The sequence below is a fragment of the Ranitomeya variabilis genome, chromosome 7 (assembly GCF_051348905.1).
Source record: "Ranitomeya variabilis isolate aRanVar5 chromosome 7, aRanVar5.hap1, whole genome shotgun sequence".
Classification (NCBI taxonomy): Eukaryota; Metazoa; Chordata; class Amphibia; order Anura; family Dendrobatidae; genus Ranitomeya; species Ranitomeya variabilis.
The window spans coordinates 206,454,108-206,593,207 of record NC_135238.1 but is presented as its reverse complement, the minus strand read 5'-3'; the positions used below and the strand labels follow the sequence as shown (position 1 = coordinate 206,593,207).

The 139,100-nt window shown below is 42.7% G+C and overlaps 2 protein-coding genes and 1 long non-coding RNA gene across 4 annotated transcripts; 1 reads left to right on the top strand and 2 right to left on the bottom strand.

Moving 5' to 3' along the window:
- Positions 1 to 7,836: 7,836 nt before the first annotated feature.
- Positions 7,837 to 10,072, bottom strand: LOC143784478 (uncharacterized). The gene is made up of 2 exons (XM_077272771.1): positions 9,010 to 10,072; positions 7,837 to 8,934 (listed from the first exon to the last, which is right to left on the bottom strand). Exons 1-2 carry the CDS (start codon positions 9,189 to 9,191, stop codon positions 7,932 to 7,934), a joined length of 1,185 nt encoding a protein of 394 aa, XP_077128886.1. The 5' UTR covers positions 9,192 to 10,072; the 3' UTR covers positions 7,837 to 7,931.
- Positions 10,073 to 60,086: 50,014 nt separating this feature from the next.
- On the top strand, positions 60,087 to 126,537 carry COL28A1 (collagen type XXVIII alpha 1 chain). 2 transcript variants are annotated; one of them, XM_077272768.1, is made up of 38 exons: positions 60,087 to 60,245; positions 67,803 to 67,966; positions 69,786 to 70,354; positions 73,737 to 73,757; positions 75,663 to 75,722; positions 77,948 to 78,001; positions 81,413 to 81,457; positions 82,179 to 82,205; positions 82,572 to 82,616; positions 82,908 to 82,952; positions 84,692 to 84,745; positions 88,946 to 89,014; positions 89,280 to 89,348; positions 90,856 to 90,924; positions 95,618 to 95,686; positions 95,831 to 95,899; positions 95,983 to 96,051; positions 96,163 to 96,231; positions 97,162 to 97,233; positions 97,482 to 97,550; positions 98,034 to 98,105; positions 98,990 to 99,058; positions 99,319 to 99,387; positions 99,970 to 100,038; positions 100,142 to 100,210; positions 102,217 to 102,285; positions 103,252 to 103,320; positions 103,490 to 103,558; positions 111,414 to 111,494; positions 112,466 to 112,501; positions 112,611 to 112,647; positions 113,458 to 114,015; positions 114,121 to 114,554; positions 116,820 to 116,919; positions 117,470 to 117,592; positions 117,762 to 117,953; positions 125,388 to 125,490; positions 126,162 to 126,537. In XM_077272768.1, the coding sequence occupies exons 2-37, from the start codon at positions 67,810 to 67,812 to the stop codon at positions 125,456 to 125,458; spliced, it is 3,888 nt and encodes a 1,295-aa protein (XP_077128883.1). In that variant the 5' UTR covers positions 60,087 to 60,245; positions 67,803 to 67,809; the 3' UTR covers positions 125,459 to 125,490; positions 126,162 to 126,537. The 2 variants fall into 2 exon arrangements, with proteins under 2 accessions (XP_077128883.1, XP_077128884.1); XM_077272769.1 differs by lacking the exons at positions 125,388 to 125,490; positions 126,162 to 126,537 and adding an exon at positions 119,720 to 123,056.
- On the bottom strand, positions 61,455 to 65,823 carry LOC143785976 (uncharacterized). The gene is made up of 3 exons (XR_013218183.1): positions 65,770 to 65,823; positions 61,864 to 62,026; positions 61,455 to 61,551 (listed from the first exon to the last, which is right to left on the bottom strand). It is a non-coding gene; the product is annotated as an uncharacterized LOC143785976 (long non-coding RNA).
- Positions 126,538 to 139,100: the final 12,563 nt, after the last annotated feature.

Genomic DNA, 139,100 nt, shown 5'->3' with positions numbered 1-139,100 from the left:
CAGTTTTGTTTGTTTTTGTTGGGCCTGTTGTGCCTCTTTCTGCCGGACTGCAGGCACTGATGTGACCATGAGGGTGTGATATCCTCAACAATAAAGACTGTGAGTCTCTTGGACTCTGCGCCTCATGAACACTACCATCAAGGTGCTAAAATCCTTAGGACTATGCTCTTGCATTAAAGGGGCTATTGCTATGTTGGCCTACTGATATGGACATGTCTATGGATATGGACATGAAAACTTTGCTTCCAGGGTCTTTACCAAAAATGACCAGAGCCAGTAAAGTTTTAAAGTTATGGACTGTGTCATTTTCTGTTCCAAGGCCCTTAACCAAGAAGAGCATGGTGTCCACTGAGAAGAGGATGCTGGGCAAGACTAAAGCCTAAAGGTTTGTTCAAAGTTTTATGATATATGCACTAACTCTTCTGTTAAGGTTCGGTTTGGTCGAGGACCATAAAGTGTGGGGAAATGTGGGAGTGGTGGAGATGGTGTCCCACTCTCTAACACCCCAAGTGGTTAAATGTACAGTATTTTATAGTTATGTATGTTATCTGAAAGCAAAACCCCTTGGGACTGCAGTATACTGTAGACAGAGTTCACTGTAATGGCCGGCCCAGATTGGGCAGGGGGAACCGAGAATCAGTGTCAAGTTCAGGAAGTGTCAGTTCAGTAAGAGGGAGTGTGGTGAAGTGCTAGCTGTGGTCATATACAGTGGGCTGCTAGGGCCAACATGAGCCTGTTACTCGGGGCAGTGGATTGCCATAGAACTCTTTCAGGCAAGTACAGCTGCTTAGGCTGGGAGTTCGAGATGGATGTCGGGGCCTTTGGGCGCACTAAGCCTGTGGTGCTGAAGGGAAATATGGACTTTCAGAGGTGGAAAGTAATGGAATCCGGGTGCACTGCCTTCAGGAGTGAAGAATTCCTAGTGCTTAAGGAGTTAGCAAGAGGGATGATCTACCCAGACTGAGAACTAGAGCAGAAGTTATTCCGGTACTTGTGGGAAATGTGGGAAAACTGCAACCTGTTGTGCCCTATCCTACATGATTCCTTGTAATGACTGTTGATTGCCGAGTAAAAGGTTGACTGTTGTAAAGTATTTGGTGTCCCCTGGGTTGTGTGCTGTGAAGATTCTGGAAGGTGAAAGCCTGGAGCCAGTGGAGGACTCTGGGCCACAAGTAAGTGTGATGCACCCCACACAGAGCAGCAGGACTGGCACATGATATTCCTGTATTGTGCCGGAGTGTGCAGAAGCAGCAGCTCGTCCACGACTACCTTGCTCAGGCACCTTACAAATGAAATTAATTAATGACTGACCTCCACTCCATTTAGAGTGGGTTCTACGAAGCTGGGAAGAATGGAGGTCCCAGCAAAAGGAATACATTGAGAAACACCATATTACATATGTCCCTCCTCATCCACTAGTATGAACCTGCCAAATCTCTCTTTACAGAGCATGGTAGCTCTATCCTGTGAATCATGGGATGGTAAATAATCCAATAATATTTGTGAATATTTATTTTTGTCTGTCATAACCCATCTGTTGGTTTCTTTACAGGTGTCATTCTAGGGTAACAAGAAGGAGCTTGTATTTGCAATATATATTTGTCACTTTCCAGATTGCAATGTGAAGGATACCACCTATTGAAGCAATAAAGCGTGACCAGGCAAGAGTTCTTCTTGACCTCGAATTACATTTCTGCAGGCACTCCAGCAGACGTGCAAGTTTAAAGGTTTAAAGGTCAAATCATGTCATCAGCACGAGCTGTAGGAGAGATGTCCCACTCATGAAAGTAAAGGGTGTGACGGAGAGGGATAGAACAGCTAGAGCAGAGGGGAAACAGTATATTAACAATAATAATAATACCATTTATCCATAGAGTAATCTAGTGTAGTCGTAAAGATGCAAGAAAATAGGACAAAAGGTAAAAAATGTAAAGGCAACTCCAGGATGGAGCTGAGCCTGTGCTTGTAGGTGCCGCCGGAGGCAGGAGCTGACCAAGGAATGTTAAATACACTAAATGAAAGACCTGGTGTCAAGTATTTAGAATGAAAATATAAATTCTAAAAAAACAGACTTGGAGTCTTTTAAGATGGTCGGACATAGCATGGGCACATAGAGTCTTAGCTGGAATTTACAAGGATGCCTAACTTAAAATGGTATTCCAATGAAAGACAATGTCTGGTAGATGCTGGTCCACCCATTGGAACATGCACTCACTTCTAAAAAAAAAAATAGTCTCTGCCTAATGAAATAATACAGAGATAATAAAACAGTGATGTTACAGTATATAAAAAACACAGTGATGTCACAGCAAGTAATAAACAGAGAGATACAGCCATGTCACAGTGCTGGAGACAAACTACAGTAATGGTACAGTGCAAGTAAAATACAGTGAGGTCACAGTATAGGATAAAAAACACAGTGATGGCACAGTATATAATAAACAGAGTGATGTCATAGTACAGGATACAAAATACAGTAATGGTACAGTGCAGGAGACAAAATACAGCCACGTCATAGTGCTGGAGACAAACTACAGTAATGGTACAGTGCAAGTAAAATACAGTGAGGTCACAGTATAGGATAAAAAACACAGTGATGGCACAGTATATAATAAACAGAGTGATGTCATAGTACAGGATACAAAATACAGTAATGGTACAGTGCAGGAGACAAAATACAGCCACGTCATAGTGCTGGAGACAAACTACAGTAATGGTACAGTGCAAGTAAAATACAGTGAGGTCACAGTATAGGATAAAAAACACAGTGATGGCACAGTATATAATAAACAGAGTGATGTCATAGTACAGGATACAAAATACAGTAATGGTACAGTGCAGGAGACAAAATACAGCCACGTCATAGTGCTGGAGACAAACTACAGTAATGGTACAGTGCAAGTAAAATACAGTGAGGTCACAGTATAGGATAAAAAACACAGTGATGGCACAGTATATAATAAACAGAGTGATGTCATAGTACAGGATACAAAATACAGTAATGGTACAGTGCAGGAGACAAAATACAGCCACGTCATAGTGCTGGAGACAAACTACAGTAATGGTACAGTGCAAGTAAAATACAGTGAGGTCACAGTATAGGATAAATAAAACACAGTGATGGCACAGTATATAATAAACAGAGTGATGTCACAGTATATAATAAACAGAGTGATTTCATAGTACAGGATACAAAATACAGTAATGGTACAGTGCAGGAGACAAAATACAGCCATGTCACAGTACTGGAGACAAACTACAGTAATGGTGCAGTGCAAGTAAAATACAGTGATGTCATAGTATAGGATAAAAAATACAGTGATGTCACAGTATAGGATAAAAAATACAGTAATGTCACAAAACAGGATAAAAAACACAGTGATGTCACAGCAAATAATAAACAGAGTGATGTCACAGTATATAATAAACAGAGTGATGTCATAGTGCAGGATACAAAATACAGTAATGTTACAGTGCAAGAAAAATACAGTGATGTCACAGTACAAAATAAAAAATACAGTGATGTGCAGTACAGGATACAAAACACAGTGATGTCACAGGACATGTATAAATAACAGTGATAAATCTGCACTTTACTACACAGTAAAACCACAGAACGGCTAATAATGGTAGAAGAGGCATAATACATTTAGGGATATCAACGCTAAAGATTGAGAATTCTAGTGATATCACAAAACAGATAATAAGCACAGACAACATAACGATATAATGACAATGCTCACAGTACATCAATAACTGTAGAATAATAAAATAAGCATCACATCATAATATACACTCACTGGCCACTTTATTAGGTACACCTGTCCAACTTCTTGTTAACACTTAATTTCTAATCAGCCAATCACATGGCGACAACTCAGTGCATTTAGGCATGTAGACATGGTCAAGACAATCTCCTGCAGTTCAAACCGAGCATCAGTATGGGGAAGAAAGGTGATTTGAGTGCCTTTGAACGTGGCATGGTTGTTGGTGCCAGAAGGGCTGGTCTGAGTATTTCAGAAACTGCTGATCTACTGGGATTTTCACGCACAACCATCTCTAGGGTTTACAGAGAATGGCCCGAAAAAGAAAAAAAATCCAGTGAGCGGCAGTTCTGTGGGCGGAAATGCCTTGTTGATGCCAGAGGTCAGAGGAGAATGGGCAGACTGGTTCGAGCTGATAGAAAGGCAACAGTGACTCAAATCGCCACCCGTTACAACCAAGGTAGGCCTAAGAGCATCTCTGAACGCACAGTGCGTCGAACTTTGAGGCAGATGGGCTACAGCAGCAGAAGACCACACCGGGTACCACTCCTTTCAGCTAAGAACAGGAAACTGAGGCTACAATTTGTACAAGCTCATCGAAATTGGACAGTAGAAGATTGGAAAAACGTTGCTTGGTCTGATGAGTCTCGATTTCTGCTGCGACATTCGGATGGTAGGGTCAGAATTTGGCGTAAACAACATGAAAGCATGGATCCATCCTGCCTTGTATGGAGCATCTTTGGGATGTGCAGCCGACAAATCTGCGGCAACTGTGTGATGCCATCATGTCAATATGGACCAAAATCTCTGAGGAATGCTTCCAGCACCTTGTTGAATCTATGCCACGAAGAATTGAGGCAGTTCTGAAGGCAAAAGGGGTCCAACCCGTTACTAGCATGGTGTACCTAATAAAGTGGCCGGTGAGTGTAAATTGCAGCATTATAAAGGTGACTTTTCTGAAAAGCTGGAGAAAACTCACAGAAATGTCACGTGGATGCATGTCCTGTTGAACTTGAAGCCAGAATTCCAGTGCAGACCATTGAAAGATTTATCTCTGTTCATTTCTATACAAGACTTGTATAATTACGGTATGCATCAGGTTTTAAGCCGATCCGTCACCAGATTTCACAATACAAACTGAATCGATTATTAAATATATATCTTCAACCTGATGAAACTGGTGTACTTACTCAGAAAATCCACACCAGAAAACTTGTATAATCCTGATATTAAGATGAGAATGTTATGAGTCGAGCTACAGAGTGAAAGAAGTGATAAATCTTAGTGTATTTGGTTTCTGCCCACCCAGCCTGACTGACAGCTGCAGATTGTACTGAGCTGAGGGGGGACCTCATCAACAGCAGGGAGGAGGGACACTGAGGAGTTGTCAATCCAACTAGATGGGCAGAGACTGAGTTAAACTTTCATAAAGGATTATACAGCTATTCTGACATGGATTTCCTATGTATCCTAAGTAAATAAAACATCAGCATCGGATCTAAGAGATCTATCCCGGAATGTCTGTAGTTTGTATTGTGAAGTATGGTGACAGATCAGCTTTACGGGTATTACATTCCTAAAACATGCTCGTCCTTATTGTACTGTGACTTTTTGCACAATATAATTCATTTATTACGGTATTTGATCAAATCTGACACTTCGTCAAATGACAAATTATTAGATTTACCGTATTTAACCGAATAATAAAATGATGGAATAATACTTTTAATTTACGTTAGATTTTACGTCGTCTTTCCTGGGCTTTTCTATCCTTATAAGTATTTTTATTAACAATTTTCTATACTTACTCATAATCCAGAATATTTGTTAGTCTGTCACACGTCAGATTTGTTTAAAGCCGGGTCAAAAGGAAATGACAAGAAGTTTAGGAAGAAGCGGGTGTGAAGATATGTCTACGGTGGGATTTTTATTTTTAACTTTTTAAAGTGATAAATTCCCAAAGATGATTATAAGGCTGGGGTCACACATGGCGTAAGACAATACGCAACGTATTATACGTCCGTATTACGCGTTGAATACGCCAAAATGTCTCCGTAAGCGACTTCCGTAGTTCCGGCGTTGCTGAGGTGTGGTCGCGTATTTTGCGCATGTGCTTGTGCGTGTGTGATGCGTGTGTGATCCGTATGGCGTATTTATCACGCACCATCACAAAATGGACATTTAACGGTTTTCAGGCCTGCAAATCATTTAAACCATCATTAACCACACTATTTAAGCCCTCTACAACAGGTGGAGCCCTCCCATCTGCCCTATATGTTCTCTAGCATATTTTGGCTGTGTTGCTTGGAGATTACAACCATGTCTGGCCCTGTGTATGTAAGCACAACTCAGCGGGTGTTGCTTCACTGGGTGTTGTCTCGTCGCTTTGGACAGCCATATTCGGTCAATGTGGATCCGCGAAGGAGGAGACGAAGATTGTGGGTCCATCCTCTATTGATCCAACGCCAGAGTAAAGGCCATTTCCAGAGACTATATTCAGCTTTGAGGGCACATCCAGAGAAGTTTTACCAGTATACTCGCATGTCCATCCGGACTTTTGACATGTTGTTGGAGCTCTTACGTCCTGGGCTCACCTTTAAGGACACCTGGATGAGAAAAGCCATATCTGCTGAGGAGCGTCTGCTCCTAACCTTACGGTATGTATTCCACATTTGAAAATACTGTTTTTTGGGGGTTTTTCTTAACAAATGTGAGGTGTACTACTAGGTTTCATTAACTTCACTTGGACATGAAGCCACAAGCACATATCCAAGAATGTTGGCAAGATTATAGTCTATTTATTTTTTCAACTGCCAATTTGTATACTGTAAATAATGTCATATTCTATGAAATATACACTTGGGCTTCTTCCTTGGATCTTAGTGCTCATGTTTTTTTCTTTTCCCTTTTTGTTGTATTGCAGCTTCCTGGCCACAGGATTGTCCTATGCGGGTCTCCACCTGGAGTTTTTGATTGGGCGGTCGACCATTTCAGGCATTGTTAGGACAACCTGTTCCCAAATCTGGCTGAAACTACATGAAGCTGTGTTGCCTGAGCCAAAACAGGACGATTGGCTTAAAATCGCCACAGGTTTCCAAAATAATTGTGACTTCCCTAATTGCATTGGAGCTGTGGATGGGAAACATATCAGGGTGCGTAAGCCGCCGAACTCTGGTTCCCAATTCTACAATTACAAGCAGTTTTTCTCTGTAGTTCTGTTAGCAGTTGCTGACAGTAACTACAGGTTTGTCATTGTAGACATTGGGGCCTATGGGCGAACTGGAGACTCTAGGGTCTTCAATTCGTCCATAATGGGTCGGCGGCTACGTGACAACCAGTTGAATCTCCCACCACCACAACAACTCCCAGGCTCCAATGCTGAAGCAGTGCCTTTTGTTTTTGTTGGAGATGAGGCCTTCCAACTGTCGCGGAACGTCATGAGGCCTTACCCCAGGCGCAACCTTGACCACCGGCGGAGGGTGTTTAATTTGAGACTTGCCAGGGCACGGAGACTGGTTGAGTGCGCCTTTGGGATTCTTGTGGCCAAATGGCGGGTTCTTCACTCTGCCATACAGCTGAGTGAGGCGACAATCAACGAAGTGATAAAAGCCTGTGTCATTCTACATAATTTCACAAGAATACATGATTGTTCATCACCAAGCGTGGAAGATAACCTCATGATCAATGTTCGTAGGCCTACCCCATATGTCCCTCCTCCGCGTCGGCCACTTTCTGGTCTGAAAGTTCGTGATATCTTTACCAATTTTTTTTTGTCTCCTCAAGGTGCTATTCCCTGGCAAGACTATGCCTTTTTGCATGTGTAATTAATTAGCTATATAAAGTATGTGTGAAACAATTTTCCAACTCTGTGTTTAGTTTTTTCTTATTTCACATATGGTTATCAGCATATCATGTGTGTGTGATGGAAGAATGAATACAGCGCAGGCAGACGGTGATTGCTAGTACAAAAACATTTTACTTACTGGGTAACTTTTTCAACTGTGTAGGTTATTCTTTTGTCATAACCTTTTTTGGGTCTCATATTTTTTTTTTTTTTGCCCTGTAGTGAGAATACAAGCATACAAATTGTATACAAATCATAGAAAAAAACAAAAAAAAAAAAATTAAAAGAAACATAAAAAACAAAACAAACCTAAAAACAAAAAATTACAAGTCCTGGTAGGTAGGGGCAGGAGAAGCAGCTTGCTCTGGGTCTGCATCAGGTGGCATTTGTAGGCCCAATTGTCCAGAACCCTGTGCAGATGATGTTGTGGCCTGAGGGACATTTGGCCAGCTAGGATGCTGGGAACTTGGAAGAGTAGGGCGTGGATTTTGGACATACCCCTGCTGCTGATAACCATATGGCCGGGAATCATAACCCAACCCAAAATGACCATATTGTCCATACCCAGGTTGGGACCAGCCTCCAGCACTGGGTGTGGACAAGTGGCCATATTGTGATGGTTGAACATATCCCGCCATATGTTGCTGAGGTGGCCATTGTGTGGTTGATGGGGGTTGGGGCTGAGGTGTTGGCTGACGTGGAGGGGGTGGTTCGGATCCTTGTTGAGCTGCCAGGCCTTGTAATCTCAGAGGCCGCAGAACATTTTCAGGTGACATCTGCCACTGTTCAATCATCAGCATGAGATTGTATGGGTTATTTGGGGGGGTGCATGCGTCAACAAGGATCTGAAAACACCCTCTCACACGTAGCCTTAACTCCCTCTCTATGGACCTTAAGTAATTGGCCATGCTCCTGGTAAATCCCTCCTCCCCATCATCGTCTCGAACACGTGCCAAGTAGCTCAGGACCCCAGCATCGACATTTTGGCGGCTTTGTCTCAATTCTCTTCTGCGGCGTGCAAGCTGTGGTCTGACTGCAGCCTGTGGGGATGGAGCCAGGGCAACAGTTGGGCTGCTGCTATTTACAGGGTCATCCTGGCTAGGTGGTGGTGCTGCTGATGAGGCTGCCGCTGAAGAGGCAAACTGTGGGTCCTCTGGGTGTGGGACTGAGACAGATCCAGCTTCATGAAGAGATGAGGAGGATCCAGGAGGGATGGAGCCAGAGGGAGCAGCAGATGGACCAGCCACCTCTTCACCTTCCCCAACTGGGTCAATGACCAGTTCGGAGTCAGACCCTGTCTCCCTGTCAGTGAGGTTAGACTGAGTTCTGGAACCAAAAAAAAAAGTAAGAACACAAATAATACCAAAACCCACACCAAAAATTATTGAGATTGGTACTTACGGCCTGAGGTCCATGCTGGGATTGAGAAAGTTGAGCCGGTCAAAGTATATGTACTTTTTTTTTTTGGGAGGTGCCCCGGCTCCACTTCTCTCCCGCTGCTGCCTCTCCCTCCTGTACTGGTCGCGGATACTCCGCCACCTTGTTGTAACATCACCCACTGAAACAACAAAAAAAACACACATTCTTTAGACCATTAATCAGTGAGCTCCAAAAAGGTGTAAATGACTACACAGATTTATAAGTGTAGCATCCAAATAGGCCTTTGGGGAGAAGAATTCATCTTAAATCGAAACAAAAACCCCAATTAGCAAGCAAAGCCACAAGGACAGAGTCCACTAACCTCTATCACAGAAAGGACAAATAATGGGAAACACTGTTAGTAAGTAAAAGGGACACCTATTGTAAACATTAATGAAATCCGTATATCATGTACCACACCTTGGATCTACTGGTGGGCTTTCTAGTTCCTTCATGACTATTTAGTACATTGCGCAGAAATTCAAAGTAGAAAGGGCCTGATAATTCCAAAGAACATTACATTTCAAACATGGGTGTACTTACTTATCTGTCGCTGTGCCTGACGTGGCTGCTGGTCATAATGTGGGAAGAGGGCCACACACACGCTCCTCCATGCTGCCTCTTTTTGGGCTCTGTTGGCGTAGTTTGGATCTCTTTGGTCCCAAATTACAGGCCTTTCTTGGACCAAAATAATGAGCATGTCCACATTGATAATGTGAGACATGGTGAATCTCACTCCGTGGAGGCGTGCAGCAGACTTCCGGGTTCACTGTCTGGCTTTTTCAGCTAATTAGCATGTCTCACCTGCCTAATTGAGGCCTTTGGACGTTTCAGGACATCTGCCATTAAGTTCCGTATTTCTCGCAAGGCACACGCATGGTCCGTAAGCATTCCGTATTATACGCTCTCCCATAGACTTGCATTGGCGTATTTTTTGCGCGATACGCTGACAAACGCAGCAGGCTGCGATTTTCTGCGCCCGTACAAAGCCGTATATTACGGATCCGTAATATACGGCTGATAGGACTAGACCCATTGAGAATCATTGTGCCGTATGCAATGTGAGTTTTACGGACGTAGTTTTTTCGCTCTTACGTACGTAAAACACGCATGTGTGACCCCAGCCTAAGTAATACAAATATCAGAAGAAGGCAGTCTGTGATCTTCAGCTGCAGGATTTAGGAACGTTCTGTAAATCTGGAAAGGATAGGTAATACATAAACACATCAATCTTCCGCCATCTACTAAAAGCTATTAATATTCTGCTTGTCCGTGTGTTTGCTGAGGGAATAAGATGCGTATTCTCGAGCTTGATGTTAGAGCTGATTCTCATTATTGACCCCCTGAATAATACACTGTCTCATTTTATGCTCCCTGGTTATACATGACTTCAATACGATCTACACGGTTTTCTACAGTATAATTTAGAGATAGACTCTCGGATTCCAGTGATGTGACACTTACTTGGCTGCTTGTTGTAGTTTTGATAAAATCACTATATCAGCAGGAGATTATCATTAGAAAAGTAGCAAACCTGTTGACAGGTAATACAGCCACGCCCCCATCACTGATAGCCAGCTTACTGATTATGCACAGTGTGTACAGAAACCTGCCAATCAGTGGTGTGGGCGGGGTTATACACAGCTCAGCATTAGAGCACTGCTAGTTCTGCAGCAGATAAAATAGTGATTTTATCAGAACTGACATAAGCAGCCCAGTAAGTGACACATTGCTGGAATCAGGGTCTCTGCCCCTATACCTGGTAGCCGATTCCCTTTAAAACACTTCCCATTTTATTACTGAATGCATTGCTTATACCTGGCTATAATGGGGTTGTCACGTGCAGTGGAATGATGTTAGTAAGTGGCAGGTACTTCTTATCACTTGACATGTTGTAGATACAGCCAATTAAGCAATGTAGGTGAATGGTGAGTTCATGAAAAAAAAAAAAACGATCAGTCTGTATTTTGTTGTTTTTTCTTTTTTGTTCTTCTTTTTTTTTTGGGGGGGGGAGGGGGTAAATGCACTAAGGCCCTAGCATTTCATTGCAAACCAGTAAATAGTTAAGTGTGTAAACGGTGACATGACATTAGTGGACACTGTGATAATCTAGGACATTTCTTTCCCAAATGTTCTGCTCCTGGGTTCTCTCACCAAATTGTTATCATAGGGGCACTGGGTGTCACAGCCCTCATTGCTAAATCTGATGTCCCACTTATTAATCCCATATGCTTTTATTATTCAGTTCTATGTTCCATATTGTGTTACGTTTTCACAGGTGATATTTTGACAAGTTGCCATGGGCAGAATAGGAATGATGTGAAGAAATGCCGATCCTCTCTGTGAAGTCCCATATTGCCGATCATGACCCGGGTGGACGAGATCACTTCATATAGTCTTACAGATGACATCATCAGATTACACACTGACAGCCTGCTGATGATGAACGCTGAGCACATCTTTCAGGACACGAGTGAAGGAAATCTCTATTATTGACACTCGACAGTTGAAAGAAAATATGTGCGCAATTTGTGAAATTTCCTGGGCCGGATGGATAAGCCCATGAATTGCCCAGGTGCAGTCCGTAATTACAGTCTACAGTTAAGAAAATGAAAAAATAGCTTTGTTGCATTATTATTTTGTCACCTTAGAGTTGCTTGACTTTATTTTCTTACTTTATTAATTAGCTCCAAAGATACATTTAAACTGAGTGACAACACAAAGGATTAAAGTGTCTCGTGACTGTTATTAAAGGTTTTTTTGGGGGCCCTTCACAAATTGACATAGTCATTGATAGACATTAATAAAAAAGTGTTATTAACCACTCAAAACCCCCATCACTGCAACTTCACCAATCCAGTGATCTCCTTCAGGACTGGAAGTGATGAGGTCCCGTCCATCAGTCACTTGACTACTGCAGCCAACCATTGGCCTTAGCGGTCACGTGTGCCAAACGTCAGAGAAGTACTTAAAGGGAACCTGTCATGTATGAAAAACCCTATTAACCTGCAGGTATTGGGTTAATCTACAGATTACATCACCTCTATGCTGATGACACACAGATCTACATCTCTGGACCAGATATCACCTCCCTACTAACCAGAATCCCTCAATGTCTGTCCACTATTTCATCCTTCTTCTCCGCTAGATTTCTGAAACTTAACATGGACAAAACAGAATTCATCATCTTTCCCCCATCTCACGCGACCCCCCCAGTAAATGGCTGCCCACTCTCCCCAGTCCCACAAGCTCGCTGCCTCGGGGTAATCCTTGACGCTGATCTCTCCTTCAAACCACATATCCAAGCCCTTTCCACTTCCTGCCGACTTCAACTCAAAAATATTTCACGAATCCGTTCATTCCTCAACCAAGAATCTGCAAAAACCCTAGTCCATGCCCTCATCATCTCTCGCCTTGACTACTGCAACCTCCTGCTCTGTGGCCTCCCCTTGAACACTCTCGCACCCCTCCAATCTATTCTAAACTCTGCTGCCCGACTAATCCACCTGTCCCCCCGCTATTCCCCAGCCTCTCCCCTCTGTCAATCCCTCCACTGGCTCCCCATTGCCCAGAGACTCCAGTTCAAAACCCTAACCATGACGTACAAAGCCATCCACAACCTGTCTCCTTCTTACATCTGTGACCTCATCTCCCGGTACTTACCTACACGCAACCTCCGATCCTCACAAGATCTCCTTCTCTACTCGCCTCTTATCTCCTCTTCCCACAATCGTATACAAGATTTCTCTCGCGTATCACCTCTACTCTGGAACCCTCTACCACAACACATCAGACTCTCGCCTACCATCGAAATCTTCAAAAAGAACCTGAAGACCCACCTCTTCCGACAAGCCTACAACCTGTAGTAACCACCGATCGACCAAACCGCTGCATGACCAGCTCTATCCTCACCTACTGTATTCTCACCCATCCCTTGTAGATTGTGAGCCTTCGCGGGCTGGGTCCTCTCTCCTCCTGTACCAGTTATGACTTGTATTGTTTAAGATTATTGTACTTGTTTTTATTATGTATACCCCTCCTCACATGTAAAGCGCCATGGAATAAATGGCGCTATAACAATAAATAATAATAATAATAATTAATAGCATTCTGAAGCTGTCCCGCTCCCGGACTGACAGCCCCATTGAGACGGCTGTCAGTCAGTGTCTGGGGCATGATTACAGCCGCTACTATGTACTGAGTGGTAACTAAAGTCGAGCCGGCCCACACCTAGGACTGAAAGTCTAAGGCTGCCTGGAGGAATAAAGTTAATTTTTCCTGGCAGTAAGGCTTTCAGTACAAGTGCCGGGCAGCTTCAGAATGCTATTAACCTGCAGATTAAACCCATATATGAAGATTAAAAGCAATTTTTTTACATGACATGTTCCCTTTAAAACATAATGCTTTAAAATCATGTAAGGAGTATAATATTTAAAGATAGTTGAATAAAATGTACAAATAAACCTTAGACGGTTCTTCAAAGGAAACAACAATAAGAGCAGATTAAATCAAATGGTTCCTGGAGATCACATGATAAATAAAGGTCGTAAAGGACGGGATGGGTCCTTTTTATCCTGTGTTTATAAATATGAACCTTTTTGTATAATTCACTATTGCACTTGAAGAAGCGAACACACCATTCTCGAAACACATTGACCTGGAATAAATATTTGCTGCACCTTAGTTTATCTGGACGTTCCTGCTGGCAGCGCCTCTTACTCCCGTTTGTTTGCATCTTACTCCAGTTTGTTTGCATCTTACTCCAGTTTGGTTGCATCTTACTCCAGTTTGGTTACATCTTACTCCAGTTTGGTTGCATCTTACTCCAGTTTGCTTACATCTTACTCCAGTTTGGTTGCATCTTACTCCAGTTTGGTTGCATCTTACTCCAGTTTGGTTGCATCTTACTCCAGTTTGTTTGCATCTTACTCCAGTTTGCTTACATCTTACTCCAGTTTGTTTGCATCTTACTCCAGTTTGCTTACATCTTACTCCAGTTTGTTTGCATCTTACTCCAGTTTGTTTGCATCTTACTCCAGTTTGTTTGCATCTTACTCCAGTTTGGTTGCATCTTACTCCAGTTTGGTTGCATCTTACTCCAGTTTGTTTGCATCTTACTCCAGTTTGGTTGCATCTTACTCCAGTTCGTTTTTCACTAAATTTTATTCTTAGGGTGACTATAGGTGGGAAATGTAGACATTTTTCAGTGCCAAAGAAGAGAGTTGCTATAAAATAAGTGACTTATAGGGCAAACCAAATCAAAGAGTAAATGTGCATCAATAAATAGCTCAGGCTACTTGTAATAACTGGTGCACTTTACACATTACTACTTCTGAAATTACATTTCTTCCATTTACAATGTGTTAATTGCTTCAGGGTCATTTGCGATCCGAGAAGAAAATGAAAGCATTCTTTGTTGTCAGAAGCTTAATAAATGGAATTTATTTTCAATGCTTTCATTGCTTTTCAAAAAAAGAATAAGAAAGGAAATGCGTGGGACACAAGTTGTTTGAACGGCAAATGGTTAAACCAGATTTCCCTATTCCACAATACTGCACTTTATTAGGTGGAAGAATGGATTTTGTTTGAGGTTTTTAAACAGAGACAAACTTGCTGCATGTATCTTTTCAACATCTAAAATAATATTAAGGGATAACCCCAACTGATCACATATTCTGCAGCAGCATATACTATTCCCTGGCACCCATTCAAAAATGATAAAATGTCTCCCCCGCAAACGCCTAAAGCTACATTCAGACAATTGAGGATTTTTTTGGTCTGTGTGCTCTCCATATGCACATGTTTTTGGTCTGTGTGCTCTCCATATGCACATGTTTTTGGTCTGTGTGCTCTCCATATGCACATGTTTTTGGTCAGTGTGCTCTCCATATGCACATGTTTTTGGTCAGTGTGCTCTCCATATGCACATGTTTTTGGTCTGTGTGCTCTCCATATGCACATGTTTTTGGTCAGTGTGCTCTCCATATGCACATGTTTTTGGTCTGTGTGCTCTCCATGTGCACATGTTTTTGGTCAGTGTGCTCTCCATATGCACATGTTTTTGGTCTGTGTGCTCTCCATATGCACATGTTTTTGGTCTGTGTGCTCTCCATATGCACATGTTTTTGGTCTGTGTGCTCTCCATATGCACATGTTTTTGGTCTGTGTGCTCTCCATATGCACATGTTTTTGGTCACTGTGCTCTCCATATGCACATGTTTTGGTCAGTGTGCTCTCCATATGCACATGTTTTTGGTCTGTGTGCTCTCCATATGCACATGTTTTTGGTCTGTGTGCTCTCCATATGCACATGTTTTTGGTCTGTGTGCTCGCCATATGCACATGTTTTTGGTCAGTGTGCTCTCCATATGCACATGTTTTTGGTCTGTGTGCTCTCCATATGCACATGTTTTTGGTCTGTGTGCTCTCCATATGCACATGTTTTTGGTCTGTGTGCTCTCCATATGCACATGTTTTTGGTCACTGTGCTCTCCATATGCACATGTTTTTGGTCACTGTGCTCTCCATATGCACATGTTTTGGTCAGTGTGCTCTCCATATGCACATGTTTTTGGTCTGTGTGCTCTCCATATGCACATGTTTTTGGTCTGTGTGCTCTCCATATGCACATGTTTTTGGTCTGTGTGCTCGCCATATGCACATGTTTTTGGTCAGTGTGCTCTCCATATGCACATGTTTGTGTTCTGTGTGCTCTCCATATGCACATGTTTTTGGTCTGTGTGCTCGCCATATGCACATGTTTTTGATCAGTGTGCTCTTCATATGCACATATTATTGGTCACTGTGCTCTCCATATGCACATGTTTTTGGTCTGTGTGCTCTCCATATGCACATGTTTTTGTTCTGTGTGCTCTCCATATGCACATGTTTTTGGTCTGTGTGCTGTCCATATGCACATGTTTTTGGTCTGTTTGCTCTCCATATGCACATGTTTTTGGTCTGTGTGCTCTCCATATGCACATGTTTTTGGTCTGTGTGCTCTCCATATGCACATGTTTTTGGTCTGTGTGCTCGCCATATGCACATGTTTTTGGTCAGTGTGCTCTCCATATGCACATGTTTTTGTTCTGTGTGCTCTCCATATGCACATGTTTTTGGTCTGTGTGCTCTCCATATGCACATGTTTTTGTTCTGTGTGCTCTCCATATGCACATGTTTTTGGTCTGTGTGCTGTCCATATGCACATGTTTTTGGTCTGTTTGCTCTCCATATGCACATGTTTTTGGCCTGTGTGCTCTCCATATGCACATGTTTTTGGTCTGTGTGCTCTCCATATGCACATGTTTTTGGTCTGTGTGCTCGCCATATGCACATGTTTTTGGTCAGTGTGCTCTCCATATGCACATGTTTTTGTTCTGTGTGCTCTCCATATGCACATGTTTTTGGTCTGTGTGCTCGCCATATGCACATGTTTTTGGTCAGTGTGCTCTCCATATGCACATATTATTGGTCACTGTGCTCTCCATATGCACATGTTTTTGGTCTGTGTGCTCTCCATATGCACATGTTTTTGTTCTGTGTGCTCTCCATATGCACATGTTTTTGGTCTGTGTGCTGTCCATATGCACATGTTTTTGGTCAGTGTGCTCTCCATATGCACATGTTTTGGTCTGTGTGCTGTCCATATGCAATTGTTTTTGGTCAGTGTGCTCTCCATATGCACATGGACAGACCAATGTTAGTCAATGTGCTAGTGCAGATCATAGATTTTCCACACAAATAATAAAGGGTTTGTTAACCTGTTAAATGCTGAAGTCAAACTGTGACCTCAACATTTAACACACGCTGGCAAAGGTGCACATCATTTCCTGTCCCCATCGACGCACCCGTGACGTGATCTCGGGTCCCTAATGGGATGCTATGAAAGACCCCCATGCTTGTCATTACAGAGCTTATTTGAAGCCCTGCTTGTGGCCGGGCTTCAAAGGAGACCGTGATTTTTGCTATATATTTTTTCTGTATACATCACAAGCGATCAGATGATCATAGCTTCAAGTCTCCTGAGAGGACTAAAGTCCTGGGGTGGTGATGTCAGACAAATTCACCTGAGAATGTTACCTGAGAAACATGGTGTGAACTACTGGAAAAGGGAGGTGGTCATAGGAGATGACGTGAGGTCTAGCAGTTGTACTGGGACAGGCAAATAACAGATGAGGCTCCCAGCATTAAAATGGTTTCCCTAGCAACCAGATAGCGGTTTGTCCCAAGCGTGTCTCCCGCTGTCACTGTCAATATGCTGTAATCACAGCCGTTTCTTCAACAGGGCGGGCAGGGCGGCCACACGGGGCGCCGTGGGGCCGGGGGGCGCAGGAGAGGCCTCGGGCCCCGGTGGTCCCCTGCCCGCTGCTGCTGCTGTTTAAGGGCTGTCAGGGGCGCGGATGCCGCGCTCAGTGCTGGGCGCGCCCTGCCCGAACTCAGCTGCAAATCTGACAGCTGAGCGGTCAGATCATCGCCTCGCGTCGCCGCGCCCCCCCCCCCGCACCGCACACACCACAGTCTCACAACCTGCACTCCCACACTGATAGTATTATTTTCGGTGCCGGGGGGGGGGGGGGGGGGGGAGAAATTTCCTACTCTCGCCCTGTGTCATTTTTGGGCTAGAAACTGCCCTGGCTGTAATAATTGGTGGCACTGCAGCAATATAACATGAGAGGAGCAGTCATGGACTAATAGTAACTATAAGGCCGGTTTCACACGTCTGAATTTCATAGACCCAATATAGACCGCAATGTCTGAACTGGTTGGGGCTCTGCGAACCCGACCTCTGCCGCCTCTGGGAAACAGAGTCCAAATGGTGCTATGGGAAGATATGTAGGGTTGTGTATAATAAAGTGACTATAGTGCATAAATAAATAGATTCCAATTAGGAAAGTGGGGGAGGAGTCCTGGTAGATATACCTGCACATGTATAGAGATCGGATCCTTAGAGGATTGATATGCGCAGACAGTGTCGGACTGGGGAGCCAAGGGCCCACCAGTAACATTGACTCTGGGGGCCCAATTTTCACCTGCATACAAATATTACACGACCCTGGTTCACAAATGTACCTATATCTCTATATAATAATGAACTGGGTAGTTTGGTTAACGAATGATGAGATGCTGCTTTTTTCTGTACAGAGAGAATCAAGTGAATTATGACAAGTACTGCCCATACAGTGGGGTTGGGGGTCTAGATCTCCACAGAGACCCTCCGGGGATTCCCCTGTTACCCTATGGGCCAGTCCGGCCAGAATATATTAGGCATGGAAACCATACACTTTAAGGACCCTATAAAAATGAAATAATAATTATCCATAACCACTAATTGTGGCAAGATCAGCCAATCAATACTGTATGAGGCCTTCTAACCTTTCCTTTTACAGATGATGTCAGGGGAGATTCGGCCCACCGTAATCTAAGGCGATGGTCAACTTTTCATGCTTTGTATTTCTATTTTATGATGTGATGTATGTTCAGCTGCTTCTGACTTTCTTCCCTGTGCGGTATTCATTACAGCTGCTGGTGGAAATAATAATAAGCCACGGGTGGGGTGAGATGGACCTTACACACGTATACTATGCTCAGACACATGTGACAATGTACCAATGCTTTTTGTTATTAACGTAATCCTCATCGCTGCTAATCAGACAATTGCACCAGCGCAAAGCGAAGGCGACGTTACATCAGATATATGTAAGAAATGCAGAAGTGAAATGGTCAGCATACTGCAGGAGGGGAAAGGTCTAAAGGCCAGCTAACCCCAGAAGGGTGCAGGTGGGGAAGCATTCCTTAACAAATCGCTAGTAAGCAGCTAATATAACCTAACAGATTAGATATACACACATAATATACATAATAAAAAGTGTTTGCTCTTCCTGATGTCTTATTATTTTGCATATTTGCCACACTTAAATATTTCTGATCACCAAACAAATGTAAATAATAAACAAATATAACATAAGTAAACCCAAAATGCTGATTTTAAATGAAGGTCTAATTAAGGGAAAAAGAAATCCAAACCTACAGTGTAGTAGAGGCGGGAGACTCGGAACATTAATAAATGTTACGTGGGCGCTTAAGGGGCATTCTGGTTATTGTGCCTATAAAAGAAGCACATGGAGGGCATTATTAGCATGTTTCATCAAATTACTTGATAAAGAGCTGCTACAGGTTGAAACATTGTATCTATGGCAGAATAAAGCATCTTTGAATTTCTTCACCTGGACGCTGTTCTCATTTATTTTGACTGGCTGGAGAAGTTGTCATGTCGGTCTGGGCCAGATGGAAAAGACGGGAAAAGTGAATGACTCCATCTAAAAGAACGTCAGCTGTAAGTCACTATCTGTAACTGTGCTGTTACCTATTACATGTTCTGCAGGACTGGTATCTACCACTATATGGTCATCATATGGCGGTAATATTAGTGTTAGTCTTTGTATAAAGATTTTTTATAGCGCAGTCATCTTCTGAGGTTCTCCTACATCCACTAATAGTGTGATCCACCATAATTGTAATCAGGAAGTGACAAAAGACTGACTGGCACTTCCAAGCTAATCTGAACAGGTGCATACTAGGAGCAGCCATCTTTCCTGGTATCCAGAAGCAGTTTTGCTATTCATATTTCATATATTCCACATTGACATGCTTTAGCACTACAGCGTGCAACTTTTTTACTTATTGAATATGGAGATGGCTGCTCCTAGTATTCACCTGTTCACATTAGCTTGGAAGTGCCAGTCAGTCTTTTGTCACTTGTATATTAGCTCTCTGACCGATCACTACGCCCTCCAGCATGTGGTGGATTTTAATTACAACAGGGTCCTACCTACCCATAAACTCAGATTTTGAAGAGAGGTGTTCACATCTACCCAGGAATTCAGACTTCAGTCTTATGGAGGTATTCACACTAGACACGTTAGGACCCAACAGATTTGAGACCGCCTTGTCGCTGGCAGTATTGCTATTCATATTTCATATATTTCATATTGACATGCTTTACCACTACAGAGCACAACTTTTTTTGTTTATTGTAATCAGGAAAGTTTTGGTTAATGAGCATGGTTTTGTTTCCCCTAACTACAAGTCTTGAGATGCACAGAGACATTTACATACTTAGAATTCTGTAAAGGAAACGTCTGTATGTTGTAATTGTCTAACTGTAAAATTACCGAGGTTCAACTAAGCTTTATGGACAGATTTACACCTGGGAAACATTGTATCTGGAAGGTAGGAGCCATATAAAGAAAAATCTATTTTCAGGAAAGAATGTGCCGTGTGACGAAATGCCGAGTCTGTAATATAGTCAGCGTGTAAAGTTCCAGGAACTGAAAAAAATGGAATCTGCTTAGAAAAGTTACAAATGGCAGCAAAGTTATTTAAACCAGGGGTGTATCCAGCCATTTTACTGACTGAGGCAAACAGTGAAATGGTGTCAGTTGACCAAATTAGTGACTGAAAAGAGCAGGAATAGACCGTATATACAGTGTGCCCAAATGATGCCGCCTACCGTCAGGTAAGTGTTTAGCCAAATTCTCACCGCATTGCCCTCTGGATGGTGCGCCACTGGTTAGTTGGCTGCATGATAATATATTTTCTGCAAATCCTTGGAGTATTTGTGGATTAACAATAGGCTCAAATGTTATATCCGTGTTCTAATGGAAACATACCCATAATATTTGTAATTTAGAAGACCACTGGTGCCCAAATTGTGGTCTGCAACCCATGTCTCTCACCTACATCTCATTTGTCGCCAAGAGTCATATTTAGTATAATATGGTGGGAAATATAACAGACCCTCATAACTAAGGATGAGGTCTAGTACTGCAAACGAGGTGTGGTAAGGTTTAATAAAAAAAATGTGGGAAAGTGAAGCGGCTGCCCAAGAGGTTGGGGGTGTGGATGGTTTGATTTTCAAAAAGAGATTACAGGAGTGTTAACTGACCTTTGGCCATCTTACCAATGAAGGCAACTGTCTCCAATTATTATTATTATTATTTGCTAATACAAGTTAAATTAAAAAAAATATATATATATTTGTTTATCTTATTTATAGAGGATGCTAAGTTGTTAAAGGGATGTTGAATTTGTCACGGCATGGCAGTTCTCTTCCATGCCCGTTTATGTTTTGGCTTACAAGGCCCGCTTTTGAGTAACGGTTGACTTTCAGTCTGATAAAGTTCTGAATAACGGGGCATGATGGAGGCTTTGTTGTATGTAAGATAAGGAAATAAGTTATTTTTTCCAAGAACAGCACCTTTAATTCAAAGGAAGAATCTCATTGTTTCGGCTGTCTTTATTGGGCATCCTTCAGCTCTGCAGCCCCCTTCCCTCTTCATATATTATTAGATAGAAAATGTGTCTGACGCCAATTAGTAGAAAATTCCTGGGTGACAACTGGTGATTTGTTTCTGCTCCACAGGTGTAGGATGTGTCCCAGGTCAATGGAGATAAAAGGTCAGCCATGTACATGCCATAGATTGGAGTGAAATCACATAAAGACTACACAAAGGTCAAGGCAGCAGTAGCCAATGAACACACCAATGCCAGATAGATCACAGTATCAGAATATAGTTCATTTTGTTTTATTTGTTCACCAATAAATGATGAGTAACATACTAAAGACCAATGGGATCTAGTAAGTCCAAGTTTTGATAATGGGAGTCATGAAGTTCAGCAGTGAACAATCGGTTCTGAAGATGACAATAGTCCACTGCTGAATGACAACCAGCTTCAACCAATTAGGCAGCGGAAGCCGGCTGTCAATCAGCATGACACCAGTAGTCTCGCCCTGTCAACAGGAAGAGAAATTGCTGCTCTGTTGACAGGGAGCAGCTGAATCTCTGGCAGGAGCGGTCAATACCAAATTCATAAATTTGAGGATTGGAATTAAACAGATGGCAAATATTTCCTGTAATCTAAACCTTAGAAGGTAGTGGAGCATCTATATATATAATTGTCTAAGGGTTTTTCTGTCTGTCCTGGAAATCCCGTGCCTCTGATTGGTCGAGGCCGCCAGGGGACATGCATATTCTAGAATACCCAATGCGTTAGAATCGGGCCACAATCTAGTAGAATCATAAGAGTTGAAGACATAGAAGGTTGTTTATGCACCTGCATGTAGTTAAATTCACACATAACATGTATCTGCTTTTAAAGGATTCATCTATATATATAATTGTCTAAGGGTTTTTCTGTCTGTCCTGGATATCCCGCGTCTCTGATTGGTCGAGGCCGCCAGGCCTCGACCAATCAGCGACGGGCACAGTATCGACGTAGATGTCATAATGGTTGCCATGGCGACGATGATGTCATAAAGGTTGCCTTGACCAATCAGCGACGGGCACAGTCTGCCGCGAATTCTGGAATCATCATTGTCCATATACTACGGGGACATGCATATTCTAGAATACCCGATGCGTTAGAATCATAAGCATAGAATCATAAGCATAGTGGAGCATAGAATCATAAGAGTTGAAGACATAGAAGGTTGTTTATGCGCCTGCATGTAGTTAAATTCACACATAACATGTATCTGTTTTTAAAGGATTCATTGAATTATAATGGTCAAGTCTTATCGATCTTATCGATCTAGGCTGCAAGTTCTTTACTTACAGACCATTGCTCCAAGTATAAAAATGTTCATTTGAATGATCACATTACTTTCATTGGTCCTTGTGCCCTCCATATGTGACCTGTTTTGCATATAGACAGCGCATGGATGTTGAATGTGCTCGTCTGAATGAGCCCTAAGACTTATCTCACACGTCTGTCTTTCTCATATGTGTTTTTCACAGATAGAACGTGAACCCATTATAGCCTATGCGGCTGTTCACATGTCTACCTTCTATGTGCAAGTGTCAATATCAGATTCAACCAATGGTCAGACATTGCTTTGTTTTAGAAAAAAAAAATCCATGTTTTTCTAATCCTATACCCCATTATCATCCTATACAAAAAGGGCATTGGCCCAAGAAAGTAAAGGTGGCCAAGCACCTTAGATAAAAATGAGTCAACAATCATCAGTTGAATGATCATTTATTCGGTGATAATCCCATAACTCACTTGAGATTATGTTGGCCAATACAGAGGTTCAATATAGCACAGATCATCAGCCAAAAATATCCAACACTCCTGACAGGTGTTTTGAATGATTCTGAACATCTGTCAGTCGTTCTAAAGTAAACACTCATTTATTTCATCAATCCAGTTGACTATCATGCTTTAGGGTACTGTCACACAGTACCATTTTGATCGCTACGACGGCACGATCCGTGACGTCGCAGCGATCGTATGATTATCGCTCCAGCGTCGTAGACTGCGGTCACACGTTGCAATCACGGCGCTGGAGCGATGCCGAAGTCCCCGGTAACCAGGGTAAACATCGGGTAACTAAGCGCAGGGCCGCGCTTAGTAACCCGATGTTTACCGTGGTTACCAGCGTAAACGTAAAAAAAAACAAACACTACATACTTACATTCCGGTGTCTGTCCCCGGCGTCTCTGCTTCTCTCCACTGTGTAAGCGCCATGGCCGGAAAGCACAGCGGTGACGTCAGACGTCACCGCTGTGCTCGCTTTCCGGCTGGCAGACGCTCACACAGTGGAGAGAAGCTGAGATGCTGGAGGACAGACACCGGAATGTAAGTATGTACTGTTTGTTTTTTTTACGTTTACGCTGGTAACCACGGTAAACATCGGGTTACTAAGCGCGGCCCTGCGCTTAGTAACCCGATGTTTACCCTGGTTACAAGCGAACACATCGCTGGATCGCTGTCACACACAACGATCCAGCGATGTCAGCGGGTGATCAAGCGACGAAAGAAAGTTCCATACGATCTGCTACGACGTACGATTCTCAGCAGGATCCCTGATCGCTGCTGCGTGTCAGGGTACTGTCACACAGTACCATTTTGATCGCTACGACGGTACGATTCGTGACGTTCTAGCGATATCGTTACGATATCGCAGTGTCTGACACGCAGCAGCGATCAGGGATCCTGCTGAGAATCGTACGTCGTAGCAGATCGTATGGAACTTTCTTTCGTCGCTTGATCACCCGCTGACATCGCTGGATTGTTGTGTGTGACAGCGATCCAGCGATGTGTTCGCTTGTAACCAGGGTAAACATCGGGTTACTAAGCGCAGGGCCGCGCTTAGTAACCCGATGTTTACCGTGGTTACCAGCGTAAACGTAAAAAAAACAAACAGTACATACTTACATTCCGGTGTCTGTCCTCCAGCATCTCAGCTTCTCTCCACTGTGTGAGCGTCTGCCAGCCGGAAAGCGAGCACAGCGGTGACGTCTGACGTCACCGCTGTGCTTTCCGGCCATGGCGCTTACACAGTGGAGAGAAGCAGAGACGCCGGGGACAGACACCGGAATGTAAGTATGTAGTGTTTGTTTTTTTTACGTTTACGCTGGTAACCACGGTAAACATCGGGTTACTAAGCGCGGCCCTGCGCTTAGTTACCCGATGTTTACCCTGGTTACCGGGGACTTCGGCATCGCTCCAGCGCCGTGATTGCAACGTGTGACCGCAGTCTACGACGCTGGAGCGATAATCATACGATCGCTGCGACGTCACGGATCGTGCCGTCGTAGCGATCAAAATGGTACTGTGTGACAGTACCCTCAGACACAGCGATATCGTAACGATATCGCTAGAACGTCACGAATCGTACCGTCGTAGCGATCAAAATGGTACTGTGTGACAGTACCCTTACAGTCTAAATAAGCCATTGTGGTCAATTCTTATCTAATCTATACAGGCAACTTAAGGCTTGGTTGCAGAGGCTGTACTCAGATTCCTTCTTCCAGAATTTCATCAGATTTATTGGCAAGAGTAGAGACATTTTCGTGGTCGAGGTATACCACAATGGAATCCTGACTGAGACAACTATAGGTCTGTGGCACCATTGGTATCTGTCATACCACGGATGGGATGGATGTGACATAGCCTAAACAGGATGTTCAACCACCGCGATTACTGTCCACGGTGACTTATTCCAACACAGCAGAAGTAACTGATTATTTTCTTCATTCAAGAAATATATAAGAGCAACATCATCTGACTTGAATGTTCTAGATCTCAATTTATAATCAATTACAAGAACCCTACCTATACCAAGTGCCATTTAAAATACTGGTGTCCTGTTACGTGGCAGAGAGGTCAAGGCTTAGGTTGGACAGCTATCACTTCATTTCCTATAACTCTTAACCCCACCCCTGACATTTGGGTTTTTATGAAGTCAAATTTTATCTATTATAATATGAAAAAACATCAAATCAAACTAAGCACATCAATAAAACTATATATCTGTTAGGCATACCTTGCTTTGACTTCATGGCTCAATATATATTTTATTTTTTCTCATTGAATATGCCTTGGTCCTTGACCACCGCATCGGGAAACCAAGATTGTCTAACAGTTCATGGTTGGAATCACTTGCAAACGCAAGAAAGCAACCTGAAATGATCAGTTGGTCCCACTGGACTATGAGTTGTATATCAGTCTATACGTGCCCAGTTTTAGCCTTTATTTTTAGATACAGCAATAATCAATGAAACATGCAAGACTAAGGCCATCTCAAACCTCAGCAGCCAGAAGCCTAGTGGCAAACAAATCTGAAGCTCAAACTCTTCCAGGGGTGCATTCTTCAATGACAGCTCCATTCTACAAAACTATTTTAGCCTCCAGGTTGTAATTTGGAATAACACACCTATCCTGGCCACAGCTGGCCGTGGTATTAAAGAACGCCATTCTGCTAAATACATAGTGAAATATTTCAAGAATTAAAAACAGCTGCATTTTACGAGCAGTTTTACTGGTAATAGAAGGGTCTGTAAGTAAAACAGAATTTTCTTTGGACGCATCCATTAAAAAAAGTTCTAAGACAACACTTCAGATCTGAAGATTTACATTCCTTGTACATAAGGTGCTATAAGAAAAAGGCAAGTAAACAAACATAAAGGTATAATAGCCTACACAAACAAGTTGTATATTGCTTGACAGAGGCAATAGAACAAGGGCTAAATGTTAGAAACACATTGCCTTCTGTAAATGGATTTCACGCTGAGACAGCGAGTTTCAGCATGTAGGATACAAGATGAATCACGGCACGACTCTGCTTTATATTCTGGCTTGTCCGATGCCCGCTGTCAAATGGATACAGCAAAGTAGACATAACATCTGATCAGATGCTTCATTCCGTGAATATTTAGAGTCCTGAATCTCCTAATGTTTTTTTTCCTAATAAATTTTGTGCAAATTTTGGAAATTTATATTTTATGCAATATAGGAAGGATCTAATACCCAGAGCTGCCTAGAGCAATTGTGTCAAGTACAAGTGATATAATGCACAGGTAGAAATGTATTTACTAATGCTGCTTAAAGTTAAATTAAGGAAGTGGATCGCCCCCAGGCGCAGGGCAATGGGGTACTCGGCACCGGGTCCCTCGGTCTCGGTTCTGGGGATGTCACGGTGGCCCGACCCGGTCCGTGGCCCTGCTGAGGGGCGCCCAATTAAAGGTGTAAGTTTGTCTGGTGTTCGTGACGCCACCTGTGGTATTCGGTCAGGGTGACCGACGCTGCTGGGGGTCCGCTGCGGTCATGGAATGGCAGCCAGATGGTATACCTTCCCAGAGGTGAAGTATGTCCCCAGGGCTTCCCAAAGTGTGTGGATGATGATAGTGATCGTTGTGAGGCGCGATGAATAACAAGGACACAAAGGTTGCAGTCTCTTTACCTTTTACCAAAGACTTCAGCGTCCACAGTCCAGAGTACCGCTCACAGGGCTGGCTGAATCTGGCTGGTCCGAAGGCACATCCAGAGTTCCCTTAGCCAGGAGGAAATCAGTAGCCTTCCTACTAGCGCCTGTGTGTTGTAGCACCTCCCTGCTGAGCACCACGGGAAAGTCCTCACAACCTTTGTAGATATTTCTGATCTTCTCTCTCTGTCCCCCAGATGATATGGATAGGACAACCCGTATGATGGGGTAGGCCTGGAGTTAATTTATAGGGACCCTAGAGACGCCCCTCTCCCACAATTGCCTCCGTGTCTTCTTAGGTATTTAGGTTGGGCAGCCAACTTGGAATTGACTGTCCTGCTGTTGTCTGGAGTAATGCTTAGAGTCAGTACTCCCTCGGTGTTCCGGCCACCGGCTACGCGCCTCGGAAGGAAGCTGCCGATCTTGGGGCAGAACTCCTCCCGGTATTATCTCCTTGTGCTGTGACATCGGTTCTCACTCTCCACAATATACTTCGCTTCATGTCTTTCTTAGGATGCTGCCACAATGATGTGCAGGCACAGCTCCATAACGTTCTATCTCTTGCTAGGCCTCTGTCAGGATCCCACCCCTGACAGGACCTCTCTGGGTCAAACCCAGGCTGCTTCTCTCCCTCGATGTTATCTGGTCAAAGCCCAGTCTGCTTCTCTCTCTAACTTCCTATCCAACCTGTTGTGAATTCCATTCTCGGACTCCCTCCTGTGGTCATGAATGGTACTTCGGTGAGTTCTGTCCTTGGACTCCCTCTAGTGGCTTTGAGTGGAACTGCTGGTCCTTGAGGTTGGCTTTCTCAGCTGCCCTCGTTTATTGCTAGGCTGGCTTCTCTATTTAACTCCACTCAGATCGTTACTTCATGCCAGCTGTCAATGTCTCAGTATTGGTTCAGATCTCTCTTGGACTTCTCAGATGACCTGTCGACTCCAGCAGAAGCTAAGTTCCTGCTAATTCATTTGTTGTTACTGCTAATTCTAGTCCAGCTTGCTATCATGATATTTCCTTGCTAGCTGGAAGCTCTGGGGGTGCAGAGTTGCACCTCCACACCGTGAGTCGGTGTGGAGGTCTTTTTGCATACTCTGCATGGTTTTTGTAGTTTTTTTTTGTGCTGACCGCATAGTTCCCTTTTCTATCCTCTGACTATTTAGTGAAGACTGGCTTCCTTTGCTAAAACCTGTTTCATTCCTGTGTTTGTGACTTTCCTCTAAACTCACCGTCAATATATGTGGGGGCTGCCTTTTCCTTTGGGGAATTTCTCTGAGGCAAGGTAAGGCTTCTATTTATATCTTTAGGGGTAGTTAGCTCTTAGGCTGTGAAGAGGCATCTAGGGAGAGTTAGGTACGCTCCACGGCTATTTCTAGTGTGCGTGATAGGAGTAGGGTTTGCGGTCAGCAGAGTTCCCACTTCCCCAGAGCTTGTCCCGATTCCTAGTTTAACCATCAGGTCATTCCGGGTGCACCTAACCACCAGGTCCATAACAGTACAGCTGGCCCACAAAGTGTTAATGCATCTCAAAAGAGGGATAAGAGAAGTTCTGAACCCATTTTTTTTTCTTTGCAGTGTGTTTTATCTCTCTTTTCCCCTTAACCTCTGGGTGGTTCAGGACTCAGGTGTAGATATGGATATTCAAGGTCTGTCCTCTTGTGTGGATCAACTCGCTGCAAGGGTACAAAGCATTCAAGATTATGTAGTTCAGAATCCGATGTTGGAGCCTAGAATTCCAATTCCTGATTTGTTTTCTGGGGATAGATCTAAGTTTCTGAATTTCAAAAATAATTGTAGACTCTTTCTTGCTTTGAAACCCCGTTCCTCTGGTGACCCCATTCAGCAAGTAAAAATTGTTATTTCTTTGTTACATGGCGACCCTCAAGACTGGGCATTCTCCCTTGCGCCAGGAGATCCTGCATTGCTTAATGTAGATGCGTTTTTTCTGGCGCTTGGATTGCTCTATGACAAACCGAATTCAGTGGATCAGGCAGAGAAAATCTTGCTGGCTTTGTGTCAGGGTCAGGACGAAGCGGAGGTATATTGCCAGAAGTTTAGAAAATGGTCTGTGCTTACTCATTGGAATGAGTGTGCCCTGGCGGCAATTTTTAGAAAGGGTCTTTCTGAAGCCCTTAAGGATGTTATGTTGGGGTTCCCCACGCCTGCTGGTTTGAATGAATCAATGTCCTCCTTGGCCATTCAAATTGATCGGCGTTTGCGTGAGCGCAAAGTTGTGCACGATTTGGCGCTGTCCTCTGAGCGGAGGCCTGAGCTTATGCAATGTGATAGGACTTTGACCAGAGCTGAACGACAGGAACGCAGATGTCAGAATGGGCTGTGTTTTTACTGTGGTGACTCCACTCATGCTATCTCTGATTGTCCTAAGCGCACTAAGCGGTTTGCTAGGTCTGTCACCATTGGTAATGTACAGCCTAAGTTTCTTTTGTCTGTTACTCTGATTTGCTCTTTGTCATCCTACTCTGTCATGGCATTTGTGGATTCGGGCGCTGCCCTGAATTTGATGGACTTGGAGTTTGCCAGGCGCTGCGGTTTTTCCTTGGAGCCTTTGCAGTATCCTATTCCATTGAGGGGAATTGATGCTACGCCTTTGGCCAAGAATAAACCTCAGTACTGGACTCAGCTGACCATGTGCATGGCTCCTGCACATCAGGAGGATATTCGCTTTTTGGTGTTGCATAATTTGCATGATGTGGTCGTGTTGGGTTTGCCATGGCTACAGGTTCATAATCCAGTATTGGATTGGAAATCAATGTCTGTGTCTAGTTGGGGTTGTCAAAGGGTACATGGAGATGTTCCGTTGATGTCAATTTCTTCTTCTACTCCTTCTGAAGTCCCTGAGTTCTTGTTGGATTACCGGGATGTATTTGAAGAACCCAAATCCAGTACTCTACCTCCTCATAGGGATTGTGATTGTGCTATTAATTTGATTCCTGGTAGTAAGTTTCCTAAGGGCCGACTTTTCAATTTATCTGTACCAGAACACGCCGCTATGCGGAGTTATATAAAGGAGTCCTTGGAGAAAGGACATATTCGCCCGTCTTCATCACCGTTGGGTGCAGGGTTCTTTTTTGTGGCCAAGAAGGATGGTTCTCTGAGACCCTGTATAGATTACCGCCTTCTCAATAAAATCACGGTCAAATTTCAGTACCCTTTGCCTCTGCTGTCAGATTTGTTTGCTCGGATTAAGGGGGCTAGTTGGTTCACCAAGATAGATCTTCGAGGGGCGTATAATCTTGTGCGTATTAAACAGGGCGATGAATGGAAAACAGCATTTAATACGCCCGAGGGCCATTTTGAGTACCTGGTGATGCCTTTTGGGCTTTCTAATGCTCCATCTGTGTTTCAGTCCTTTATGCATGACATCTTACGAAAGTATCTGGATAGATTCATGATTGTATATTTGGATGATATTTTGGTCTTTTCGGATGATTGGGAGTCTCATGTTAAGCAGGTCAGAATGGTATTCCTAATTCCTTGTTTGTGAAGGGGTCTAAATGTCTCTTCGGAGTTCAGAAGGTTTCCTTTTTGGGCTTCATTTTTTCCCCTTCTACTATCGAGATGGATCCTGTGAAAGTTCAGGCCATTTATGATTGGACTCAACCTACATCTGTGAAGAGCCTTCAGAAATTCCTGGGCTTTGCTAATTTTTACCGTTGCTTCATCGCTAATTTTTCTAGTGTGGTTAAACCTTTGACTGATTTGACAAAGAAAGGTGCTGATGTGGTGAATTGGTCCTCTGCGGCCGTTGAGGCTTTTCAGGAGTTGAAATGTCGCTTTTCTTCGGCCCCTGTGTTGCGTCAGCCAGATGTTTTGCTCCCTTTTCAGGTCGAGGTTGATCCTTCTGAGATTGGAGCAGGGGCTGTTTTGTCTCAAAGAAGTTCGGATGGCTCTGTGATGAAGCCATGTGCTTTCTTTTCTAGAAAGTTTTCGCCTGCTGAGTGTAATTATGATGTTGGCAAACGGGAGTTGCTGGCTATGAAGTGGGCATTCGAGGAGTGGCGACATTGGCTTGAGGGAGCCAAGCACCGCGTAGTGGTCTTGACGGATCACAAGAATCTGACTTATCTCGAGTCTGCCAAACGGTTGAATCCTAGACAGGCTCGATGGTCGCTGTTTTTCTCCCGTTTCGATTTTGTGGTCTCCTACCTTCCGGTTACTAAGAATGTGAAGGCTGATGCCCTTTCTAGGAGTTTTGTGCCTGATTCTCCGGGAGTCCCTGAGTCGGCTGGTGTTCTCAAAGAGGGGGTAATTTTGTCTGCCATCTCCCCTGATTTGCGGCGGGTGCTGCAGGAGTTTCAGGCTGATAGACCTGACCGTTGTCCAGCGGAGAAATTGTTTGTCCCGGATAGATGGACTAATAGAGTTATCTCTGAGGTTCATTGTTCGGTGTTGGCTGGTCATCCTGGGATTTTTGGTACCAGAGATTTGGTGGCTAGGTCCTTTTGGTGGCCTTCCTTGTCACGGGATGTGCGTTCTTTTGTGCAGTCTTGTGGGACTTGTGCTCGGGCCAAGCCCTGCTGTTCTCGTGCCAGTGGGTTACTTTTGCCCTTGCCAGTCCCAAAAAGGCCCTGGACGCACATTTCCATGGATTTTATTTCTGATCTCCCTGTCTCTCAAAGGATGTCTGTCATCTGGGTGGTCTGTGATCGTTTTTCTAAGATGGTCCATTTGGTACCCCTGCCTAAATTACCTTCCTTCGCTGATTTGGTCCCATTATTTTTTCAGCATGTGGTTCGTTTGCATGGCATTCCGGAGAACATTGTGTCGGACAGAGGTTCCCAGTTTGTCTCTAGGTTTTGGCGGTCCTTTTGTGCGAAGATGGGCATTGATTTGTCTTTTTCTTCGGCTTTCCATCCTCAGACAAATGGCCAAACCGAACGAACCAATCAGACTTTGGAGACCTGTCTGAGATGCTTTGTTTCTGCTGATCAGGATGATTGGGTGACCTTCTTGCCTTTGGCTGAGTTCGCCCTTAATAATCGGGCTAGTTCGGCTACTTTGGTTTCGCCTTTTTTTTGCAATTCTGGTTTTCATCCTCGTTTTTCTTCGGGGCAGGTTGAGCCTTCTGACTGTCCTGGTGTGGATTCTGTGGTGGACAGGTTGCAGCAAATTTGGACTCACGTAGTCGACAATTTGACGTTGTCCCAGGAGAAGGCTCAACGTTTCGCTAACCGCCGTCGCTGTGTTGGTCCCCGACTTCGTGTTGGGGATTTGGTTTGGTTGTCTTCTCGTTATGTTCCTATGAAGGTTTCTTCTCCTAAGTTTAAGCCTCGTTTCATTGGTCCTTACAAGATTTCTGAAATTCTCAATCCTGTGTCATTTCGTTTGGTCCTTCCATCTTCTTTTGCCATCCATAATGTGTTCCATAGGTCATTGTTGCGGAGATATGTGGCGCCTATGGTTCCCTCCGTTGATCCTCCTGCTTCGGTGTTGGTCAAGGGGGAGTTGGAGTATGTGGTAGAGAAGATTTTGGATTCTCGTATTTCAAGACGGAAGCTTCAGTACTTGGTTAAATGGAAGGGCTATGGTCAGGAGGATAATTCCTGGGTATTGCCTCCGATGTCCATGCTGCCGATTTAGTTCGTGCCTTTCATGTTATGGTTCTCAATGGCAAGAGAACATAGCCCCAGCAAACATAAGAACTAGCTCTTGGAAGGATGGAAACTAAACTGACCATGAACTAAACCTGCCGCACAACTAACAGTAGCCGGGTAGCGTAGCCTGCGTATTATCCCTAGACGCCCAGCGCCGGCCGGAGGACTAACTAATCCTGGCAGAGGAAAATATAGTCCTGGCTCACCTCTAGAGAAAATTCCCCGAAAGGCAGACAGAGGCCCCCACAAATATTGGCGGTGATTTTAGATGAAATGACAAACGTAGTATGAAAATAGGTTTAGCAAAATTGAGGTCCGCTTACTAAATAGCAGGAAGACAGAAAGGACACTTTCATGGTCAGCTAAAAACACTATCAAAACACCATCCTGAAATTACTTTAAGACTCTAGTATTAACTCATAACATCAGAGTGGCAATTTCAGATCACAAGAGCTTTCCAGACACAGAAACGAAACTACAGCTGTGAACTGGAACAAAATGCAAAAACAAACAAGGACTAAAGTCCAACTTAGCTGGAAGTTGTCTAGCAGCAGGAACATGCACAGAAAGGCTTCTGATTACAATGTTGACCGGCATGGAAGTGACAGAGGAGCAAGGTTAAATAGCGACTCCCACATCCTGATGGGAACAGGTGAACAGAGGGGATGATGCACACCAGATCAATTCCACCAGTGGCCACCGGGGGAGCCCAAAATCCAATTTCACAACAGTACCCCCCCCCTCAAGGAGGGGGCACCGAACCCTCACCAGAACCACCAGGGCGATCAGGATGAGCCCTATGAAAGGCACGGACCAAATCGGAGGCATGAACATCAGAGGCAGTCACCCAAGAATTATCCTCCTGACCGTATCCCTTCCATTTGACCAGATACTGGAGTTTCCGTCTGGAAACACGGGAGTCCAAGATTTTTTCCACAACGTACTCCAACTCGCCCTCAACCAACACCGGAGCAGGAGGCTCAACGGAAGGCACAACCGGTACCTCATACCTGCGCAATAATGACCGATGAAAAACATTATGAATAGAAAAAGATGCAGGGAGGTCCAAACGGAAGGACACAGGGTTAAGAATCTCCAATATCTTGTACGGGCCGATGAACCGAGGCTTAAACTTGGGAGAAGAAACCCTCATAGGGACAAAACGAGAAGACAACCACACCAAGTCCCCAACACAAAGCCGAGGACCAACCCGACGCCGGCGGTTGGCAAAAAGCTGAGTCTTCTCCTGGGACAACTTCAAATTGTCCACTACCTGCCCCCAAATCTGATGCAACCTCTCCACCACAGCATCCACTCCAGGACAGTCCGAAGATTCCACCTGACCAGAAGAAAATCGAGGATGAAACCCCGAATTACAGAAAAAGGGAGACACCAAGGTGGCAGAGCTGGCCCGATTATTGAGGGCAAACTCCGCTAAAGGCAAAAAAGCAACCCAATCATCCTGATCTGCAGACACAAAACACCTCAAATATGTCTCCAAGGTCTGATTCGTCCGCTCGGTCTGGCCATTAGTCTGAGGATGGAAAGCAGACGAGAAAGACAAATCTATGCCCATCCTAGCACAGAATGCTCGCCAAAATCTAGACACGAATTGGGTACCTCTGTCAGAAACGATATTCTCCGGAATACCATGCAAACGGACCACATTTTGAAAAAACAGAGGAACCAACTCGGAAGAAGAAGGCAACTTAGGCAGGGGAACCAAATGGACCATCTTAGAGAAACGATCACACACCACCCAGATGACAGACATCTTCTGAGAAACAGGAAGATCCGAAATAAAATCCATCGAGATGTGCGTCCAGGGCCTCTTCGGGATAGGCAAGGGCAACAACAATCCACTAGCCCGAGAACAACAAGGCTTGGCCCGAGCACAAACGTCACAAGACTGCACGAAGCCTCGCACATCTCGAGACAGGGAAGGCCACCAGAAGGACCTTGCCACCAAATCCCTGGTACCAAAGATTCCAGGATGACCTGCCAACGCAGAAGAATGAACCTCAGAAATGACTTTACTGGTCCAATCATCAGGAACAAACAGTCTACCAGGTGGGCAACGATCAGGTCTATCCGCCTGAAACTCCTGCAAGGCCCGCCGCAGGTCTGGAGAAACGGCAGACAATATCACTCCATCCTTAAGGATACCTGTAGGTTCAGAATTACCAGGGGAGTCAGGCTCAAAACTCCTAGAAAGGGCATCCGCCTTAACATTCTTAGAACCCGGCAGGTAGGACACCACAAAATTAAACCGAGAGAAAAACAATGACCAGCGCGCCTGTCTAGGATTCAGGCGTCTGGCGGACTCAAGATAAATTAGATTTTTGTGGTCAGTCAATACCACCACCTGATGTCTAGCCCCCTCAAGCCAATGACGCCACTCCTCAAAAGCCCACTTCATGGCCAAAAGCTCCCGATTCCCAACATCATAATTCCGCTCGGCGGGCGAAAATTTACGTGAGAAAAAAGCACAAGGTCTCATCACGGAGCAATCGGAACTTCTCTGCGACAAAACCGCCCCAGCTCCGATTTCAGAAGCGTCGACCTCAACCTGAAAAGGAAGAGCAACATCAGGCTGACGCAGCACAGGGGCGGAAGAAAAGCGGCGCTTAAGCTCCCGAAAGGCCTCCACAGCAGCAGGGGACCAATCAGCAACATCAGCACCCTTCTTAGTCAAATCAGTCAATGGTCTAACAACATCAGAAAAACCAGCAATAAATCGACGATAAAAGTTAGCAAAGCCCAAAAATTTCTGAAGACTCTTAAGAGAAGAGGGTTGCGTCCAATCACAAATAGCCTGAACCTTGACAGGATCCATCTCGATGGAAGAGGGGGAAAAAATATATCCCAAAAAGGAAATCTTTTGAACCCCAAAAACGCACTTAGAACCCTTCACACACAAGGAATTAGACCGCAAAACCTGAAAAACCCTCCTGACCTGCTGGACATGAGAGTCCCAGTCATCCGAAAAAATCAAAATATCATCCAGATACACAATCATAAATTTATCCAAATAATCACGGAAAATGTCATGCATTAAGGACTGAAAGACTGAAGGGGCATTTGAAAGACCAAAAGGCATCACCAAATACTCAAAGTGGCCCTCGGGCGTATTAAATGCGGTTTTCCACTCATCCCCCTGCTTAATTCGCACCAAATTATACGCCCCACGGAGATCTATCTTAGAGAACCACTTGGCCCCCTTTATGCGAGCAAACAAATCAGTCAGCAGTGGCAACGGATATTGATATTTAACCGTGATCTTATTCAAAAGCCGATAATCAATGCACGGCCTCAAAGAGCCATCTTTCTTAGCCACAAAGAAAAAACCGGCTCCTAAGGGAGATGACGAAGGACGAATATGTCCCTTTTCCAAGGACTCCTTTATATATTCTCGCATAGCAGCATGTTCAGGCACAGACAGATTAAATAAACGACCCTTAGGGTATTTACTACCCGGAATCAAATCTATGGCACAATCGCACTCCCGGTGCGGAGGTAATGAACCAAGCTTAGGTTCTTCAAAAACGTCACGATATTCAGTCAAGAATTCAGGAATCTCAGAGGGAATAGATGATGAAATGGAAACCACAGGTACGTCCCCATGCGTCCCCTTACATCCCCAGCTTAACACAGACATAGCTTTCCAGTCAAGGACTGGGTTATGAGATTGCAGCCATGGCAATCCAAGCACCAACACATCATGTAGGTTATACAGCACAAGAAAGCGAATAATCTCCTGGTGATCCGGATTAATCCGCATAGTTACTTGTGTCCAGTATTGTGGTTTATTGCTAGCCAATGGGGTGGAGTCAATCCCCTTCAGGGGTATAGGAGTTTCAAGAGGCTCCAAATCATACCCACAGCGTTTGGCAAAGGACCAATCCATAAGACTCAAAGCGGCGCCAGAGTCGACATAGGCATCCGCGGTAATAGATGATAAAGAACAAATCAGGGTCACAGATAGAATAAACTTAGACTGTAAAGTGCCAATTGAAACAGACTTATCAAGCTTCTTAGTACGCTTAGAGCATGCTGATATAACATGAGTTGAATCACCGCAATAGAAGCACAACCCATTTTTTCGTCTAAAATTCTGCCGTTCACTTCTGGACAGAATTCTATCACATTGCATATTCTCTGGCGTCTTCTCAGTAGACACCGCCAAATGGTGCACAGGTTTGCGCTCCCGCAGACGCCTATCGATCTGGATAGCCATTGTCATGGACTCATTCAGACCCGCAGGCACAGGGAACCCCACCATAACATCCTTAATGGCATCAGAGAGACCCTCTCTGAAATTCGCCGCCAGGGCGCACTCATTCCACTGAGTAAGCACAGCCCATTTACGGAATTTCTGGCAGTATATTTCAGCTTCGTCTTGCCCCTGAGATAGGGACATCAAGGCCTTTTCCGCCTGAAGTTCTAACTGAGGTTCCTCATAAAGCAACCCCAAGGCCAGAAAAAACGCATCCACATTGAGCAACGCAGGATCCCCTGGAGCCAATGCAAAAGCCCAATCCTGAGGGTCGCCCCGGAGCAAGGAAATCACAATCCTGACCTGCTGAGCAGGATCTCCAGCAGAGCGAGATTTCAGGGACAAAAACAACTTGCAATTATTTTTGAAATTTTGAAAGCAAGATCTATTCCCCGAGAAAAATTCAGGCAAAGGAATTCTAGGTTCAGATATAGGAACATGAACAACAAAATCTTGTAAATTTTGAACTTTCGTGGTAAGATTATTCAAACCTGCAGCTAAACTCTGAATATCCATTTTAAACAGGTGAACACAGAGCCATTCCAGGATTAGAAGGAGAGAGAGAGAGAAAGGCTGCAAAATAGGCAGACTTGCAAGAGATTCAATTACAAGCACACTCAGAACTGAGGAAAAAATAAAAAATAAATTAAAAAAAAAATCTTCAGCAGACTTCTCTTTTCTCTCCTTTCTCTGTTAATTAATTTAACCCTTTTAGGGCCGGTCAAACTGTTATGGTTCTCAATGGCAAGAGAACATAGCCCCAGCAAACATAAGAACTAGCTCTTGGAAGGATGGAAACTAAACTGACCATGAACTAAACCTGCCGCACAACTAACAGTAGCCGGGTAGCGTAGCCTGCGTATTATCCCTAGACGCCCAGCGCCGGCCGGAGGACTAACTAATCCTGGCAGAGGAAAATATAGTCCTGGCTCACCTCTAGAGAAAATTCCCCGAAAGGCAGACAGAGGCCCCCACAAATATTGGCGGTGATTTTAGATGAAATGACAAACGTAGTATGAAAATAGGTTTAGCAAAATTGAGGTCCGCTTACTAAATAGCAGGAAGACAGAAAGGACACTTTCATGGTCAGCTAAAAACACTATCAAAACACCATCCTGAAATTACTTTAAGACTCTAGTATTAACTCATAACATCAGAGTGGCAATTTCAGATCACAAGAGCTTTCCAGACACAGAAACGAAACTACAGCTGTGAACTGGAACAAAATGCAAAAACAAACAAGGACTAAAGTCCAACTTAGCTGGAAGTTGTCTAGCAGCAGGAACATGCACAGAAAGGCTTCTGATTACAATGTTGACCGGCATGGAAGTGACAGAGGAGCAAGGTTAAATAGCGACTCCCACATCCTGATGGGAACAGGTGAACAGAGGGGATGATGCACACCAGATCAATTCCACCAGTGGCCACCGGGGGAGCCCAAAATCCAATTTCACAACACTTTCACTTGTCTCGTCCTGATCGGCCTGGGGGCCCTGGTGAGGGTTCGGTGACCCCTCCTCAAGGGGGGGTACTGTTGTGAATTCCATTCTCGGACTCCCTCCTGTGGTCATGAATGGTACTTCGGTGAGTTCTGTCCTTGGACTCCCTCTAGTGGCTTTGAGTGGAACTGCTGGTCCTTGAGGTTGGCTTTCTCAGCTGCCCTCGTTTATTGCTAGGCTGGCTTCTCTATTTAACTCCACTCAGATCGTTACTTCATGCCAGCTGTCAATGTCTCAGTATTGGTTCAGATCTCTCTTGGACTTCTCAGATGACCTGTCGACTCCAGCAGAAGCTAAGTTCCTGCTAATTCATTTGTTGTTACTGCTAATTCTAGTCCAGCTTGCTATCATGATATTTCCTTGCTAGCTGGAAGCTCTGGGGGTGCAGAGTTGCACCTCCACACCGTGAGTCGGTGTGGAGGTCTTTTTGCATACTCTGCATGGTTTTTGTAGTTTTTTTTGTGCTGACCGCATAGTTCCCTTTTCTATCTTCTGACTATTTAGTGAAGACTGGCCTCCTTTGCTAAAACCTGTTTCATTCCTGTGTTTGTGACTTTCCTCTAAACTTACCGTCAATATATGTGGGGGCTGCCTTTTCCTTTGGGGAATTTCTCTGAAGCAAGGTAAGGCTTCTATTTCTATCTTTAGGGGTAGTTTGCTCTTAGGCTGTGAAGAGGCATCTAGGGAGAGTTAGGTACGCTCCACGGCTATTTCTAGTGTGCATGATAGGAGTAGGGTTTGCGGTCAGCAGAGTTCCCACTTCCCCAGAGCTTGTCCCGATTCCTAGTTTAACCATCAGGTCATTCCGGGTGCACCTAACCACCAGGTCCATAACACCAACCCATCAGTTTTACCCGTGTGTGAGGAGTGCCCTAGTAGATAGAAGCTTTGCTCCCCCTGGTGGACTGGAGTGTAAAGTGTAGTGTGTGACTCCTTTAGTACCATCAGACGTAACATCACTCCCCCTGGTGGAAGAGCGACATTACTGCAACGACCAGGACTCTGGGGCGCTGCACTAGCGTTCTGACCAAAAAATGAGCTTTAAACATTAAATTATATAACCTATGGCTATGAAACTATAGTTTTCTCTGAAATTCGGTATCCTTTCAGAGTAAGGGCACAGACGACCATATAAATTTGACCAAGACTGGAACGCAATGCTCGGACTGGCTCTACCAACCGACGGCTTTATGTATTTATGCACTTGTCGCGATTGGGACGGGAGAGCCGCCTTCTGGCCTGTGCACTGCGTTCCAACCTCGGTCTGTCTGACTGTGCCCTTATACATATATGGCTGGAATCGCGCAGCCACCATCTCATCCATGCTGCTCATGGATCCGTTAGCATGTATCAGGTGTCAGGTTCCCTTTAAGGCAGTGAGTCGCCCTGCCAGGGCCGTGGGGTACTCGGTACCGAGTCCAGTGTTCATAGGGGGATGTCACGGTGGCTGCGACCTGGTCTGTGGCCCTGGGTGCCCATCTAAAAGGGAAAGGTCTTTAAAGGGAATAAAGTTTATGTTCGTGACTAGGGTTGAGCGACTTTTATTTTTATAGGATCGGGTCGGGTTTCACGAAACCCGACTTTCTCAAAAGTCGGGTCGAGTGAAATCGGCCGATCCTATAAAAAAGTCGGGGTCGGGGTCGGCCGAAACACGAAACCCAATGCAGTGCAATGGGATACTATGGTTCCCAGGGTCTGAAGGAGAGGAAACTCTCCTTCAGGCCCTGGGATCCATATTTAAGTGTAAAATAAAGAATTAAAATAAAAAATATTGATATACTCACCTCTCCGATGCAGCCTGGACATCGCCGCTGGTAACCGGCATCTTCCGTTCCTAAGAATGGCGCTTGAAAGACCTTTTGATGACGTCACGGCTTGTGATTGGTCGCGGCAGCCCACGTGACCGCTCAGCGACCAATCACAAAGCTGAGACGTAATTCTCAGGTCCTTAAATTCCTCATTCTAGGAATTTAGCACATGAGAATTACGTCACGGCTTGTGATTGGTCGCTGAGCGGTCACGTGGGCAGCCGCGACTGTCATGATCTCCAAGGCCAGAGAACTAGCATAAGCCTCTATAGGAACAAGCTCTTGGAAGATGTAACTATACTGACCATGAACTAAACCTACCGCATCATCTAGAAGTAGCCAGGTAGCATGTCCTACTTTTTATCCCTATATGCCCAGCGCCGGCCGGAGAACTAAATAATGCTAGCAGAGGGAAATATAAGACCTGACTCACCTCTAGAGAAATGCCCAAAAAAGGAGACAGAAGCCCCCCACATATATTGGCGGTGATATGAGATGAAACAACAAACGCAGCAGGAAAATAGTTTTAGCAAATTTGAGGTCCGCTTTCTAGATAGCAGAAGACAGAAAGCATACTTTCATGGTCAGTAGAAAACCCTAACAAAACACATCCAGAAATTACTTTAGGACTCTGGCATTAACTCATAATACCAGAGTGGCAATTCCTGATCAACAAGAGCTTTCCAGACACAGTAACGAAACTGCAGCTGTGAACTGGAACCAAAATACAAAAACAAAACATGGACGAATGTCCAACTTATCTAGTAGATGTCTGGGAGCAGGAACAAGCACAGAGAGGCTTCTGATAACATTGTTGACCGGCAAGCATCTAACAGAGAAGCCAGGTTATATAGCGACACCCAGATCTAATCAGAACAGGTGAACAGGGAAGATGATGTCACAAGTTCAATTCCACCAGTAGCCACCGGGGGAGCCCAGAATCCAAATTCACAACAGTACCCCCCCCTCAAGGAGGGGGCACCGAACCCTCACCAGAACCACCAGGGCGATCAGGATGGGCCCTATGAAAGGCACGAACCAGATCAGAGGCATGAACATCAGATGCAGTGACCCAAGAATTATCCTCCTGGCCATATCCCTTCCACTTGACCAGATACTGGAGTCTCCGTCTGGAAACACGGGAGTCTAGGATTTTTTCCACAACGTACTCCAACTCACCCTCAACCAACACCGGAGCAGGAGGCTCAACGGAAGGCACAACCGGTGCCTCATACCTGCGCAATAACGACCGATGAAAAACGTTATGAATAGAAAAGGATGCAGGGAGGTCCAAACGGAAGGAAACAGGGTTAAGAATCTCCAATATTTTATACGGACCGATGAACCGAGGCTTAAACTTAGGAGATGAGACCCTCATAGGGACAAAACGAGAAGACAACCACACCAAATCTCCAACACAAAGCCGAGGACCAACACGACGGTGACGGTTGGCAAAAAGCTGAGTCTTCTCCTGGGACAACTTTAAATTGTCCATCACCTGCCCCCAGATATGATGCAATCTCTCCACCACCGCATCCACTCCAGGACAATCCGAGGATTCCATCTGACCGGAGGAAAATCGAGGATGGAACCCCGAATTACAGAAAAACGGGGAAACCAAGGTGGCAGAGCTGGCCCGATTATTGAGGGCGAACTCCGCCAATGGCAAAAAAGCAACCCAATCATCCTGGTCAGCAGACACAAAACACCTCAGATATGTCTCCAGGGTCTGATTAGTCCGCTCGGTCTGGCCATTAGTCTGAGGGTGAAAAGCAGACGAAAAAGACAAATCTATGCCCATCCTAGCACAAAATGCCCGCCAAAATCTAGACACAAATTGGGTTCCTCTGTCAGAAACGATATTCTCAGGAATACCATGCAAACGAACAACATTTTGAAAAAACAGGGGCACCAACTCGGAAGAAGAAGGCAATTTGGGCAGGGGAACCAAATGAACCATCTTAGAAAAACGGTCACACACCACCCAGATGACAGACATCTTCTGAGAAACAGGCAGATCTGAAATAAAATCCATCGAGATGTGTGTCCAAGGCCTCTTAGGAATAGGCAAGGGCAACAATAATCCACTAGCCCGAGAACAACAAGGCTTGGCCCGAGCACAAACGTCACAAGACTGCACAAAGCCTCGCACATCTCGTGACAGGGAAGGCCACCAGAAGGATCTTGCCACCAAATCCCTGGTACCAAAAATTCCAGGATGACCTGCCAACGCAGAAAAATGCACCTCAGAGATGACTTTACTGGTCCAATCATCAGGAACAAACAGCCTATCAGGCGGACAACGATCCGGTCTATCCGCCTGAAACTCCTGCAAGGCCCGCCGCAGGTCTGGAGAAACGGCTGACAAGATAACTCCCTCCTTAAGAATACCTGTGGGGTCAGAGTTGCCAGGTGAATCAGGCTCAAAACTCCTAGAAAGGGCATCCGCCTTAACATTCTTAGAACCTGGTAGGTACGATACCACAAAATTAAACCGAGAAAAAAATAATGACCAGCGCGCCTGTCTAGGATTCAGGCGCCTGGCGGTCTCAAGATAAATCAAATTTTTGTGGTCAGTCAATACCACCACCTGATGTCTGGCCCCCTCGAGCCAATGGCGCCACTCCTCAAACGCCCACTTCATGGCCAAAAGCTCCCGATTCCCAACATCATAATTCCGCTCAGCGGGCGAAAATTTACGGGAAAAGAAGGCACAAGGCCTCATCACGGCGCAGTCAGAACTTTTCTGCGACAACACTGCCCCAGCTCCGATCTCAGAAGCGTCGACCTCAACCTGAAAAGGAAGAGTCACATCAGGCTGACGCAACACAGGGGCAGAAGAAAAACAGCGCTTAAGCTCCTGAAAGGCCTCCACAGCATCAGGGGACCAATTAGCAACATCAGCACCCTGTCTAGTCAAATCGGTCAATGGCTTAACGACATCCGAAAAACCAGAAATAAATCGACGATAAAAGTTGGCAAAGCCCAAAAATTTCTGAAGACTTTTAAGAGAAGAGGGCTGCGTCCAATCACAAATAGCTTGAACCTTGACAGGATCCATCTCAATGGAAGAGGGAGAAAAAATATATCCCAAAAAGGAAATTCTCTGAACCCCAAAAACGCACTTAGAACCCTTGACACACAGAGAATTAGACCGCAAAACCTGAAAAACCCTCTTAACTTGCCGGACATGAGAGTCCCAGTCATCCGAAAAAATCAGAATATCATCCAGATACACTATCATAAATTTATCCAAAAAATCGCGGAAAATATCATGCATAAAGGACTGGAAGACTGAAGGGGCATTAGAAAGACCAAAAGGCATCACCAAATACTCAAAGTGGCCCTCGGGCGTATTAAATGCGGTTTTCCACTCATCCCCCTGCCTGATCCGCACCAAATTATACGCCCCACGGAGATCAATCTTAGAGAACCACTTGGCCCCCTTTATGCGAGCAAACAAATCAGTCAGCAACGGCAATGGGTATTGATATTTAACCGTGATTTTATTCAAAAGCCGATAATCAATACATGGTCTCAAAGAGCCGTCTTTTTTTGACACAAAGAAAAAACCGGCTCCTAAGGGAGATGACGATGGACGAATATGTCCCTTTTCCAAGGACTCCTTTATATATTCTCGCATAGCAGTATGTTCAGGCACAGACAGATTAAATAAACGACCCTTTGGGTATTTACTACCCGGAATTAAATCTATAGCACAATCGCACTCACGGTGCGGAGGTAGTGAACCCAGCTTGGGTTCTTCAAAGACGTCACGATAATCAGACAGGAACTCAGGGATTTCAGAGGGAATAGATGATGAAATGGACACCAAAGGTACGTCCCCATGAGTCCCCTTACATCCCCAGCTCAACACAGACATAGCTCTCCAGTCAAGGACTGGGTTGTGAGACTGCAGCCATGGCAATCCCAGCACCAAATCATCATGTAGATTATACAGCACCAGAAAACGAATAGTCTCCTGGTGATCCGGATTAATACACATAGTCACTTGTGTCCAGTATTGTGGTTTATTATTAGCCAATGGGGTGGAGTCAATCCCCTTCAGAGGAATAAGAGTTTCCAAAGGCTCTAAATCATACCCACAACGATTGGCAAAGGACCAATCCATAAGACTCAAAGCGGCGCCAGAGTCGATATAGGCGTCAGTAGTAATAGATGACAAAGAGCAAATCAGGGTCACAGACAAAATAAATTTAGACTGTAAAGTGCCAATGGAAACGGATTTATCAAGCTTTTTAGTACGCTTAGAGCATGCTGATATAACATGAGTAGAATCCCCACAATAGAAACACAACCCATTTTTCCGTCTAAAATTCTGCCGCTCGCTTCTGGACAGAATTCTATCACACTGCATGCTTTCTGGCGTCTTCTCAGTGGACACCGCCAGATGGTGCACTGGTTTGCGCTCCCGCAGACGCCTATCGATCTGAATGGCCATTGTCATGGACTCATTCAGACCCGCAGGCACAGGGAACCCCACCATAACATCCTTAATGGCATCAGAGAGACCCTCTCTGAAAGTAGCCGCCAAGGCACACTCATTCCACTGAGTAAGCACAGACCATTTACGGAATCTTTGGCAGTAAATTTCAGCTTCATCTTGCCCCTGCGATAGGGACATCAAAGTTTTTTCTGCCTGAAGTTCCAAATGAGGTTCCTCATACAGCAAGCCCAAGGCCAAAAAAAACGCATCCACATTGCGCAACGCAGGATCCCCTGGTGCCAATGCAAAAGCCCAGTCTTGAGGGTCGCCGCGGAGCAAGGAAATCACAATCCCAACCTGCTGTGCAGGGTCTCCAGCAGAACGAGATTTCAGGGACAAAAATAGCTTACAATTATTTCTAAAATTCTGAAAGCTAGATCTATTCCCTGAGAAGAATTCCGGCAAAGGAATTCTCGGCTCAGATACCGGAGCATGAATAATAAAATCTTGCAAATTTTGTACTTTCGTGGTGAGATTATTCAAACCTGCAGTTACACTCTGAAGATCCATTATTAACAGGTGAACACAAAGCCATTCAAAGATTATAAGGAGAGAGAAAAAAAAAGAAAGACTGCAGCATAGACAGACTGGCAAGTGATCCAATTAAGAGCACAGAGAAAAAAAAAAAAAAAAAAAAAAAACTCTCAGCAGACTTCTTATTTCTCTCCTTTCTCAGCCAAGGATTTTAACCCTTTAGTGGGCCGGTCAAACTGTCATGATCTCCAAGGCCAGAGAACTAGCATAAGCCTCTATAGGAACAAGCTCTTGGAAGATGTAACTATACTGACCATGAACTAAACCTACCGCATCATCTAGAAGTAGCCAGGTAGCATGTCCTACTTTTTATCCCTATATGCCCAGCGCCGGCCGGAGAACTAAATAATGCTAGCAGAGGGAAATATAAGACCTGACTCACCTCTAGAGAAATGCCCAAAAAAGGAGACAGAAGCCCCCCACATATATTGGCGGTGATATGAGATGAAACAACAAACGCAGCAGGAAAATAGTTTTAGCAAATTTGAGGTCCGCTTTCTAGATAGCAGAAGACAGAAAGCATACTTTCATGGTCAGTAGAAAACCCTAACAAAACACATCCAGAAATTACTTTAGGACTCTGGCATTAACTCATAATACCAGAGTGGCAATTCCTGATCAACAAGAGCTTTCCAGACACAGTAACGAAACTGCAGCTGTGAACTGGAACCAAAATACAAAAACAAAACATGGACGAATGTCCAACTTATCTAGTAGATGTCTGGGAGCAGGAACAAGCACAGAGAGGCTTCTGATAACATTGTTGACCGGCAAGCATCTAACAGAGAAGCCAGGTTATATAGCGACACCCAGATCTAATCAGAACAGGTGAACAGGGAAGATGATGTCACAAGTTCAATTCCACCAGTAGCCACCGGGGGAGCCCAGAATCCAAATTCACAACACGCGACCAATCACAAGCCGTGACGTCATCGAATGGTCCTTCACGCGCTCATTCTTAAGAAGGAAGGCTGCCGGAAAGAAGCCGAAGGTGAGTATATTCCTATTAGGTATATACTCACCCTCGAAAGCGCCCTGCTTCTTTCCGGCAGCCTTCCTTCTTAAGAATGAGCGCGTGAAGGACCTTTCGATGACATCACGGCTTGTGATTGGTCGCGGCGGCCCACGTGACCGCTCAGCAACCAATCACAAGCCGTGACGTAATTCTCATGTGCTAAATTCCTAGAATGAGGAATTTAAGGACCTGAGAATTACGTCACGGCTTTGTGATTGGTCGCTGAGCGGTCACGTGGGCCGCCGCTGCCAATCACAATCCGTGACATCATCGAAAGGTCTTTCAAGCGCCATTCTTAGGAACGGAAGATGCCGGTTACCAGCGGCAATGTCCAGGCTGCGTCGGAGAGGTGAGTATATCAATATTTTTTATTTTAATTCTTTATTTTACACTTAAATGTGGATTCCGATACCGATTTCCGATATCGCAAACATATCGGAACTCGGTATCGGAATTCCGATACCAGATTCAGAAGATCGCCGACCTCATGGCCGACCCCACACAGGGGTCAGGTCGGGCTTCATGAAACCCGACTTTGCCAAAAGTCGGCGACTTCTGAAAATGGCCGACCCGTTTCGCTCAACCCTATTCGTGACGCCACCTGTGGTATTCGGTCAGTGGGGACTGACGTTGCTTTAAGGGGTCCTCTGGGGTGATGTTATGGCTAGATGGTATAACTTCCTAAAGATGAAGTATATCCCCAGGGCTCCCGATGTGTAGATGGAAGATGGTGAATGGTGCAGTAAAGAACGAGGACGCAGGTTTGCAGTCTCTTTACCTTGTTTACTGAACACTTCAGGCAGCCACAGTCCAGGGCACCAGATCACAGGGCAGGCAGGGTCCGGCCGGCTTGGAAGGGAATCCAGAGTCCCCTTTACTAAATGGAGTTAAAAGCCTTCCTCTAGCGCGGTGGTGTTGTAAGTCCCTTACTGCCTATGGCTTCAGATAAGGTCCTCACAGATGTTCTCTCTCTGTCCCTTGTATAGGATAGGACATAACCCGTATGACTGGTGACTTGGGCCTGTTTATAGGGACTCTAGCACGCCCCGGGCTCTAAAGGTGTCACTGTGTCTTCAGGTGTGTGTGGGGACAGATAACTTGCAATTTGGCTGTCCTGCCGGTCTCTGCTGTAAGTCGTAGAGTCCTTACAACCTCGGTGGTCCGGCTACCGGTTATCTGCGCTTCAGAGGGAGGCAGCCTGATCTTGGCTGGTCTCCCCTGATGTTCCTCTCCTGTGCTTCGCTCTCCTGCACACTCACTGAACAATGTTCGGCTTTCTGTCTGTCTCTTCCTTCAGGGGCCGCAGTACTTCAGACTACAGGCCCCTTCAGACCTTCTGACACTCTATGTCGGTCTGCTCTCTTCTGTGTCTCTCACTTTCTGAACTGAAACTGAATTCTTTCCCTCCAGATCAGGATGTATTTATAGGGGAGCTCACCCTAAACTAGGCTTAGAGCTCCCCCTTCTGGCCTGGAGTGTGAACATGTTGTATGCATTGTGGTTACCTGATAAAAGATCTCTTTCATCGCTTCCAAACATAACATCACTCTCCCCGTGGGGAAAGCAATGCCACTGTGCCGACCAGGACCCTGGGGTGTCACAGCGTCAATGGACTGGTTTCTGCTATTGTGCATCCTAGCCAAAAATGTCTCTTTCATCATGTTGATGTGAGACCTGCATAATTGCCATGCATAGGACCCAATGACAATTAAGCCTTGCCAATAACTATGCATCCTCTCATCTTCTCATATTCACACTTACATTAGGATTACATTATGTGCTACATTAACGATCTCACCCCCCACCCACTCAGGGAAAAAATAAAACTCAAGCCAAAAAGAACTTTAAAAATGAACTTGGAAAAAATATTGAAATAGTTTGGTTCCAAGGAACCCGACTGATTAATAGGACAGCACTGAGTGGTTTACAGTAAAGACTTACAGCTATAATGCAAGATACATTTTGGAATATGATGGAATGTATTGTAACTCAAACCAGATATGTCAGGTACCTAATTAGATGAACCCTTCAGCTTTTCAGTGTGAAGGGTCAAGGCTGAGATAAACTTGATAAGATAGATGATAGACAGGGAAAATGATTAACTCAAGCCAAGTCAAATTTCAAAACTAGATGCCTATGGCTACACAGCTCATATAATTTTGTTGTCCTAACCATGGCGATCCTTGGCACTGCAGTTGGGTTTCCTACCAGACAGCGCTTACTGACAGTGGCATTGCTTCCCTTCACTGAAACCTTACATGTGGCACTTATTTGACATCCAATAAATTAATTTGTAAAGTAGTCTTCCACGAGTTTTCTTAAACTTTTCTAAACCAATTTGTCATGAGTGTGTCATGTCCTCCTGGGAGATCTGGGGTTAGAAGATTACTGCACATTGTGAATTGCAGATGTTCCATTTAGCCTGTGTGTTTGGGTCCCATATTAAATGGATTTGGTTTTCTTTGGTGCTGAAGAGGTTAACGACCATTTCTCTGCTGGTCATACACTCCATTTTTGCTGCTTCTGATCTGGTCATTATCTCTGCCTATAAAACCTGGCCAGACCCTCTCTGTCTTGCCTGTGAAAGCATTGCTTCCTAGCTCTTTGGAGACGCTGTGCTGAATTGGAGATCGTTGTTGCTACTGGAGATTGTTGCGTGATGTTTTTGTGTGTATGCTTTCCTACATTTCTATCCTTCCCTATATCTCTCTCTACCTACAGTGAGTGTTTGTATATTTGTTGTTTTCTGTTATCCCTGGTTGTCTTTTTGTCTTGTTTACCTTACATTTCTGTCCCAGGCCTGATGGGGTGGGGGAGGGGACAGATCAGGGTTTAACAGAAGCATAGTAAGGTCGGAGACTTGGGCCTCTCTACCTTCAAGAGTACCTCCAGGACAGGCATAGTTAGGGTCCCTGTTACAGTACAGTTTGAGGTCCCCCTTCCTTACCAAAGACAGTCACAGTGTGACACTATATCCTTTATCAAGACCAGCATGGTTCACGCTGGTCTTAATGAGGAGCAGTGTGTTCACCTCTTCATGAATCAGGAGTGTTAGGCTACTGGCGTGCACCTCTGTGCGTGCCTCGACACAAATCCTACTTCATTCCCTGCTGGAGTAATATTTGTGCCATAGCGAATGCTACCGCTCCCCTGTTCCACTCCAGCTCCATCCACTTCATTGGAGCTAGGTGAAAATGGATATAGAACGTCAAAAGACGCAATATTCTCCTTAAGTTAAGACAAGATTAAGCGACTTTTCAAACCTTGGGCGCCAGACTATCCCCTATACCGGTGATGTGCACACCCAAAAATACACATAAAGCAATCATATATTCCCTCTAAAGGCTCATACTCATTTGCGAGAAAAACGGAAGAGTGCAATCCGATAAATAACTAGATTGCCCTCTGACCAATGTTAGTCTATAAGTCCCCAGTCATCTCCGATTATTTTATTGGTTCAGATTGGGCTGAGAAAAAAATTGCAGCATGCTGCGATTGTCCTCATATCCCGGATGAGACACGTCAATGCAAGTCAATGAGTGTGATAAAAAAAAATTGCACGGCACTCGTATAATGTGAGTGCCGTCCGATTTTTAAATTCCCCATGTCCTTGAAAACGCGACATTTGAGCTGCCGCATACAGTAAAATTATTATTATTATTATTATAGTGCCATTTATTCAATGGCAATTTACATGTGATGAGGGGTATACATATTAAAAAACAAGCACAGTACTATTAAATTATAAAATTCCTGACTGGTACAGAAGGAGATAGGACCCTGCCCGCGAGGGCGCACAATCTACAAATCACACTGTGACCCAACAGAATAGAATAGATAGAATAGATATATACACATAGCATTTATAGATATAAATATGTCAGTCACATACAGTATATAATTAGTACAATGCTTGTGTAGCTTACTGCACATGTATTTTATTACTAAATAAATAATTTTCTGAAAAAACTGGTGTGGGGTCCCCCGAAATGTTATTAACCAGCAAAAGGAAAGCAGACAGCTGATGTTTATAGCCTGGGAAGGGGTAATAGCCTTGGAGCTTCCCAGGCTATTAATGTCAGCTCACACCTGTACTTGGCCTTTACTGGTTATTAAAATGGGGGACCCCCAAAAGAATTACGCAGAGTCCCCCTATAATTAATAACCAGCAAAAGTTAGGCAGACAGCCGCAGGCTGATATGAATAGACTAAGAAGGGGCTATAGATATTGGCCATGTCCCAGACTAAAAACATCAGCTCTCAACCGCATCAGAAATGACTTATCCATAAGATGCACCAAATCTGGCACTCAGCCTCTCTCTTCCCACTTGCACTGGTGCGGCGACAAGTAGGGTGATAGTATTGGTGTTGATGTCACTATTGTATTGTCAGGTGACATAAAGCCTAGGGGTTAGTAATGGGGAGTCATCTATAAGACGGACCCATTACTAACCCCATAGTCAAATTTTTTTTAAAATAACACCAAGAATAAAGTCCTTTATTTGAACAAATGACGCAGACTCATTTATTGACTCTAAATTAACCAAAACACCTATACTCACCACTATGCCCAATCCTCTGATGGCAATGTCTCCTGTAAAAGAATGAAAATAAAAAACAACCATATTCCTCCCCTGTCCTCCAAGAAGATAATAATCCAATTTTGCCATCGACACGTCTAACTCTGTTACATCTACATGGCATGATGCATTGTTGCATGATGCGACTATATAGCCTGCCATCCAGCAGAGACACTGAGCGTGTTATACTGGAAACATCAGCAGCCCTACTGTTCCATTGGAGACCTCCCCACAGCTTGCTGTCACTTCACGCCGTGACCGCAGAAGGAGAGACCTTCAGGAAAGTAAGAGAAATGTGGACACTGGGGTCCTTAATTATCTGGCCAGGGCTGCTCAGGATGAGGGTGAGGAGGCCTACGCGAGGAGCCTGGCCCGGTACATCCATCCCCTAGCCTGTGAGGTGAGGCAACATGTGAGAGGGTGTATTCAAATCCTTATTGATGCATGCACCCCCCCAAATGACCCGTATCAATTGTTTGAGTACATTGAGAGTTGGCAGCTGTCACCACGTAACGTCATGCGCCTTCCAAGATCTCAACAGGTGCATGCTCAACAGGGATTTGAAGCACCTCCTCCACGTGTGCCTACACCTCAACACATTCCCACACAAAACCCACCAAGGCCAGCACCTTTCCATATGGCATCCTGCCATCAACCTTCCCAATATGGCCACTTGTGCAGACCCAGTGCTGGAGGCTGGTCCCAACCTGGGTATGGTCGACATGGCCATATTGGGGGGGTATGAGTCAAGGTCATATTCCCATACTCATGAGGCCCATACTCAAAAGCCTAATTATGGGCAATACACAACTGGCCAATATGAACAAGGCCAGCATTTTGATCAGGGCCAGACATCATCCACACAGGGTGAAGGACAATTGGGCCAACAAAGTCTACCAACTTACAGAAATCTGTAAAAATAATTTCCTGTTGTTTACAATTTTGGTTAATAACGAGGTGTCTATTTTATTGTGCTGTGATAGCAATTTGTTATCTTTTGTTTAAAAATTTGTTATCCCAAGTTTCACTGGCAAAAAAAAACATATGATAGTAATATGGTGTTTAGCAAAAAAAAAAGGCTTTTGCTATAATTAAAATATATAGTCAAAAGCCAACTTAAGTTTGTTTGACCAATCATTATTACATTATCCACAAATACCATGTTCTTAACCATCTGCTAATTAAGTCAATACAACATACAGAGTTCAGTAAGTAAAGTAATTTTTTCTTTTTAGATCAAATTATATATAAAGTAACAAATTACAAAAGAGAAACAGCATTATCTTGCCAGGGAGTAGCACCCTGAAACAAAATAATTTGTATAAATATCCCTAACTTTTAGGCCAGAAAGGGGACGCCGCTGAGGAAGACTGTCATGATCTCCATGGCCAGAGAACTAGCATAAGCCTCTATAGGAACAAGCTCTTGGAAGATGTAACTATACTGACCATGAACTAAACCTACCGCATCATCTAGAAGTAGCCAGGTAGCATGTCCTACTTTTTATCCCTATATGCCCAGCGCCGGCCGGAGAACTAAATAATGCTAGCAGAGGGAAATATAAGACCTGACTCACCTCTAGAGAAATGCCCAAAAAAAGGAGACAGAAGCCCCCCACATATATTGGCGGTGATATGAGATGAAACAACAAACGCAGCAGGAAAATAGTTTTAGCAAATTTGAGGTCCGCTTTCTAGATAGCAGAAGACAGAAAGCATACTTTCATGGTCAGTAGAAAACCCTAACAAAACACATCCAGAAATTACTTTAGGACTCTGGCATTAACTCATAATACCAGAGTGGCAATTCCTGATCAACAAGAGCTTTCCAGACACAGTAACGAAACTGCAGCTGTGAACTGGAACCAAAATACAAAAACAAAACATGGACGAATGTCCAACTTATCTAGTAGATGTCTGGGAGCAGGAACAAGCACAGAGAGGCTTCTGATAACATTGTTGACCGGCAAGCATCTAACAGAGAAGCCAGGTTATATAGCGACACCCAGATCTAATCAGAACAGGTGAACAGGGAAGATGATGTCACAAGTTCAATTCCACCAGTAGCCACCGGGGGAGCCCAGAATCCAAATTCACAACAGTACCCCCCCCTCAAGGAGGGGGCACCGAACCCTCACCAGAACCACCAGGGCGATCAGGATGGGCCCTATGAAAGGCACGAACCAGATCAGAGGCATGAACATCAGATGCAGTGACCCAAGAATTATCCTCCTGGCCATATCCCTTCCACTTGACCAGATACTGGAGTCTCCGTCTGGAAACACGGGAGTCTAGGATTTTTTCCACAACGTACTCCAACTCACCCTCAACCAACACCGGAGCAGGAGGCTCAACGGAAGGCACAACCGGTGCCTCATACCTGCGCAATAACGACCGATGAAAAACGTTATGAATAGAAAAGGATGCAGGGAGGTCCAAACGGAAGGAAACAGGGTTAAGAATCTCCAATATTTTATACGGACCGATGAACCGAGGCTTAAACTTAGGAGATGAGACCCTCATAGGGACAAAACGAGAAGACAACCACACCAAATCTCCAACACAAAGCCGAGGACCAACACGACGGTGACGGTTGGCAAAAAGCTGAGTCTTCTCCTGGGACAACTTTAAATTGTCCATCACCTGCCCCCAGATATGATGCAATCTCTCCACCACCGCATCCACTCCAGGACAATCCGAGGATTCCATCTGACCGGAGGAAAATCGAGGATGGAACCCCGAATTACAGAAAAACGGGGAAACCAAGGTGGCAGAGCTGGCCCGATTATTGAGGGCGAACTCCGCCAATGGCAAAAAAGCAACCCAATCATCCTGGTCAGCAGACACAAAACACCTCAGATATGTCTCCAGGGTCTGATTAGTCCGCTCGGTCTGGCCATTAGTCTGAGGGTGAAAAGCAGACGAAAAAGACAAATCTATGCCCATCCTAGCACAAAATGCCCGCCAAAATCTAGACACAAATTGGGTTCCTCTGTCAGAAACGATATTCTCAGGAATACCATGCAAACGAACAACATTTTGAAAAAACAGGGGCACCAACTCGGAAGAAGAAGGCAATTTGGGCAGGGGAACCAAATGAACCATCTTAGAAAAACGGTCACACACCACCCAGATGACAGACATCTTCTGAGAAACAGGCAGATCTGAAATAAAATCCATCGAGATGTGTGTCCAAGGCCTCTTAGGAATAGGCAAGGGCAACAATAATCCACTAGCCCGAGAACAACAAGGCTTGGCCCGAGCACAAACGTCACAAGACTGCACAAAGCCTCGCACATCTCGTGACAGGGAAGGCCACCAGAAGGATCTTGCCACCAAATCCCTGGTACCAAAAATTCCAGGATGACCTGCCAACGCAGAAGAATGCACCTCAGAGATGACTTTACTGGTCCAATCATCAGGAACAAACAGCCTATCAGGCGGACAACGATCCGGTCTATCCGCCTGAAACTCCTGCAAGGCCCGCCGCAGGTCTGGAGAAACGGCTGACAAGATAACTCCCTCCTTAAGAATACCTGTGGGGTCAGAGTTGCCAGGTGAATCAGGCTCAAAACTCCTAGAAAGGGCATCCGCCTTAACATTCTTAGAACCTGGTAGGTACGATACCACAAAATTAAACCGAGAAAAAAATAATGACCAGCGCGCCTGTCTAGGATTCAGGCGCCTGGCGGTCTCAAGATAAATCAAATTTTTGTGGTCAGTCAATACCACCACCTGATGTCTGGCCCCCTCGAGCCAATGGCGCCACTCCTCAAACGCCCACTTCATGGCCAAAAGCTCCCGATTCCCAACATCACAATTCCGCTCAGCGGGCGAAAATTTACGGGAAAAGAAGGCACAAGGCCTCATCACGGCGCAGTCAGAACTTTTCTGCGACAACACTGCCCCAGCTCCGATCTCAGAAGCGTCGACCTCAACCTGAAAAGGAAGAGTCACATCAGGCTGACGCAACACAGGGGCAGAAGAAAAACAGCGCTTAAGCTCCTGAAAGGCCTCCACAGCATCAGGGGACCAATTAGCAACATCAGCACCCTGTCTAGTCAAATCGGTCAATGGCTTAACGACATCCGAAAAACCAGAAATAAATCGACGATAAAAGTTGGCAAAGCCCAAAAATTTCTGAAGACTTTTAAGAGAAGAGGGCTGCGTCCAATCACAAATAGCTTGAACCTTGACAGGATCCATCTCAATGGAAGAGGGAGAAAACATATATCCCAAAAAGGAAATTCTCTGAACCCCAAAAACGCACTTAGAACCCTTGACACACAGAGAATTAGACCGCAAAACCTGAAAAACCCTCTTAACTTGCCGGACATGAGAGTCCCAGTCATCCGAAAAAATCAGAATATCATCCAGATACACTATCATAAATTTATCCAAAAAATCGCGGAAAATATCATGCATAAAGGACTGGAAGACTGAAGGGGCATTAGAAAGACCAAAAGGCATCACCAAATACTCAAAGTGGCCCTCGGGCGTATTAAATGCGGTTTTCCACTCATCCCCCTGCCTGATCCGCACCAAATTATACGCCCCACGGAGATCAATCTTAGAGAACCACTTGGCCCCCTTTATGCGAGCAAACAAATCAGTCAGCAACGGCAATGGGTATTGATATTTAACCGTGATTTTATTCAAAAGCCGATAATCAATACATGGTCTCAAAGAGCCGTCTTTTTTTGACACAAAGAAAAAACCGGCTCCTAAGGGAGATGACGATGGACGAATATGTCCCTTTTCCAAGGACTCCTTTATATATTCTCGCATAGCAGTATGTTCAGGCACAGACAGATTAAATAAACGACCCTTTGGGTATTTACTACCCGGAATTAAATCTATGGCACAATCGCACTCCCGGTGCGGAGGTAGTGAACCAAGCTTGGGTTCTTCAAAGACGTCACGATAGTCAGACAGGAACTCAGGGATTTCAGAGGGGATAGATGATGAAATGGACACCAAAGGTACGTCCCCATGAGTCCCCTTACATCCCCAGCTCAACACAGACATAGCTCTCCAGTCAAGGACTGGGTTGTGAGACTGCAGCCATGGCAATCCCAGCACCAAATCCTCATGTAGATTATACAGCACTAGAAAACGAATAGTCTCCTGGTGATCCGGATTAATACACATAGTCACTTGTGTCCAGTATTGTGGTTTATTATTAGCCAATGGGGTGGAGTCAATCCCCTTCAGAGGAATAAGAGTTTCCAAAGGCTCTAAATCATACCCACAACGATTGGCAAAGGACCAATCCATAAGACTCAAAGCGGCGCCAGAGTCGATATAGGCGTCAGTAGTAATAGATGACAAAGAGCAAATCAGGGTCACAGACAAAATAAATTTAGACTGTAAAGTGCCAATGGAAACAGATTTATCAAGCTTTTTAGTACGTTTAGAGCATGCTGATATAACATGAGTAGAATCCCCACAATAGAAACACAACCCATTTTTCCGTCTAAAATTCTGCCGCTCGCTTCTGGACAGAATTCTATCACACTGCATGCTTTCTGGCGTCTTCTCAGTGGACACCGCCAGATGGTGCACTGGTTTGCGCTCCCGCAGACGCCTATCGATCTGAATGGCCATTGTCATGGACTCATTCAGACCCGCAGGCACAGGGAACCCCACCATAACATCCTTAATGGCATCAGAGAGACCCTCTCTGAAAGTAGCCGCCAAGGCACACTCATTCCACTGAGTAAGCACAGACCATTTACGGAATCTTTGGCAGTAAATTTCAGCTTCATCTTGCCCCTGCGATAGGGACATCAAAGTTTTTTCTGCCTGAAGTTCCAAATGAGGTTCCTCATACAGCAAGCCCAAGGCCAAAAAAAACGCATCCACATTGCGCAACGCAGGATCCCCTGGTGCCAATGCAAAAGCCCAGTCTTGAGGGTCGCCGCGGAGCAAGGAAATCACAATCCCAACCTGCTGTGCAGGGTCTCCAGCAGAACGAGATTTCAGGGACAAAAATAGCTTACAATTATTTCTAAAATTCTGAAAGCTAGATCTATTCCCTGAGAAGAATTCCGGCAAAGGAATTCTCGGCTCAGATACCGGAGCATGAATAATAAAATCTTGCAAATTTTGTACTTTCGTGGTGAGATTATTCAAACCTGCAGTTACACTCTGAAGATCCATTATTAACAGGTGAACACAAAGCCATTCAAAGATTATAAGGAGAGAGAAAAAAAAGAAAGACTGCAGCATAGACAGACTGGCAAGTGATCCAATTAAGAGCACAGAAAAAAAAAAAAAAAAAAACTCTCAGCAGACTTCTTATTTCTCTCCTTTCTCAGCCAAGGATTTTAACCCTTTAGTGGGCCGGTCAAACTGTCATGATCTCCATGGCCAGAGAACTAGCATAAGCCTCTATAGGAACAAGCTCTTGGAAGATGTAACTATACTGACCATGAACTAAACCTACCGCATCATCTAGAAGTAGCCAGGTAGCATGTCCTACTTTTTATCCCTATATGCCCAGCGCCGGCCGGAGAACTAAATAATGCTAGCAGAGGGAAATATAAGACCTGACTCACCTCTAGAGAAATGCCCAAAAAAAGGAGACAGAAGCCCCCCACATATATTGGCGGTGATATGAGATGAAACAACAAACGCAGCAGGAAAATAGTTTTAGCAAATTTGAGGTCCGCTTTCTAGATAGCAGAAGACAGAAAGCATACTTTCATGGTCAGTAGAAAACCCTAACAAAACACATCCAGAAATTACTTTAGGACTCTGGCATTAACTCATAATACCAGAGTGGCAATTCCTGATCAACAAGAGCTTTCCAGACACAGTAACGAAACTGCAGCTGTGAACTGGAACCAAAATACAAAAACACACAAGGACAAGAGTCCAACTTATCTAGTAGATGTCTGGGAGCAGGAACAAGCACAGAGAGGCTTCTGATAACATTGTTGACCGGCAAGCATCTAACAGAGAAGCCAGGTTATATAGCGACACCCAGATCTAATCAGAACAGGTGAACAGGGAAGATGATGTCACAAGTTCAATTCCACCAGTAGCCACCGGGGGAGCCCAGAATCCAAATTCACAACAGAAGGCCATGTGGTGTAGGCCTATCCACATTGGCCAACATGCCTTCACCACTATCAACTGAGGAGCACTCATGAATTCTTGTGAAGTTGTTTAAAACAACACAAGTTTTTATTACTTCATTAACATTTGCCTCACTCAACTGAATGGCAGACTGGAGGACCCTCCATTTGGGACACAGAATGCCAAAGGCGCACTCCACCAGTCACCGCACCCGTGAAAGTCTCAAATTAAACACCCGCCGCCGGTGGTCCAGGTTGCGACGGGGATAAAGCCTCATGACATGCCTGGTCAACTGGAAGGCCTCATCTGCCACAAGTACATAAGGGACTGCTTCAGCATTGGAGCCTGGAAGTTGTCGTGGTGATGGGAGGTCCAACTGGTTTTCACATAGCCGCCGACCCATAATGGAAGAATTCAAGACTCTAGAGTCTCCCGTTTGCCCATAGGCCCCAATATCTACAATTATAAACCTGTAGTGACTGTCAACTACAGCTAACAGAACTACAGGGAAAAACTGCTTATAATTATTGAATTGGGAGCCCGAGTTATGCGGCTTACGCACCCTGATATGTTTCCCATCCAGGGCTTGTGAGGAAAATCACAAGTGTCCTTAAATCCATGGTCTATTTTGAGCCAATCCTGCCTTTTGGGCTCGGGCACCACAAGTTCGTGTAGTTTTTCCCATATTTGAATTCATGTATCCCGCACTATGCCGGAAATAGTGGAACGTCCTATCAGAAATTCCAGATGGATTCCGGCATAAGACAATCCAGTTGACAGGAAGCTGAAAGCACACAACAAAAAAAATATTAGTAATGTAAGAATGCTTGATAGAAAGCATAGCAAAGCCGAGTAATATGAGGATATAAAAAGGCAGGAGACCAGTGTACCTTCCAAAATCTACACTGGCTACTTACATTTTACATTAGCTACATATTTGCATATGATTTTGGTTTAATTTAGTAATATAATTTAAATCAGCTGCTAGGAAATACAAAATAAAAAAAAACATCATCAACATACATATGAGAGGATGGTGAATACATACCGAAAGGTAAGGAGAAGACGCTCCTCTGCAGATATGCATTTCCGCATCCTTGTATCCTGATATGTGATTCCTGGACGTACTGTCTCCAACAAGATGTCATAGGTGGGTATTGTCATGCGACAGTACTGATAGAATGTGTCCGGATGTTTCCGCAGAGCTGTATACAGCCTGTGAAAATGGCCTTTAGTGAGGCGTTACCTGAAAAGTGGATGCACCCACATTCTTCTCCTCCTTCGCGGATCCACTATCACGGGGTATGGGTGGCCAAAGCGGCGTGACAAGACCCAGTTAAATAACACTCGCTGAGTTTGTGTGAATTGCAGGAGGTCACACATGTTGCCAAAGTACCACCAAAACACCAACAGAAGCACAGCAACAAAATGGCCATATGGGAGGGTTCCACCTGTTGTAGAGGCAATAAATAGGGTTGCTGATGATGATTTAAATTAATTGCAGGCCTCAAAACCGTTAAATGTCCATTTTGTAAGGTTGCGTGAAAAAAACGCATTACCGGTGTCATACGGATTACATACGGAGGATGACATGCGTAAAATACGCAGACACACCCTGCCTACGGATGACATACGGATCACTGTTTTGGGATCATTTCTGCGTATTACGCTTGTAAAAAACGGGCCGTATTTCCCTACGCTGAGTGTGACCCCGACCTATCAGTGTGTACATTACACACCGCTAAGATTCGGCAAGCTGCAGGAGTTGCAGAAAATGTCCTCAGGGGTGGAAAACCCCTTTAACTACCATGAATATAATAATACAAAATATGTATGTTGCCCATGAAGACATAAAAACACATTAAAAAAAGCCCTTAAAGGGAACCTTTCACCTGATACATGTAGTCCGAACCGCAGGGAGCATGACTCAGAGTGTGGCGGCACAAATGGGCCTAGGAGCTTCACGCTATGTCTCTGCGGTCTGCACTGATGATACATGCCCTACTAATTGTTTCCTTCATTGATCTGTAAGATACATCTTCTCTACCTTGTCTAACAGCAATAAATATCCTTGGACTGGTGACACCCACTGACATATAGAATAAAAAGGAACTTAGAAAAATAAAACTTGACAATTTTACAATTTATGGCTCAATGGAAAATCCAGCGATCTTTGATGAATATATTTCTGAAGATTTTCCATACAGGTAATTTGTGAAATATTCCTGAAGAGTGCTTTAGGCATTTCATGATTCCAAAACTTTTGAAGAAAAGTTGTGTCACACCTTAAAATGTACAGACCCTCCTCATACGTGTATTTGCATAGCCCCCCATGTTAACAATATTTCAGCTTTTTCTGACAAGTACAGGAGTCGTCCAGCCCACACCTATAAGACTAAATTAAGAGAAGTTTTCTGTGCAGACCTAAGAGAGGAGGATTAGCAATAACATGGGGAAGAAACCCTGTGGCTATTAACATCTGCAGCCCGGCTCCTTCTCTACAGCCCCTGATCTCATCACACATCGCTTCATTCACAGGTAAATACACCTTTCATCCGGGATTTAGTAATCATGGCGTTTACCATTTTCTGCTGTTCCTTGGCTATAGCCACGTACTGAAACCTATTGCGTTTAAGGCTTATTTTGGCAAAAAATGTTGGCTACTTTTCTTTACAAATTGCCTCAAATAATAAAATAAACATGAAAATAAAAAATAAATAAAAAATAGATTTTTTAACTTGCATACATACTGTACCATTTTGGGAATAAGTATGTCATTAATTATGTAACTATAAAAAAAAGGGGAGAAAAGAAAACATAACCTGTCTAACATGAAATACTACTACTACTAATAATAATAATAATAATAATAATAATAATAAAAATAATAGCTCACAGGGGACAAAACATATCCTGCCTAACATAATAATAATAATAATAATAATAATAATAATATTAAAAAATTATTATTATTATTTTTTTTTTTTTATTATTTTTTTATGTTAGGCAGGATATGCTTTTTACCTTGTGAGCTATTATTATTATTATTACTATTATTTTATGTTAGGCAGGTTATGTTTTTTCCTGTGAGATATTATTATTATTATTATAATTATTAGCTGTTAGTGCTGGCTAAATAGCTTGTCCAATCATTATTGTTTAACTCTGCTAAATGTTGCAAAAATATACAGTACATTTTTCAATTGCTGTATATATATATATTTATTTATTTATTTTAGTTTTCTTTTTTATAAATGTACCTTCATGTAGATATTGCTGCCACATATCTGTTATGACGCCCTCTGCCACTTATAATGGGCTGGTCTGCACAATAGCAAAAATCACTCCACTGGACATGTACAAGAGGATCTGGGTGGTCTGACTGAGCTACTGAGCATGTGTGACCATGCAGCACTGGACACATTAGGTGAACATTCTGAGAGGGAATCAAACGAACACCAGGGGGCGATATAGTGAGTAGATAATCACAATATTTCTATATAAAATCAAAAACAATAGTTATTCCATTAGAAAATTTGTTACATTTTGGTACATATTAAAGACCATCCTCATCATCGTCATCAAACAGCACATTCCAGCAGTTCCATTACTTTGCACATGCAATGTTCACTCTATGTATTGTTCAGATTTAATGCAATAAAGACATAATCTGGTGGAGGTACATGAGTACAGGGGGAGCAGAAGTCTGAGATGGAAAGACAAGGGTCTGCTCTTAGTTCAGAGTCACTGCGGTCCATCAGCTGTGTTCAATATTGCAGTATTAGCTTTAGTTGGTTGAGCTGCAATACCAAATGCTGCCTATAGACAAGAGGGGGCGCTGTTTCTGAGAAAAAAATACACCTTTGATTTTTATCTCATGCAACCCATTTAAAGGAATAGTTAAGCAATAATGACTTTGGAATATGTATTTTGATATCCCATAATTGGTTCACATCTCATCTACTCTCCAAATTATCATTCTCTAAGCTTCCACCAATTATAAGCTACAAGTTCAAAGTCCTAGAGGGACCAGTCTAAGTATTAATTAATCTAGTTATTGCCTCATTCTAAAGACATTTATGTAGGGCAGAATATGTGTGTCTGGAAACCAAATTCTTACAATTAACCATAATAACAATTATGGCCCTGTGCACACCTGGCAGATTTGTTGCATTTTTGTCGCTTTTCTTCTGCACAGATTTGTCAGCAAAGTGAATGAGTATCCTGAAGCCTCGTGCACGTGTTGCTTATTTTTGATTTCCAGATTTGGTGCAGGTATAAATCCACAGCATGTCAATTCTTTCAGCAATTCACCAATACTAATGAGTGGGGAAAAATAAGCAACAAAAACACATGTAAAAAATGCATCAAAATGCAACATGAACGCATCTATTTTACGATACGCTTTTCCTGCCAAGAGAGGCAGAAATGGTGTAGAAATTAAATCCTTTACGAGTGCACATACCCTTATACATACACATCGGTGTGCGCTTAAAGGCTCTTTTGCAAAATATTATAGGGCAAACAATTACTGATACAATTATTGGTTCCCGTGTACTTTGCATATCGTTTGCAGCATACCCCGTGTTTCCTAGGATGGATGTGCTACTGGAAATTATATTTTGTAGGTCCCATAAAAGTTGCAGTCAGCCATTGAGCTCATTCATTAGTTGTCCAGTACCATATTTACATGGGCCAATTGTTTTATTTTATTCCCACTGCACCCCTGATTATGCCCTTTTTTTTTCTTTTGTTTTAATCCGCCAATTGGTTCAAGCAATACGGATCCATTAATTTAGTGCTAATTCTTATGGTCTTTACAATGAGGCATAGTGCATAGTTTACAGAATTCTATTGGGGCATGTTTTTAGGATGCTCTGCATAATTACCCTGCAAGCACCAAGAGTAGGAATAAATGAGTAAGCGGATTTAAGAAAAAAGAGGACTCAGAGGAGCACATAAATTAAGAGCAAAAACTGTTCACTTTTGACCTGGTGACAAAACCTCTTTGAAAAAGACTTACTGTGCCATCTTTAGGAATGATAGACACCATGGCAAGCTTTTAGTCACTGCCAAGTACTCGATAGTTACAATGAAGGGATAATAACTTCTATAGAGTACTTGTCACTCAGTGCCTTAGGACTGTGTGCGTTACCAGGTCCCTAGAACTAATGGGGCCCAAGTCTATCCCTGTCCCCCAGATTATTCCTGAAGGTGGAGGCGCCGGGTTCATGTGCCTTGTTATGCTCTTATATTGACCCTTATCTGCCCCCTCCACCACCCAGAGTGGCGGAAAGCCAAAGTGTATAGGAATACAGTAACCATACAAACAAGGGAAAATGGACTGGGATAAATGAAAATAACAATCATACAAAATACACTCACCAAAAAACAGAGTGGGGCATTATAGGAAGGAGAAACAAAATAGGAGAATATGAGGATGTATACACAGACAAAACTACAAGCAACAGTCTCCTTAAGAACTCTCCAAACGCCAACTCCAACCACGAACTACTACTCCAACTCCAAACCAGGCAGTAAGAACTAACACTGGCAATTCCTACGTGCCAGTGTTGAGCATGTATAGCAGAGGGGAGTGGCCAACACTGAACAATCCAGGTAGGAAGCTTCAACTGACCAGATTAACTCTTGCACTGCCAGCAAGGAAAAAAACTGCACTGTTTAATAAGATGGTGAATTACTTCTAACCAGTGCAGGAGTTCATGAAACCAGAAGTCACGATCTTATGCCCCCTCTCTGTCGCTGTATCACCGTGACAATACTCTAATACAGAGCACTCATCAACACATTTAGGAAGTGTCTTTTGCTATAATGTACCTGAAGAAGGAGTCAACACTATTGTATGAATAAAGAACCTTTTGACACACATCCAGCTTGTGACTTTTTGACAGAACCTGCGGATTACCGATACTGTTTCTTCTCAGTTGTAAAAGTGGGACATGTTGCAAAGAGGTAGAACTGTAATTGGGCCAATTATTCTCATTATTATGTTGGTATAACTTTTTCCTTTCCAGAAAACCGAGCGTAGAGGGAACACAGGTTTTTATTAGGGATTAGGGAGTTGTGACTCTGCTTTCTTAGACACCTCAATCGCACATCTATCTAGTTATACATGGATACTTTCTTTGCTAATTTATTATAATGCAACCATTAAGACGCACCGTCCAGAACAGGGACATAGCCAAGGGGATAGCTAGCAGGGTTTGTATCCTTGGTCACAAGACACTTTTTCTAGGTCAGAGTTTTAAGATACAGGATAATGGACATAGAGGCTAGTTTTTGCCGTTGGGGGGAGTAAAGTGTAGTTACGTCATCTTATGGAATGGGGTAACAAAGCCTATGGAATCTGTAATGGTGCTTCTTCGAGACCTTAACCAGTTCTCCCAAAGACATTGCATAGTGGACAGCACAAGGATACATTTATTTTTGCTAATCAAGACTTCAAAAAAAGATAGCAAGGAAGTTGCAAGATTACCATCTAGTTTCCTTTTGATCATTCTTACAATTATTACAATACATATTTTATATAAACATCAATCACTATATTTTAGTACTAGACATTTCTTGATATGACACTATATAATCATGATATCATAAAATCTGATAGTTCTATAAAATGGAAGGCAACACAGGTTTAAACAAGACGATTGAAGCCGTTTCGAACATTTTTGTAATTTTTATGACCGCCAGCTTTGAGAAATTCTTAGCAAAACCACGGACTTGCCCCTGAGACATGTGAACTGAAGCTCTAGCTCTAGGGCTGATATATGAAGCTTAATCTGGGAATACATTTCTTTTTATCGCATGCTTCTAAAATATGTGTATCATTGCATTACTAATCGGCTATGTGGCAGATTCCAGACACAAGTATGTCCTGATATCTGGAGGCATTCTTATATAGAAGTCCAGAATACCTGTGATAGCCTTAAAGTTTAATAAACTAGTAATAAGTTTTCATTGTGCCCAAACCAAAGGCACAATGAATCGGACACTGGCTCCATAATTTTACGCAAGTATGTTTTACCGTATGGCATTTCAAAGGTAACATTTTGTTAAAAGCTGGCTGTGAACCATGGTACAGGTGACAAGTTCAGTAACTCAATCTGTGGTTGCTTCTCCCCACCCTCTTTCCCTTGAGTGACATGTCTCTCCTTATGTGTGTGTATATGTAATTCGTAAAACATACCTAGCTGAAATAATGCAGTCAGTATCTGATACATGCCGCTTGTGGTTTGGTCAGCATAAATCAGCTGTCAGGTTCTTTTAAAGTGTTCCCCAAAAATCCAATGTTTCTCCTTGAGGAGAGTGACATGTCAAACCTGACATACATATTTTTTTAAGCCATAATGCTCCTCTGGGAAATATGCACATTTTCTTTTCGGAGAGGAAGAGGACTAGAACTCTAGTGCTGCCTAAAGGAAGTAGCAATCCTAAAAGTACTTCCTATAGGTGGAACTAGAGTTCTAGTCCTCTTCCTCTCTGAAGGGACAATTTGCATATTCCCCAAAAAATAAGTTATCTTTTATGAAAAGCATAGGGATTAACTTGCTGTTTACTGGTGGTCCGAACACCAAGACCCTCCAGAGATCCTGAGATTGAGGTTCCTGAATCACCGAGAAATGGCTCTAAGGCCCTATATTGAAAGGACCAGAGGTGCACATGCTTTTATATGAATATGGGAATTCCAGAGAAAGTGGAGCGCTGTACTCAGCTATTTCTGGCAGTTCCAATAAGGATGCATAGGGACAGATACATGGGACCCCAATTGTCAGACCCCTAGCAATCAGCAAGTTATAGCTATCCTATAGAGAGGGTTTTTTTTGGAGGGGAATGACCCTTTAACAGGGAGAATACAATTAAATAAAGTTAAATAAATAAAGAAATATAAATCTTCCTTTAAATTTATTTGTACAACCAGCTGGATGTACTTTCAAACAGCTAATAATGATGTAGGTTCCTCACTGTGGTAATAGATTGAATACAGATATAAAAAAACTGATCATCACATCCAAACATAAATCAGGTCTGAACAGGTGCTTACCTAGAGTCGCCAACTCCTATGAATCAAATAGATAAGGCAGCATTCTGTAGCACTATAGCATGCAAACATAAATATGAAAATTGAATTGCATTACTGCACTAGAAATATGAAAAATTGAGAATGCTTAGTGCATAAATTGGCCAATTCATGTGTACCTGACAGCCACGTTAAGGTGATTCTCGTTGCCAGGACCTAATGCCAATCCTCTCTTAGACAGTCTACATCTCTCTGGGAACCTAACATGTATCATCTCTTGGACTGAAATCTATATCTCTGTGGAGGGGTAGAATCCTGCTGCAATTAAAAACACCTGAGGCTAAGGGGCGGAGTGCTCAGTCAGAAGGCTAATACATACAAATATCAAAAAAACTGCCCGTCACATCCAAACATAAATCAGGTCTGAACAGGTGCTTACCTACAGTCACCAACTCATATATATATATATGGTCAGAGAGCCGCGGTTCCCACGCTGTCAAAAGACAGTGTGAGTTCTCAGCTGTGATCGGAGGTATAAAGTTTACCTCTGGTCACTGGTGTCAGCGGATGGGACTATAGTTCCCATCACCGGACACCTGCTAATAACAGCAAGAGCAGGAGGGTGATGGGAGTATTCATTAGCCAGCTTCGGCGCTGTAAATAAATAATTTTTAAAAAACCCGGTGTGGGTTCCCCTGTATTTTTGATAACCAGCTAGCAAAACTCATAGCTGGGGGCTGCAACCCTCAGCTGTCAGCTTCAACAAGGCTGGTTATCAAGAATAGAGGGGTCCCCACACCATATTTTTTAATTATTTAATTAAATAATTAAAAAAAATGATGGGTCACCCCCATTTTTGACAACCAGCCTTGCTAAAGCAGACAGCTGGGGGGGTGGTATTATCAGGATGGAAATGGGCCATGGATATTGCCCCACCAGCTGTCGGGCACTTTGCTTGGCTCTTTCCACTTGCCCTGTAGTGGTGGCAAGTGGGGTTCATATTTGTGGGGTTGATATCACCTTTGTATTGTCAGGTGACATCAAGCCCACAGCTTAGTAATGGAGAGGCATCTATAAGACACTTTTCCATTACTAATCCTATAGTTGTATGGTAAATAAAAACACAGCAAGAATAAAGTACTTTATTAGAAATAAAACAAAACACACTTTTACTTTTTTATTTAAAAATAACAAACACAGTTATACTCACCAAACGCTTATTCCACCGAAACCCTCGTCTTCTGTAAGAAAACAAAAATAAAAAAACAACAATATTCCTCACCTCTCCGTAGTTCTATCCCACGCTGTAATCTATGTCTGGGGGAAAAAACAGTTTTCAACCTGGACGGTGCCAAGATGCGACCGTCCAGGCTGAGAACCACTGGTGAATATGCTGCTGCGAGCGCAGACTCAGGGATCGGCGGTGACATCATCGAGGTTACCTCCGGTAACTGTGGCTGCGTTCCCAACCGGGCTGAACTGCCGTGACCTTGGTGAGATCCCCGCTAGCACTGTGAGAAAAACTTAATTGCAGCATTTTTTCCAACACTTGCCTAAAACCTTTACGCAATACTGTGCTTCAGTGCCTGAGTTTTTATTATCAATGACAAAGGCATGGAAAACTCTTGATTACAATATGTGTAGTTTGCTGTAAAATTTGCTGACAAATGATACGTGTAAAACCAAACTTTATAACAGTGTATACATTGTGCACTAGAAAAATTTAAGAATATTCTAAATGTATCAGCGCCACCTAATGGCTGAAATGCATAGAAGCGCACACCTGGTCAATAAAAATGTTTTGGCTTCTAGCCATGTTATGTCATTACAGGAAGCCACGTATATAGATGTTACATCATTATTTCTAAATGAGGCTGATTTAAAAAAAAAAAAAAAATGATAAATTGGGGTACTGAAATACTAAAACTACACAAACAATGAAAACAATTAATTTCCCTGTCTAATTAATAAATAATTTTAGCATTTTAAAAATTATTTTTCTAGAAGTTATGGATTGTTCTTGAATTAATTAAACAATCAATCATTTTTCTTCTCAGAACAATCATGTTTCCTCAAGTTTGGTGGTTCTTCTTCTTATTACATGCCATTTCCCAGACGTCTGTGGCCCAGAATTATTTTGAAGAGAGGAGACTTGGAAGATTAAAGCCTAAAGCATTAATATCCGGCCCTGTGGATAAGGTGACCAACCTCAGTGAACAAGGTAAAAATGATGGAAATAAGCTGAGAAATAAACAATTGTAAAAGTAACTTTAGCAGGAAGTTTGTATATAGGTTTCCTAAAACTTTATTTTCAGTAAAACATTTGTAAATTGAGTTGGAACTGCTACTATGCATGGAATACTCTTGAATAACTCTTATTTATTTGTACATTATGTTCTCGCCCAGGTTTCCCCTATAAATGAGAGCCCTCTTCGAAATTTATCACACATCTAACCTGTGGTGAGGCTTAAAGGGTGATTCCCATCTTTAGGAATTATCATCTATCCTTAGCATAGGTGATGACTTGTATATTGGTATGTGTCGGACTGCATGGCCAAGTACCAGTGCCTAGAATGGGGTTCTCCAAATCCCTGTTAATGAAACGATGGCCGGCATGCATACTAGTCTCCAATTATTCTATATGGGACTGCCAGATAAAGCGTGTACTTGGATTAGTGCAATAAAGATTGAAATGAGCAATGGCTCGCTCGTGCGGCCACTTCTCTATTCAGAAGCGGCAATATAAGAGTCTCATTCTCAGAATCTCAGTCCAGCGATCAGCAAGTTATCACCCATCCTATAACAGCTAAGACTTTAAACTAATCCACAGTACATGTCATTGTTATGAGCTCACCTTGCGAGATGGATCCTCTGAGCCATAGGTCAGGGGGAGCAGCACGGTCAGAGGCTTTGGTGCAGCAGAGCAAACTTGCCAGATGACAACTGGATAAGCAAAAACTAGGACAGCAGGTATGCAGGACTGCAGACAGACTAGCAGAACAGAAAGCACCAGATAAAGCAGAGCCAGGTGTGAGGATATACAGTACATGGCAGCAGCACATGAATAAGCAATCTGGTAACTTGCTTGCAGAGATACAGTTACACACAGAAATAATTTATGTATAGGCAATCTGGTAACTTGCTTGCAGAGATACAGTTACACACAGGAGTAATTGATGTATAAGTAATCTGGTAACTTGCTGGCAGAGATACAGTTACACACAGGAAAATTTGTTGCATAGGCAATTTGGTAACTTGCTTGCAGAGATACAGTTACACACAGTAGTAATTGATGTATAAGTAATCTGGTAACTTGCTGGCAGAGATACAGTTACACACAGGAAAATTTGTTGCATAGGCAATTTGGTAACTTGCTTGCAGAGATACAGTTACACACAGGAGTAATTGATGTATAGGCAATCTGGTAACTTGCTTGCAGAGATGCAGATAGATACCTTACTTGCATAGACCAGGATATGAACAGCACTTGTATTAGCAGATATGAGTTCATTATCTGAAAGCTTGTAGCAGCAGTTGAAAATGCAACAGCACCAGGATTCACAGGACTGAGGTAGAAAGTATTTGAAGATTGCAGTCATTTGCTGAAGAAATGAGTAGACACTTGGCTAGAGCTGAGAAAAGTGGATGGTGAGGCAGACTTGTGTAATAAATGTGGTAGCTAAAAGCAATGCTTGCTGAACACAGGCACACACGGGTGCCTAAGCTGGTCTTTAAAGGCCCTGGGAGATGCTTGCAGAGTTACCCAAGGAACCCAGCATGGAGTAGTACAGATGGAGTTGGTGTTAGGAGAAGAGTGCAAGGCCCGGCGCTCGATCCGAGACAGGTGAACAATAGTCACAAATGTTTGATCGATGCAAGACCACCTCTGGGAACTTTAAACTATCTTGAGAATAGAACCCCATATCATTCTGCAGGGAGTGGAAACATAAACATTCACTTCCAATGGTATTCTGAAAATGGCAGATTAAGCATTCTGTAGCTGCCCTATTATCATCTAAGTACATGCTTTGTGATTTCAGATGAAGACTGCGTTCTGGAAATGGCTTTCCTTCTGGACAGTTCAGAAAGCGCTAAGGAGTATAATCACAACCAGGAGAAAAGATTTGTTTTACAAATGGTGGACAAGCTGAAGGGCGTTCAGCTGGATTCCAAGAGGCCGTTCAGCTGGAGGATGGCATTACTACAGTACAGCAGCACAGTGCTCATAGAGCAGACATTCAGAGACTGGAAAGGACCGGACAACTTTAAAGCTCGTATCTCACCCATTGCATATATCGGCCATGGTACATTCACCTCCTACGCCATCACAAACTTAACCCAGCTGTATATGAATGAAGGCACACACAAAAGTCAGAAGGTGGCCATACTCCTCACTGATGGGGTAGACCATCCCAGAAATCCTGATATATTTGCTGCTACTGCCAATGCCAAAAACCATGATATTAAGCTTTTCACTGTTGGAATGACATCCGTATCCAAAGAGGCAGCAAATGCTGCAAAACTCCGTCTCCTGGCTAGTGTGCCTGCCACCAGATTCGTCTTCCATTTGCAAGAAACTGAAATGGTGGATAAAATCCTCAAGGAAGTGGTAAGTAATGACCTCACTGTCATGTATTGATATAAACCTACAATTACCTAAAAATGCAATTCATTCTAGTATATAGTGGAAGCACCCATCACACAAAAGACTGTAACTTATTGAATATTAGTCAATTGCTCCATGGCACTAACTATAATCAGAGATTGATCATAGTGTGATCTGAGTCTTTTGGATGAGGAAAAGATAGGGAAAAAAAATTCCTACATTTTCTCCATTCTATGAGGCCGCGGAAATTGGACTGCACTCAGATGTCATCCGAGTGCAGTGCAATGTTTTCCAGGAAGTCCTGAAACAGACCGTCTGAAGACAAAAATCGGACAAGTGCACGCTCGTCTGCACCTGCCCTAAGGCTCATATATGACTGTGATTTTGGCAGTTTCAGTTAACTGTCTTATGTGTATGGAGGACCTGATGATATCACTGACAAATGATGGTGGGGGAAATAAATGTATCAAGTTGAATCTTAACCTCCATCCTTTTGGGTTAGGGAGACATAATCCTCCATTAGATGTGCATGCACATTTATGATATGGTTAAAATGCATAAAATGCATAAATAATGGTTGAACAGGCATCTGGTTGACAACTATTGAATTTTTCGGACACCTTAAAAGGGTTTTCCACTTTTGAGATATTAATGGTATAGCCATAGGAGAGGTCCCATTATCAGATCAGTAGGAATCTGACACTTGGAACCCCCACTTATTAGCTGTTAAGAACTCAAGCTGAGGCCGGATATAGACTCCATACATGTCAAAAGGAACTGAGCTACAGGAGCTGAGCTACAAGAACTGAGCTACAGGAGCTGAGCTACAACAACTGAACTACAGGAACTGAGCTACAGGAGCTGAGCTACAAGAACTGAGCTACAGGAGCTGAGCTACAGGAGCTGAGCTACAAGAAGTGAGCTACAGGAGCTGAGCTACAAGAACTGAGCTACAAGAACTGAGCTACAGGAGTTGAGCTACAACAACTGAACTACAGGAACTGAGCTACAGGAGCTGAGCTACAAGAAATGAGCTACAGGAGCTGAGCTACAAGAAGTGAGCTACAGGAGCTACAGGAGCTGAGCTACAGGAGCTGAGCTACAAGAAGTGAGCTACAGGAGCTGAGCTACAAGAACTGAGCTACAGGAGCTGAGCTACAAGAACTGAGCTACAGGAGCTGAGTTACAAGAACTGAACTACAAGAACTGAGCTACAAGAACTGAGCTACAGGAGCTGAGCTACAAGAACTGAGCTACAGGAGCTGAGCTACAAGAACTGAGCTACAGGAGCTGAGCTACAAGAAGTGAGCTACAGGAGCTGAGCTACAACAACTGAACTACAGGAACTGAGCTACAGGAGCTGAGCTACAAGAACTGAGCTACAGGAGCTGAGCTACAAGAACTGAGCTACAGAAGCTGAGCTACATGAGCTGAGCTACAAGAAGTGAGCTACAGGAGCTACAGGAGCTGAGCTACAAGAAGTGAGCTACAGGAGCTGAGCTACAAGAAGTGAGCTACAGGAGCTGAGCTACAAGAATAGAGCTACAGGAGCTGAGCTACAAGAACTGAGCTACAGGAGCTGAGCTACAAGAACTGAGCTACAGGAGCTGAGTTACAAGAACTGAACTACAAGAACTGAGCTACAAGAAGTGAGCTACAGGAGCTGAGCTACAACAACTGAGCTACAGGAGCTGAGCTACAAGAACTGAGCTACAGTAGCTGAGCTACAACAACTGAACTACAGGAACTGAGCTACAAGAACTGAGCTACAGGAGCTGAGCTACAGTACCGAGAACAATTACTACAGCATGAATTGAACTGTGCTGGTCTGGCTCTGGCTGAAACCAGTGCCGCAAACAGCTGATGAGTGGGTGTGCCGAATGTCGGACTCATTCCAGTTTGATATTGATGACCTATCCTATGCAGAAATGGTGATAATTGATTCTCAGGAATCGGTCCAGCGGCCATATCAGTAATCTCTGGCCTCCGGAAGGCAACCCTCTAAGCCGCCTTCTATCGGCTAGCATCACTGGCTCCTCTTTTGATTAGCCGGCCTGCTGCAAAGTCACATTTGTGTCATGCCAATGACATTGCAGGCCAGCTAATCAAAAAAGGAGCCATAGATGTGATCAGATAGGAGGTGGGTCACAGGGCTACAAATTATCGACGTGCCTGTTGGTCCTGCAAATCGTTTTGCACCATCTCTAATTCTAAGGATAGATCATAAACATCTAAATAGCGGACAAACCCTTTAAGATTCATAAACAAACTCTTGCATACTGTACAATCTCAGCAGTCTGCTAATTTGGGAAGCAGTGTACATATTTTACAAAATAAATCCTCTCCAATTTATTAACTGGCATAATTACATTAATACATCGCCCACAATATGTAATTCATACAAATAAGAAGATCCTCTGTGATCTTGAACCACTACCAGAATTTATGACTTCTACGATTTAAGAAAACGTCCCTTTAAATCAAATAACATTAAAAATGTAAGCGAGGGTCACAGACTTCACCAATATAATGTTCTCATCCTTTGTGCTATATCAGAAGATAACATTGGACTGGATTTTGTTGTCTCTTTTTATGCATCGTTTTCATTCAATTAGGCAAATTTTAGGTAAGTTAAAAGGATTCTCAGCTTTTTACAATCCATTTTTCTTAGAAAAGTGCCAAAAAGATAAGATTATTACTGACTACTCTGCTTCTGGGATTCTCATTGACTATCTGTAATGTGCAGGGTAGAAGGCAGCAAGTGTTCGACCTCCCTGCAGCTCCTCCGCGGGGTAAATGAGGTATTACACGGTGCTCATCAAATGAAAGGGCTGTCAATACAAGGCAAATACAAGTTTTAGCCCCAAATACATGTATTTAAATAAAAAAAAAATGTTCCCAGAGGCAGAAAACATTTTTAATTATATATTTTTTATATCAGAGCTTCATATAGTTACATGATAAAAGTTTGGCTGACCATGGCCAACTCTAAGGAGAAATAATTCAATACAGCTACGATCTCATTGGGAGCTGTATGAATCTGTATGCAGAGAGCTCCCCCTAGCGGTGGGTGCTATGACTATGTGATGGAAAGTAGTGGAAGTAAATCAATGCTGGCACGTGGTCTGTAGTATGTGGATACTCTTCTTATACCATTTCATCATAAAAGTGTGTAACTGAGAGTGGATGGTGCCACTCAGACCTTATCATATATTGATCATTTTAAATGTAGTTTCAAATGATAATTGTAAGGTTTTTGTTTTGTATATTATCATTTGTAAGTTTCCTTTAAAAACATTCCTGAAATGTACAACGCATGTGTAATAAAAAATTTGTATTTTGAAAAACTTTTCTTGTCCCCTGATATATTATTTTTCTTTTACAGAAAGAACTTGCAGAGGAAGGGGTAAGTTTTTTTCAGCTGTCTACTCAAGAATTTGCAGAATTTTTAATTAAAAAAAAGGAATATTATTGGAGTCCAGTATAAAAACTTATAAACACAATAATAAGAAAAAGTCCAGATGGATAATCTAGAGATGACAGCATGACAGACAGCTAGACAATCAGACAGACTGACCGATTGATTGATAGACAGAATTCCTGCAACCTGCTCAAGAAAATAATTAACACATTTTACTCATTTATATAGGACTATTAATTTCCACAGCACTTTACAGACATCATCATCACTGACCCCATTGGGACTCACGATTTTTATATAGTTCAGTCTACTGGAGATGCCACCTTAACCATTTTTCCCATCTGCATATAGTTTCCACCAGTCCTTGCCTCTGTAGCTTCAGTATAAGGCTGTTATGTGGAACAATATCAAATGCCTTTGCAAAGTCCAGATAAATCACATCAGCCACATTACCTACATGCAGATTCGCACTCACCTCCACATGGAAACCCAACATGTTAGTTAGACACAACTTATTCTTCATGAATCTGTGCTGGTTTTCAGATATATATATATATATTATTCTCTGCAATATATCTCTGCAGGTCATCTCTTATAAAGTCCTCAAAATTTTGCATACTACTGATGTCAGGCTTACCGGACAGTAGCTGTATGAATCCACCTTCTTACCGTTCTTGAATATCGGTACCATGTCAGCCATCCTCCATCTTGTGGCATCAACTGTCTTACAAGAGAGTCTAAGAAGAGGAGATACAGCAGTCTGTCAATTACTGACCTCAACTCCCTTAATATCCGTGGATGAATGTCCTCCGGCCGGGGGCTTTATCAATATTTGATTTGCTCAGTTGTAGCTTCTACTTGTGTTAAGTTACCAGAGCAGTCGGCCCAGCTCTCCATGAACCCAAACCCTTCTCTCCTGCACCAATTTGTAAGCCATTTATTTATCTCCATTAGCTCGTGGCACTGGCAGTATTTTTAAAAACTCCACCTTTGAGGTCCTGGACTTTAGCTTCCCATCTAGTTCACTGTTATCATTTCTAAGGAACTTCCAACTTCTTGTGACTTTGTCATTGGTACCAATGTCTACCATAACCGCTGGGTTTTCCCAACCTCCACCCATCAAACGGTCTCTCCGATCCACAATATGCCGAATATGAGCAACCAGCAGACAGAAAACTATTAGATCATCTCGATGGCAGATGACCATTTCAGTCTGCCTAACGATAGAGTCCCCCCCCCCACCAACATCTGTCTGGCCTGTGCCGCACTCCAGCTTCACAAGCCGGCTCGTTTACTGGGGTGTCCCAGTTCAGGACTAGACTACCTGACACTATTGCTCCTACCCTGTCTTCTAACTGTTAACCAGCCTTCCTACCTCTGTAACCCGGTCTTGCTCACTTCCACCTACCTCCATATTACTGGCTTACTGGTTAATATACAAATAAAAACTAAGTGTGCTTTCTTCACCCTTCCCTGGTCCAGTGCTGAGTTTCCAAGCTGCTCCCAGTGTCTGTTACACTCACATCAGCAGCCCTTCAGCCAATCAGTGAGCTGAGCTTGATGTAAAGAGTGAAAGGAACCGAGCAGCTCAGCCCTGATCTCTGAGTATTGGCCCTTCCTGGGTGCTGCAGCTCCTAGTCACTTTAGTAGGAGAGGTGCCGCAGTAGCCGAGATGTTCGGCTCCATTCTCGGTTTACATTCTGCCACCGCTTGAGCTGAGAACAGATGATTGGTGACGTTGCCCCACTTCGGCCCCCACTTGTCTGGTATTGATGAACTATCCTATTAGGTCATCAATAAACTAAGAATATGAAAATTTCTTTAAATTCAATGATCCATTTGCCTTTGTATCTTCCAAGTGACGTCTTACTGACTTCTCTTTGTTAACAGTGTCGGCAATCGCCTGTTTGTACCTGTGAAAAAGGAGAAAAGGGAATTCCAGGAGCCGCTGTAAGTACAGGACATATGAGCGTCACTGTGCGCCATGTCATCTGCTGCAGATGGTTTGTGACTGTGAGTCATTAAAAGTTGTGTCTCCATAGTTGCCCATCGTTATTTTACCGACCACCATTGTTGACAGTCCATTGTCTGAGGAGCTGCTAGAAAACCAATAAGGAACAATTTCTAATAACTCACAATTTATGGAAGTCATTGTTTCAGGGGGCAAAGACTGTTGACATATTTTTATGGAAAAGTTTGCTACAATTTTTTTTTCCCCAAACTTTGAACCTCCTTAGCTGTAATGTAAAATTAGCTTCACGTCAATCCCTCAACTGGCATGTGCCAAGTATAATAATGGTGTCCGTGGACCATGTGTGTCCCCATCGACCAGACAGTCATGACTGCGACATCAATACATCATATAGTTAAAGGGGTTGTCTAGTATACTATTACATTTTTACTATGAGCCTAAAAATTAACAGGCAGGTGGTTCCTAAGAAAGGTAACTACCTACCTGTTCTACCCGGTGCTGGCACAGATCGGTCACCGATTGCTCCTGTTGGTGCTTCCGCTGCGCTACATCAACAGATCGGCTCTTCTTCTGGGCGGCTCTGTTAATGGAGCGTGACTGCTGACGTCATGCTGATTGAAAGCCGGTTCATCACAGCTAGGTAGTGGGGAGCCGGCAGTCCATCAGCATGACATCAACATTCACGCTCTGTCAACAGAGCAAAGCAGAAGATTAGCCGCTGCTTCGGAATATTCATCTAAGAGGCATGGTCCTCAGGCAGCATAATCCATGCCACCCACTGATGATCCCTTGAACGTACGCAAATCTACAAGTGGTAAATGTAAGTTTTTCTCATAGCGTCCATCAGCTGATGTTGATGGGGGTTTCTGAAGCTGGCTTCATTCTAGCAAGGGCTTGTGGTGATGAAGCCCCCTCCTCTTGTCCTCACTGTTTGTTAGGCCTCATTCAGACGCCAGTTTTTTGACTAACAAGGTTCATCAGTGATTTTCATCAGATTTTCAGCAATTTCAACATTTTTTTTCCACTGATGAAAAAAAAGTTTCTCCACCTTCTGCTGTCATTCAGTGCAAAGCGGACAGTACATGGATGGCGTCCGGGTGTGGTACGATTTTTTCACAGACCCATAGACTTGAATTGTCGATTGTGATGCAACATTCGGATCAATATCGAACATGTCTCCACAATTTTGCACGGATCACTCAGACATGAAAAGAACACCATGGGCACTGTCACAAGTGTAAAAAACGGATCGCACTCGTATGTGAAAAACTGACGTGTGAATCCGTCAGTAAACAAAGGGGTGAATTTATCATGGCTGCAATTTTTTAAAGTCAGTTTTACCCGTCACTGCTTTTATTTTGGCCAAACTTAGCAACGTGTTTGAAGATGTTTCAATATTTTGTCACCTCTTTAGATTTAACACTTTTGTATTGAGATCATTTTTCACTTTTATGCCAACATTATATACTACGAACTAGAATAAGAAAAATATGTAAAAATAATTTTAAAACAGTTTTTAAAAAAATTTGATAAAATTACAAAGGTAAATAAAACAGTATAAAAATTAAAATAACCTCTTTTCCTAATCTACAAATAAAGAAATGTAAAAAAAACCAAAAAGCACATCTGTTATTTCCGTATTCGTACAAGTTTGATCTAAAAACAAGCCCTCATATAGATCCGTCAACAGAAAAAATAAATAAAAAGTTATGAATTTCAAACAATGTTAACAAAAACCAAACATCTTTAACAAAGTTCAGAATCTTTTAAAATCACTACAATAAAAACTATAACTTTAGTATTGTCTATTGGTGTAATTTTGCAGACCTGGAGAATGTTATCCGGTCGTTTTTGCTGAACATTGAAAATTGCAAAAACGAAATAAATAAAATTAGCAGAATTGTGGTTTTTTTTACCCCATCGCAGCACAAAAAAACTCATCTAATTATGTTGATGTAATATAAAAAAAAGTTATGGCTCTTGTGAAAGGAAATAATTGAAACTTAAAAATTAAAATTTGCCCAGTCGTGAAGGGTTTAACCCTCTGTCTGTCTGAGACAGATATTATTCCAGTCATATCATGTAATGATTATTGAATTGTAGCAAAATGACACAAAAAAGAAGTTTCTCAAAAAAACTTTTTTCTTGAGAATAGAAGTGTTCCTTCTGATTGTAACATAACGCAGATCTTTCTATTTTACAGGGTAAGAAAGGCCGGCCGGGTGATGATGGCATTCCTGGACAGAAAGGCGGTAAGGTGCGTATTCCTTCAGATTGGAGATCATGTAAACCCTAAAATATTAGGAAATAGGAAGTTAATCATCTGTAACAAATTTATTTCTGAAATCCTCTGAATCCTGAATCCTAAATCCTAAGCTACCGGAAGAGATACGATCTGATGGAAATGTTCATTGTAATCTGTGTATTTTTAAGTGATTGATTTGGAGACAATGGGCAATTATCTGTAAGAAATGTATCAAAATGTCACAGGGGGGATCAAATACATTCAGCTATGCCTAGAAATGCTATTAATGCCAACACCTATTAGAATCAGAATGCACAATAATTTTGCAACATTTTAATAACAATGTTGCACTTTGAAAAATTCACCTCTGCTACATCTGTATTCAGATTTCCAGCAACAGAAATCATGATCATAGCTGCAAAATTTATGGTGATTTTAAAGCCCCATTTCCAACCCCCCTAAGGGAACGGCCCATATCTTCCAGTAGGAACCCGTTAAGTACTGGAATGATCACTTTTTAACCCCATCCCCTTTTGACACAGAAGTCCTGGGAATTATCTGGGACAGTTGGCTTCTCTGTTTGTAAAGCCAGGAATGCAACATAATGTTATTTCCACTGTCTAAAATAAATAATCATGTCATTTTCCATTCCAAAATTTTGTGCAGATTAACTTCTTTGTAGCAGATCTGTGTTTTTATGATACAAATTTACTAAATTCTCTGCATAATCATGGTCATAAAAAAATAACATGTTGGGTACCCACAGCCTCCACTAGAGGGAGCTTAGGAGCTTACAGAATTACATAATCCTATGCAAAAAGTTTCTAAGCTCCCTCTAGTGGCCACTACAGGTAGCCAACAAATTATTTAATTTAATTTATTACATTTAAATTGAATTGAAATTAATGATTGTTATTAACTAATTATTTTTTTTGTCAACTTAGATTGAAAAATAATGATGCTCATGTTAAGCCATTGAAGCCATGAAATACTTTAATTTAAATAAAGTGATTTACATTATAATAGCTCTCAACCTTCATTCTTTTCATAGTATGATGAGAAACTAAAGGACAGTTCTTCTGGCCACTCCATGGAGCATCAGTCCCTGTAATTAGCATGCTTTATTAATGTTCAGTTTCTGCAGAAAGGTGTGATTTTTATAGGGACTATTTCCTATATAAGGCTATGTGCTTAATTTATTGGGTAATTTTGGGTTGACAATTGCCCTTTAAAAATGACATTATTTAATACAGATTGTTAAGTTAAATTATTTATGTATTACATTTTCAATATTGCTATATATAGCTTACAAAACTATATATAAACCCAGAAAAACACAGAAATATTGCATTTTTCACTTTTGACCACTTGGCCCAATACTAGACTTCCTGATCTGTACAGAAGACTTTTCAGTATCTTGTTAATCAATACAGGCATGGTTACAATAACAGATCTAGACCAAAAAGTAGGAATTTCAAATTAGACTTAATGATCAATGTGAAAATTGCAAGATTTTTTTTTCATTATTGGTAAAAAAAAAACAAAAACTGAAAAAAAAACCATAATTTTAAAAAATACATTTATCATAAAAACCTGATTCACACATTTTTGCAGTGATTTTTTGCTGCATCAATGTTATTTTTACAGTACCAGCAAAAGCTATGAGCTATCAGAAATCTCATGCACTCGCTTGCTTTTTTTCCTGACTGAATTGGAAAACTGTTGTTTTTTTAATCTCCATAATGTCACTTTTTTCAGTTTTTGTAGTATTTTTTCACCATAGAAAGCAATGCAAAAGTACAAAAACGCTGCAATAAGTGCAGCCATTTGTTTTTGCTGCTTTTTGGGTGAATATAGCTAAATGTATTAAATGTGTACTGTAGACAAATGGCATATGTAATGTAAAACAAATATACGACACCAAAACAGCAGCAAAACCAGCTTGTTATAAACTGCTTCTCTACTGCCAAGTGAGAAGGTTTTGTCTGCAGTAAAAAGCAACATCTGAACCAGGGGCATACATAGAAATCATGGGTCCCCATAGCAAAAGTTGTATTTGTCCCCAACCCCTTCCCCCCAAAAAAGAAAAAAAAACACATAGTCCTTCATACAGTATAATTGGCCCCACATAGTGCACCATACAGTATAATGGGTCTCACATAATGCTCCATACAGTATATGGGGCCTCATATACTGCTCCATACAATATATTGAGCCTCATATACTGCTCCATATAATATCCTCAGAGTGCTCCATACAGTATAATGCATCCCACATAGTGCTCCACACAGTATAATGACCCCACATAGTGCTCCATACAGTATAATAAGCCTCATATAGTGCTCCATACAGTATCATGGGCACCACATAGTGCTCCATACAGTATCATGGGCCCCACATAGTGATCCATACAGTATAATTGGCTCCACATACAGTATTCTGAGCCTCATATACTGCTCCATATAATGGCCACACAGTGCTCCATACAGTATAATGGGTCCCATATAGTGCTCCATACAGTATAATGAGCCCCACATAGTGCTCCATACAGTATAATGCACCCCACATAGTGCTCCATACAGTATAATGTGCCCCATATAGTGCTCCATACAGTAAAATGTGCCCCACCTAGTGCTCCATACAGTATAATGAGCCCCATATAGTGCTCCATACAGTATAATGAGTCTCATATAGTGCTCCATACAGAATAAGGAGCCCTACATAGTCCTACATACAGTATAATGGGCCCCATACATTGCTCTATACATAAAAAAATACTTACCTCTCTCCGTCCCACTGCTCTTGTCTCCCCAGCATCTTCTGACCCCCTGCACTGCTCAGCACAGAGGGTGAGCTATAGTGACATCATCGTGCCCTCTGCACCACAGTGCCGTCACAGAGCTCAGACACAGAGGGGGAATGATGGGAGTGGGAGTTGGTGTGTCAGTTGACGCTTCCGCTTCCATCATTTTTTTAACTTTATCAGCATCCAGTATGCTGAAAAAGTTGAAAGCTTGATGTAAAGGGGCCCAGTGCTGGCCTTGACGCTGGTCCCACCGACTCATGGGCCCCATAGTGGCCACGTGATCTGCTGCCATTGGTGGTACGCCACTGATGTGAGTGTAGACTAAAGCAATGAGTCATCGTCAGATGACACATTCCCTTTAATAGAAGACTTATTGCACCTTTAAAGCCACATAATTGATGATAAATGTGTGATCACTAGGGGTTCCACTACTAGGAATCCTACCCGTCACGTGTGCTGTGTTTGCAACATCTGAATAGAGTGATGAGCATTCATGTGCTGAGTTTTCACACTTTGTTGAACCATTCCTCTAGGGTAACAGTTATATTTATTGGTCACTTAAAAAATTTTTTTTTAATAAGGTGTACGGTAAATGATGTGTCTGTTCTTCTTTGCAGGGGGAATCCGGCCTCAATGGTATTCCTGGAAGAGACGGTTTAGAGGTAAAATTGTAAAATCATAGAAAAAGAAATTATCACAATGAAATTAGGATTGGGCATATGGGGTAACACGCTACAGGTAGGAGGAACATGTGGACCTACAAGATCGTGAAATGGCAGCGTAATGCGAGCCCTGTCCCCCAACACCGCTGTCAGATCATTTAAAGGGGTTGTCCACCTTTGGAGACTTTTTTGCCTAAATGCATGCATTTGGGGCTCAAAATCATTTTTGTAATCGGGTTTGATTAAAAATTTTGCACCGTTTGCCTTTTATAGCATCTGTCTTGCACTGACTGTCGCGGGCTGCAGAATGAGCTAAGAATGCGCCAGTGACTTCGTTCTAACTGACGGGAGAGTTTATAACTCTTCTATCTGTCTTGTTCTGAGCTCCTCTCAGCTGATTTAGGACCAGAGACCACGTAAAAGTTCAGTTTGCAGCAGAAAAAATAATTTGTAAAAAGCCAAAAAGGAGGAAAATTTTTTAAGAAACCCAATTGTAAAACAAATTTTTAGTCCCAAATATATGCACTAATAGACAACCCCTTTAAGGCCATGCAATGTTCCCTGGGAAATAAAATATGCAAACAACCTCTTCACTAAGAAAGAGAACTGGGTCTCCAGGGCCACCTATAAATGCAAAATATATGATATTGTTCCTGAATTAAATAATTGCACTTATTTGCTTTTCTTTGTTATAATTCTGGTGATTTTTTTATATATATAGGGAAAACCTGGATATAAAGGAGAGCAGGTAATATTTATGGCCTATTATTAATTTTACATATATGAAGACATATACAACATTAGTATAGTATACATTTTTATGCATTGTCCTTTTGTTTCATCATTTTAGATTATCCATAGCCATGGCAAAAAAAATACTGCAATAAATTACATTTTCTATAAATTACTTGAATGGGGCTGAGCTGCAATACCAGACCGGCCTGTTGACCAGGGTGGCGCTATCTCGGAAAATATCAGCTAAACTTATCAATTGGAGTTTTTTTGGTGTTTTGTACCCTTTTTTATTTTATTATAGCTTTCAGTAAAAATTCCAATAAATGAAAATTAAAAGAAAATTACTCCTTACTAATAATTTTTTTTGTTTTCATTTTAGGGAGAAAGAGGAGAATGTGGTATTCCTGGCGTTAAGGGAGATCGGGTATGTACTAAGGCCATACAAAACTATTTTTTTAGAGACAGGAGTATTTTAGAATATAATTTTTCATGTTTTTTGCTTTTCACTAATTTCAGGTTCAGATACGGCAAATTTTCAGCACAATGCTTTTGAAAGGGCTTTTATATATAACTTGCGTTCTCACGCAACAGATTATTTAGCTGGAAATTTTCAAAAACTGATAATAGTTCGATCAACAAATCCACAAATTTTCATGGTGAATCTTACCCTTTGCAATCCATGTGGATTCACTCAATTTTTCTCTTGATTATTTAGGGTCCTGAAGGTCCAACTGGTCCAAGAGGACTGCGAGGAGTGCAGGTAAGGAAACAACGACCTGGAATCTACCGTATTTTTCGGACTATAAGACGCACTTTTGTTACCCAAAATTTTGGGGAAAAGTGGGGGGTGCATCTTATAATCCAAATCTGTGTGCTGTGCTGTAGAGGAGGGGGGCAGCTCTGGAGTGGTGTCAGGGGGCTGGGGTGGGCTGCCTGCGGGTTGCTGAGACAGCAGGAGGTCCTGTGCTCCCGCTCATTAGCCTCATGTAATACAGCACCTGCTGTCTATCACGTCGATGCTGATCCTGTGCCGTGTTGATTCACAGGGGAGCAGCGAATATTACATGTGCCTGCATCTCCCCCCCACTCCCATCATGGATATGGCCCCCCGTCACTCTTATATGCCCCCCCTGTGCTGCTGGCAGGCACATGATAAAATAACAAACACTTAACTCACCTTCCCCTGAGGGCCTGTACCTGCCAGCAGCACTGGGGGGCAAATAGTGAAATAGTGCCCGGGGGGCTGTACCTGTCAGCAGCACAGGGGGGCATATTGTGACTGGGGGGGGCATGTGCCTGCCAGCAGCACAGGGGGGCATGTCCCTGCCAGCACAAGGGGGCATATTTTGACCGGGGGAGCATGTGCCTGCCAGCACAGGGGGGCATATAGTGACCGGGGGGGCATGTGTCTGCCAGCAGTATAAGGGGCATATAGTGACCAGGGGGGCATGTGCCTGACAGCAGCACAGGGGGGCATGTGCCAGCACAAGGATGGGGGTTATATAAATACCAGGATGAGGGAGATATGATTTGTAAGACGGACACTGGCATTATAAGACAGACCACCATTTAACATAAAAAAATATTTTTTTTCTCTTTTTCTTCACCAAATTTGGGGGTGCGTCTTATAATCAGGTGTAAAATACGGTAAATTCTGCACATTTGAAGCAACAATACAGAAAAGTGCAGACAACCAGGACAAAGTGTGCAAAAAATCCAGCAAGGGGTCCTTAAAATCCAGCTGTTATAGTCAATCCAATTCAAGAAGTAGAAATCACAGACGGGTTTCTGACATAAAGTATGTCCAAAACGCGTCTGTAATTTCTAATTCTTGGATTTTAATGGAATGACAGTAAAAGATGGATTTTAAGGACACCGTACTGGATGTTTTGCACATTTATTTCTATCTTTTTTTTTGCACCCAATTACATTATTCTATATGCGCCTTTTTATAGTCTAATTTATATTTGCTTGCCTGTTTTTTTTTGTTTAGCTTTTCCTTTTTACGTTTTTTGGGCCGAGTTTAGAGATTCCAAATATTCCATCTGACTCATCAAGTGCCACTTTTTAAAAAGTTGCAAAATTTGGGGCAACTCCACTCCAGTTCCCTCCCTGACACAATTTTTTCACCATTAACGTGCAACCTTTTGGGCACAAAAGTCACAACAACAGTTCAAAACAGAACTAAGCCATTTTGAAGAATATGGATTAATCCTAAAAGCGTCAACTAATACCACAAGACAAAAACCAAAGTGACTTACGAAAAAAATGTCAATGATGAATCGGGGCCTGTAGGTTGCTTGTGAATGACTGCAGGAGGAAATCATCAAGACAACAAGAAATCAAGTCCGAATGTAAAAAGTTATCTTTTAGTTATGCAAAGATTATGCTTTAAGTTTAACATCATATTAGTGAATACAATATATCTAATAAATCCTGGATATAGGAACATGATGTGATTTATCCTGCAGCAAATAAACTTTACTATTTTTTTTTTAGGGCACTCAAGGACCTCCAGGAGATCAAGGACCTGAGGGATTTCAAGGAACAAAGGTAAGTAAAAAAAATATATATAAACCAGACACATACTGTATATGTTATTAGTATTGATGAAAATGATACAAAATGTTACAATGCAATGTTGAAATACCATATACAGAATATAAAGGATCTAGCCTGGTCCTCACTGGTGTCTGTACAATGTGACTACCAGTATGGCATCTAATGTAACCGCTGCAGCCTGTGATTTGCTGCAGCAGTCACACATCCGACAAGACATCATCATAGGAGGACACGTTATATAGCTAATGGTCGGGGACAAGGGAAGGGTTACGGTGAGATGTATACACAAGCACCCTAGGCGGACTCGAGTAACAAGCACTTGCGCTCATCACTAGTTTCCTCATGGATCCATATTGAATCTGCAACTTAAACTAACATGTTGAGAATTTAATAACAGCACCCCAAGTCAGGATCTGTGCAGATTTTTTGGGGTAGTGTATGGATGAGATTTCTAAAAAGTTCCACCACTTTTCAGCTTCTGTAACATACTGTAGAATTATGACCCATAAAATCTGGATGGAGAATCCCCATTGCATACTCTCCATGTGAACATAGCCTTAGGCAGTAGTTACATTGCTTCCAGTTTCATAATATACTTTCAATGAATGAATCATTCCAGGAGTAATTAGCTATAGAAATCAAATTCCCTGCAGTCTATGAATAAACTATAGTCTATATTCTATGCCACATAAAGAAAACACAACCATGGGGATCTGTTTAAGCCATGCTGGCCCTTCATTTTCTAGCTGAGAAATTTATATAAAATAAAAATAATAGTGGGCTGCAGATCATATAAAACCTTGCTTCAATTTCTATAAAAACACTATGTAACTCAGTAACAAATCACCATTGAGGTATTATATAAAACATCGTAGAAAAAAGTGAAAACTAATGTTGTCTGTACATTGACTTCCATGGTCATTAGTGATGAGTGAACGTGCTCAGATAAGGTGTTATCTGAGCATGCCCGAGTGCTAATAGAGTATCTTGGGCATGCTTGAAAAGTATGTTTGTTAAAGGGAACCTGTCACCCCCAAAATCGAAGATGAGCTAAGCCCACCGGCATCAGGGGCTTATCTACAGCATTCTGTAATGCTGTAGATAAGCCCCCGATGTATGCTGAAAGATGAGAAAAAGAGGTTAGATTATACTCACCCAGGTGCGGTCCCGCTGCAGTCCAGTCCGATGGGCGTCGCGGTCTGGGGCCTCCCATCTTCATACGATGACGTCCTCTTCTTGTCTTCACGCTGCGGCGCAGGCGTACTTTGTCTGCCCTGTTGAGGGCAGAGCAAAGTACTGCAGTGCACAGGTGCTGGGCCTCTCTGACCTTTCCCAGTGCCTGCGCACTGCAATACTTTGAAGATGGGAGGCCCCGGACCGTACCGCGACACCCATCGGACCGGACCGCCCCCCCAGGTGAGTATAATCTAACCTCTCATCTTTCAGGTTACCTGATGCCAGTGAGCTTAGGTCATCTTCGATTTTTGGGGTGACAGGTTGCGTTTAAACAATCCCTGCATGTATTGTGGCTGTCGAACAGCCATGAAACATGAAGCTGCTGGGTCTCGAACATATTTTTCGAGTACGCCGAAGATACTCTATTAGCACACGAGCATGCTCAGATAACACCTTATCCAAGCACATATGCTCATCACTAACGGTCATATATTCACCTTCCAAGGGAAAGAAGTCATGACGTTTTTTACAACTGTTACAATGTCATTTGTCGAAATATTAAAAAATATACAGTATGATTCTAATTTTTTAAGAATAAGGGGAAAACGCAGTGTGAAATTATTAATGCAGTTCCTTTGGAATGTTGTTTGAAGTTTATTTCTTGTTCTTAGCATCACCACTTTGGGCAAGTTTTTGAAAATTTGTAAAAGCCTACAAAATATTAATAGCATATCCATAAAAAGTCTTAATGTCTGACCTGGGATGCCCCATTGATGCCTTAAAGCTGATGGTGATTATGTCATTTGATGACCAGATTGGACACATAGTACCACATAGCTACTGGATGCTAACCACAAGATGTGGTTGGCTGTGAAGAAATTCTAAAGAGAAAACCCAAGGAAAAAACAAAACAAAATGAGCATATACCCTTTAGTACATAAATAATTACATAGTTATAATACATGTAAATGACATAGGGTACTGGGTTAACACTATTTTAATCAAAAAGTGTAATAGCCATCCCACCATGACAAGGTGTTCCCAGTCAGAATGGTCCTATCCTGTCTCTAGTATCAAAACCTTACATTGTGTCAGCCGACCTCACTGTGAATAGTGGCAAACAGGACAATGGCCAACTGTTAAGCCACCTTTCCATGGAAAGCCATATAAATGAAATATCTAGCTCAGAAAAAGGGGACCACACTCATGTTTGTACAATGTACAAGAAACTACAAGAAAACCAAAGAAATGAGCCGGAGCATAAGTTGGTATACATGCAATATGTAAGAGCCCGTTCACACCGTGGCCAATTCACAGACAAAACCCAAGAAAATAAAACAAAATGAGCATGTTCCCAGTGTACAATCTGAAGACGTTTAAGTGTAATGATGGCAACAACGAGACATAGAAACACAACAGTGCTCATTGCAAGGAACAGGAAAACGGTAACACTCTCACTGAGAAGCATTGGCAAAAAAAAAAACCTCATATAAGGTTTAACTTTCCAACTAAAATTGCTACAGCAAATTGGCGATCAACTCCATTGTCCACTGGCCTGGTTTCTCTGTCAGTCTTCAGAGGCCACAGACTCAAAAGGCTACCTCAGACAGACTTGGCACAAGCCACTCCATCTGGCAGATTCCAGAGAAACCCCCGCCGTCACCCCTGGTCTTACAACGGGTTACACTAGATTGCTTCTGCGTAAAGGGCTGCCTTCCGGAGGAGCGAACCAGAGGCAAGAGGGTTCGTCACGAGGAGTCAATACTGAGAAGTCACATGAGGAACAAAACCATGAGGCAAGTGGGTGGTCGAAATACAAGCCAAGGTGAGACAACAGGAAATACAAAATAGCACACAGTAGCAAAGTATCAAAGAGACCAGATCTAGCCGAACTAGCTAAGTAACTGACAGCTAGAGACTGTCTGCTGGCGTTATAGAGGGAGGAGAACCGTTCATGGCTCCCAGCAAAGAGCTAATCATATTCCAGCTCACTGCAGCAAAACACAGGTGGATCGGAAAGGACAACTAAACTCAGCAATCTAAAAGCCAAACTCTGACGCACTGCTGGTGTCCAGCAGTATTATTAGTGTGGCACCACCTAGCAACCGGGCCAGGGGTGGCAGCAGTATGTTCAGACACAGATGTGACACCCTGCTCTCCACCGACCGGGAATACAATTGCTGGAAAGCACATGCCCAGGACACCCTCGTCTCAGTCGTAAAGGCAAATGTTCACATCATCACTACAGTCGTCTCTCAGCAACTCACAGGTACCTCTTGCGCTTTTGATCCGTTCTCTCAGCATGGGGGTCACGTCCTATTTCCTAACTGCAACAATATGTGCATGAATGTGCCCCACGCTTCATGTACCATGTCACCAAAGGTTATGACTGAATAGGAGACCTGTATCTCCAGGAGCAATAAGCCATCAGGACCAATTCCCTCAGGTGCCATATCATCAACTATCAAGACGTCATTGTACAACCACCTAAAAGGAAAAAGCTCGAATCAATCTACATAAAATAGTGCAACATATATACACATAAAAAACAACTTTACATAATGTAAATAGACTCATAAAATATCAATATATTAAAAAATCTAATGTAGATGACACCCACAGCTTACACTGATGGACAGCAGCCTCAGTAAAGATATCCCCTGCAGATAACTTTTAGGGCTCGGTCCAAGCAATGGACTTCATTGCATAGACTGTACATGGGTCTGTCAACTCGAACATGACAGTCTCATAGACATATAAGGGGCTGTCACATTCGGGTCAGAGATCCGCGGACAGTCCACGCATTGCAGTCAGTTCTCAAACCAGATGTCTGTAGAAGCCATAATCCGTAGAGTTCTCCGTAGATTCTTATTTACTCCTATTTTCTGATGCCAGCATGTATTCAGAAAGTGATGCCCTGATTTTTCATGCAACATTCATGGCACTATTTATGTTAAACTTTAATTTAAAAAATGCATCATCATGAATTAAATGCAATTTTATTAATTTGCACAGGGTGATAGAGGAGTTGCTGGACCGCCAGGAGTACAAGGTGAAACAGGGATAGGACTACCTGGACCCAAGGTAAGATAAATAAAAAGTTCCACATCCTAACAGCAGTGAAGTATGCCAATGCCTTGTGATTTATAGTTCCTCTTTAGCAAAATATGGACATGCCATAGCTATTCTCACAGACAGTAGATGATTACTAGGGGTTCCAACAGCCAGACCCCCAACGTTAAGCCCACCATTCGGGGAGCTGTGTTAAGAAATGTAGTTGTCCCAGGTGGACACAATTTAAGTGATCCTTATCAATGGTAAATCAATTAATACAAATTAATTATTTTAGGGAGACATGGGTCTACAAGGCAGACCAGGACCAAATGGGCCACCAGGAATTGGAGAACCAGGGCCAGCGGTAAGTATCTCTTCACTTTACCAATGGTTCGTAGTAAATGGAACTATTTGCCTTTAAAGAAAACATGTTAGGCTGTTAGCAAAAAAACAAACAAACATTATTAATAGTAACCTCCAGGTAAAAACAGTTTTAAATACATGTGGCAGCCCAGTTGAAAGTGCGGCTGCAGGTAGAAAATTAAGTTTTATTTTCCCTGCAGCCGCTCACTTTCAGTCATTTGGGCGGCACAGGGGCTGTGATCAGTCAGTGCTGTGTAGTGAGCGGTAACTTATCACATTCTCCGGTGCTGCCACGGTGACTGAAAGTGAGCGGCTGCAGGGAGAATATAACTTAGTTTTCTACCTTCACCCTTACTTCCAATAAGGCTAGGATCGCACAAACAATTTTCTCTCATCAGTAAAAATTGGTCTGATTATGCTACTCACACTCTGATCAGACTCTGATCAGAGTTTTATCACTGTATGATCCAATTTTCTCCCAGGTAGAGAAAAAGAAAAATTTCTCCACCTTTTCCATTCAGTCTGTCCATGAAAATCGGATCACACTCGGATGTCATCTGAGTGAGGATCGATCTTTTCCATGGACCTATTGACTTGAAGTGTGATCCGAATATCAGAGGCAAATCGTGCCGCTCGGTCCGAGGAAAAAAATTGGACATGTGCACAGCCACATTGAATAACATGGCAACGAGTGCTATCCATCAAAATGATGGATAGCCCTCGTCCGATTTTTACTGTCATATGCACAAGCCCTAAGGCTGCCACATATAGTGGTATTTACCTGCAGATCGGCACTACAGATACAGATAAATACTGTTTTGTCATTTTTTTTCCCCTGACAGGGTCCCTTTAATCTATTTTTCCTCCTGGTACAAAAATAACACCAATAGAATTGCATAGTATAATTAGTGCAGAATTTTAGAGAAAGTTTAGCATAGTCATTTTTTCTAAAGTCAGGACATATAAAAAAAAAAATAATAATAATGTATAATATGCATCTAATATATTGTTTATTGCCTATTATATCATGGTAAATTTAATCATCTCTCCGTTATAACAAACCATTGAATTAGAAAAAGCAATAATTCAGTGACTTCCCTAAACACAGATCATGCCGGGACAAGTTTCTATGATCTATCCAAATTCTAACAGATCTGCAAAAACTTCTCTAGTTGAATGTAGGCAGGTTTATAAAACCCACAAGCAGAAAATGATCTTAAATTATGAATATCTCAGATATAAGATGAGACAGATTAAGATCAGCACTGAATGAACAAAGCAAAGTTTGGCTTTTTCAGGTGGACACAATCAGGTAAACAATCGGAAATATAGCTCGCAGCCATCCTGCTTTTGTCGGTTGTCGTATTAGGAGCAACATGACAGTACCATTGTAAAACAAGTTACAACTGGACGGCCTGTAAAGAAAGGAGTGTTCCAGCCTTATAGTGCCAACTCAGCAGGTATTACAAGTGAAGAATGATATATTGTTAATGATTTCATTGTAACAGGGACCTCAGGGATCTCAGGGACTTCCAGGAGAAAGAGGACCACAAGGAGAAGGATTGCCTGGACCTAAGGTAAGTCCTACACATGAAGTGAAGGGAAAATCTAAAAAAACAGATAGTATGGACTCAATATTCATGTTCTTCATTAATATAATATTTATATACGATGTTTGATGTGCGCTTTAGACACTTTTTGCACCTTACTCTACGAGGGGGGCATAGTTTACCTGGGAGGGGAGTGGGCTGGCATGAAAGGGAAAGTGGGTTATGATGTGCCATTGTGCAAAATTATTTGACGCAAACAAAATTGATCTAAGAGCAAGTCAACGAAGATGTGATATAATGTTAGATGAGAATAAATGACAAAGAAAATGGGACAAGTTCAAGACTTATAATAATAAAAGCTTAATTTTATTAGTCAATTTAAAAAGACACGTTATTAAGATTAAGGGTCTGTGCACACATTGTGGTTTTGTCATGTTTTTCTGCACAGATTTGTTACAAAGCCTGAAGGGTTTCCTAGTACCAGCAAAGTGAATGAGATCCCTGAAGTCTCATGCACCTGCTGCTTATTTTTTACTTGCAGATTTGCAGGAGATTTAAGACTGCTTCTTAACCAGGATGATCTTATAAAACGAACAATAAAAATGCCGAACATCACCCCTTTTGGGTGGAAAATGGTTGTATTATTGTTATTCAGAAACATCATGCCACAAACATTTGACCCAACTTATTAAAAACATCCCAACATGGCAGTCACTGCGCCACAGTGATCATGCATGTGATCTCAAGGGCTAAAATTTTCCACCAAGGGAGGAGGTCAAAAAACCTCTTTGACCCACCAACCATCACCACCCAAACAAAGACAAAGCATTCTCAACTCCATCCTGTGAGCCGGTTGGCAAAATGTTGTTTCCGATAGCATTCAAATGAACGTCATCGGCCAAGAGAAGAATTCTATTGTCGCCTTCCAACATCACGGTGTTGAACCGCCACGCCGCCTGTTGAACACACAAAACAAACACCCTCATGTTAAGTAATCTGTGAGCCCCCTCCAAATACGCCAAGGAACTATCTTGGACCAGACTAAAATGCACTTTGGTGTAAACAGCTTTCTGAACCGGGTACAGTCAGCTTTTATCAAACCAATAAGTTCAGACAATTTTACCTTGCCCAGGTCATTACCGCCAGCGTGTATTACCAAAATGACTGGATTTTGGCCTACCTTGCTTGCTGCTTCTGTTCGAGCCAGCATTTGAAACCACCATAAGCCACGATAACCTTCACAATGAAAACAGTATTTGTCTGACCTAAAGTCTGTCCTGAAGGACAAACTCTCATCTCTCTACCCAATATACAGTATATAAGAATGTCCAGTTATCTAAATTGAGGATTTGTTGCATCTGAAACGATAACACCAGAACAAACATTTAACTACTCGAACAACCGTATTACAACAAGTCTGGTCTGACATATGTAAGGAAACAAGAGGACTTCCATCTACCCAACTTCTTTATTGCGTCCCCACTCATACCTAAAGCATTTGCTTCTGTGGCTGCCCCAAACTGAAAGGAATGCGTCCCGAACTGTGACGCATCCATGCCAATCTGCCTCAAGCATGACTTGAAAATGTCTTTGAACTGATAAAATGTCAAAGAGGCACCAAATTTTTTACCCCAAAATTGGCCGCAAGCAGAGTGCCTAACAACTTGCACCGAGCAGAATGAGCCATCAAAAACTTTTATCTTGAGCCAAAGCCCTTTACCATCTTGATCGGTCTTGGACCTGTGCACACAAATGTACAAGCACCCTCTGCGTATAATAACATCACCTGCTGCCAAGCCACCAGCACGCCCTGCTCTCGGGCCTACCATCTCACTGACCTGCAGTGCTACAAAAAAGGCCAGGTGAAAAAGCTACTGCAAGGAGACACGCTTCGAACAAACTATTCGAAAATGAAAAAAAAATGGCTGCCTTTGCCGCCCATCCGATTTTGGGGAATAATGCCAACCGACCCTGGAATTCCTCATCACAGCAACACCAAGTCACACCTCTGTGGAGCTTGTAGGTGCTATAAATCATATCTAGATAAACGAAAAGGTCTGCCCTTTTTTTGAGGTAACGTTGCTCAAGAATATAAGCCATAGTGGAAAACCCCTGGATCCAATCTCCAAAAGTTTCAGCCATTCTGGCCTTTTTGTCTGAACCCCGCTCACAAACTTATTCCTTATCCATCGTCACATGATTCACTGGAACGAGGGACAAAATAGCCACGAATTTGTGTTTAACAATTTTTTCCCTCATCTCTGTTGACACGTGAGTACCTAATGGAGCTACACCACAAAACATAGTATCACGAAATGCAAAACTGGAACCACGGTCTGGCAGCCCATGCAGTCAATTTCCCCTCTGTAGGACCCATATGAAACAGCCTGCCATCCCTCTGCTCCAATTTTGTAAAAAAAAATTAAAATATCAACAAAATTATCATATGTATTCAGTTGACTACAGTCAGCTGCCGTGGACCATGCCCCACTGCAGATCGACTTAACCCCCACCAGGCATCTCATGTTCCAGCTGCTGACCCGGGCTGTGGTAGTAAGATGGATCTTTCATGGATTGTAACAGCGGGTCTTGGAGTTGATCTTGGGTGTTGTCCTGTGGGTCATGTGGATCCTGCAGGTGGTCTCTATGGTATTTTTTAGTCTGGTGTCTACGTCTGCCACCTTCACGGAGAAATGATTCAATGGTGGAAGTGGAAGTAGATGATGCCTCGGACAACGATGAAGAGCTCTCCTCGCTCTTTTCCTGTGGTACTCTCTCCTGTGGTTTCCGTGACAATGAGGATGCTCCGGACGCCACTGCCACTTTCACTTCCTGTGAAAAATAAAGGAGAGTGAGAAACTGGCCTGGTACTAGGAGACCTATAGACCTGCCTCCTTGACCTTCCTGTGATCACAGCCCCTTGCCTGCCAGCCTCTGTGGACATGAAAATCTCAAGGGTGCTGGAGAGCATATCGAAACTGGTACCAGGCAGAGCTTCTCCTAACTGCTCTGTAGGATTGTCCCTCCTAATCACTAATGATTGAGGGATAAAACTATTCCCATGCATGGGATCTGATGTGAGACTCTTCCATTTTTCCCTCTCTTCTTGCTGCCTGACACATGACCCTGACTGGTTTGCAGAACTAACAGGTCATTTATGCTGGGCTTCCTACCTGAGGTGTCTTCTGCTGTAGCTCCCCTCATTGTAGGCCCAGGTTCCCGGGGATGTGAGGCCACATCCCCACCTATTCCCATGGGTGACAAGATCTGCCCATGCTGCCATTACAACCAGCAAGTTCCACATGTGCTGTAGGTGAGAGGTGAACCCCCACTCAGCATGCCCTCCCAGAGCCTGAAAGTGACCCGAAGCCGCAGGTCTTGGAATATTCGCATGGGAACTGGATGACACGCGATCCGGCATGGGGCCCGAGACCAATCTGCAGCCGCAGCTCGCATGGCATTGGGGTGGAGGCTGGGGGACAGGCGGTTCAGCGCATGCACCCTCTGATGAGGCTTACCGCAAAGTGCAAGGTAACTGTCCCATCTGTGCAGGATGGGGTCCTCAACGCGCTGCTGCTGAGACTGTGCCAGCATCTACAGGAGCGATGATGATCCCTGCTGTGCCACCCGATCTAGGATCAATCTTTTCAAGGCGTCTGTCATGGTGGTACCCGCTCTTCTCCTGATGTTAGCTGAGGTTTTCCTCAGGACAGAGGTAGGAAACAGGTGGCGGGTCCCGGCCCACCCTTATCCTATATACCTCTTCACGAGTGCCATCCATTTTTCTCATATGTGGAGAAATAAAAAAAGAGTCTCTCCAACTTCTTTTTATGACTGTCCGTGAAAACTGAACCGCACTTGGAGGTCATCCGAGTGCGGTCAAATTATTTTTCACTAACCTATTGACTTGCATTGCCGATTTTGATCCAAGGGTATTTGCGATTTTCCGTGGACCGATTTATCCAAGAAAAATCACGGGCATGTAACTGGCCCCATAGACAATCACCGGTACGAGTGACACCCATGAAAAACACAGATAGCACTCGTATGTGAAAATTGGAAATCTCAATGAGCCATTAGTGTGTCTGTATATATAACCTTTTTGTTGTCCCTAGAGATAAGTCACTGATAAAGGAGTCTGGCAGAGGCTTTCCTATAGGGAACACAAGAGCTATAGGTCTATTGAAAGTTCCAGTTTATGGAGAGTCAGGAGATATAGCAGTTGGCCGATCGATTGTTCAGTTGACTGCTAGCTTATGTGTATGAGGGGGCTTTACAACAAAAAGCAGACAAACTATTTAAACTATCGACAAAATACTTCAAAACTAAAACTAGCTGAAAAAAATATTCAATATGTTATGTATTCTGGAGTAGTTGGAAGGGGGTGGTTTGGAGTTGCTACAGATTTATCATTATCACTTGTCTTACTGCTATTTTTTGGGCTACATGCTGAACTGTTCATATCGTAGTGAAGTGGTTTTTTTTTTTGCAGGAATATTTTTTTGTGGGAGGTTGTATTATTTGTGTTTTTATAAAATGTTTAAAGTTTTCAATAAAGAAAATACAATTTAAAAAATATACAAAGAAATCCTAAAAACATTATTTCTAATTAAACAAAGCGGATTAATTTTCCTCTAGTTCTTCCGGAAGTGTTCGTGTAGACAAACTACTAATACTTACCAATTATGATGTAAAAGTAACTCACTATTTCCTTGTATAGGGAGACCGAGGATTTGAAGGACCTAGAGGAACTCGTGGACCACCAGGTCCTAGCCTTAAGGGTGATAAGGTAGGATTGTTTAGGCAAACTATTTTATTTTGATTAACTGAACCATGTGTTAAGCTATCAATATTATTATTCACTTTCTGGATTTGTAATTTATCCTTTTATGCTTGGTTTTAGTTGTTTTATTATCAGTGTCTTATCTTCTAGGGAGATTTTGGTCCTCCTGGTTTGCCTGGCCCAATTGGTTTACCTGGTGTAGGGATACAAGGAGAAAAGGTAAGACAAAAAAGCATGAAATATAGTATTAGAGAAAGGTTACTGACCCTGAATGTACAAGAAACTATCTTTACTTCTTACAGGGAATTCAGGGTCCTGCCGGGCCACCAGGTATGAGGGGACCTCCAGGAGAAGGACTTATGGGGAATAAGGTAAAATAAACTAGTAAATAATGAATAAAAGAATAAAAAAATACCATATAGCTGCAGTTTGCACACACAGTTCACATAAACCTTTCTCACTAATTATCTCTTCTTACTTAGGGAGACCAAGGTTTGCCAGGAGAATCTGGACTTCCTGGAGAAAGAGGAGTTGGTGAACCTGGAACAAAGGTACTTAGTAGCATTGTTAAAGTCTCCCGTCTAATCTACCGAGATTATGTCCATTTTTCCTTGGTCCTTATAAATAAAAGTAAAATGTAAAACAAATCAGGAGCCAATTAGCAGATTGAAGGCTCCGTTTCTGCACTACTAGACACAGTCACGTGGACAAAATCATCAGATTTTTCTTAAGTTGTCACTGTCATTTCGACAAACCTTGCATAAAGCAATAGTACACGCGCATATAAGAAACTTTGTAATATATCTTATTAAAGAACTCTGCTTCTTTCTCCACTTATAAGACACTTCTTTCGTGCCCCCTGAACTCACCGTCTACTTTGTAAAACAGCTCAAAACAAGACAGATTGTCAGTACATTGATTGTCAGGTTACAGCTCTATAACGGGGAAAAGATAATTGCGGGGCACTCAGCACAGTGCCTTCAGCAAATGTTTTTCACTTCAGTGCTGGATTCACAGCCACACAGCTCAGTATTTCTATATAATTACTTCCATGCTGCTGTTGCATCTGTCTTTTTGCTATAGACAGAAGAGCAGGAATCTATTTCTTTGTGCATACTGTGTAAGGCCATCACAGCTAGTTTCCAGCCACTGGGAGAGAGAGAAATGAAAACTAGAGATTCAGCTTGCAGAGGAGAAAACTGAAGAAATAAATGGAGGACATAAGTCATATAATGAGCAGAAATAGTGCTAATCCTCAGGTACATACACATGACAGCTTATTCTTAAAAGTTACCTGAAATAACAAGTACAATTTAAAGAGTCAAGAGCTAAAAAGTGATGTTTACGTCAGTGCCTTGAGGGAACGATTACCTTATCCTTAATACAAAGAGGAAAGCCAGAGTTAAAATATATCAAAAAATAAATTAACAGTAAAATGGATTGATATATTCTAATGTACAGCTCTACTCTTTATACTTTAGGGTGAACCTGGCTCTGCAGGATTAGCCGGATTACCCGGTTTACCAGGAGAAGATGGTGCCCCGGGACAAAAGGTTTAAATGTCTATAAATATTATATTTCTCTAGAAATTTTAATTCTAATTTGTGTATAATTCAGATTGAAATTTTAGATTATTAGCTTATATTATTATAATGAATAAATATAAAAAATAGTAAATACCATGTCTAATCAGGATGATGGTTGCTGAATTAATGTTATAATTCTCTAAATCAATTTTACATGTAATGAAATATGGTTCTTATGTCTAAAAAATATATACCGAATATACATTTTATTTTAGGGTGAGCCAGGACTTCCAGGTCTCAGGGGTCCAGAAGGGTCTCCTGGTATTGGCATACAAGGAGAAAAGGTAAGTCACAAATATTCCAATTTATGTATAAATATTATTATACAATTATGTTTAAAAAATAGTTCATCTACTGGAATCAAGCTGATGGGTCCAACTGAATATTATTACATTGCAGTAATAGTACATTATATGCATATATGTATGGATAGATAGATGCATGGATAGAAGGATAGATAGATAGATATGGGATAGATAGAGAGATAGATAGTGGCTTGAAAAAGGCTCACATCACTGAGCCGAAACGTCGCCACTTTGGGCTATTAAATAGCACCTTTTTTCACCTTTAACTGGTGTGCTGCCTCCATTTTTCAATTTTTCATCTTCTGGATATTAGATAAATTGATAGATATGGGATAGATGGATAGATAGAGAGACAGATAGATTTTTTTTCCTTTTCTTTGCCTTTTCTCTCTCTCTATATATATATATTATTGCCTTGTTAAAAACTATTGAAGAATAATCCCATGTTGTATCTTTTTCTAGGGCGACCAAGGACAACGTGGCATCCGAGGGTTGACAGGACCTCCAGGACCTGCTGGACCATCAGGACCAAAAGTAATCAAATGCCATGGTTATTAAAAAGAAATGCGTTGAGAAGCATGTATCCAGTATTTATTTTTAGTTGTATACCTGCAGCACTTTCACTCTAATCAATGTTACGTACAAAATTAATTTAATTAAATGGTTGAAACTTACTGCTGGGTGAAAGCTTTGATAGGGTTATGTCAGAGATAAAGTAAAGATCCTTGATTACAAAAAAACTTGACCCGGGACCAGGGGTTCCTTCCCTGTCCTTAACACTAGGGGATGCCCTAGCTAGCTCGCCCTACTCCCCAGGATACTTATGAAGGTGAAGATGTCGGGGCCTCCACCCTTGCCTTATCTCCTGAGTTAGCCCTCCGTCTGTTCTCTTCCCCCACCCAGGGAAGAGGGGCGCTACTGTACACTGCAGTGCACCAACCCAACAAACAAGGCAACACAAACAAGGGTTAACAGAAAACTCCAGGCATACAAAATATTCACTCACATATAACAGAAGAATGCACCGGGGCGTGGAGGTAGGGGAATAAACCAAAATAGAGAAGGATAAGGAATTACCACACAAACAAACCAACCAACAGTCACTGACAATAAGTGCTCCAACTCTCCTTCTCTTATATACTCCTCTCCCATCATTAGCCATGCAGCAAATGCTAGCTCTGACGAGGATTAGTAACAGAGCCTAGATTATAAAGGGAAAAGTAGTGGCTAACCGAGCTCAGCTGTGAGCATTGAGATTTCCAACATGGTTGATTAACCCCTGTTCTGCCAGAAGAAATAAACACATTTAAAATGAAGGAGAAGTGCTTCTTCTCAGCGCCGGAGGAGGAGCGATCAGACGCTGCAGTGTTCTATCTCCACACAAAAGCAAACAAAGCAAATTCTTCCTTGTTTTTCAGGGTGAACCTGGTGCTGCAGGACGGATTGGCTTGCCAGGTCCTCCCGGTCGAGCAATAGTGGGTCCAAAGGTAAGATCATACATCAATAAATTTGCCATTATGCGTTCATAGCTGTGTTGAAATACCTGTAAAATACTGGTTCATCATTGACGCCTAGTAGACGCCAAATCTTTTGGAACCAGGGTAACATACTTGCTTAGGTGTCAACGTAGTTCCAGTCATTAATGGCTCCATATTGCACAGCTAGAGCTGAGTTGAGGATCTTGTATTCATTTTTTCTTATTCTACACTTATTTTACATAATGTAAATGTTTCATATCTTATTTCAGGGAGACATTGGCCCACTGGGTCCACAAGGTCTTATAGGAGAACCAGGAGTTGGTATTGCTGGTCCAAAGGTAATGTTGCATTTATCAGCCATGGTTAACATTTATATTGGGGGGTTCAGAGTAAAGGAGTACAGTATATTATCCACTTTATATCCTTTCTGTTTGAAACAATATGCGGGCTCACGTCTCTGGGGGTAAGAACGAAGAACATAGAAAATCTTAAGGTCCATTTGCACTGCACAATTATGGTGATGAAATGTTCCTAGGGACACGCATTTTCTGATAATCATGCAGCCCGGGGATCACCCGAAGAATGAGCAAAATGCTCATTTGTCAGGTGACGTGATTTTTTGTGCTGCACAGAAGATCATCATTCTCGGCAGCACATCGTTCTTTGCAAACAGGACTGTCAGGAAAAATGGCAGCCCATGTACACTGAATGATCTATTACGGTTCATTCAGTGCACATCTGAAGTCGTGTCGGCTTATGTAAAAAGGCTACGAAACCGGCCCAGACATGCAAGCATGGGTCCCGTATTATATGGATAAATTGGGAACAAAATAATCTCAATTCTCAATGTTTTTATAATATTTTATAGGTTATATAATAATCTTATCAGCATGAAAAATCAATACTTTTTACAACTGTAGGGTGACAGAGGCAATCCGGGACCACCGGGGCCATATGGGCCCAAAGGAGATGGGTTTGCAGGACCTCCAGTGAGTAAATCAATTAATTTTGCTGGTTTGCAGAACATTAATTACCATGTTAAGCCTTTTGAAAATGTAAAGCCTACTAAGAAATGCTTTTCTTTGAAATCAGGGTATGCCGGGGCTTCCAGGACTTCCAGGTGAACCTGGATCAGAAGGCTTTGGACTTCCGGGACCAAAGGTATTATCAGATTTAGATATACTGTAAAAGTGATGATAAGTAGTTGGTTGGACTCCAAAAACAGTTGTCCGTTTCCTGGCAGATGACTGTTATCCATCAATATGGATTATCCTAGGAATAAAGAAATGTCCGCATCTCCTAAACATAAGCAGTTTTAAATGTTACCCTACATAATATTGTAATTAAGCAATATTGGTTATTAGCCATTAGAGGCGGGACATGTCATTACGGAATGATTCTCCATCCTTTTATTTGCCTCCTATCTACCGTAAACATCCGTTTAATTGTCACGACCCCATATGACACGTCTGTGAGTCAACCCAGCTGAATAACCAAAATGAACTATTTATTGTTAGCTGGTAAAGAAACATATCTAGAAATTTAAAGAAGACCTATCAGTTGTAAGAAATGTTTTATTTTTTTTTACCTGTAAGGTTTTCCTGAATCTGGCATTATTATTTTTTATATCCTCCATATCTCCATGCCTGAGATTTGGCCCTTTCGTCACTGGATATAGGTCTAGTCTTGTTAACCAACTGGGTGCGATCACATAGGAAAGATCTACAGACCACACCCTGTTGGCTAAAAAAGACTATATAAGGAAATAAGGTGGGTCCATAACTTGGGAATGGAGAGGAGCAATATCTAGGGAAGAATGAAGTGAAGACCTAGTATTTCCATCTTATAAAGTGAAGTCAAATTGCTAGTGTCTGCTAATAATTAAGGATTAGGGGAGGGGAATGGGTTGGCAACCTCTGGTTGTCCTCTGATCCTGAAAATGGAACAGCTGTCAGCCATCTTTGGGGAACCCTGCTCAGCTAGAATGGTGGGTACCGTGATCTGTAGGGAAAAATTGTGTAGGCAACACAGTGCTGATTCCGGTTCAGACCCCTACCAGCCATGAAGTTATGGCATACCCTAGCACTATGCCATCATTTTTTTTTATTAAACCCAATTTTTTATATTAATATTCTTCAAATGTAAATATAAATAACAATCATTCACTTTTTTTAATTGAAAAAAAGAAAAAATGAGTATATATTGTGTGTTGGCATGTGCATAATGGACAGTTTGACCTTCATGCATCAAAATGATATACATAAAACTTAAAGGTATAATCAAGAATTCATGTAGCACACCATTTATAAAGGTCGGGGACAGGAGTTTTAATGTCGCCCCTTAAACAAATACCACAATATCATGCGGTGGAGTACTCCCAACATGATCAGAACACTGAGAAATTGGAGTAACCATAAACTACCAATAGAGTTAAAACAATCATTTATTGAAAAAGTTCATGAAAACAATTACCATTAAAAAAATAATGTGTTAAATAGGGAGGAAAAAGAGTGGGGAGCAACAAGTAGATCCTCAAATGTATCAAGCAGCCCTCAAGGTACATAGTACCTATGCAAACAATCTTTGAGCACCATTCATAGTAGCAACACACAATGGCTGTAAACAAGGGGTGAAGTGAAGACAGAGGATTGCAGGTAGTATTACTTACCCATAATAGAGGAGGATCGAGATGTCCCACCAGCACAGCCCCGACGCACGTTCCCATGAAGCTTTTTCACTTGGAGGTGTGATTGCATAAAACTTAAAGGGTTGTCCGGCCTTGTGGTACAAGTCTGCAGTCACTCTATGTAACTGCAGACTTGTGAATCCTTACATTGTGCACAGTGCGTGCTGTCAGGATTCTCCGGTGCTGGCGCCAGAAGTAGGCAGTCATGTGACTGCAAATATGCGATTTACATACTTCTGCCCACATTCGGACAACACATTTCCGGCCTCGCTCAATACACTTGCATTGGGTGAGGCCATGTACATCAAGATGTTATGTGACCGCTTGAATGCATATCGCATATTTGCAGTCACGCACCTGCCGCAAACAAACAAAAAACTTAAATATGACCCAAAGTGGAAAAAGGGGAAGTTTACCTCAGTTTTCGGAAAACCCCTTTAATGATGCGATTTTATAACTTTACCAATGATTCTATTTATAGGGAGACCCAGGATTCAGAGGTCCTATTGGTCTACCCGGTCCTCCTGGTGAAGGATTGCAAGGACCTAAGGTAAGAAAACCTTTCAAAATTGACTGTATTTAAGAGGCATTGCTTTTATCTTACATTCTGATGATCAACATTTTAGAGAAGTATTTTATTAGTAAAGGTTCATCCACTGTAAAAATTAATTTGACGTTTCGACCGATCGTATGGCCTTCATCAGAACAGTGGGACTGCTTAAGAAGAATTGTCGCACAGCGCTGTTGAAATGCGCAAGATGTGTAAAGTGGATGAACCTTTACTAATAAAATGCTGCTTTATTCCTTGCATCTACTTTGGAGTGCCGAATTAATTTTTTACGTAATTTCGGAGAGGAATCCTATTCGTGCACCCACCTCAGAGGAGTGCCGCGCAGCCATTTACTTATTTTAGAGAGTTCTCTATGCAGTACAGTATGTGGCAGAGAGACACAGGATATTGAATGCCTAGATTCTAGAATTTTCTCCTTTGTCTTGAATTGGGAAAATTGTGCAAAATGCAAGAGCAAAACCCCAGACAGTTATACCGTTAAAGGGTGTAGGGAGTGCTTGATCGCTGATACGATACGGTGAAATACTTTAATATTGAAGTCTATTGTAAAATTGAGAGTCCCTATGAAGCCCTGCCACAAGCTTGGAGTATCAACAAGGCACATAATCCGAGACGTATCAGAACTAGCTCCAATTTGGTGACCGGCTGTATAACACAGGCGGCATCTGCTGTGTAGGGAGGCGGTTCAGCTCCTGAGCCCGCTCCAAGTAGCTAGAGCACACATCCACCTTATAGCGGGGGTCCAGTGGTCACACTCCCAGTAATCACACATACATCACTTACTTTGTGGTTAGGAAATAAATCTATTTAGTGGGTAAACTCCTTCAAGGAAGGACACAACTATACATTTTAAAGATAATGTCAGAACAAAAATTCAGAAAATTTCTTTTTTTTTAATTTGTTTTATGGTATTCTTGATAATTCATTAGTACCAATTTTATTTAGGGAAATGTGGGGAAATCAGGAATACCAGGTGCCCAAGGTCCTCCAGGAGAAGGGATACAAGGTCCAAAGGTAAGGAACACACTTGATCCATTGTTTTATTTTTGTCTTTTACTTTGAAAGCACAAACCAATGAACCAAAACTATTTTATATTTTGCTTCATAACTCTAAACACTTTCTACCCTTTTTTCCCAAGTAAATGTATACAAGCATTATCTTTATTTTGTCCTATTTTTTTAGGGAGAACAAGGAGTTCAAGGTTTGCCTGGGTCACGTGGTCTTCCAGGAGAGGGACTTCTAGGGCCAAAGGTGAGGACAAATTTTATTTACATGTTAAATGGAATATTTCCAAAAATCTCAGTAATAAATTGTGGCTATCAAAGTTGGGAATTGGGGTCCTCGAAATAATGGCAGAATTAAATAAGCAACTTCTGAAATAACAGGGTTCTATATTTAAATATTACGTACCTCATAATTCATACCATCACACAAAAAGTGACAAAAGATGTAATTCTAAGACATTTTTCAAATATACAGTGTGTCATTAGTAAATCTGGTAAGATTGTCTGCCCTGGGAGAGAACAACTATGAGGGGGAAAGATATGATGTGATAAACTCATAAATTTGACTTTCATACTTTTGTCACTAGTCCAAATAATCTAATATGATAAAAACCTATTTGTGTATTTTGCTCAATAATTCACCAAAGATAATTGAAAAACACAATGAACTCTTCATCGCATTCCAAAGAATGAATCTACTAGACACAAATCAGACACATATTTTCCTCACCTCTTGCTAGGAGTTTGAACTTTACTAAATATAGAATACCACTATTTATGGGCCATGTAACAAGATATCATTGTAAATTATACTGCCCAGAAAACAGAGGAAAATTAAACTGCTTCTAAATGGTTAATCTACTAGAGAAGGACACAGGTGCTTCTAAAAGTGTAATCTACTAGAGGAGAACATAGCTGCTTCTAAAGGGTTAATCTAGAAGGCAACATAATTTCTTCTAAAGGGTTAATCTACTAGAGGAGGACATAGCTGTTTCTGTCATGATCTCAATGGCAAGAGAACATAGCATAAGCATATATAGGAACTAGCTCTTGGAAGATGGGAACTGAGCTGACCATGAACTAAACCTAACGCACAACTAGCAGTGGCCGGGTAGCATGCCTACGTTGATTCTAGATGCCCAGCCCAGCCGGAGGACTAAATAAAGCTAGCAGAGGAAAATATTAGTCCTAGCTCACCTCTAGAGAAATACCCCGAAAGGAGACAGAGGCCCCCCACATGTATTGGCGGTGAGTTGAGATGAAATAACAAACGTAGTATGAAAATAGGTTTAGCAAATTTGAGGTCCACTTACTACATAGCAGAAGACAGAAAGGACACTTTCATGGTCAGCTGAAAACCCTATCAAAAAACACCATCCAGAAATTACTTTAAAACTCTGGCATTAACTCATAACACCAGAGTGGCAATTCCCGTTCACAAGAGCTTTCCAGACACAGTAACGAAACTACAGCTGTGAACTGGAACAAAATGCAAAAACAAACATGGACAAGAGTCCAACTTATCTAGTAGTTGTCTAGGAGCAGGAACAAGCACAGAGAGGCTTCTGATAACATTGTTGACCGGCAAGCAACTAACAGAGCAGCAAGGTTATATAGCGACTCCCACATCTTGATGGGAACAGGTGAACAGAGAAGATGAAGACACCAGTTCAATTCCACCAGTAGCCACCGGGGGAGCCCAGAATCCAAATTCACAACAGTACCCCCCCCTCAAGGAGGGGGCACCGAACCCTCACCAGAACCACCAGGGCGATCAGGATGGGCCCTATGAAAGGCACGAACCAGATCGGAGGCATGAACATCAGATGCATTCACCCAAGAATTATCCTCCTGGCCGTATCCCTTCCACTTGACCAGATACTGGAGTCTCCGTCTGGAAACACGAGAGTCCAAGATTTTCTCCACAACGTACTCCAACTCACCCTCAACCAACACCGGAGCAGGAGGCTCAACGGAAGGCACAACCGGTACCTCATACCTGCGCAATAATGACCGATGAAAAACGTTATGAATAGAAAAGGATGCAGGGAGGTCCAAACGGAAGGAAACAGGGTTAAGAATCTCCAATATCTTATACGGGCCGATAAACCGAGGCTTAAACTTAGGAGAAGAGACCCTCATAGGGACAAAACGAGAAGACAACCACACCAAATCCCCAACAGAAAGCCGAGGACCAACACGACGGTGGCGGTTGGCAAAAAGCTGAGTCTTCTCCTGGGACAACCTCAAATTGTCCACCACCTGCCCCCAGATCTGATGCAATCTCTCCACCACAGCATCCACTCCAGGACAATCCGAAGATTCCACCTGACCAGAGGAAAATCGAGGATGAAACCCCGAATTACAGAAAAACGGGGACACCAAAGTGGCAGAGCTGGCCCGATTATTGAGAGCGAACTCCGCCAATGGCAAAAAAGCAACCCAATCATCCTGGTCAGCAGACACAAAACACCTCAGATATGTCTCCAGGGTCTGATTAATCCGCTCGGTCTGGCCATTCGTCTGAGGATGGAAAGCGGACGAAAAAGATAAATCTATGCCCATCCTAGCACAGAATGCCCGCCAAAATCTAGACACGAATTGGGTCCCTCTGTCAGAAACGATATTCTCAGGAATACCATGCAAACGAACAACATTTTGAAAAAACAGAGGAACCAACTCGGAAGAAGAAGGTAACTTGGGCAGAGGAACCAAATGGACCATCTTAGAAAAACGGTCACACACCACCCAGATGACAGACATCTTCTGAGAAACAGGCAGATCTGAAATAAAATCCATCGAGATGTGCGTCCAAGGCCTCTTAGGAATAGGCAAGGGCAACAATAATCCACTAGCCCGAGAACAACAAGGCTTGGCCCGAGCACAAACGTCACAAGACTGCACAAAGCCTCGCACATCTCGTGACAGGGAAGGCCACCAGAAGGACCTTGCCACCAAATCCCTGGTACCAAAAATGCCAGGATGACCTGCCAACGCAGAAGAATGAACCTCAGAGATGACTCTACTGGTCCAATCATCAGGAACAAACAGTTTATCAGGTGGGCAACGATCAGGTCTCTCCGCCTGAAACTCCTGCAAGGCCCGCCGCAGGTCTGGAGAAACGGCTGACAATACCACTCCATCCTTAAGGATACCTGTGGGCTCAGAGTTACCAGGCGAGTCAGGCTCAAAACTCCTAGAAAGGGCATCCGCCTTAACATTCTTAGAACCCGGTAGGTATGACACCACAAAATTAAACCGAGAGAAAAATAATGACCAGCGCGCCTGTCTAGGATTCAGGCGCCTGGCGGTCTCAAGATAAATCAAATTTTTGTGGTCAGTCAATACCACCACCTGATGTCTGGCCCCCTCAAGCCAATGGCGCCACTCCTCAAAAGCCCACTTCATGGCCAAAAGCTCCCGATTCCCAACATCATAATTCCGCTCAGCGGGCGAAAATTTACGGGAAAAGAAGGCACAAGGCCTCATCACGGAGCAGTCAGAACTTTTCTGCGACAACACTGCCCCAGCTCCGATCTCAGAAGCGTCGACCTCAACCTGAAAAGGTAGAGCAACATCAGGCTGACGCAACACAGGGGCAGAGGAAAAACGGCGCTTAAGCTCCCGAAAGGCCTCCACAGCATCAGGGGACCAATCAGCAACATCAGCACCCTTCTTAGTCAAATCGGTCAATGGCTTAGCAATATCCGAAAAACCAGCAATAAATCGACGATAAAAGTTAGCAAAGCCCAAAAATTTCTGAAGACTCTTAAGAGAAGAGGGCTGCGTCCAATCACAAATAGCTTGAACCTTGACAGGATCCATTTCAATGGAAGAGGGGGAAAAAATATATCCCAAAAAGGAAATCCTCTGTACCCCAAAAACACACTTAGAACCCTTCACACACAAAGAATTAGACCGCAAAACCTGAAAAACCCTCCTGACTTGCTGGACATGAGAGTCCCAGTCATCCGAAAAAATCAGAATATCATCCAGATACACAATCATAAATTTATCCAAATAATCGCGAAAAATATCATGCATAAAGGACTGGAAAACTGACGGAGCATTAGAAAGACCAAAAGGCATCACTAAATACTCAAAGTGGCCCTCGGGCGTATTAAATGCGGTTTTCCACTCATCCCCCTGCCTGATTCGCACCAAATTATACGCCCCACGAAGGTCAATCTTAGAGAACCACTTGGCCCCCTTTATGCGAGCAAACAAATCAGTCAGCAACGGCAATGGGTATTGATATTTAACAGTGATTTTATTCAAAAGCCGATAATCAATACATGGTCTCAAAGAGCCATCTTTTTTTGACACAAAGAAAAAACCGGCTCCTAAGGGAGATGACGATGGACGAATATGTCCCTTTTCCAAGGACTCCTTTATATATTCTCGCATAGCAGCATGTTCAGGCACAGACAGATTAAATAAACGACCCTTTGGGTATTTACTACCCGGGATTAAATCTATGGCACAATCGCACTCTCGGTGCGGAGGTAACGAACCAAGCTTGGATTCTTCAAAGACGTCACGATAGTCAGACAGGAACTCAGGAATTTCAGAGGGAATGGATGATGAAATGGAAACCACAGGTACATCCCCATGAGCCCCCTTACATCCCCAGCTCAACACAGACATAGCTCTCCAGTCGAGGACTGGGTTGTGAGATTGCAGCCAAGGCAATCCTAGCACCAAATCATCATGTAGATTATACAGCACCAGAAAGCGAATAATCTCCTGGTGATCCGGATTAATACGCATAGTTACTTGTGTCCAGTATTGTGGTTTATTATTAGCCAATGGGGTGGAGTCAATCCCCTTCAGAGGAATAGGAGTCTCCAAAGGCTCTAAATCATACCCACAGCGTTTGGCAAAGGACCAATCCATAAGACTCAAAGCGGCGCCAGAGTCGACATAGGCGTCCGTGGTAATAGATGACAAAGAGCAAATCAGGGTCACAGATAGAATAAATTTAGACGGTAAGGTGCAAATGGAAACAGATTTACCAAGCTTTTTAGTGCGCTTAGAGCATGCTGATATAACATGAGTAGAATCACCACAATAGAAACACAACCCATTTTTCCGTCTAAAATTCTGCCGCTCGCTTCGGGAGAGAATTCTATCACACTGCATACTCTCTGGCGACTTCTCAGTGGACACCGCCAGATGGTGCACTGGTTTGCGCTCCCGCAAACGCCTATCGATCTGAATAGCCATTGTCATGGACTCATTCAGACCCGCAGGCACAGGGAACCCCACCATAACATCCTTAATGGCATCAGAGAGACCCTCTCTGAAAGTCGCCGCCAGGGCGCACTCATTCCACTGAGTAAGCACAGACCATTTACGGAATCTTTGGCAGTAAATTTCCGCTTCATCTTGCCCCTGAGATAGGGACATCAAAGTTTTTTCTGCCTGAAGCTCCAAATGAGGTTCGTCATAAAGCAACCCCAAGGCCAGAAAAAACGCATCCACATTGAGCAACGCAGGATCTCCTGGTGTCAATGAAAAAGCCCAGTCTTGAGGGTCGCCCCGGAGCAAGGAAATCACAATCCTGACCTGCTGTGCAGGGTCTCCGGCAGAGCGAGATTTCAGAGACAAAAATAATTTGCAATTATTTCGAAAATTCTGAAACCCGGATCTATTCCCCGAGAAAAATTCCGGCAAAGGAATTCTCGGCTCAGATACAGGTGCATGACAAACAAAATCTTGCAAATTTTGTACCTTCGTGGCGAGATTATTCAAACCTGCAGTTACACTCTGAAGATCCATTACAAACAGGTGGACACAGAGCCATTCAAGGGTTAAGAGGAGGTAAGAAGCAGCTAGACAGCAATTAAGGGCTAGGCAGCAAAACTCTGAGGGGAAAAAAAAAAAAAAAAATTCCCTTCAACACTTCTTTTTCTCCTGCTTCAGCCCAAACAATTAACACTTTGCGGGCCGGTCAAACTGTCATGATCTCAATGGCAAGAGAACATAGCATAAGCATATATAGGAACTAGCTCTTGGAAGATGGGAACTGAGCTGACCATGAACTAAACCTAACGCACAACTAGCAGTGGCCGGGTAGCATGCCTACGTTGATTCTAGATGCCCAGCCCAGCCGGAGGACTAAATAAAGCTAGCAGAGGAAAATATTAGTCCTAGCTCACCTCTAGAGAAATACCCCGAAAGGAGACAGAGGCCCCCCACATGTATTGGCGGTGAGTTGAGATGAAATAACAAACGTAGTATGAAAATAGGTTTAGCAAATTTGAGGTCCACTTACTACATAGCAGAAGACAGAAAGGACACTTTCATGGTCAGCTGAAAACCCTATCAAAAAACACCATCCAGAAATTACTTTAAAACTCTGGCATTAACTCATAACACCAGAGTGGCAATTCCCGTTCACAAGAGCTTTCCAGACACAGTAACGAAACTACAGCTGTGAACTGGAACAAAATGCAAAAACAAACATGGACAAGAGTCCAACTTATCTAGTAGTTGTCTAGGAGCAGGAACAAGCACAGAGAGGCTTCTGATAACATTGTTGACCGGCAAGCAACTAACAGAGCAGCAAGGTTATATAGCGACTCCCACATCTTGATGGGAACAGGTGAACAGAGAAGATGAAGACACCAGTTCAATTCCACCAGTAGCCACCGGGGGAGCCCAGAATCCAAATTCACAACATGTTTCTAAATGACTATTATTTCAATATATACTCAGTAGCTGCAATACTTAAAAGGCTTGCAGTACTTACTTTTATGGCTGCTTGTAGCCTCCTCCTGCTGCTCACAAATACACAGGTATCCATTTTACGATAGCACATATATAACTACACCCAGTATGAAGACAGCAACACATTTCTCCAGTGTTTTCATACTGCACTTTCAGCTCACATCAATGGTATCTCAAGGTTGGAAGCAGGAAGGCTCACTCAGCTGAAGAAATAGTGAGGCAGAGGAGATCCCACCTTCAGCTGACTCGAGCCTGTATTTCTTAAAACTTTAAATGCCATATTAGAGAATACTTTTTTTGTTTACTTTTTCTACATATATATATATAGGTTTCATAGTTTTATCTCCTTTTACTTCATGATTCAGCTTTCCCAGAGGTGATTGGTCCACTTAAATTTTTGATCAGCTCAGGTTCAGCTAATGAAACACATAAAGATCATAATAATTAATGGGCCACATCATATGATCCAGCAGACCTTTAGCTATTACACACTGATAGCTTATTATAAGGTTACGACATCAATCTGAAAAGTACAACTTGAAAGTAAGCCCTTGAAAAATCCCATATGGAGTCAAATAATTTCAAGGTCACAAATTCTCAATATTCAACATTACCGCATAAGGAAAAGCCCCAAATGCCAAGAGTGTATTAAATCAAAATGAATCTTTATTAGTTAGAGAAAATTAAACAGAGTAATAATAAATCCAAATAGAATCATAGAATGTTAGAGTTGGAAGGGACCTCCAGGGTCATCGTGTCAAACAGACAGATGTTTGTCCAGCTTCTGGAGACTTCCATTGAAGGAGAACTCACCACCTGTCATGGCAGCCTGTTCCATTCATTGATCACACTCAAGGTCAAAAAGTTTTTTTCTAACATCTAATCTGTATCTTCTCCCTTTCAGTTTCATTCCATTGCTGCTATTTAAATGCGAGGATACATAGTATACCTTTACATCAGCTGGATACACAAGGCATAGTGGTATCATTAATGACTAGTACAAATATAAATGTAAAGTAATCACCTGTAATACAGTTTACTTAAACAATACATCTATATAGACCAGGTCAACATAACATAAATCAATGAAACTAGTGACCAGGATAAAACATGCAAGCAATTGTGCAAGTATGGTCTACCTATAAGGTTAATATTGTGATAAATGAAGCACTTACGTGTAATACGGCTGGTTAAGTTATTTCCTCGCCACCCCAACTCGCGTTTTCTTTTCTTCATCAGGAAGTGTTAAATTGAAATCAAGGAATACAAATTTCATCCTCAAACAAAAGTTTTTGTATTACCATTTGTTGGAAAATATGGAAAAAAACCTCCAGCTAAAAGCCTTTTCTAATGTCAAATTAATATTTTAGGGTGACCGTGGATCTGTTGGTGAAAGAGGAAGAAAGGGAGATAAAGGTGACAGTGGAGAACCTGGAAACCCTGGTGATACGGTAAGGAATCCGCTTGTGCTGTAGACAATCCTGCTGAACACATGAGAATACTTCACTCCCAGGGATAAACTGTTGCGAGATATCTCTGGCTCATTCATCTCTCTGAGAGACCAAGGGATCAGGCTTTTTGAAATGTAACATCAGAGGGATACACAGGACAATGGCCCGGACACTGGTGAGAAATGTGCCATGCGCGCCAAAAGTTACCGAGCCTCATGAAGAGACCTGAGTAGTTTCGAAAGCTTGCTGCTTGTTACCATCTTTTCAGTTAGCCATTAAAAGGTATCAACCACTGAGGACTCTCAAATTTTGATATTCTTCTATCTACTGGCTAATACGGTGTAAAGTTATATTTTTCCTGTAACAAGCTATTGACATTTTTATAAAATAAACTAATCAGTAGACACAGGCTCAATGTGCAAACTGCATTATTTCCAACATTAAATGCTCTAGTTTCCCCTTTCCACTTACAATAGTCCTAAAAGTTCTCCACTTTCTTAAATCCCTAAATGTCATCTCTGCCCATTAAGTTTTTTCCCTTTAAACCTACGTATATGTGCGTGTAGTGTGAGATCCAGCGCCGTTCTTCTCCTCTTCTCAGTGACGTCACCGCTCTTCCTACTCTCCGGTGACGCTGCGCTCTGCATGACCCGGAATTGGTTTTTACAATGTAAGGCTATGGAGCATCAGAAAGGGATTTCATAGGATTTCAATGTAAAAGAGACTTCTGGCTCACGCAGAGTGATTCAGAGAGTCTGACATGTGGTGACGGCACTGAGAAGAGGAGAAGAACAGAGCTGGATCCTTGAAAAAACACTTCATTTCATATACAAATCTCCCCCAAAAGCTCGAACTACAGACTCCATGCATGACTTATATAATAAGTGTCGAGGTTGGTATCTTAACCAAGAAATATGAGTGAAGGAAAGTGGAATTGTGAACCAAGAATAACTATTTTTCATGTTACACAGGGAAGAACTGGAACTAAAGGAGACCCTGGATTAACAGTAAGTTAACTTTTGTTTTATTTTTTTATTGTAACTGAGTAGATAGTAAAATGGATATGCAAACAAATCCAGCTTTCACATCAATAAATATATATTTTTTATCTCACAGAGAGAAGATATCATTAAGATGATTAAAGAAATTTGTGGTAAGCTATAAGACAACTTAGGGATATGTGCACATTTAATTTTTTTGAGACAATCAAAAATGATGAGTTTTTCAATAGGAAACCATTTCAGGAAAGTGTGTGGCTCTTCTATGCCTTTTTGTCCTAAAGCAATTTTTGTGAGCATTTTTTTTACATTTATTGAAATATTTTGTTAACACTTTTCACCATTTCTGCAAACATTTTGTAAACTTGAGGGGTTTCTTTGTTTTGCAGGTTTTGTGGGCAACTATCTAATATTTATTAAATTTATTAAACAATTATGAAAACTCCAAAGTTTTACAAGTCAAAAATGCAGCAAAAAAGCTTTTAAAACACTCAAAAAGACACCCAGAGTCCCTTCCTATTGACATCTCTTGTAATGTATGGAAAAGCTTCATAGCAGAAAACGCCTGAAGAATGTACAGGTCATTTCATTTAAATGCTTGGCATTTTTGAAAAGCTGAAGTTAAATAAAAATTATCAAAAGACTGAATCTATGAACGACAAGTCATTTTACACTAGAAACGTATAGGAAGGGATTTTCAAGAATTTTGGGGGTGATTTTTAAGGCGTTTTATTCTCAAAATGCTCCTCAAAAAACTAAGTGTGCACAAACCCTAACTATTTTGCTTTCTATTCCTTCAAATTTAAAAGTTGACTCAACCTTAGCAATCAAGATTCAGGACATCTGCAATAGGTCTTGATACAAAGTTTGGTAATTTGATAATTAACAGAAGTTGGTGCACCATTTAAAAGGCTAAAATGTAGTTAGGAGACTTCTGCTAAACTTTTAATATTTGTACCCTGTAGGTTGCGGTGTTAAATGTAAGGAGATACCCATGGAACTTGTCTTCGTTATCGACAGCTCTGAAAGTGTTGGACCAGAAAACTTTGAAATTATTAAAGACTTTGTGACGGCCCTTGTTGACCGTGTGACAGTAGGACGGAATGCCACTCGTATAGGACTTGTTCTCTATAGCTTAGAAGTACGGCTAGAATTTGGCCTGAACAGGTTCACTACTCAGCAAGATGTAAAGCAAGCCATTAGAAAGATGATGTACATGGGAGAGGGTACCTACACCGGAACTGCCATACGAAAAGCTACCCAAGAAGGTTTTTATGGAGCAAGGAATGGGGTCAGAAAAGTAGCTATTGTCCTCACAGATGGTCAGACAGACAAGCGAGAAGCTGTGAAACTAGACATTGCTGTTCGTGAGGCTCAAGCAACCAACATACAAATGTACGCCATTGGAATTGTGAATTCTTCAGACCCAACTCAACAAGAATTCATAAGGGAATTAAATCTCATAGCTTCTGAGCCTGATACCGAGCACATGTACTTAATCGATGATTTCAACACTTTACCAGGTAAGAGGTAAAAGAAAAATCAGGTAAAAAATTGCACTGCTTGTGTTTTTTAGTGTCACTAACATTATTTGCTGTATTAATAACATCTTACATAATATTTTTCAGCTTTGGAGTCAAAATTGGTTAATCAGTTCTGTGAAGATGAAAATGGTGCTCTTATCTACAATCGAGTTGGAAACAAAATCAGCACGATGTATGCACAGAAAGGGTCTTCCAGTTCTACCTTTACTACGTTTCAAGGCAGCAATGACAAAGTCAGCACAGAAGAAAGTCTTAGGTTGGAAGAGAAACGTAGATTAGAAGAAAGAATTAGGTTAGAAGAAGAAAGGATTCGAGAAGAACGACTCCTACAACAAGAAAGAACTCGGCAAGAGGAAGAAAGACTTAGACAAGAAAGAATTCGTCAAGAAGATGAAAGACTTAGACAAGAAAGAATTCGTCAAGAAGAAGAAAGGCTTAGAAAAGAAAGAATTCGTCAAGAAGAAGAAAGACGAAGAAATGAGGAGACTTTTGTTGTTTCTCGAGAGCCACAAATTCCGGTATAAAAATTGTCAAATCATGATGTATAAATGTTATGCACTCACAAAGAGCTGATTAGAAGTATTATGTCTGGGGGAGGGGTTGTACGCACACTTTCACTGATGGGATATTAGAAATAGTGAGTTCAAAATGTGCACAAAACCTGTTAAAACCATTGGGATTAAAAGAAACAATCTGACAAATAGTGTCTTCTTTGGAGGGAGTTAAAGAGGTTGTCTGGTCAAAACCGATAAGTCCGCAGTCACTCTGTGTGACTGCGGACTGTGCACTGGGTCTTCTCCTCCCTGTCTGTTTAGCCCCGGCCCCTCCGTCTGCCTCCGGTCTGTGAATGGCCTGCGTCCTGTGTTTGAAATCTCAGCAGTGACCTGTCATTCAAAGACCGGAAGCAGGAAAAAGGGGCTGGGAAATCACAGACAGGGAGGAGAAGACCGAGTGCACAGTCCGGTCCCTGTGCACTAAAATGTAATTAGCAGAAAACTTCAAATGCTGATTGCAGAAGAACCACAAAGCAGATTTCTACTCCAAAAGTATCAATTTAATCAGTATTGCAGCCCCATTACAGCCTTGTCTTTACTTTACATTATAAAATAGTGCTGACAAAATCTATTTAAAGCAGCTATTGCTTTTCAGAAGCAAAAAACACCAAAAAGGACAATTAAAGTTGGGCACGACTTTTTATCACTGACATAGGTAACTTAATTCCATTTACTGTACATATTCTCATTCTATCTTGGTATACCAACTTAAAGACCTCCCTTTCTTTAACCTTTTCTTTTCACCCCATTTTAAAAAAACATAACACTAATAGTTTCCAATCAAATGGATCTATAGTATAACTTATAGTGAAACCTTGCTGAAGGCTTTAACCCCTTTATGACCTTGGGATTTTCCGTTTTTCCGTGTTCGTTTTTCACTCCCCTCCTTCCCAGACCCATAACTTTTTTATTTTTCCGTCAATTTGGCCATGTGAGGGCTTACTTTTTGCGGGACAAGTTGTACTTTTGAACGACATCATTGGTTTTACCATGTCGTATACTAGAAAACGGGAGAAAAATTCCAAGTGCGGTGAAATTGCAAAAAAAGTGCAGTCCCACACTTGTTTTTTGTTTGGCTTTTTTGCTAGGTTCACTAAATGCTAAAACTGACCTGCCATTATGATTCTACAGGTCATTACGAGTTCTTAGACTAGCATGACTAGGTTATTTTTTATCTAAGTGGTGAAAAAAATTCCAAACTTTGTTAAAAAATAAAAAAAATTGTGCCATTTTCCGATACTCGTAGCGACTCCATTTTTTATGATCTGGAGTTGGTTGAGGGCTTATTTTTTGCGTGCCGAGCTGGCATTTTTAATGATACCATTTCAGTGCAGATACGTTCTTTTGATCGCCCGTTATTGCATTTTAATGCAATGTCGCGGCGACAAAAAAAATGTAATTCTGGCATTTCGAATTTTTTTCTCGCTACGCCGTTTAGCGATCAGGTTATTGCTTTTTTTATTGATAGATCGGGTGATTCTGAACGCGGCGATATCAAATATGTGTAGGTTTGATTTTTTTTTTATTGATTTATTTTGATTGGGGCGAAAGGGGGGGTGATTCAAACTTTTATATTTTTCTTATTTTTTTCACATTTTTTTAAACTTTTTTTTTAACTTTTGCCATGCTTCAATAGCCTCCATGGGAGGCTAGAAGCTGGCACAACGCGATCGGCTCTGCTACATAGCAGCGATCTGATGTTCGCTGCTATGTAGCAGAAATGCAGGTGTGCTGTGAGCGCCGACCACAGGGTGGCGCTCACAGCTACTGTGGATCAGTAACCATAGAGGTCTCAAGGACCTCTATGGTTACAATGTAGAAGCATCGCCGACCTCCGATCATGTGACAGGGGTCGGCGATGCGCTCATTTCCGGCAGCCCGGCCGGAAGTGCCGGTTAAATGCCACTATCTGCGTTTGACAGCGGCATTTAACTAGTTAATAGGCGCGGGCGGATCGCGATTCTGCCCGCGCCTATTACGGGCACATGTCAGCTGTTCAAAATAGCTGACATGTCCCGGCTTTGATGCGGGCTTACCGCGGAGCCCGCATCAAAGCGGGGCTTCTGACCTCGGACGTACTATCCCGTCCGATGTCAGAAAGGGGTTAAAAACAAGTATATGATCAATTATAATAAAAAGTGGTGACAAATATAAAACGCAACTGTAGTTCTTTACAGAGTCATCCAAAAATGACCTTTTTTATCCTTCAACTTTTGTTTTATTTTGTAGCAAAAAGAAATTATCTCAATTCCAAACGTAGAGGAAGAAGAAGAGGAAGATTATGATGACGAGGAGGAAGAAATAGAACAACCTTCCTCGTCTAATAGAGGTAGTTAATGCTTTGATTTTCCTTTTCAATTCTATTACCGGTAATTTAATTTCTTATAAGTTTCCACAATTGACTTTACCTTTAAAGTAAGTGAAGGATAACAACTAGTGATGAGCGAATATACTCGTTACTCGGGTTTTCCCGAGCACACTCAGGTGGTCTCTGAGTATTTGTTAGTGTTCAGAGATTTAGTTTTCCTTGCTGCAGCTGAATGATTTACAGCTGATAGACAGCTTGATTACATGTGGGGATTCCCTAGCAACCAGGCAACCCCCACATGTACTCAGCCTGGCTAGTAGCTGTAAATCATTCAGCTGTGTCAACAAAAACTAAATCACCGAGCAGTCATAAATACTCAGAGACCACCCGAGCGTGCTCAGGAAAACCCGAGCAATGAGTACACTTGCTCATCACTAATAATAACTTTATATATTCTGTTGATAATTGAAATGACAATGAAAAATGGAAAAAAAAATAATAAAACAACACTGGCAGGTAGAAAAAGGTTACTAAGATATTAATTTCTGTTTTCTATATTCATCTTCCGTAGTAATAATTTCATCATCAGCTGAGAACGGTGGTGCTTCGACTTCAATATCATCGTCATCATCTAGGACTGTCATATTATCTCCAGGTTCATCAGAGAAAATTGAACCAATAATACCAAAAATAGGTGAGCTTTATTTACCGTATATTTACCCACCGTGGCATCAGTATTCAGTGGCACCTGCCACATGGAGGGACCTAGACCCTTGCTCCAATAAAATCAATGGTAATAATTGGGGTAATAATAGTCAAGCAGTAAACATTTATATTCTTTAATCACTTGTATTGCTTTCTAGACTACATCCAGGATGCACGTTGCAAGCTGCCATTAGATCAGGGACCATGTCGGACTTATATCATAAAATGGTATTACGATAAACAAGCCAATTCTTGTGCCCAGTTCTGGTACGGTGGCTGCAGTGGAAATGGCAATCGTTTCGATGCCGAAGATGAATGTAAGAAATTCTGTGTCTACACCATTGAGGGAGGTAAGTTTTAAAAAAAAAAATCCAGAAGAATGTGATAAAACCGGTGAAGGTAGTTTGATGATTTAGTAGACAATAAGAAGTTTATCAATAAAAAAAAACCAAAACAAAACAAAGTCGGCGCAACAGCAAATTTGTAGGGACGAAAAATATGTTGAATTTGCATAATCAACATAATAAATAATGGGAGTATTCTACTTTCAGAAAAGTGAACCCCAAACACTCTAAAATACCTCTGAGCTCCCCTCTGTTGCTCAGGTCTCCGTGTTTTGGCTGCAGCGGTGACAACAAATGAACAACATATGACACCGTTGAAGCCAAATACTGAGCTCAGCGGCTGTGCTGAGATAGACGGCATGAGCCGCTGAGCTGCTCGATGATCGCCTGCAGCAGTGATGCACGCTGTTGAAGTGACTTCACCCCTACAGCCAAAACACCGAGATTCAAACAACGGTGGGAAGTAGGCTCTGGTGCCGAGGAGGCTGACTGACTGCTTTCTTTGTTATTTTTGGTACTTTAGAGCATTTTTTGACAATGAAAACCCCCTTTAACTACATTAAATAAAAAAGCATAGTTTAATAATTCGGAAGTATGGCTACAAGATTTGGATACACAAGGTTTGTGTTATACAGGGGACATCTGTCTCTAAAAGCAGCAACCAGAGATAGCTCTGATCGCTGCTGTTTAACCCCATAAATTCTGCTTTGAATCTCTAAAAGTGACATTTAAAGAGCCATCAAACGCAATTGTGGGGTTCCAATGTTTTCCTATGGTAACTAGTGGCCTGCTGAAAGCCTTCATGACACTCATGTGTAGCCCAGCCACAGACTGGGATTCATAGCAGACCATTATTTTCCTATTTACTGCGATGCTATGATATTATTAATATAATGTTCACAGGATATTCATATAATAAATCATGCTGTCAAAAAACTGCATGGTCTCCCAACAACATAATATGTCTAGTAAGGTGAAGTAAACTCCATAAATGGATCCTAGATACTATAATATTGCAATAAATAGAAAAAGCGATCTCAGGTTCAGGTTCCCTAAGGAAACTAAAAAACAAAGTAAAGAAAAAGTTAATTAATATATATATATATATATATATATATATATATATATATATATATTCTTTAAAATTCAAATCACTCCTTTTTCCCAATTTAAAAATAAAGAAACTAAAAAATAAAATAAAAATTGCTGTGTTTTTATTGGTCCAATCTATCTAAATATCAAATTATTTAAAAGGCAACTGAAAGGTCCCATGTACCCCAAAGTGGAAACAATAAAAATAACAACTCGGCATATAAAAAACAAGCCTTCATTAAGTTGTGGCTCTTTTTATTTTACAAAGTTCTGAACTTTTGTTAACCACTAAAATAAAAAATAAAAAGCTATACAAATTTAGTATTTTTGTGATGGTGCTGCCCTGGAGAATCAGGTCATTTTTACAATGAGTGGTGTGAAAGCAAAATCCCAAAAACGATGGTGGAATTGTGTTTTTCAACAATCAATGCATTTGGAGTTTTTCTTCACATTTTTCAATGCAGTATATGGTAAAATGAATTCAAAACTACAACTCATCACATAAAAAACAAGCATATCGCTATTTCGAGAGAAAAATTTACAGCTCTTGGAAAACGCAAAGTTACTCAGCATTGTATATACTCGATCCATATGGAAACTGTACAAAAAATGTTACAAGATAAACCATATAATGTTCATCCATATAACATCGTTATGGTGTTTTTGTTTTCCTTTCACAGAAAAATAAGGTGGAATAAAGCGAGGGAGGCTACTCTTGAAACTGAAGGATTCAATAAACATTTCCTTAAATGCGCCAATTCACCATCAGTGCCGTTTATGACATCATAGATTTCATTTTTTTTACCTTCATTTCAATGTTATGACGACTTCCATGTCTCAGGGTTTCTGATCTTAAGGCTGCCATACATATTACATGAATGTCGACGAAACCTGTTTAATCTTGGAAATACTCTCCAGCCGTTTATGTATATGGTAGTGGCCCAACTCCTGCTTGACATAAAAAGTCATAAGAAAGAAGTATTGGGCATGTTGAATGTTAGCATGCCCCATCTTTTTTTTTCTCAAGGAAGATAAGCCAACACAAGACTTCATGTGGATGGTGGGTCATCAGGAATAGTTGGCTGAAAGAATGAGTGTTCAGCTGAAAGATATCTCAGAGGGACGACCAACGCTATGAAATATTTTATTCACCTGAATTGAAATCACTTAGTAGGAGATTTTTTTTTTATTCTGTGAACAGATGTCCCTTAGGATGTACCATATTTAATTTTAAACCTCCATATTATACCATATTTATAGCTGTTTTCCTTACAGTTATGCCGTCTTTTGGAATTACTACAAATGGTAAATGGGTTTTCCAACCTTTTACATTTATAGAATATCAAAATGATAAACCATAAATGTATGATAGATACAGGACCCACCATTGGGACTTAAAAAGAACCTTTCACTATTTAAACAGAGAACCTCCTCCCATTGCCACTTATCAACTGATTCTGGAACTGTTTTTCTTTGTCTTTTGCACCCCTCCATTCCAAAGTCATACCCCCTGGTAATAATTGTGCACATTTTTGCCATCAACCAAGTGGGCGTGTACCACAGAATGTCTCTGTAGGCATTTGCTTTTTCTCTTCTAATGGTAGCCAATCAAACCACAGAGAATTAACATGTTATACAGCCCATGGTTGAAAGAAAAATTTGCATCTCTGGGGGGGGGGCATAAGTTTGGAATAGTGGGATACCGAAGAAAATGAAAAACTGTTCCTGATCCAGAGGAGTAGAACCAGTTGGAGGAGGAACTCAGTTAAAGTGGGTGCCCTGGACTTTAACATTTATGGTCTATCCTTAGGATAGAGTTGAAAAAACTTGGCACTCACACCATCCCCACGATTCCTTAAGCGCCAGCTGTCCACGGGTTCCTCCTCCCTCCTTGCAAATGGCATCCAGGCAGCCTGAGTCCTTCTTTAAGTACCACTAGACGACAAGACAGCTACACTGGAATATAGAAATTCTGCATCTAGACCAGTTCTGATGAAGGTCCAAACCAGGACCGAAAACGTTTGACAACAGTTATTATTTTTTTGGATGCACAATAAATGGAACCTTGTTTATTATACTTTATTCTCTCGTGAGTGACAAGTTTTTTCAACTTTCTTGACTACGGGCTGAATACCCTACTTGGGCACCACATTCCCTATTTTCAAGAGTGCTGAGAATATTAAGAATTACTATCCTTAGGATAGGCCATCAATGTCTGATCGGTGGGAGTGTGACACCTCTCGCCACCTCGCCGATCAGCTGTTCCCAGTGTCAGCCAGAACTGCACAGCACAACTTCACGGACTGAATACCCACTATTCCATCAGTCCAGTCTCACAACTGAGCAGTTCCAGCCACCACCAACATCAGGAACAGTTGATCAGCGGGGGTGGCAGGTTTCCCATCTCCCTCAACCAGACATTGATGACCTATTATAAGGATATGCCATCAATGTTAAAGTCTCAAACAATCCCTTTAAATATAAAAATCTATAACTATCTTGCTGCTCTGCTGTCAGAGGAGAGGTGGCCGATCATGCATGACTTTCTTCATTCATTTTTATACGAGAGTTCCAGAAATTGCTGAGAACCTGCTCGGCAACTTTTCATACCTCCCATAGAGTGCCAAGTCACCTTCTCCATGCCTACCAAAGCCAAGGAGACACAGGGGCAAGGCTATGGGCAAACTGAAACTGAAAGTTGTGGAGAGAGGAGGAGGGGTGAAGGATTTTCTGTATACTTGCATGCAAATGGGTCACTGGATAATCTGGCGACTAGTGATGAGCGAATAGCATGGTTGCTCGGGTCTCGCCGAGCATGCTTGGGTGATCTCCGAGTATTTGTTAGTGCTTGGAGATTTAGTGTTCGTTCGCCGCAGCTGAATGATTTACGGCTGCTGGACAGCCTGAATACATGTGGGATTTCCCTAACAAACAGGCAACCCCCACATGTACTCAGGCTGGCTAGCAGCTGTAAATCATGCAGCTGCAGTGACAAAAACTAAATCTCCGTGCACTAACAAATACTCGGAGATCACCCGAGCGTACTCGGGAAAACCCAAGCAACGAGTATACTCGCCCCTCACTATTGGCGACTATAATGGCTAAATTTAATTCAAACTTCCAGTCGCCATTTACAGTAGGAAAAACAGCTCTGAAGCACAAACTGCTGCCCTAACAAGTCAAATGCTAATGAATATTCATTAGTGCATGTAGGTTTATATATTTATGTCTACTTTAGAGGGAAACTGTCATATTGAAAATGTCTGATCTGCAGGAGAAGAGTCCAGTGGGAGGTTCTACTCAGTGATTGACAGTCTTCCCTGTATCTATGTGCATGCAGAGATAGCTGTCAATCACAGAGCAGGACCGCCCACTGGACTCGTGTACATACAAACACCAGGGATTTCTATTAATAAAATACGAAATTTTATACTGAATCTTTTCCAACAAACCTATATATCACTCTGCTCAGCTTCTCCTCTATAGCCACAGATTGCACCTCATGCACAACATGACAGGTTCCCTTTAAAGACGTCTTGTGAATTTATGTTTTTTTGGTGCTGAACTAATTATGTATATTATTCATTAAATGAACTGTACACTATTACTGTAGCAAAAATACTATGTAGTCATAAATAGTAGTTTCACTAGGCTAATTGAAATGCACTGAATGTGTTTTATGCTTCTAATTATCAAATATAAGTTATTTTTATAATGTCTCTTAGGACAATTTTTACATTAGTACAAAAAAACCCATATTACGGTTGCAAGTCCAGATTAACGATGGGTGGAATAACGCAAAATGAAGGCATCATAGATATCAAAGGTGATGCCAGTTGTGTAAAACTGAGCCCTGTCCATATCACATAGGACTGTCCCACAGGCATCCACACTGCTGTACACATGAATGTAACCTTCTGATAGGTGTACATATCACGACTTTTTATAGAGTAGAGGTGCTGTTTTTGTTTTGTGCCACTCTTTAAGTCCATTAAAATGATAAATTAATAAAAAAAATCTATGGTTTTTATGTTTTTTTTTGCATGTTGAACAATGTACAGTAACTTTTTACCCAGTTGACTGTGTAAATATCATCATTGCTCCATTGGTTTCTGAATACGAATTACGAGAATCAATGTACATACAGGTTGAGATTTGTGGACTGAACAAGCCCTCACCAATCTTCTACAAATCCATACTTTCCATCAGATCCGTATTCCCCTTTCCTCAGATATAGCCATCTTTAATACTTTTACATGTCATTTGTGCATTGCTAGATGTATCACCAGCAAAGAAGCACTCAATGTTCTTGTTTTAAATGCATTTTACTTTTGAGAACTTTTCCTTAATCGCCCGGCTCCTACAGACTTGATGCTAACCAATGTGACCTGCCACATTATTACTACTTGTTATCAATATTAATTAACTAGACGGTGGCCCAATTCTAACGCATCGGGTATTCTAGAATATGCATGTCCACGTAGTATATTGGCCAACCACGTAGTATATTGCCCAGTGACGTAGTATATTGCCCAACCACGTAGTATATTGCCCAGTGACGTAGTATATTGCCCAGTGACGTAGTATACAGCACAGAGCCACGTAGTATATTGCACAGCGACGTAGTATATTGCCCAGCCACGTAGTATATTGCCCACTGACGTAGTATATTGCCCAGTGACGTAGTATATTGCCCAGCCAAGTAGTATATTGCCCAGTGACGTAGTAAATTGCACAGCAACGTAGTATACAGCACCGAGCCACGTAGTACATTGCCCAGCAACGTAATATATTGCCCAACCACGTAGTATATTGCCCAGTGACGTAGTATTTGCCCAGCCACGTAGTATATTGCCCAGCGACGTAGTATATTGCCCAGCGACGTAGTATATTGCCCAGCCACGTAGTATATTGCCCAGTGACGTAGTATATTGCCCAGTGACGTAGTATTTGCCCAGCCACGTAGTATATTGCCCAGCGACGTAGTATATTGCCCAGCCACGTAGTATATTGCCCAGCCACGTAGTATATTGCCCAGTGACGTAGTATATTGCCCAGTGACGTAGTATACAGCACAGAGCCACGTAGTATATTGCACAGCGACGTAGTATATTGCCCAGCCACGTAGTATATTGCCCACTGACGTAGTATATTGCCCAGTGACGTAGTATATTGCCCAGTGACGTAGTATACAGCACAGAGCCACGTAGTATATTGCACAGCGACGTAGTATATTGCCCACTGACGTAGTATATTGCCCACTGACGTAGTATATTGCCCACTGACGTAGTATATTGCCCAGTGACGTAGTATATTGCCGAGCCACGTAGTATATTGCCCAGTGACGTAGTAAATTGCACAGAGACGTAGTATACAGCACCGAGCAACGTAGTACATTGCCCAGCAACGTAATATATTGCCCAGCTACGTAGTATATTGCCCAGCCACGCAGTATATTGCCCAGCCACATAGTATATTGCCCAGCCACGTATGTCACAGGTTAAAAAATAAAAAATAAACATACTCACCTTCCGATCCGTGGGCCCCTTGTAGTTCTAACATACTCACCTTCCGATGCGAGGGCCCTTTGTAGCGCGCGGCTGCCGCCATCTTCCGTTCCCAGGATGCATTGCGAAATTCCCCAGATGACTTAGCGGTCTTGCGAGACTGCTAAGTCTTCTGGGTAATTTCGCAATGCATCGCCGGGAACGGAAGATGGCGGCCGTCGCGAGCGGCTCGGCGGACTACGGAGGGTGAGTATAGCAGATTTTTTTTAATTATTATTTTTAACATTACATTTTTTACTATTGATGCCGCATAGGCAGCCTCAATAGTAAAAAGTTGGGACACACAGGGTTAATAGCGGCGGTAACGGCGTGCGTTACCTGCGGTATAACGCAGTCTGTTACCGCTGGCATTAACCCTGTGTTAGCGGTGACTGGAGGGAAGTATGCGGGCTCCGGGCACTGACTGCAGGGAGTAAAGAGCGGCCATTTTCTTCCGGACTTTGCCCGTCGCTGATTGGTCATGGCTGTTTTGCCGCGACCAATCATTGACTTGGATTTCCATGACAGACACAGGCCGCGACCAATGAATATCCGTGACAGACAGAAGGACAGAAAGACGGAAGTGACCCTTAGACAATTATATAGTAGACACCTGTGGAGATATCACTCATGGTCATATGTGACATCATCAAATACAGGAGGCCATTGTTACCTCACCGCATGATGTCACAATGACTGTGGGTCTATAAAAACAGGTGTTCTAGGGGCAAAGGCTCATTTCAGAAGATAAAGACGACGAGAGCGGAGGATCCAGGATCATGGACTCGGGTTCTCATTTCAGGAGATGAAGACGAGGAGAGCGGAGGATCCAGGATCAAAAACAAAGATTCTTATTTCAGGAGATGGACATGAGGAGATTGGAAGTTCCTGGATTGAGGACACAGGTAAATTAGAAACCTTACAGGGATATAATTTAGTGAACTTAGTGCCAACATGGACCCTCCAATTCTACAGATTGTGGCTGTAAGGTTCTAGATTTCTTCAGTCCTTGCTGGTAGAATCTCTAGACTTGGGTGATGAAGGTTCTTTGTGAGGTCACACAGCGGAATGTTGGACACTGAGAGTTCTATGCAGCAAACATGGGGACATCAGAGAGGTCAGCACAAAGATCGCACCTCGGATGGAGACGCTACTGTAGCTACTTCGGTCAGTAACACTTCAAGTGGTATATGTAGCTAGTACAGATTGTTGTTGGTGGTTCTGTCACCTTAATTTAAGATTATTGGGCCATAAATGCCCCATTATTCCCCCATATGGGACAGAGGTTGGTGCATATACATTGGGGAAAAATACATTTATTTATTTACTTTCTATTTATTAGATTTTTTTACCATTTTATTGTACTACTTATTTAACTTATATATAACTGCATTTACAACATTTTTTTAAAATCAAATTTAGTACGCCATTTTTAAGTGTCTACTGTACGTCTAAGCTTAAAACTGCAGAGAAAAGGGGGCTTGTTTATCTGGCATAAAGTACAATATATTTATGATGCTTTTATACAGGTTTTATGCCAATACTTCCCCTCATATTATTATTTCTTTCTTACCAGGGAGAGAATCTGGATCCTGGAAGGAAGATTGAAGAATCTAAAGAGAGCCACACGATTGTTTTTTGTTAATCATTTATTATGTCTGCACATGATATTTGTTGTCTTATGATGTCATTATATGCTGATTATATGGATCTAATCCTGGGATCAGTGCATCATGACATCATATTGTTTAGGTGTCTGCTGTCTTATCCAACGGTATAAGGAGTAGAACATACATATTTATATGCTTTAGCACTACAGAGTGCAACTTTATTTGTTTGCCAACTGTATAATGGTCCTGATATGATGCAACAATCCTATGTCTGTATATTAAGGGGTAGTGTTCTGTGTGTGTGGGGGTAGTGTTCTGTGGGGGGTAGTGTTCTGTGTGTGTGGGGGTAGTGTTCTGTGGGGGGTAGTGTTCTGTGTGTGTGGGGGTAGTGTTCTGTGGGGGGTAGTGTTCTGTTTTTTTTTACAGGGGAGATGAACATGGCCAAGCTATGAGCTTCAGGGTCTGATCTGATGAGGAAAGGTAAGGCGACTTACCAGGACAAAGAAGATCTGCTATCCAGAAACGAGTCTCCATATTGAATATCATTGCTGTATATATATGTCAGTTAGTTAGTTGTAGTATGGCGCCTTGATCCTGGGTTCTCGAACTGATCGCCTTTTCCCGGGGTCAAGAAGGAATTTTTTCCCTGTAACACACATTGGCTGAACGTGTCCAGGTTTTTTGCCTTCTTCTGGATCATTGGTCTTAGGTAGAGGTAAAGATTGTATTTAATAAAATATGTTTAAAATCAATGATCGGTCTCCTTATGTCTTTATTTTATACAGCACTCGGGTAGTTGTATATGTTTTATTCTCATTTTTAGGAAACATGGCTGCCACAATATGAAGGCAAACAGAAATAAGAGGACGGTAATTATATGTTTGCTTTTGTAATGTCTCTATTTATAATGTATAAAATAGAGCCTCACACAAGATATCTGCAAAGGTGGGAATTATTAACCTCGTAGATAATAATTGCAGAGTTAATTTACCATATTTATATTAAACTTCCATCTAAAGTTAGTTGGACTAAATTGAACAAAATTAATAAAATTAATTAAAACGCAAATCCTTCCTAATACCACTATTAATGGCACATCCCTCCTAATAACACTCTTAGTGACATGTCCCTCCTAATAACACTCCTAGTGGCACATCCCTCCTAATAACACTCCTAGTGGCATGTCCCCCTAATAACACTTCTAGTGGCACGTCCCCCTAATAACACTTCTAGTGGCACGTCCCCCTAATAACACTTCTAGTGGCATGCCCCTATGCCCCTCCTAATAGGGTATAAATTGCTGATTGCCGGTGGTGTGACTGCTGAGACCACCAGTGATATCAAGACTGGAGATTTAGAACCCCAATATTGGGGCTCTGCAATCCTGTTCTCAATTGAGAGGAGATTTGAGTCGCCCGACAGGGCCGCGGGGTACCCGGTATCGGGTCCGGTGTTCACAGGGTGATGTCATGGTGGTGGTCCGTGGCCCTGGGTGCCCATGTAAAAGGGGAAATTGAATAAAGTTTATGTTCGTGACGCCACCTGTGGTATTTGGTCAGTAGAGACCGACGCTGCTTTAAGGGGTCCTCTGAAGTGTTGTTATGGCAGCTAGATGGTACAACTTCCCACAGGTGAAGTATATCCCCAGGGCTCCCGGTGTGTAGATGGAAGATGGTGAATGGTGCAGTAAAGAACGAGGACACAGGTTTGCAGTCTCTTTACCTGGTTTACTGAAGACTTCAGGCAGTCACAGTCCAGGGTACCAGATCACAGGGTAGGCAGGGTCCAGCTGGCTTGGAAGCGAATCCAGAGTCCCCTTTACCAGGTGGAGTTAAAAGCCTTCCTCTAGCGTGGTGGTGTTGTAGTCCTTTACTGCTTATGGCTTCAGATAAGGTCCTCACAGTTCTTCTCTCTGTCCCCATATAGGATAGGACACAAACCCGTATGACAGGTGACTCGGGTTTTTTATAGGGTCTCTATCATGACCCGGGCTCTATATGTCACTGTGCCTGCTGGGTATTAGTTCAGACAGGTAACTTGCAGTTAAGCTGTCCTGCCGGTCTCTGCTGTAAGTCTTACAGTCCCTTACAACCTCGGTGTTCTGGCTACCGATTATCTGCTCTTCAGAGGGGGAATAGTTCGTTCACACCTGGTCTCCCCTGATATCAATCTCCTGTGCTTCGCTCTCCTTCACGCTCACTGAACGATGTTCTTTCCTTCTGTATGTCTCTTTAGGAGCTGTAGCGACTCTGGCTACATGGCTCCTTATACATTCTTCCTGCCTCAGACTGCTCCAGTCTGCTTCCTGGAACTCTCTGCTACTTTCTAAACCCTTTCCCTCCAGATCAGAATGTATTTATAGGGTAGTTCACCCTAAACCAGGCTTAGAGCTCCCCCTTCTGGCCTGGAGTGTGAACATGTTGTATGCATTGTGATTACCTGATCAAGAAGATCTTTAATCGCTTCCAAACGTAACATCACTCTCCCCGTGAGGAAAGCAATGTCACTGTGACAACCAGGACGCTGGGGCGTCACAGATTTATTGTCTATGGGACAGCCAAGTACAGTGCTCGGCAATTTTCAGCAGTCTTATAAACAATGAATGGAGTGAAGACCGAGCATGACCATTGTCACGTACACACTTCTCAACACATGACAACGGGTGCACCAGCAAGGGTTAATTTATCTCCTTTCATTGAATCCAATGCTCAACCTCTGTTTTAGGCTATAAAGTGAGCATAAATCACTATTTTTCTATAGGTGCCCTGAGGAAGGACAGTGGACTCTGAAACATGTCGACAATAAAACTGCAATTTTATCTATTTATCTACTATAACTCGTGTCATAACTCCAGAGAGCACAGAAACACTTCCAGTTCGGTTACTTTTATAACTCACACCCTACACAGTCCACACACCCCGATTACTTAGCGTGCTGCCACCACTCATCAAACACACAGGGTGATAAGTCCCCAAAATATATTACTGTCTGACAATCAAAAGGTCACACAGTCTCTGAAAGCCTATGGATTCTTCAAAGCATACAAGGATCAAACTTATTAAAGATTTTAAACTTTCATATAAAAATATAGAGTGCTTACAATAAAAGATATGAAAAGAATAAAAATGAAGTGACAAAATGATGCAAAACAGTTATAAAACAAAAAGGGAGAAATAACAGAAATATCTAAACGTTTCCGTCTACAGTTATCTTTTGTTTCCTTGAGGGAAATCACGTGTCATTGTTGCGACATGTGATGACGGCGCCCAATCAGTGCTGGCATCATTGTCCCCGCCTTCGGAGAAATCAAACATGAAGAGGAAGTCCGGACTGCAGCTGATCTCTGACTTCCTCTTCATGCTCAATTTGACAGGAAGCGGGGACAGTGACGCCAGCTCTCATTGGGCACCTGCGTCACATTTCACAACAACCAGAAGAGGAGCACCAGGAGACGGAGTGCCAACATCGCGGGAACGGTGTAAGCACGGGATGAGAGTAAAAACTTTATTATTTTCTGGGGACTAAGCGAGGGGTATGAGAAGAAGTTGTCCAAGTAGTGGATAACTACTATAACTAGTTATTTTGCTGATATTATAGTTTCCCTAACGATTATATATTTCCTTCACAAAGATTTCCACTTAATTCAGGACAGGGGCTCACTAGGAGGTCTGGTGTTCGGACCCAGCAGTAAGCAAATTATCCCCTATCCAATAACTGGGGTTGTGGAGACACAGCATTTGTATTTTAATTAACCGCGTTATGCCCACGTTAAAAGGAGAGCAGGCATTCGGCGGGATGATCCCTGGTCCATGCGGTTTAGGCTAGCGGACCGGGGCGCCTGCCAACTTCCCACGTCTCCACATGGGAATAATTTCATTTTTTAGGGGAATAACCCTTTAAACTATATCTAAGCTCATAGCATGGTTTACAGCTCCTCAGTGTCCTCTCTGCTCTTGAACATCCCCTTTCTAGTGTTCACATAATACAGAGCTCCCAACTGTCCCTCACTCTGCGGGACTGTCCCGGTTTTCAGCCTTTGCCCCGCACTCCCGCACGGGATGCTCTGCTTCCCGCAGATAGCAGAAGCAGCCGACACGCCCCCTTGTGTTAATCCATGCCCCTTACACTTCCGTATGCAGTGCAGTATGTATCAGCCGGTCATCCCTGTCAGCCGGTCATCCCTGCACCCACAGAGCCTTACACCACATATTGGCTGCTCTGTGCGCACAGGACCTGTGATGAGGTCACAGGAGGGGAGGAGTCAGGGGTCACATGATCGGGACCTCCGTGGATTGCAGGACTCAGCTGTGGCACTGGTTGCCAACTTGCCATGGTGCTGCTGGATGAGGTAAGTAAGCTGCCTTGTGTGGGGTCAGGAGGTGTTTACAGTGTGGATGTAGCAGACAGTGTGTACGAGGTCAGCTGTATGGAGTGGAGCCGTGTGTGTATGAGGTGTATGGAGCAGAGCAGAATGTGTACGAGGTGTACGGAGCGGAGCGGTGTGTGTATGAGGTGTACGGAGCGGAGCCGTGTGTGTATGAGGTGTATGGAGCGGAGCCGTGTGTGTATGAGGTGTATGGAGCGGAGCCATCTGTGTATGAGGTGTATGGAGCGGAGCTGAATGTGTACGAGGTGTATGGAGCGGAGCTGAATGTGTACGAGGTGTATGGAGCGGAGCCGTGTGTGTATGAGGTGTATGGAGTGGAGCCGTGTGTGTATGAGGTGTATGGAGCGGAGCCGTGTGTGTACGAGGTGTATGGAGTGGAGCCGTGTGTGTATGAGGTGTATGGAGTGGAGCCGTGTGTGTATGAGGTGTATGGAGCGGAGCCGTGTGTGTACGAGGTGTATGGAGCGGAGCTGAATGTGTATGAGGTGTATGGAGCAGAGCCATGTGTGTACAAGTTGTACGGAGCGGAGCTGAATGTGTACGAGGTGTATGGAGCAGAGCCTTGTGTGTATGAGGTGTATGGAGCAGAGCCGCGTGTGTACGAGGTGTATGGAGTGGAGCTGAATGTGTACGAGGTGTACGAAGTGGAGCCGTGTGTGTATGAGGTGTATGGAGCGGAGCTGAATGTGTACAAGGTGTATGGAGAGGAGCCGTGTGTGTATGAGATGTATGGAGCGGAGCCGTATGTGTATGAGGTGTACGGAGCGGAGCCGCGTGTGTACGAGGTGTATGGAGCGGAGCTGAATGTGTACGAGGTGTACGGAGTGGAGCCGTGTGTACGAGGTGTACGGAGCAGAGTCGTGTATGTATGAGATGTATGGAGCGGAGCTGAACGTGCACGAGGTGTATGGAGCGGAGCCGTGTGTGTATGAGGTGTATGGAGCGGAGCCGTGTGTATATGAGGTGTACGGAGTGGAGCCGCGTGTGTACGAGGTGTATGGAGTGGAGCGCGTGTGTACGGAGCGGAGCCGTGTAGCAAAGTGTACGGAGCGCAGCCGCATGTGTAGGAGTAGATGTGTGGCCATTATTGCCACAAAAGTTGCAACACATGCAAAAGTTGCCTCACACAACACTTGCACATACTCAAAACGCACCACACATAAAACTCGCCACATGCAAAACTTGCCATGCGCAAAACTTGCTGCACACAACTTGCTACACTAAGGCTACTTTCACACTAGCGTCGTACGACGCACGACGAATTGCGTCGTTGCGACGTACCGACGCAAGCAGTGAAAGCACCGCACAACGGGGCCAGCGGATGCTGTTTTTCAACGCATCCGCTGCCCCATTGTGAGGTGCGGGGAGGAGGGGGCGGAGTTCCGGCCGCACATGCGCGGTCGGACATGGCGGACACGACGCACCAAAAATGTTACATGCAACGTTTTTTGGTGCCGACGGTCCGACACAACGCGACGCAACCGTCGCACGACGGTTGCGACGTGTGGCAATGCGTCACTAACGTTAGTCTATGGAGAAAAAACGCATCCTGCAAGCAATTTTGCAGGATGCGTTTTTTATCCACAACGACGCATTGCGACGTGTAGTGCACGACGCTAGTGTGAAAGTAGCCTTACCTGTCACATGCAACTCGACACACAAAAAGTTGCTACACGCATGTTGCCACACAAAACTCATCTCACAAAAGTCGCTACATGCATGTCGCCACATGCAACTCAACACACACAACGTGACACATGAAACTCGCCCTAAAACACACACACAAGTCTGGTATTATCCTTCAAAAATAAAAATCTGATTAATAAGCAGACAAACCACAAGAGCAACAAATGTACCATATAGGAATCCGGCAGCTGTCAGTCACATGACCTGTCTATTATGTGTATGTGTGAGCTAATATATACTGCCAGGGGGGGGGCTTCCTGTTGGCTGGGGATTTATCAGGCTGCCAATTTAGCGTACAAATACTGAGGTAAAAATACTGAGCAAATAACGTGTGAACGAGGTCTAATACAGGAGGAGATGACACAGGTATATACTATATACAGGGGAGATGACACACAGGTATATGCTATATACAGGAGGAGATGACACACACATATATACTATATACAGGGGAGATGACACACAGGTATATACTATACACAGGAGGAGATGACATACAGGTATATACTGTATACAGGAGGAGATGACACACACATATATACTATATACAGGGGAGATGACACACAGGTATATACTATATACAGGAGATGACACACTGGTATATACTATATACAGGGGAGATGACATACACGTACATACTATATACAGGAGAGATGACACACAGGTATATACTATATACAGGGGAGATGACACACAGGTATATACTATATACAGGGGAGATGACACACAGGTATATACTATATACAGGAGGAGATGACACATAGGTATATACTATATACAGGAGGAGATGACATACAGGTACATACTATATACAGGAGGAGATGACATACAGGTACATACTATATACAGGGGAGATACAGGAGGAGATGACACACAGGTATATACTATATACAGGGGAGATGACACACGTATATACTATATACAGGAGGAGATGACACACAGATATATACTATATACAGGAGCAGATGACACACAGGTATATACTATATACAGGAGGAGATGACACACAGGTATCTATATATATAATTGTCTAAGGGTTTTTCTGTCTGTCTGTCCTGGAAATCCCGCGTCTCTGATTGGTTGAGGCCGCCTGGGTCTCGACCAATCAGCGACGGGCACAGTATCGACGTAGATGTCATAATGGTTGCTATGGCGACGATGATGTCATAAACGTTGCCTCAACCAATCAGCGACGGGCACAGTCTGACGCGAATTCTAGAATCATCATTGTCCATATACTACGGGGACATGCATATTCTAGAATACCCGATGCGTTAGAATCGGGCCACAATCTAGTATACTATATACAGGAGGAGATGACATACAGGTACATACTATATACAGGAGAAGATGACACACAGGTATATACTATATACAGGAGCAGATGACACACAGGTATATACTATATACAGGAGGAGATGACTTACAGGTATATACTATATACAGGAGGAGATGACACACGTATATACTATATAAAAGAGGAGATGACACATAGGTATATAGAGGAGGAGATGACATACAGAAGGTATATACTATATACAGGGGAGAAGACATACAGGTATATACTATATGCAGGAGATGACATACAGGTATATACTATATATAGGAGGAGATGACATACAGGTATATAGTATATACAGAAGAGATGACATACAGGTATATACTATATACAGGAGGAGATGACACATAGGTATATACAATATACAGGAGGAGATGACATACAGCAGGTATATACTATTTACAGGGGAGATGACATACAGGTATATACTATATACAGGAGATGACATACAGGTGTGTACTATATATAAGGGAGATGACAAACATGTATATACTGAGGGGAAAATGAGAGGTGTGAGGTGAAAATGAAAAGATGTGAGTGCAAAATGAGAGGAGTGAGGGAAAATAGTGGAGTGATCGGAAAATGACAGATGTGAGGTCGAAATGACAAGTGTTAGGGGGGAATGAGAGGAGTGAGGGGGAAAATAAGAGGAGTGAGGGGAAAAATGAGAGGTGTAAGGGAGAAAATGAGAGACGTGAGGGGGAAAATGAGAGGCGTAATGGCAAAATAAGAGAAGTGAGGTGCTATAACTAACCACAGATATTTACTATGCCCAGGTAGTAGAGAATAAAACTTGGCAGACAGCCCCTTTCTGAAATACAGGTTATCCCTCTGTTTCTGACACCTGCAAAAGAAAGTGTTGAAAAAAAAGAAAGAACAGGATTGGGAAAAAAAAACTAGAATAGTAATCTACTATATAATTGTCTAAGGGTCACTTCCGTCTTTCTGTCTGTCTGTCTGTCACGGATATTCATTGGTCGCGGCCTCTGTCTGTCATGGAAATCCAAGTCGCTGATTGGTCGCAGCAAAACGGCCACGACCAATCAGCGACGGGCACAGTCCGGCGGCAAAATGGCTGCTCCTTCCTCCCCGCAGTCAGTGCCCGCTCCATACTCCCGTCCAGTCAGCACTCACACAGGGTTAATTGCAGCGGTAATGGACCGCGTTATGCCGCGGGTAACGCACTCCGTTACCGCTGCTATTAACCCTGTGTGACCAACTTTTAACTATTGATGCTGCCTATGCGCATCAATAGTTAAAAGATCTAATGTTAAAAATAATAAAAAATATAAAAAATCGTTATATACTCACCGTCCGTCGGCCCCTAGGATCCAGAACCGGCCTTTCCCGCTCCTTGCGACGCTCCGGTGACTGCTCCATGCATTGCGGTCTCGCGAGACCGCTACGTCATCATCTCGCGAGACCGCAATGCACTCTTGGTTTCGGAGCGCCCGAGGAGCGTCGGTAACCGCTTCGCTTGGATCCGGGGCCAAAGGAAGGTGTGTATATAACTATTTTTTATTTTAATTCTTTTTTTAACAGGGATATGATGCCCACATTGCTATATACTGCGTGGGCTGTGCAATATACTAAGTGGGCTGTGCTATATACTACGTGGCTGGGCAATATACTACGTGGGCTGTGCAATATAATACTTGGGCTGTGCAATATACTACGTGGGCTGTGCTATATACTCCGTGGGCTGCTATATACTACGTGGGCTGTGCAATATACTACGTGGGCTGTGCAATATACTAGGTGGCTGGGCAATATACTACGTGGGCTGTGCAATATAATACGTGGGCTGTGCAATATACTACGTGGGCTGTGCTATATACTCCGTGGGCTGCTATATACTACGTGGGCTGTGCAATATACTAAGTGGGCTGTGCTATATACTACGTGGCTGGGCAATATACTACGTGGGCTGTGCAATATAATACGTGGGCTGTGCAATATACTACGTGGGCTGTGCAATATACTACGTGGGCTGCTATATACTACGTGGGCTGTGCAATATACTACGTGGGCTGTGCAATATACTACGTGGGCTGTGCAATATAAGTGGGCTGTGCAATATACTACGTGGGCTGTGCAATATACTACGTGGGCTGTGCAATATAATACATGGGCTGTGCAATATACTACGTGGGCTGTGCAATATAATACGTGGGCTGTGCAATATACTACTTGGGCTGTGCAATATACTACGTGGGCTGTGCAATATACTACTTGGGCTGTGCAATATACTACGTGGGCTGCTATATACTACGTGGGCTGTGCAATATACTGCGTGGGCTGTGCAATACACCATGTTCCAAATTATTATGCAAATGACATTTTTCTCGGATCTTCCTAAATGGTCGGTGCAAATGACAGTCAGTCTATAAAAGTCATCACCCGTTAGAGTATACATCAAATTTTATTGAAGAAACCTCCCAATGATAACAGTATAATCTCCAAAATGAATAAAACCTCTAAATGCACTGTTCCAATTTATTAGGCACAGAAGAATTTCTAAACATTTGATATTTTAAAGACCTGAAAATGCTCATTTGTGGAATTTGCAGCATTAGGAGGTCACATTCACTGAACAAAAAAGCTATTTAACTTCAAAACATCCTAACAGGCCAAGTTACATGTTACCATAGGAGCCCTTCATTGATATCGCCTTCACAATTCTTGCATCCATTGAACTTGTGAGTTTTTGGAGAGTTTCCGCTTGTATTTCTTTGCATGAAGTCAGAATAGCCTCCCAGAGCTGCTGTTTTGATGTGAACTGCCTCCCACCCTCATAGATCTTTTGCTTGATGATACTCCAAAGGTTCTCTATAGGGTGGAGGTCAGGGGAAGATGGTGGCCACACCATGAGTTTATCTCCTTTTATGCCCATAGCAGCCAATGACTCAGAGGTATTCTTTGCAGCATGAGATGGGGCATTGTCAGCATGAAGATGATTTGGCTCCTGAAGGCACGTTTCTGCTTTTTATACCATGGAGGAAAGTTGTCAGTCAGAAATTCTATATACTTTGCAGAGGTCATTTTCACACCTTCAGGAACTTTAAAGGGCCCTACCAGCTGTTTCCCCATGATTCTGGCCCAAAACATGACTACTCCTCCACCTTGCTGACGTCGCAGCCTTATTGGGACATGGTGGCCATCCACCAACTATCCACTACTCCATCCATCTGGACCATCCAGGGTTGCTCAACACTCATCAGCAAACAAGACTGTTTGAAAATTTGTCTTCATGTATGTCTGGGCCCACTGCAACAGTTTCTGCTTGTGAACACTGTTTAGGGGTGGCCGAATAGTAGGTTTATGCACCACAGGAAGCCTTTGAAGGATCCTACATCTTGAGGTTCGAAGGACTCCAGAGGCACCATCAGCTTCAAATAACTGTTTGCTGCTTTGTAATGGCATTTTGGCAGCTGCTTTCTTAATCCAATGAATTTGTCGGCCAGAAACCTTCCTCATTATGCCTTTATCTGCATGAACTCTGTTTGTGCTCTGTTTCAGTCACAAATCTCTGCACAGTATGATGATCACTGTTTTAGATTTCTGAAATATCTAATGTTTTCATACCTTGTCCAAGGCATTGCACTATTTTACGCTTTTCAGCAGCAGAGCGATCCTTTTTATTTCCCATATTGCTTGAAACCTGTGGCCTGCTTAATAATGTGGAACATCATTTTCAAAGTAGTTTTCCTTTAATTAGAATCATCTGGAAAACTAATTATCACGTGTTTAAGATTGATTTCAGTAATCCATTGAGCCCTGAGACACAATACCATCCAGGAGTTTATTTGAAAAACAAAACAATTGCATAATTTGCATAATAATTTGGAACACAGTGTATACTACGTGGGCTGTGCAATATAATACGTGGGCTGTGCAATGTACTACATGGGCTGTGCAATGTAAAACGTGGGCTATGCAATGTACTGCGTTGGCTGTGCAATATACTACGTGGGCTGTGCAATATACTACGTGGCTGTGCAATATACTACGTGGGCTGTGCTATATACTACGTGGGCTGTGCTATATACTACGTGGGCTGTGCTATATACTACTTGGGCTGTGCAATGTACTACGTGGGCTGTGCAATGTACTACGTGGGCTGTGCAATATACTGTGTGGGCTGTGCAATATACTACGTGGGCTGTGCAATATACTACGTGGGCTGTGCAATATACTACGTGGGCTGTGCAATTTACTATGTGGGCTGTGCTATATACTATGTGGGCTGTGCTATATACTACGTGGGCTGTGCTATATACTACGTGGCCTGTGCTATATACTATGTGGGCTGTGCAATATACTACGTGGTCTGTGCAATGTACTACGTGGGCTGTGCAGTATACTGCGTGGGCTGTGCTATATACTACGTGGCCTGTGTTACACACTACATGGGCTGTTATACACTACGTGGGCTGTGTTATACACTACGTGGCCTGTGTTATACACTACGTGGGCTGTGTTATATACTGCGTGCGTGGGCTGTTATATACTACGTGAGCTGTGTTATATGCTATGTGGGCTGTTATAAACTACGTGGCTGTGTTATATGCTATGTGGGCTGTTATACACTCAGTGGGCTGTGCTATATACTATGTGGCTGTGCTATATACTCCGTGGGCTGTGTTATATACTATGTGGCTGTGCTATATACTCCGTGGGCTGTGTTATATACTACGTGGCTGTGCTATATACTCCATGGGCTGTGCTATATACTACGTGGCTGTGCTATATACTACGTGGCTGTGCAATATACTATGTGGCTGTGCTATTTACTACGTGGGCTGTCATATACTACATGGCCGGCCGCGAACAATCAGCGACAGGCGCAGTCCGGCCGCGAATTGGCGCGGAGATTTGAACCACGCTTCGCTAATTGGTTGCGGCCGGCCGAATCCTGTGTATTCAATGTATTATTGTAAAATCTTCGTAAATAAACTACATACATATTCTAGAATTCCCGATGCGTTAGAATCGGGCTACCATCTAGTGTCCTATATACACTTACTGTAATTAAAGGGGTTGTCCAGGCTGAAAAGTCTGTATTCCCTCTATGTGACTACAGAATCATGAGTGGGTGATGTGCTCACTGTCATGATTCCCCTGCATGACTAGCGGGAGCGGGCAGTGGTCACATGACCACCTGGTCTCGCTGTTGCCGAAGAATCCTGACAGCGCGCACTGTGAGAATTCACAATTGTGCATACACAAACCTGGACAACCCCTTTAAGCCCCCCTTACACTCACCCCCCACAGAAGATCCACAAATCAACACTGGTAGTGGCAATATTTGGTAAAAATGTTTTTGTTGCCTGTTGCAACCAATGACAACACAGCTTTCTTTTGAAGATCACTATAAGAAAAGCAACACTGTGATTGGTTGCTATTGGCCACAAAATCAGAACTTTTTTTCTTACTACATTTCATATGTAAAAGTAACTTCTCTCTCAGTTTTTGCTTGAAACGACAGCCCAA

Bases quoted from the DNA above. Each gene is read 5' to 3' on its own strand.
- LOC143784478 (XM_077272771.1), bottom strand. From the start codon at position 9,191: ATGTGTGTTTTTTTTGTTGTTTCAGTGGGTGATGTTACAACAAGGTGG. The intron at 8,935-9,009 runs GTAAGTACCAAT...TTTTGGTTCCAG, and splicing joins CCCAGCATGGACCTCAGGCC to AACTCAGTCTAACCTCACTG.
- COL28A1 (XM_077272768.1), top strand. From the start codon at position 67,810: ATGTTTCCTCAAGTTTGGTGGTTCTTCTTCTTATTACATGCCATTTCC. The intron at 90,925-95,617 runs GTAAGTCCTACA...TTCCTTGTATAG, and splicing joins AAGGATTGCCTGGACCTAAG to GGAGACCGAGGATTTGAAGG. The intron at 116,920-117,469 runs GTAGTTAATGCT...CATCTTCCGTAG, and splicing joins ACCTTCCTCGTCTAATAGAG to TAATAATTTCATCATCAGCT.